Genomic DNA, 133568 nt, shown 5'->3' with positions numbered 1-133568 from the left:
TTTCAAATGCCCTCTTAGCCAGGGCAAATGCTGTAATTTTTCCTTGAGCCACACCCAAAAACCGAAATCGTTGAGTACAAACAGAGGCCAGAGCATGATAGACCTCTGAACCTTGAAGACAGGAAGCGAATGTCAGAAAATGCATTGGGAAATGTATCCGAACTTCAGTTCGGTGTGGATAAATATTTGTTCATAAAAGATCCTTTTGTTCTGTTTTCAAGCAGGATTTGCGCATCGTACTCATCATGATTATTCAAAACACTGCAATAGGCCCAAGAACCCTCGTGTCTTCATCCCCTCAACACATGGCACAACGAAGCCCTCGAATTGGGTAATGCAAAAGTGCATTCAGTAGTGCATAATTTGCGAAGTCTAGGTACCAATTGACAGTCCAGACCTTGAAGGGAAACATGCAAAATGAGCTTCAGTCATGGTTTGATTTCGTCGCTTTGAATGAACAGGCCTGTCCTCTCTCAGATTTTCGCATTAAGGTCGTTATCGCTGACAACATCAGAGGCCATTTCCATGGTCACAAGTCAATTGACAAATAGATTTGAAAGGACATCTTTTCAAGGAACCGAGATGAAAGCGAAATTTGAGGTTGCCAAAATTTGACAAGTCGCATTTCAAGACGGGAAATCATGGCTGTTGAAGTGCAATCTGGAAATGCGGCATTGTATTCAAGGGCAATATTTGTGCGCTTTTGTGTTCGTTTTTTTGCCATAACAATTACAAGTATGACTCGTTGACTTGATGATTAGCCGCATTGTCTTTCAGATCAAACAACTGAAGGTGATTAGTACAAACGGAGTATCATACAAGCCCACCAAACTTGTCCCGTTGGTTGCGGTTCCTGTTGAATAATACTCAGTTGTGGTTTCATCCCTCGGCATCCCTTGACCTTCTGGTTTCTCTCGCCTTTGCAGAGTGCGTCATAAAAAAGAAAACAACCATCTGGTCTGGTTGTTGTTGGTTGCAAGGCAGAACTTGACCGTGAAATGAAGCATTTTATCAATTGATCAAGATCTCAGTTTTAACTGCACGGTGTTTTTAGCCTTGTGAATTATTGGCTAAAAATGGCTTTCCGGGAACGATAAGTGCACCATTCATCCATGAGTCAATCTTCAAGACGCGCTTCAAGGCAAGAACGAAAAGAAATTTGATCACGGAGTAATTGGAGCAATCGCTTTATTCTCAAGATTGGAATTGAAGAGTATGTTCAAGGTTCCATGTTGAAAAGATGAACGAGTGGGGAATGAGTCCAATGAAATGTGATTCAGATCTTGGATCACTGATGAAAAAGAAGATCCTGATTTTGCGGACCACGGTGCTGCAGAGTGAGTTCATACTTTTCTTCTTGAAATGACACGCAAACTTTATGCCCAACCTCAGTCTCGAAATATTGATTACGTGTGGAGACCTTAAGATGAATTTGTTTTATAGACAATCTGAAGAGATTTTTTGCATTCTTAGTGAATTGAGCTATTTCCTTTTCCCTGAAAATCAAAAGCAAAGGATGCAATCGGATAATTCTGCCCACAGACATTTCCTTTTCCACCTTAAAGACGTCCTTTATCGACCTTAAACTAACTCCTCGCCTTAATAATAACCAAATAGTGAAATGTTGATTTAAAAAAAGATTTTTGACAAGTTAAGTTTTGGGGAAACGCCAATTTTTCAATCAAATGGTATTGCAAAAGATGATACTTTCCTTCATAATCTGTTTGGGTTTGTTCAATCATCCTATATCCTTCCTGAGTTGCTCACTGCCCTGTTATTTGCTTTAACTTTTCGAAGTCTATATAGAGCTGTGCGCAAGTCATAATCGATGATTCGAGTCTCGAGTGTTTTGGCTCGGATTTTTTTTGCTCAAAATGGAAAATTTTGCTAAAAATAAATGCATGAGTCTATGATAAAAAGGGGGTAATGACTAGGACCTTTTAAGAACCCATTGAAATCTTAGAATTACTCGTGCCTTCCGAGTTATCTCATTGACTCGTCACTCCCCTAAGTTAATGATGTCAAATCCCGTCGCAGAAAGCAAAGAATGCATTTCTAATTGTATTTCCCAATCGAAATGCGCATTCGCTTTTTACCTCTGCCACAACCGTCTCTTTTCTTTTCCAATCTGGGAGATTTTCCTCCCATTTGCTCAAGATCAACCTTGCTTTACGAGATGACAAGCTCATTTTACCGTCAAGGTAAGTTCTGTACAACATAGGTACGAGACTCTACTACTACACAATGCATTTGGAGACTTGAACTGAGCTTCAGGACATTTGAGTCTCACTTCAAAATGGTTGGGCTCTCAGGTCATTTGAGGCTCGCTATCAAGGCCGATGAAAGTTTGGGGTAGTTCTCCATAGGGCTCAAAAGAAAATGAAGAGGCTAAACCTGATTGAGAATCGCCATTGCGTAAACTCGTTTGCATCCGAGTTATACTAGTCTCTTTTCTAAGTGTTTATATGTATAGTTCAACGCCTCTATTTAGCCAGGAATCCAATGTGATCTCGTGGTCAGTTGGTGGATTGGAACTCAGGAGCAATTGTGTACTATGAACTACCAATGCAAAACCAAGGACATTTCATAAATGGAAAATATTTTTTCCCCGCATTGATCGTGGGGGTATAAAGGTACAACCGAGAAAACCAGGGCGGCGGCACTTTTTATCATTTACTCGTGTTCGTTTGAGTTGATCCGAATTTCGTGCCATGACTGGACGCCTGTTTGTGACAATAGGAGCAAACCAGACCTCCTCATACCTTCAGGATGTTAAATTGAAAACATGTGGGACTTGTGCCTTACGGGTCACACTGGTTGGTTAGGATATGCAGTTATTCCACACAAAAGAACGGAGTTCAAGATAAAGATCTCACGTCACTTCCTACTTCCAATCCTTTTTTCGAAGAGGCCTTGGCAAAAAAACTGAAGGCGCTTCTTTACCAGGGTGAAATGGCATCTTGAAAATCTGTCAGAAATACGGTTGTTGCCACTTGCCGTCAATATCGTTCATTTGGGTTTGGCCTTGGCTCTTGCATTTGGGGGTCGTGATTGCCTTCAAGATAAGGGCCTCAAAGCTCGAGTTACGACAAGATCTGATCTGATCGGTTTTCCCTGCGTATATTTCACGTTCCGAGTGAACTTTATTCAAGCTAATAGTGACCTGGTCGTTGACATACTGTTTAGGCCTCCGTCGTGCCTATATATCTTCGTCCAATTCGCCAAATCCGGTCGATGCAGAGTTTGTCAAGGTTGGTATAATCGTTTCGTGAGATTACCCAAAGGGTTCGTGGTTTATTAGCATAAGTCCTGGTGACATTCGAGGCGAGCCAATGCCATGGACAAAGAAAGATCTTGTGTCTACCACCTCAAGGATAGGAAGTCAAGGATAGGATGAATCGGTTTTTGGACAAGATGGGGCTCAATTTCTCATATCAACCCTGTTCGATCTTGGACGTCGAAAAGCGAAGAATGACACAGCGGGAAATGTCCATGTCCATTTGGTGACACTGACTCGAACAGTCATCGAAGTGATAATCACGAGTGCTTTTGGACACAAACACGTGGAGAAGATAGTCTCTAGGAGAAGACTCCTGCCAATTACTGCTGGAATGGCTAAAAACCCAAGATTTAGGCCTGTCTGGGGTGTCAGTGAGATGAAATTTTGATAGCATGCTCAAGGCTATCCTTCTGGGGGTTTGAAACCCAAATATCATCGGATCCCAATTGCCGATCTACCGACATCAAAACTATTCAAAGTCTAGTCCGCCAATGACCTATTGACAAATGGACTCCACACCCTCCGATCTACGGGAGATTTCACTTTTTATCGCTCGAGTACGTACATGTATGTACACTTGTACATACATGTACCTGAACTACAAGCATCCAATCCATTAAAACGACTAATGGAAGCGGGTGATTCATCCGTCCATTGACGACTTTCATCTCGAGATTCAAACAATGCCTTCAATTCAGGAGTTGAAGGAGATCGCTCAGAGTCATGACATTACGGTCGAATGACGAGATGATGTGGTTAATAATGACTGGGATAAACTTGAAAGCGAGAACAAACTGAGCATCGTCTGGGAAAAGAAGCCGGGCCACTTGCTTGTGTTGCACAAATAATGAGAACCTCACCCTAGAAAATGACGGGAGTGAGGGAAAGATCACACACGCACGTCTTTCATGATGACGATGATGATGATGACATTGGAAAGGTTCACACTGTCCTTCCTCTGACAATGAGGTGTAAAGTAAAGCACAAAGATGGACAATCAAGGAAGACCACAGATTCGACTTACCTTTGCCATAGTATCAGAGCATCGTGTGTATGTGCCTTTAGGTGGTTTTCCCCAATTGAATGCGTTGGTCTTGGGTCACCATATCTGATTTGGCTTAGCCCTAAAAACCATGCGTATGCCACCTCACCTTCTCACTTATGATGATCAACACTTGCTGAGCCTTATCATGCGTCGCACACCTTTAGGTTGTGCCACCAACACCTGCATCATCAAAGAGCAAACTGAGACATTTGAAAGAAGAAATTTCGAGCCTCCCTCATTCCCTCCCTGTCTCCCGCCTCTCTTGGATACAACCACGCCGTTTGTTGAACGAGAATCAGCAGGGATGGCTTGCGTCGTACGCATTTTTTCCTTTTTCTACGGACAGCATGCGTCATGTGCGGAGAACGTCGGTATCTCCTGGAGAGGGAGAGTGGTTTGATTTTGATTTGAATTGTGTCGGAGTTATTGAAAATAAAAAGCCAAGAAACCGTTTGCAACAGTCAACATTTCCGATGGAACCTTTAAGTAGAGCATGACTCAAGGCAAAGATAGAGGGGAACATTGGTTTTATCGTCTATTTCATTGCACGGCTAACGAACCTATGACAATCTATGATCCAGTTTTCCAAATTTCCGCATTTCCAAATCTTGTTTTTTTGGAGCAACATTGTAATAAACCGTTTCCGGTTTTGACGACTTTGACAATTGTGCATGTACCATGACAAAAAGATTGTCAAAAGTGGAACAATTGAAACATTTGACTGATCCTTATAACGTTCATGGTGATAACGATGTTCTTGGCGTCACACAAAAGTTAGTTTCATGGCACGATCGTTGTGGCAAACACGTATCAAACTCTGATTGTGGAACTCCTCCTCACTCACGAAATCGAATCACGTCATTACTAAGCAATAGAAATTCTTATTATGGGCCTTTAAGAAATTAACAGAGTATCTAGCCCACCATCCTTAGACCAACGTCTGTTGAGTTTTCGCCTTTGGCAAGTTGAGTGGGCCAGGACATTTGGATATTCCCTCAAGCATGATTTTTCCGCTGCAACCGTTATGTTGAATCATATTTCCAGTCTAGGTTGCAAGAAAGGCTTCAGGAAACAGGAGCTAAGAAACAAAGCTGTGGTATGCTCGTAAGGTGAATGTTCTAGTACCTCAGATTAGTTGTGCAATTTCAAATCAATCCACTCGCCTTTGACAATCGATAAGTGGTATCGCAAATTGAGGCCTTCGACTTCGACCTGTAACGGTACCCAAAGCACATCGAAATGAGTGGCAAAAAATTGGGCCACTCATTTTCCAATCTCAATCGGACCTTGTCATACATTCAGATCAGAGATCCTTGTCTACAGAGAGACTTTGAAAATGAGATCATTGACTCGGCCGATTGCGTCGGGACAGCCATAATTAAAACTCAGAGAAAGCAAGATTTCGAAACCGCTTTGCCGAGAAAACAACCGTAATTTAAAGAACAAAAAGGAGACCGTAAAAGAGTGTTTCAGGATCGTGATGACATCACCTCAATAGCAGTGGAAGTTGGCCTCGTTTGGGTTAGGAAGGCACGTGATGAATTTGGTTGATCAACTCCTGAGGAAGAGATGGAACGCCTTCTGAAAACGGGTGGGAGAAACTTTTTGTACTTGGCCGTTTGGAACGCTTTTGTTATTCGCCCATAAAAAAACTTTTCAGAAGGCCTGATTGCTCGAGATGCATTTTTGACGAGGTACAGTATTTCAAGTTCAACGCCAAGAAAACAAGGCTTGACGCGAAATGGTCGAAACGCATAAAAGTTGACGAGTCAAGGGCGGTTATCTATGTACATCCACGATACTGCATGACAGCTTGAAACAAAAGGTCAGGACTCGCTCCCATTTTCAATTTGTTTCCTGATTTGCCTAAAAGAGTATCAACTTTCATTATAAGTAAGCCAACTTGAAAACATGTTCAGCATAAAAGATAGCGCTTGATATAATATAATTGGGATTCCTTTCTCCTGAATGTCTCAAGAACATTGATCTGCGACATCTTGTCTACTTTTTTGTTTCAAGTTGTTTCTTTATCTTGTCAGGTCTGGAATTTCAAGTCTGTGAGATTAAAGACAACCCGCCTAATCAATGAAGCGGGCAAAAGAAGCATGCCTTCCACGAGTTTGCGCTTGAAATGTAGCGATTTCTTTCATTTTTTTCATCTCTCGAGTGTTTGAATTTCACAGGAGCAAAACTTTCGACATATCTACAATACTAACGAAGGTTTCAGGGATCGGTTTTTTTCGGTTGACTCAATTATGAGCCCATCTTTCTCTCCGAAAAGTGATTTGGCAAAATCTTCAAGCAACAAAACTTGAAATCATTTATCATTGTGACTTTCGATTTCGTGTTGTTTGTTGAGCTTCCTCGTGCAGAGCCAATTAGTGATATAGCATAAAATTATGCGAGAAATCGCCCCTCGTCATTGGGATTCATTCCCATTCCTGTTCCGGAACTTTTTCCCAAATTCGTCATAGGCGAGCTCACTTCTTGTCAGTCACCCAATTGGTTTAAGTCGACGTCTTTTCCCGATGATGACAAAACTGGGCCATTTCATAGTTTCCTGCAGAGCTGTCGACACTAATTATTGAGGAGGACATTTGTAGTTCGATATTTCTCTCAGTTTGTCTAATTGCTTCCGGGATCAATCACTTTGGGAAAATTGCTCGAATCCACAAAGCGTGACCGACACACGAAGGAGGCTTTTGCACCTTCAGAACTAAAATGGACACATGAGGTACACCCACGTGTTGTTTGTCAGCAAGGGTCAAGTGGAACATGCATCACCGTCAACATCAGACTGTATGGAACATTGCACCAGTCACCTGTCTTGCAAGATTGGAAAACTACACAGTCTAGGCATGTCAGGTTAAATTTACATCCCACAAATGCGCTCGTTTAGGTTGCACACATATCCATTCATCTCTGTCAGGACCAATAAGTAACAAAATACATTTGAGGTTGTGCAGCGGAGTTACGCGGTTGAACAAGGTGGCGTACTTCAGGGTTTCAAATTCAGACCCGAAAAAAATCGCCGAAATTTTTTAACTAGAGGGCCAAGAAGCACTTGAGCGGCTATCTAATTCTATTACCAACAAATTGCCTGATTACATGCATTAGGGTTGATGTGATGGGGTCTTGGCATGTTGATACAGATAAAACGATGAAGCAAAGATTAGCTATCGCTATTTGTACTTTTCTTTTTTGAGCGGCTCACGCAAAGACGCAATTTAGTGAGAAGATGAAAATATGCAACAAATGCATCATGACAGGTTAAGAAGTACTCTTTTAAAGTCATCATGTAATTTAACAATCAACAGCTTTATTGGCAATCATCTGAGTTCGTCTAAATATATCAAGCGAACATCACGAAATTGAACGCACAAGGTTAACAAAACTTTTCGGTTGATGGATGAATTTATTGATTTTCGCAAGCAACGTTAGACTCGTCTTGAACGTGAGACCTCAACTCATTTACATATTTTCCACCACTCTTATTCAATCATTAACATCTCTTTTTGCCATTCAGTCTTTATCTACTTGTCCAAAGGGGGACAAAAAATGGCCACGAAACTCAAAAACGATTGCTTGGACTTGTTGAAAACTCAAGCAAGTCCGTTCGATGTTGAACCAAGGCCCTTTTTTTCTATCTTTACTAGCCACGTCAAATCTTAACGGGTATCCAAAATGGCTTCAAGGATTCGCATTCTGACATTCATTCTTTGGATGCCTGTCAGGAAGGAATCGAAATGTGCTCTGGAAAGATGTCTCAATATCTTGGCATGCTCAATATGCATGAAGACCTGTTGCATTCTCTCGCCAATTCCTTTATTGAAAAAGAATCGCGTAAACCTTCGAATTCTTGATTAAACGCAATCCCACTTTATCAACTATGTTTCATACGCAACATTCGCAATGATTGACCTTCAAAGTTTTTCCGAATGATTTACCACGCCATGCACAGTCAAGACACGATATTTATACATCTACGCATGTATAACCCAGACTACTAACTGGAATTGAAATGCAAGTGCACTTTTTTCCAGCAACTTTGAACTCGATTCAGACCCTGAAAAGATAGATGGCGAATCAAGGGCGGGATCGGGTCAGGCCTTGTGGTCAGGATTTCACGTGGACATTGTTGTGCCAAGTTTGCGGCTCCACTGAAGATACCAATTAAGCCGAAACTAATCAGCGATTTCTTCCTCCTCCTTCGAGTCTTGACCTTGATAATTCAAAGTAGAAGTGCGAATCTGAACGACCAAGTATGTCATAAATCAAGGGAAGAAAGTTATGAAGAGGTTTAGAGACTTAGTAATATATGTTGCGTGAGGACAATAGTCACTTGACTTCATTAAAAAAAATTAAAATGTAAGTGACTACATAGACACTCATTTCAAATTTTATTCAATAAAGCAAGCGTTCCTTACATAATGATTTAATTGCACAGATCAGTTTTGCTTCATTTTTTGAGAGAAAATGACACCCTCTCCTTTTATGACATCATGGACATAAACTTGTTTTCAAATCAACGTGATTATGATTCATTTTATTTCAGCTGAAGTAATGTAGATATTTCGATCACAAATTGTACATGATTACATTCTTCAGAATTAAAGTGAAGTTATCAAGTGGTTTTAGATTTGGATACACCATCTTCGTTGTTAATTCGTGGCCTTAAGCATTTTGCATTGCAAAACTACATATAAATGTAGAATAAATGGAAATCGTTCATCAGCGCATGATTCTGATTTTATTTTTACTAGCCCTATCAAAGTGGCATGCAAATTGTGCAATGCCACCAAACATTGTCAACCAAAGTCTTTTTACAACTGAAAAAGCAATGGAAAAATATAACTGCTTTGTTACCTCCCAAAAATACAACCCATCGGTTTATTTTCTATTTGAAAAATCAGTACACTAATGCAGCCCACCTTTTCATATCAGGCTCTCAATCAGGTGCTTTTTGGGATTTGCAGAAGATTGAGTCAGTCTTGAAAGTTGTCATTTTCGTTTAATCAAAAATCATCAAACTTTTCGTGGAAATAACAAAATGTCTCCAAACTCATCATAAGTGCTCTTAACAAAAAAAATGGCGAACAGATATCACGCAATTAGAGAGCATTTTCACTTGTTGATGCGAGATTTAGATATTGGTGCAAGCCAAAAAATCTCAATAGGAATCTATTTTTTAAGTTCTTCCGCCTTTTAAGTGAGCCACAAATATGAGGTTAAAGAGACAGTATGCTGTTCCCTACTAGACTTGACCTCAATTTCCATATGATTGTGATTACCTAGAAAAAGGCCAAACAACTTACAAAGAGAAGTCCTTAAAATGCTCACGCCTTATTGTCAGCACAATCTAAATTTCAGAACAATATCTGCAAAGCTTGCTTAATGAGTACAAATTTTGGCAATTTTGAGGAAAGCGCAACAAGAATCAAATTTAACGGATTCGGCGGGCGAGCTATTCTTTCCAGGGCCCTTGTTTTTGGCACAACATTTGGAAACTTTATCACTCTGCGAGTTCCAAAGCGATTGAGAGGCCGAAAAGTCTTGCTCAGATAGAATGCCTATCTTGGGCGTCAGGTCAACGTCATTTTTCTTGATGGGTTCGATTTTGGCTATGGGTCTAACCCGAGGTTGATCCACGGGTTTAGTTACTGACGGAATATCATTCTGAAGTAATCGTGAAGCACTGGATGATAGAGTGTTTGATTTAGATCCTGACAGATCTAAAGTGTCGTCATTGTCACTGGCATGAATGATGATCAACGGGGTGTCGAACCTTAAACCGGCCAGTGTTCTGTTGCACTTTGGTCTGTCCTTTAGGGCTTTGGCAAAAGCTATTTCCACCGATTCCTGATCGTTCATGGACAATGTCTGATGAGGAAGAACTGGCTCGACCATGGTTGATTTTGATTGAACTTTAAATTGAATTGGCTGTGAGTCATCTTCGGATTCCGCCTCCTTTTTGGAAAACTCTTGGACCACATTTTGGAGCTCGGATTTGTATGTCGGATTATTCCGAGAAAGAACGATGGATTCGTTGGACCGGGAGGCCAGTTTGTGCTCATAGTTCAAGGTCTGACCTTGAGCACTGTTTCGAGACCGTGGACTGTTGAAGCCGCCGGTGTTATTGGCACCATCCAAGTTGGCACACCATGACGAATAGCTCTTCAAGTCCATCCAATCAAACACCTTATCCTCCATCCAACCCATTCGCTTGAGGCAACTCCGGAACAGACCTCGAAGATAGGCATAATCGGGCTGTTGGTTGAACTTCAAGTTCCGACAGTATCGGAGGTACACCGAGAACTCCCAAGGGTAGTTGAGCCCCAAATCGTTGATAGAAGTCTCTTCCTTGATGTGCCCGATGATTTGATATCGCTTCCGGACATCCTCACACTTGACCCCTTGCCAAGGCAACAATCCGCCGGAGAGAAAATAGAAAAACACGTGGCCCAAGGCCTCGAGATCGTCTCGGCGACTTTGCTCTTTGCCTTGATGAGAATTGATACTCATATATCGAACAGTTCCTGTGAGGCTCTTGTTCTCGGTGTACGGGATATGCCGACCTGTATCCGGATCAATGTACTCTTTGGCCAAGCCAAAGTCCACTACATACAGAGTGTCTGAGCGACCACAAGCTCTTCGGCCGATGACACAGTTCTCGGGCTTGATATCCCGATATATGATCCCATAGGAGTGGATGTATTCAATATGATGGAGCAACTGGATGGCGATCAGGAGGATGGTCTTCAAAGTGAAACGCCTTTTACATTTCACGAAGAGCTCCTCCAAATTTGAGCCCAATAATTCCATGACCAAAGCGTTGTACTTGCCGCATGTTCCATAATAAAAGACCTTGGGTAATCCAGCATAGCTACCCATGGACCGATAGAACCGGAATTCCAAGAGCAACATGGGGATTTTGGCGTTGACGTGTTCAAGCTTGATGGCAATGTTCTCGTTGGTCCGAAGATTTCGACCCAATCTGAGTTGTCCAAAGGCTCCATTGGCGATCTTCTTCCCCACCTGATAGATCCCGCCCACAACCAAAGAAGCCGGGGCCTGAGTAGATTGGACCTTGGCCAAGGAGATGAATTTTCTCAGAGCAAAGACCTTGGTCCAGTGGGTTTTGGCTAGGGTCTCGATCTTGGTCTTTTCGATCATGGTGTTCCCTGGAGACTGAGGCCTGATCACCCGAATTTCCTTAGCCTTCAGGCACGCTTTGGCAGAGGATCCTCCTTGTCAAAAGCAACCATCTAATAGTTCCTCTGTAATCACGTCATCGGTTGTCGTGGAAACGACATGATGTTCCAAAGAGGATTAAATTTCGATTGTCACGATTCTTTGTAACAGATCAGTCACGGCCTTATGCTGTGTATATCGTGGGGAAAAAAGCCCTTTTTCATTTCAGTACTTAGTGCACAATCGGCAAGTAAGTTTTTTTCTTGAACAAACGTTAAATTCAATGAGCTGAGCTTGTATCATTGAAAGATATGCCGGCTATGAGCATCACATAAAATCTTGACCTTTTTGAACATTTCCATTACTCAAACATGCAATATTCTGATTTTATCCTGCTTCAGTCCATTTCATCACGGTAACCAAAATTCAAAGAGACAATCATAACTTTGTTGTCAGGCCAACCAAGGTATTTCTTTTAAGAAGGAGGAATCTTATCTTTCAAAGAATTTGTTTTGATTTTCCATTTTCCTTCATTTTTCTAGAAAAGAGTGTATTTATTATTAGTACCATCTTACCTTGAGTACGTTCGTTTGTACATTATAGGATGTGAAGAACACCATCACAAGTTCAGGCATTGTTTTACAAAAGCACTTTCACCTCTAAGCTAGTGATTCGAAAGTTCTGGGATCGTAGCATTTTATCGTAGTTTGAAATCAGATTTAAAATCACAATCAATTATCAAATGATAGAATCATAGTTGTTCCATGTTACTCTAAAACCTTGTCCTAGTCGTGACACTGTGCAGTACATGTTCCATACGACATGAATTTCATGCTTGATCAATTATCAATCCCTGATTAGATATGGTTTATTAAGCAATTATTTGAGCAGATATAGCATACGATTTGAGCCATTTACGTTACAAATAACATTTGAACAACTAAGATTGGGGATTTTTGGTAACGGTGCATGTTGACTAAATCACATGTACTTGTGATCATGCCGCTTAGAGGTGATGATTTTATTTTGCAACTTAGAATCGGCCCATTTTAGTTCCCGTAAACTCATCCTCATTAAATTTTTCTCTTCATAATGGGCTGTATCATATTATTTGTGAAAAGTTTACCTCTTTAGTCGAAGAGGATTCAATCTTGAAGTAACAATTTCTTGATTGTCAACAACTACCTACTTTTGAAATTTTTCTATTGCAGGGTTTTTAAATATTTGCCAATTCACAAGTTCTTACGGCTATCCTATCATAGTTACTAACTTCAATGCTGAAATCCATTTCACATTTTCGATCAAACTCCAGGGCAGTGGTAAAGAAATTGGAAATAACGAGATTACAGTAATTAGTTCGTTTTTTCGAAAAAGGAACTGTAGTTCCATTAAACTTTAAAATGGTTTAATTGTAACTACCCAAAAACTAAAAACTCCTCGTTACTCGTTACTTTTTTTTCATGCTCCAGAGACATTTAAGTTTTCACTTCTCTCTTAGCAACTGAGAAAAACTGAAGGTGTTCAGCAATCTTAACAGAAATTCCACTTTTTAAATATTTTCATTTGTCATAAAAAAGAAGTTTAAGCCTGAAAATTGTGCGTGCTTTTAAAAACGTCCTATGTGTTTGTGGTTTCAAATCTTGTTACATTCGCAGTGCTTTATTGTCCCAGAGTAAAATCTTCCTTTGGCTTGAGTATGTTCCACCAAATTCATCAACTCTCCCCATATCCATCCATGGCTTTTGGCACAAGGTTCTAACAGGGATGCTTTATAAACTCGAGAATTTGTAATTCTGTTTTTCCTTAGCGACGTTTTGTTTCATGGTTGCAGATGTCTAACAATCATTAGCTGAGAAAGGAAAAGATCTCAGTTTAGATAATGAAATACCTAAATAATACGTCCTCTAGAAGAAGGTGATACATTTAATACTAATACTCGGTAAGCATTTTAAAGGGCGCTAAATAATTGGAACATACTTAAAACATAACTCAAAGACTGTCAAAGACTCCCATTTTTGAAATGTTTTCGAAGACAGTTTCAAATAACGGCGAAAAAAATGAACCGCAGTCAACGAGTCCGTCTTCTCATATTTGATTTTTCAAAAAAGGAAAATTGATTTTGCAATGGAGCAACTTATACTTGGTATGATAACATACTCGTACCTTAACTTATTCCGGATTCAAAATCCCCAAGGGAGTAATTCAGTTTTGCGCAAATAAACAACATTAATGCTCGTAAGCACAACATGTTGGCAGGAAAATGACAAATTTGAGGACAGTTTAAAATAAAGATTTAATCATTTAGCGAAGTATGGTCTTGGTGAGGCAAAAAAAACCGTGAAATATTGGTCAGCCAAGATTTTAGTAAAAGTTATTGTAACGAGTAACGCCATCACATTTTTTGGCAAGTAACAGTTGTATAACAAATTGCTTTTTTGGCTATTGTTATTGTAAATGTAATTCATTCCTTTTACTGGGGAACCACTAACACCCTGTCAAACTGCCATCCCTGGAATTATGATTGAATTGAAAAGGTGCTTCGCTATAAATTTAGTCATTCATGGAAGACTTGACTCTTAGCAAGCACATTCCTAATCAATGTCTTACAATAATAACAGAACATCTATAACCTGACCGTAGAAAAAGTAACGAGTCGGAAAACCGCCTGTTAAGTTTCATTAACATCAGCTCTCTATGTTTACATTGTACGACAGAGCTCTTACTTTTGAGTTAAAACTTTTATCGGAGACCCCAAATATTACCAATGGGTGTACGTATGACTCGAGGCACCAATTTCTTTATTGATATCCTATTTGAGTACGCCACTAGAATATTTGTTCCCTTTCAATGTTCCTTCCCATATTCTTGGGGACATGAGTTGTGACAAACGAGATTGGCGTGTCTTTCTACCTGCCTCACGCACTCTTCACTCTCTAGAAAGTAAGATATGAAACATACCCAAATATGGTCTGACAATTGGTATCTGTAAAAGCTCTCCATATAGGGTCATTGAGAATGTTCTTGCCGTTGTAGGGAGTAAAGCAAGTCTACGTTGCCTATCCAAGGTATCTGTCCATAATATCACACTAAGATCGTGCGCAATACATTTACTTTCAATCCGGTTTCGATGAGAATAGGGTTCATGTCACCAGTCATTATGTAACAATGGCGTATGGCTTTAACATCAAAAAAGTTATTTCTGACCTCTCGTTAAGCAATTTTGTACCCTCCCATTTCAAAGCCATGCATACGTACAGAGAAATTGATATTTTTTTCTTTTGCTTTGCTCCCATTCGTTTTTCACCATTGAAGTCGGAAAAGACGTGGAAAAGCCAACTTATTCTTCCCCTCCTGAAGACCTCGATCTGTCTTTCTTGGTAACAGGGTTTGGTTCATCTTGCTTGGTCGCAACAAAGACAGCTGTTCCCCAATTGCGTAATGTCAGACAAGCTCTAGATGGAAAACCATTGCCCTGTACTGTACCAACCATTTGGCATCCGTACCCTTGATCCCTTCCAGAGTCCAGACCAAAAGGCAGCTGGGGTTGATGGTTGAGTATGCGCGCAAAAATCAGTCTTGCCATTTGACCCTTGGTTGTCTCATTTCTAAAGAGCCCTTTCCAGAAAGAGGTCAAATATTATCCGCAATGTTTTAGGTATCTGTCTTTGTATCAGACTCTATATTAACATTTTCTGAAGTGAATATATGAAAAAGTTAAGTACCATTAGTCAGACCAGTACATGAAAGCTAGCCTCTTGCTTCTTTTGACGACACTGATGGACACATCTAGGCCTGAGAAGGAAGGGCCTTGCTTCTTGTCTACAGCCACAAGAACATGACAACAGCTGTGACATTTGTAGCTCAGGCTTTGAATGCAGTACGTTCATTATTCCTCGATTAAAAATAATTTCTTTAGGGCGAGATTTTTTGCTCCATGCCAATGGGAAAAACCGACGGAAATCCCCAAGATCTTTGTCTTGTGAAACTCCGCCTTTCCTTCCCCAATTTCTCGTCGGTTTTTACAAAGGACTACTGAAGAACAGGCATGCTGGGTCATCTATCATCGAGTAGGCCTGCTTTGTGTGCCTTCAATGCCTTCTGAGCATGTCAACTCGAGAGTGAACACTATTGAGGGAAGACGAACAGGCACAATTCTGCCTTGAGAAGCTAAAAATCAACAACTTTAAAGGGAAACTGGGCATGTGAATATGTATGATGTGGTCTGGCTGACAATGTCGGACAGCTTCTTCCTTGTGGGCAACAAGAGTAAGTGCGCACCATTGGAAGGAACACAAGAAGAAAGAACCTACAACAGCAGCGAGCGCTCTCGTTGCCACCATAATATGACGATGGTGGGAACAGTTTGAGAGAAGAAGGCCTTGTCAACATACTGTGCTCTTTCAATCACAGAAACATTTATTCACACAGTGAGTGGTGTTGGTGTTGGTTCATTTGATTAGAGGTTCATCACAATATGCCCTTCGTTTCCAAAGATTGGCGAAGTCCAGGGGAGAAATGGATTCGCTACAATGGAGGATGGGAAATGAAGAAGACCGTGTGGAACGTCACTCATCAAAGCAACCACCATCATGGTTTTACTTTTGACCTCCAGGTCCATGAAACAGGAGAGTCCTTGGATGACAGTGGATCTGAAAGCTCTCCTATGGAAGTGGGAAGCTGGGACTCGAGTTACTCCCTGTCTCCATCCTCGTCCCCAGTTAACCATTCCAGTTTCAAGGAGCCCGTGTCCAAGGTCAGCTTACTTAAGAAGTGCTTCACTTTGACCAAAGAGGCTGTGAAACCCAATGACAACGATGTCAAGCACCTGAACAGAGAGCTCCACTTGCCTCAGATGATCTCGCAGCCTTACTACAATATCACCATCAAGTCCACCCGAGAAATCGCTGGCTTCAATGGTTTGGCTGAGGCTTTCCTCCGCTTGGATTTCTTGAATGCAGTCAAAGATATTCGAAGATTCAATTACGTCTCCAAGATCATGTACAAGCTGTTCAGTCACGATCGACTCAGTCAATTGTCAGGGGCTGCTCAAAAGGTCCTTTTCCGGATGCTGGAGGAAATGGCAGACATGGTCTACAAGAACAATGTCAATCAGCATGTCCTTCGGAAACTCTTGGACGAACTTCACGCAACCCTGTCCATATATCACGTTTGGGGCACTCATCTCGGCAGCAAGGCCTTGTTCAAACAACATGTTGAGAGCAAGCGGAAAATCACGGAAATGGTCGAGAAAATGCAGGTAAAGAGGCTATAATCGTTGCCTCCCCACGTCCGGGTAATTAGAGGTAGACCTGAACTAGAATGCTTCACTTTTTTCTGCTGACAAAACATATTGCGTCAAGGACACGATGGTTCGATAATCGCACCAGAGCTTAAGTACAATGTAAAGGTGTTGTCATTGAATGAACGAGATGAAACGTTTGGTCAATTTCCTGCAACGATTTGAAGGAGCTTGGTTTCGAAGACGATTGTCAGTTCTAGGTTAGGTTGTGTAAAAAAGATCAAACATCACTATGGGGTTCCGCTTCAGTTGGTAGGGGTATTTTTTTTTATCTCGTTCTGTGGTTCCTTTGGTCTTAATCACTCAAGTGAACAATCGGTGGGTCCATTTGCTTGCGTGAGACCTCAGAAGTTTAATTCAGAAGCGGGTATTCTTCATGATGATTGATTGGATTCTGTGATTCACGATTAAGATGCCAAATGTTATCTTTGTTGCTTCCGATATTCTACTTCAAAGTACACTAAAAAGAGAACATGTCGAATTAGATTTGATAGGCATTTATAACACTTTTATCAACACTGACTTAATCGTGTCATGTCTTTTGTGTCTTCAAAAATCTTCAAAAAATTGTACCATCTGGTGTGCTAATATTCAAACTTATCCTCGAACGCGTGAAATGACATCAGATCAAAGGAAGTCAGAAAAGTTCGACGTTCCTCAGCCGCTTACCATGATCGTAATTCCAACAGAAATGAAAGACTAACAGTGCTTATAAAGCGATCCTATAAGATGAGGTATGCTCCGACTGATCCGATTATCCAATCAGGTCTCGAAATCGGAGAGAATTTTATGATCATATTTTTCAATAAAATCGATCGACTTTGGTTAGCGAAGAATCAGTCACTCCCAAAAAACATGAATGCCTCCGTACAATTTGTATTTATAAAAACAACGTACGAAAACTTTTAAACGACCTCTGCAATTAATTTTCAGGTTACCTATAAACAGGACTTGGCCACACCCGCCGCCAATCTCAACCGCGAAAGCTCACCCGTGAATAAGAACGGCTTGATTAACTCGCTACCCGAGGAATGCATCCGTGAGATTCTCTTGAGGCTCTCGGATCCCAAGGACGTGGAACGAGCCGGTGACACCTGCCTTACTATGAGTACGATTGCGCGAGAGAAGCGGGTGTGGCGTGAATTGGTTCAAACACATTTCACCAAGCAGCAAATTGAGTTCATCATGAATGAAAAAGCTGATCTGAAAGGCCATAAGGATTGGAAAATCATCTACAAAGCCTTGCGTTGGCGCTTTGGCCTCAAAGAGGATTACACGGAAGTGCTCATGCTCTGTCGGAAATGTCGTGTTTTGTTCTGGCAATCTCTTGGTCATCCATGTTTGGTCCGGGAGATGAATAGCAGTGGAAGTGAAGATGACGAAGATTCGCAATCAGTTCAAGTCGAAAGTCCAGTATCTCCCAACCTCTTTCTCTCATTTTTCTCCGTTTGAGGCTCAATTTTGCCTTGATTTTGAGCAAAAAAAAAACCTTGCCAGATGTGAAACAACCCGTGTGCAATATCAGGGCGAAGTTCAGAGTGGAAAAAAAATCTTCAACTGTTCCCATATTACATGAAACCAATTTGTCAAATCCCTTTACTCTGTATTTGTCCTCTTTCAATGCCTTTTTCGCTTGCCCTTTTCATTTCTTGAAGATTCCAAGACACAAAGGTGATTTTAGGAAGGAGAAGTAAGGAATCCATTACCCGCGCGTTTGATCAGATGATTAGTTTTGTCAAAAATGTATTTCAAATGGAAATAATGAAATATGGTATTACATACAATCACACATTCATCCTTACATGTATACTTGCTCTTTCAGAAATAAACCGTTCATACTCTCATGATCAAATTCGGGCCTCAAGAGGAACGCAAGTGTCCCCACTTAACAAACATGTTTTTTTGATTTACATTCTAAACACAAAAATAAGATCCGAAACAAATTCAAATCGGTTTACCAAACAAGCCTCTTCTTAAAAATGTTGTCAAAGTCGGACAACTGATTCAAAAATCCCGGGTTAGGACGAATGGGCCGAGATCGGCGGATTTGCTCCACGGCCTGGTTGGCAGTCATGCCTTTCTTAGCTACAAGATAGGCAGCCACCACCGTGGCAGACCGAGACCAGCCCATAACACAGTTTACTACAACAATTCCATTGCGATTGAGGGCCTCTTCAATAAAGTTATTGGTTCGGGTGAAGAATCGGGAGATATTCGCATTGGGGTGATCGTCAACGTGGAATCCGTAGTAGTTGATGTTGTGGAGTGGATACATTCCAGGGTTCACCTTCACGTGACCTTCAGCTGTGTTTAACACGTGAGTGGCTCCGATAGACTTGAGATAATCAATGTTCTTGACTGTTTCAGCGTTGGCAAGGTAAATTCCAGGATGGACTTTGTCACAGTCCACATTGGCGTAGTTTCTCTCCTCCCAGTTGGTGGCCGTGAAAAATCCTGGCATCCGACGGTTCTCGCTGGTTCTTGTGTGGAGGATGGAATCAATTAGATCATCTCGCGTTGTCTCCTTCACCAAGGACGGGGCTCGAGTATAGTAGACTTTGCTTTCAAAAGGCTTTTCATCCGAGAAGGCCGTATTGATCTTGGCACGGATTGGATTGATCACGTCCCGATATCGCAGAGAAGGCGGTCCAACGCTCGAGGCTCGAGTCCTGGACGGAAATTTGTAGCTACTGTCGTAGAAGTTGTACTTCGTGGAGTTGAAAGCATCACTAAACCGCTTGGAAGGCGCCGTCGAGTAATCCGAACCAAAGTTGTACATTCGAGGCACCGATGGTGAATCAAACCGTCCAGTCAAGGCCGATGGATATGAGGGTACATTTGAGTAGTACATTCTTCCGGAGACTCACGCAGTTCTCACTTCACACTTCTCACTCGGACAGATTCATTCGCGATCCTCGTGCAATGGTCACAGTCTCAAAAATGGCCTCGGGCTTTCCCCTATTTCAGGCCGCTCTCTTTGCACATAGGTGTTCCGATTGGGAGCATTTCGGCTCTCCATCCTTGGCTCAAAGCAGTAAAAGAAAGAGAGAGAGAGAGTTCACTTAGATCGACTGGATCTTGTCCTGGACTTTTTTAAGACGAGGAAAGAGCTCAAGGTCTTTGAAAGCAAACTTGTAGGAGTCTCATCATGATTTGTTGGATAGCAGGTAGCTGGAATCAATCAGGGAGCGAGCTCGTTTGCACAATGTCCTGATCAAGATGACAGAGGATTAATTTTGTTTCACAGAGTTACCGCTGAAGGCTAAAAAGGAACTTTCATGGATGGCAATTTCTATCTGCAATGCATTTTTGCTTAGAGTTAGCAAAATCTTATGGGGTATTAAGAATGCAATGTCGAAATTGAAGTAGCACTTGCGGTTAAGTGCGAGGTCCTTTGATCGAAATTCCTTACCAAATCGGGTTAACGTAGAGTTACCTCCCAAAATGGAACGAGAACAAAATTTCCAATTTAAAAACAGTTATGGTTTGTGGGGTAAAGTGGCAATCTCCGTCAGACTTATTTGACTTACATTCATTAAAAAGATTTGAATTGATGGATAATAAGTTAAAAATAAAAAGAAACATTAAACTAACGTTTTAGCCGAGGGTAGCGATTGCACAGCCATAGGACGTATACGTATCAAAGACTAAAGACGGATTCTTCCAGACAAGTAGTGTTTTTTTACGGATGATGTCAGTCAAACTCAAACTTGTTAGAAAACTAATTCAATGCTCTTACTAAATGTAACTTTACCTTTTAAGTGAAATTGAATTCTTGCCTGTGCTTACTTGGAATTTCATGCTAAGCATTGGTTCAAACCCGTAGATATGCAATAGATAACCAATCAAGATTATACCAATATCATTTACTTTCCAGAAGTTTGAAGATTTAAAGAAGGTCACCGCGGGAAGTAATTAAGATTGAAGCTATTTTTTTGTTGCCATTTAGCTGATTTGAGGCTTTTCCAGGTTTTCTGATGTAGATAGAAAAGTTTTTTTAATATTGTACCGTTCAAAAACAATCCCAAGAAAAGCCTATTCACCAGAGCTTTTCAGGCAGCGTGTTGAACCACTCCCTCTGCCCTTAAGTGCGAACAAACAACCTTGAAGAGAGCAGAGCGGAGTGAAGCACTCTGCCTTTCAGACCTTTATTTTGTTCGGGAGAAGCCAAACGTTATTCTTATAAAACATAACAGAAAGTATCATCATACTCCAAGGTTGATATGAATTGGCAAAAGTTCCCCAAAAATAGTCGATGTTTTTGTAGCGTTTAAATGCACCAGATTTACAGTATGTACAAAGATTTCTAAATGCGGGCTTGAAAAACATTAATGAACGTGAATGTTCCCTTACTTAACTCGAGTTATTAATCTGTCCCTCCTTGACGTTAAGTAAACATTACTTAAGGTAGAGTTTTGAACATGGTTCTTTTTTCCGTTATTTTTGAGTACATAACAATTCAGGTACTATTTTGCTGTTTAAGAAGCTAATAATTCTTGGGATAAGATGAAAGTTAGTTTGACAAAAATACAGTCTCAAAAATTATTCACCAATAAAAAAATGACAATTCCAAAGTTTTGATCTGCCATCAAGCAAACAGTATGGAACTGCTTACCTAATTCTTACTTGAAAGTGATAAGTGGAAGCAATCTAACCCTTGCATGTTTTGACATGTGTCCCAGAAAGGTTGGTGATATTTCCATTGCATCACAATTCTTAAACAATTAATTGTTCAGCGGTATCGTCTTGATAAAACCTGGCATCCTAAGAGCGTATTCTCTTGGTGTTGCGTTTGTTTGTCCATTCCTACATGAAGTAAGGGGCTTTACCTCCATCCAGGTAATGAAAAGGACAATTCGAGATAGGGTTGATTGGTTCAAAACATTAAGTGACATTTGGGAAAAATCTTTTTTTTTTGCTTTCATGCAAAACAAAGCCAAAATTCAAAGTCGTTTGTACATAATTATATTTGGTGTTCAACCAAAGTTTGGCAAAACAAACAATTGAAAATGACAAATACATTATGTTGAGTTTTGAGACTACCTTTTAGCAAGACATTAGATTATTGTTCATGTGTTTCAAATACATGTACGTAATGAAAAATAAATCCTCTATTTTGAATAGACAGAACAATTTGGCCAGAGGTACTTTTTAAGTCTATAAGGCCAGTCCCCAAAACAGCAAAAGTTGGTCTATAACATTTCCTATTAACTACCAATGGAAGGGTCCCATGGCCACAATTAGTAATCACCCGTTTCGACTTTCTTGGCGCTTTTTGGGCTAACATTTTTAACCCCATAATCCCTTTAATGAACTAAAAATGTCCTCTAATGTCCAACGCAATGTCCTTTGCAAAGTCGACCCAACCCCTTTCCAATGTGCCTTTCCAATCTAATATGCGGTGCGTGATGTTTGTTACTGTCGCAACCTCTGGTACACTTCCCCATTTAGTTTGTTTCTGGCCTCCTAGATGGCACTGGCCTCCGGAGTCAGTTTGATTCGGACGATTTAGTCCTTGAGGTGCTCAAGCGATCCAGACATGGTCGATCCGCCGTAGACTCGCTCCCGAGTTCATTATCAACATCATGTGGGAGAGGAGGACCGCGAGCGAGCTCTCAAACATGACGATGATGATGCTACGAGACTCAGGTGTGGGCCAGCCACTCGTCGGTCTATCCATCGATCCATCCAGCCATGTAAAGAACTCATACTCACCCATTGGAGTCCTAGTCGAAACCTAGAGTATGGATGTAGTATACTCCCGGGAAGAGCAGACAGGGCCCGCTCTTTTTAGAGCTGGATTCTTACTTGACGACGACGGCGACGACGATATCCGACTAGAGGTCAATGCTCTTTGAGACTTTTTGTGGCCTTCTCGTTCCTTGGACAGACTTAATAGAAGAAAAGTAGTAGAACTCTGTGGCATACAGGATCAGGAACGACACACACACACACACAGTACACACTCCCAAAAGTCAGAGAAACTGCTTGATGGTGGTCACTGGATTTTGTGCCTTTACTAGCTAGCAACTATTCGAATACTTGAAGCAATAGGATAAAACAAGAAGCAGTAGTAGTAGTAGTAGTAGTAGTAGTAGTAGTAGTAGTAGTAGTAGTAGTAGTAGTAGTAGTAGTAGTAGTAGTAGTAGTAGTAGTAGTAGAAGTGACGTTACACTGGTGGTCATAAACTGAGGGGACATGAAGAGTCGAGCTCGTCTCGTTGACTTGGGAGGGTTCCTGGACTCGTTTCATGTAAATATTGTGGAGTTTATTGGCCTGGAGCAAAGCCCATGATATCCTGCTCCTCCACATGGAAAGTGTGCCCTCTGTCCCTGAATTGGAACAAAAGGAGGAGCTTCCACGTCTCTGGACAGGCTAGTCACCCCACTGTTACAAATTAATTGAAAAGGAGTAACTTTCGGTGATCCGTTCAATTTAGCTCGTTGAAGAAGCAAGGAAAGGAAGGATGTCACAGTTTATGTAAACGTTAAAAAGAGCAAGGATGGATTCATCTCGTTTGAAAATGTCAAGTGAGGTCCGCGAGTAGTTCCCAGTAAAACTGGCGTCGTTCGTTGAGACATTTGTAACTTTTTGAGATCCTGCTTTGCCCAATTTTACCAAATCATTTCTGTTGTTAATGAAGAAAATACAACCAATGTTTTTGAGCATTTTCATAGGTCACTGACGAGAGCTAAAACATGAAAATGGTTTTAATATATAAGTTGATCTATACTCATACTTAATTGGATCTTTGTGACTTGAGGTAAGCAATATTTTTTTCTATTACTTTGGATGACACTCAAGCGTATCTTCACCATTTATGAGTTCTCTCTCTCAATACTTGATTGAAGTATAATTATAGCTGATTATCTCTATCCCCAAACATATGGATGCCTTTGATTGACAAGTAATAGACCGTTCCAATAGTATCAAATGCTATGGTCAAAAAGGCAATCACTAATTGAAGCAAGAAACTATCGAGTGAGTCCCTAATGGCAACCTGTCCAAAGCAGAAGATTTCCTTCGGACATAAACTTGACAAGATGGCCTCGCCCAACTCGATTCTCTTGATTTTAGCTGCAATGGCTCTTTGGAACCTCGGTTTAGTTTTTGGAACATACATTTTCGCAACCTCAGGATCCAAATGAGGGCCATTTGAACGAAAAGGAAGAGGGAAATTGGAGGGAGGGCGACGTCGTTGTCTCAAATTGGAACTCGTCAGCTGTTGCCAAACTTGGGACGACGAGACTAGCGCTTTAGCTCTTAAAGTAGCAGAGAGGCAAAGATGCCATGATTGTACAAGTACAAGGAAATATAGTCATGGTTTTGACAATGATGAAATCCCTGGAATACCTCTCAACCAATGGTGATGAATATTTCGGTCGTTCCTCTCTTATATAAAGGGTTCCATCCACGAGTAAGGGGGATCTTATTGTTGTTAACGTCGGGTGAGTGTGTAGTGGAAGTTGGAACCTCGAAAAGGAGGAGTTGAGAGGAACAACTGTACTGGAGAGACTGACTACCACTGCTTGTGCTGGCGTTGTGTTCCCCCTCCTCTGTTCCAATATGTGTTGCCACCGTGCCTGGTTCCACTTGTCTGAATGTCTGGAACAGGGAAGAAGAAATCGATAGCTCTGTCTGGACGGCAAAAATAGGACGGATCCCGACGAAGCTCGCTCACTCTCCTGTTAGTTCCCTTGAGCTCATGTTTGGTCCAAGTTTAAAGAGGCGATTTGGTTGTCCATGTCTGGGATTTTGGAGCAAAATAGGGGGGGGGGGCGGTGTTGAAGATAGATAGGGATTGCCAATTTCTTGATAACCCACCAAGCGTCTCGGTTTCTTGGGTGAGACATGAAAAAAACGACAGCAAGTTTTTTAGGTTGAATGGCCTCTGAAATCTTTTTTCGACTTTTTTCGAGGTCGCCCGCCTTCTCCTCTTTGTATGTTCGGTGTCTCTTTTTGGCCTCTCTTTCATGCTCTCTCCTCCTCTGCCTCCTCCTGTGTCTCTCTTTTTTTTCGGGTAAGAATTGGAGGCCACAGCACGATCGGCGAGGACCCGGCAGAGGCAAACCCTAGAGAAGACTAATAGTGGAGCCTCAGACGTCTCATTTCCTCGATCCAGTCTCACAGTCTCCTCATCTCCGTAGAGATCACAACAAAACATATTTTCAGCGCTTGCCCTTAGTAGGTCAAGTGAATGGCAATAATAATCCAAGTGCCAAATTATTCGGGAAAGAAAAAGTGCCGCTCATATATTGTGTTCCACATTTCCCGTCAGACTGGGGGAAAAACACGAGAGGAATTCCCCCTGGGAGATCGCACAAAAAAGGAGAGAATCGAAGTGTTCAGTAAGTAATTCCGAGAAATTATATCCCTTGACCTAATTCTCAAATATGGTACTTTCCCATACCCTTTACTGACGAGTTAGAACCTAAGGTTACCTACTTTAGTCCTTTTGAGACCGTTGACAAAATCCAAGACTACCCACGATTCAGATGGACGGGGTTGTAAAATATACTTCGCGTGCTTAGCTTAAAACAAGTCATATTGATTCAATGTCTCATGATGATTTAGTTGATTTACCAACACCTTGAAAAAATCGATCCCAGCCCAAAATTAGAGCTAGGCTGGCTCGAAGTCCTCTCATTAACCTACAGTACATCCGTTTCTGGCTGGCTTGGCAACGAAGTCGCGAACTGTTTTTTACTCTTGTCTCTCTCTCTTCCGTTGGGATTCTGATTCGCTCTCGTTCCCTGTCAATTGAACGAGATTCATTCGTCTCGTCGTGCTTCAATATGGCTTTCTCTCGCTCGAACGTCGCTAAGGAGTTACACAAAGCGTTGCCCCCGAAGCCCTTCGTTTAATGAGACGTCCAACTCCCAGCAAACGAAAAGATTGCAAAAATACCTATTGGATGCATATCTGCATTTAGCCGTCAGGTTTCAAGCGAGCACTGCAAGGGCCGACGGGGTTGGCTATAGTAATTCGACTCAGGATGGCATGCATGCGATATCACTTTGGCTACACAAAGATGCTTCAAGGCCTGGCAACGAAGCTTAGCAACACGTCTGCGTTGTCCCGATTTGGCCTGGTGGCAACAAACATCGTTGGGAAGCCTTTTAGATGCCTCTTATGGATGGATCACCTTAAAGAATTAGGCCAAAATGTGTGTCTTATGCATGGACGAATCTTTTGGCGAAAATGTTCGCGAAATCGATCCTGCAGTGTGGCTGGCCGTTTTCCAGGAGTTCATGTGGTCTTAAAGCCGGGATTCCGGTCCGGTTTGGCTTCCAGCTAGCTTTGCACGAGTTAGGTAGCTCTCTCTTTTCCACTGTTTCCATCCCATCTAAGATTTAAAGGCACCTTCCCAGTCAATGACGAGTGACTGGTGACTGGCTTCTCTTGCAACGCCCGTCTGCGAAAAAAAAGCGAAGGGGAAAGGGGTACTGGAAGCCAGAAGCTACAAGCTAGAGGCTTGAAGGTGGCGGGAGTGATTGCGAAATATTGAGACGTCGCGAGTGCATTTTTGCAACTCGGAGGCCATCATGACGATGAGGAGTGGTGCGTGTGCCCCGTTCCAACTTCCCAGGGAAGAGAGGTCAATGCACCCGAAACAGACAGATATCCCGTCATCCAAGCCAGGAGCAGGCAAAGGTTTTATGGGACTCCTTCTTTACTCTCCTAGGTTGGTCCACGGAATAGACTTCGAACGGGGGGAAGGGAGTAAGTGGGGTAAGGGAGCCGATGAGTACGGCCACCGAGAGACCGACCGACCGGCCCACCGACCCACGCACTATTGCCATTTAGTTCGCGGAGTCTGAGTTTAGCAATGAGTGTGTCTCTCGGCAAGACTCAAGGCTGAATGCATGAGGAACGAATGAGAGTGATTGTGTGGATGGCTGGCTTAGCTCGGTCGTAGTGTATATCATACTAGTTTGCACGACCACATGGCAACCAGTCACCCTTTCCTCTGGCTGGGAACAAGCGATGGTTGTGTAATGAATTCAATAGTACCGTACATGTATACTATAGTCCTGGGAGTAGTGCTACTAGAACTATACTACTTGTGCTGCTGCTGCTACCCGTCCGAGTTGATCAGACGGCGGGAAATGGAATGTGCAAAAATTCGCAAACAACTTGGGAACACGAGGTGCCTCGTGTTCCATGGGACCAGAATGCACAACAAAATGTGGGTCTCGACAGACATGAGGACTGGGAATGAAATACCCATTCCACGTGCCTAATGAGCGGGAACGAGGGTTGAGCAAAAGATCGACCGAGACAAATAATCAAGGTCAAACTTTCATTTCGGTTGACAATTCAACAATTGCATTCCGTTGCCAAAGTGGAAGAAGGAGGACCCGTCGACAAAATATGTAAATCGTGCGGTATCATCTTGTTACCAACAGAATTCTAACTTTTCATTGTGGACAGGACACTTGTGATTGTAGTCTAAAATTTGTTGGTTAACATCCGTCGAGAGGCTTAGAAGTAACTCGAAGAAGACTGTTATTTCCCCTCTCAAATCAAGTCTTTTCAGCCCAAAACCTCTCAGTTAAAGTCCAGTTTGTTCAATTGCATGAGGCATTTTTCGTCTTGAATGTAACGAGTTTAAATGTGAAGTATCGTACATTTTCTTCCGAGTCAATTTACTCCTGGCTCAAGTTACACGATCTGTTTCTTGTTGTACAGCATACCAATTTTAGCAGGAATTTAGATGAGAACGGAATACAAGGAATAAATTATCATTGAGGAGACGTCTAAGACTGAACATTTGCAAAACGAACCAAACCTGTTCTCCTTGAACGTAGAAATGAAACAGTCTCGGAACAAGCTCGACCAGAAGAGAAAAGCCACCTCAGACTCTTTTACTCACATGTATTTGGTCAATCATCATTTTGAATGCACCACGAAATAATATCCATGAGCAACGTTTTGCAAAAAAAATGATATTTGAGGACGCCAAACCCACAATGTATGTGGGAAAGCTAATAAGCTTGAATTGCCCAGTCATTTTCAAAGATCGTTAAGGAATCCTAAAAAACGCTGAAATTCCAAGAGAAGACGAGATCCGAGTTGTAGCGTCATCATTGATGTCTCCAATCTGAATTCCCCCCTGAGGCCAATGAAGGTACCATTAATCGCCTTGGCTCCGTCCAAAATGCTCTGAATCTGTCAATCACCCATGAAAAGCCTAAGTTTTATCCGAACTCGGCTTTTCTAAGGTATTCAAATAACCTCATGTACCAAATGGCTTTTTATTGGGAAGAAAAGCTAGGACGAATTCCTCGATGCATGTGCAGGTTATGAGGAAGAGTAAAAAAATGCTCCATGTGCACTGCCACGTTTAAGGAAAACCCAATAGCGGTTGAAAATTCTCCTGCACTCGTCGACCATCTTCGAGCTCACGCTCAGTGGAAATTTCTTTTTTCCTGGCAAAGCGATAGATAAAGAAAGCTCATCATTTGAACGTTTTCCTTGTCCTAGTATCCAAATGAAATGTCAAAAGTTCAATTATCCATCATTAATTCTGAAAGTAGTTACAGTTACACATGAAGTTTATCATTAGAGAATCAAAACTTGATCTTGAATTCAATAAGCACAATTGTTTTGGCTGGATTGATGGCTTGCCACAGCCGTCACCATAAAAAGGATTCCTTCACTCAGGTGCTCTTGACTGATGGTATAAGAGTACCAAGGTGGTTGGTTGGTTGCCAATCCAAGTTGTTATCCAATATACTGTTGCGCCTGACTTGGCCAATCTACATAGGAAATTGCACCCAGGAACAGACTTGCCAAAACATGTTTGGAGCAAAAATGACGACTGTGTTCAACTATGCCAAGCGATAACTTGTTGCCGTGGTTGGCCGGATGGTTGGGATGAAGTTCAACCGGTGCATATGCTACCATGCAGGCAACAAGAAAGTCTGCAATTCTGCAAATTGCAACCAACACAAAATCCTCTGACGACGGCAAAGCCACTAGAGACGCCTATGGAGAGAGAGAGAGACAGAGAGGAGGAGAGGACCATTTATCCTCACCGGGCCGCAAAGTATGGAGCTAATGCATTGCAATCCCTGGGAGCAAACCTACCTACCTCTCAACCGTCCAGGCGACCACTGGTTGGGAGCAGTCAGTAATTTGCCAAAAAGTTTGATGCCCTTTGTTGTCTCGAAGGAGTAGAGAAGGAAGAGGGAGAAAGAAATGCACTCTTGGTTGGATGGTGGATGGTTGGAGATGGTGGTAGTGGTTGTGGATGATCATCCACAGCCAACTCCAACTCAAATTGCAAATGCCGTCCGGAATGGCTTTGCCTGGTCTGAGACACCGCGAAAAGTGAGTCAGTTGACTAGTGGGCACCTTCCTGGGCACACATACATTTATTGAAATAAAAAGCCAGTAGTAAGAAACTCTAAAGCGGATCTAAGGTAAGACCGGGGTCATTTTTCTGCTGATACTCTAGGATGTATCCGTTAGAGTTTGAGCCGATTGTGTTTCAGTAGGGCAGGTGAAAGAGAGTGGCAAACCATCTAGATTACAGACAAAAGAAGCTTTTTTTTACGGGGTGAAAAAAAGGGAAGATTCCGTAAGATCCTCGGCCCAATTTGCCCTGAAAAGAATCATCACCCCTCCAAGTGGAATTCACTTTTCGGCAGGTCCCTCGCTCTCTCTTTTTTATCTCCAGTGAATAAGGTTCATCAAGTAAAGAAAATGTTGGGTTCTCCAGCATGGCCGTGAGTGAGTAAGTCGTGTCTGAGTGGCCTGCTGCCTCAAATCTGCCTCAAATCTGCCTATGCTTCTCCTCCGAACCTCCATCCATCCCGTCTATTCTATTCTAGCTTTGAGATTGGAGCAGTGCATGCACTTTGCAGTTGCGCCAGACATCCCCAGGTGGCGCTCTTTGACTAGGTCTTTTTTATCGCCCGCCAGCTGTCTGCAGGCTGCCTAGGCCTGCCCAAGCCTGCCCACCTATGTCTGAAACACACAACCTCACCCGATCTAGGCGGACCAAAAAACGGAATGAGCCGCCGAGAGTGACTGATGGCCTTGTAAGTCGCATTGCTTTGAGGGCAAGCAGGACTGCCAAGTCTGATGAGGTTATTGAAGAGGCAGTCTAGCTCAAATCCAAGCACTCACACATGCTATATGTGGCAGGCCCATGTGTGTTGCACGGGGAATCTTTAGGACGGCTGCTGTGGATGCTGATGTTGTCTCGCTATTTCTATCCTCAGTACTGTCTCCGAGCAGTCAGGAGTCACTAGTCGGACCGACCAGTTAGTGACTCGTTTTGTGATTCTGGCCAACAGGCCTTGTGTGGTAGCCTCATTGGTGGCAGCAGTATCACACATTCAGTTCTAGCTTGCTCACTTGTCACCCAAAAATAAGTCTCTTTTCGACAGGTTCAGTGTTTTCACTTTGCTTTGAATCCTTATTATTATCCATCCCAGTTGTGGCTTCAACTCTAATTTTGGCTCGGGTAAGGCATCTCATATTCCTTTTTTATGACTGGTTCGGGCTAGGACTTCGTTTTTACGAGAATAATCCCTCACAAGAAGGTGTTCTTATGACCCTGGATATCTCTGACTTCAACTTCTCAACTCGCCTAACAGTGGTAAAATACGCTTGCAAGTCTATTTGATTTTGGCCTAACAAAACTGGTGATAAGTCGATCAGACGTTCAAGAGGAAAAAGAGACTTTACTGGATTGTTTGGCCAGACACTCTGAGTCTCAGTCAGACCCATCACGGATCGACCTATCTATCGGTCTTGAACACAGCCTACATACATACCTCATACGTACAGGAAAGGACGGTTTTTGTCGTGAGCTCAGCTGATCAGATGTTCTGATGTTCAGACACAACGCTCCCTTCATTCCCCTTACAACTACTCCTCATGCCCCATGCCCCTACCGACTACAGTAAGAACTACATAGAGGGCCATGAAGCAATCATAAAAATGGAGAACTTGGCTTGGCTTGACTGTATTGATCGGGATCCCTCTTTGACCATGTGGGAGAGAATGACTTGAAAACATCCTCACCTGTTGCTGGATTAGTTTATATCCCCCCCCCTCTCCTTTAGAGTCTTTATTAGTCTTAAGAGGTGTACATTGTACATGGTGGAACAAGGAGACATTGATATCCGAGATATTTGGCATAGCAATATACATATACAAATGCTAGTACGGAATCCGGGCTTTTTGATTCTGTTTCTGGCCAATCTGTCGATCTCCTCACAGGATGTTCTCTAAAAAGCCCAGAACAAAGCAACTTGAATTGATGCTGTTGCTGCTTGCATGCTCTCTCTTTCTCTCATTCACTCACTCACTTAGTCTCAAATAGCTCTCTTTCTCATTGCCACGGAATGACCGTTAAAATGATCCTCTTCCGAGATTTTCAAACAAGTCGGCCGTCAATGACATCTCACCTCGTTTTAACGAAATTAGTTCAAATCTGAGAGTCGTCGTACGTACTTGTGCAAAGATAAACGAACACCCACATTCATTAAACGGGAAGGAAATGCACACGTAACATCCTAAAAAAGCTCTCCCGAAGTAACTAATAAGGAACCCTCGTTTCCTTGAAGCCAAACAACCGCTTTTCTCTGATTTTAGACCTTACAAGTTGACTGTTTTGTAGCCAACAGCTGAACACGATTCCACAAAAATAGTAGCAGTAAAAGATGCATCTGCCTGCTCCACGAGGTTCACGAGGTTCCGAAGAATTGCATGTGACTCAAATATGCGAAAAAGAGAATGAGAAAGAGAAGGAAGGAACTGCACGCTCTTTTGCACAAATTCGTTTCAGGCTGAACCGCACATTCTCGCGTCGCAATAGCGAAATGGCTTTGTTCATCAATATGCAGAATGCAGATTGGCTGAACAGACTTTAAAGCTATGACAAAGCAATCGCCTTTTCTCAGTACTTCGGGACAAGGGTTGAAAAACGAATATGTTTTTTTCAAACCCACTCAAGGGCGTCTCTTGGCCATTTGGGGCGAGAACAGGGTTACGTTTTCCTCATTCCAACCCTATTTCGTGGTTCTTTTACTGGCTCACCTTTGAGAGTATCGCTGTGGCATTGGCGCTTTGGCTCGGGGTGCATTCTCGTGCCGGGCATTGGGATGTGGTCGGGCAAAAAGTGGGACCTGTTCGTCAGTTAGTTGTTACCAACCCTTTTCAGAGTAGAATACTACTCTCGCTTCAATGCCCATGGAGCGCTCTGAAAAGGATTGTTGAGCATACTCAAATGAGTCGTAAAAATGGGTTATGGTGAGAAATCCTGTCAGGAGTCTTGGCAATTATGGCGCAGGTTGCGATTGGTCATTTTTGTGTTGCACTAGGCAAATATCCAGGCCATGATAATGGGGATTGGGGAGGGGTCCCACGAAGCAAACAAGGGTCGCCCCCTCTCCTCACTCTCTCGAACGTCGATTGCTCGCGTTGGGCAGTTTCCGAATACTACCATTACCGCTACGTGGACTTCTACCCGCTCTGTGGAGTCTGTGGAGTGGGGAGGATGGATGAATTGCATTCTCGTCCAGTTGTCGTAAACAAACCCCTCCTTCGGTCTGCATCCAATGAGAAATTGGGGGTTGCACCTCTTGAACGTCGGGCGAATGGAAGAATTTTTCGGGAGAGAACTCAGCAAGAGGCGAGGGAGAGCGAGGAGACCGTTTCTCCTGGAGGAAGAAAAACGGATTGTCATCATCTCCCCCCCTCACTCTCTCTCTCTCTCTTTCTCTCTCTCTTTCTCCCTGCCAAGACAATTTTGGGTCCGACGACTCATTTTCTAGAAGCTGAAGGGGAGGGCTCTTCGTGCTTCTTGATATATATGGAGCGTAAAGCAACGGTCAAAATCGGTTTGAACCTGCCATCGGGATGTATTGGTTGGCAATTGGGACGAGTAGAGGTGAGTGACGATGAGAGAGAGAGAGAGCACTTGCCATTACAAATTTCTTACTTTCAACATTGTCAGGCAGTCATAATTCATTCCCGTGAGACGCCAAACATCCCTGGTAGTCCCATCCTTCTCCCTTCTCCCCGCTCCAACCCATTTGGCCGGCTTTTATGTAATGTGAACGAGTGGACTGCCATTTTGCTCGTTCTCATCCCATCCAGGTTCATGGGACCCCTGGTGGAGGAGGATCCGTGCGAGGCACGGATCTAACTTAAGGAGAGAGAAGCGCAATGCGACGGTCCTGTTCACGCATCCCTTCTCGTCCGGGTTTAACGGCGAGATGACGGGGGGTTTTGTGCTCGACTCTGCTGCTCCTCAGGCTGGTGTTACTGAAGTTGTTGTTGTTGTTGTTGTTGGGGAAGGTTGTAAGCCAAGCGCTCCTCATCCCGACGCCTTTTTAGCGCGACATTCCTCCCGGGTTTTGGCACGGAGAGACACCATCCCTGAGTGCTCTTGTGAAACCCATATGCCGGTTTCGGTTTGTTCTCGGACTTATTCGGACCGGTCTGGTTGTCCTGTTCTACGGTATATATAAATATATATGTTCTCGTCCCTCGTCTCTCTCTCGCTCTCTCTCTCTCTTTCTCTCTTTCTCTCTTTCTCTCTCTCGCCCCTTTCTTTCCTTCTGCACAAGGCTTGCTGCTTTGTGAGTACGTATGTGTATGTACGTGAGAGTGGTGTCTGGTCTGTTTCAATTCACTTTTTGAGCTTGGATCTCCCACCGCTGGCCCGATGGAACCTCATCCGTATCTACTGAGCACAGGCGGCGCCCTTCGTCGGGGCCATGGGGACGACTGTCTGGAAAATGAGGTTCCTCGACACAAGTCAAAGCCAGGGGAGAAGTATTATTACTACGACTGCTACTACCACCACCACCACCACCACCACCACCATCGGCACCACTATCAATGTTGTAGTACTACAACAACGTCTAGGACTACCACCACATACACTTCTTCTTTCATTTTACCCTGGCCTCCCCTCCTCCCTCCCTCCCTCTCCCTTGAAAAAGACTCTTCAGTTTATGATTTGTCTGGTGAGCTCAACATCTCCGGGAAGCCCGCAAGTTCCAGCCTCAGCTGTTGCGGCCCAGTTTGTCCCTGTGAAACTTGAGAAAGAGTGCATTTCTGATCCCGATCATGCCTCGGCCTTTGTCCTTTTTCTTGATCAAACCCAGTGAAATCATTATCTCGTGCTACTACTACCGAAACCTCCATCCACTTGACTGTTCACTGTACAGTGTACACCGTCGACTCGGACGCCCAGCCTCAAAACCGCTCCTCTTTCCTACTGCTATTCTCGGCCTCTTCGTCGCTCGTTTTGACTCTGGCCGGAATGATGTCCCAGTTCTAAAGTGCAACAAAGGAGACGATGAAGGCCACTCGTGCTTGAACGACCGAATCGCCTTCGCCTTCTTCATCCAATTTATTTGTCCGCTTCTTGTTCTTCGTCTCCTTCCACTGCTTCTTCCATTACAACGGCCGAATCAAAGCCTCTTTCGGCAATCCCGGCACCACCATCTCCAGCAAGTCGTCCGTCAGTCGGTCGGTCGTCTCCATTCCGCCCCTCTCCCTCCCTCACCACCGCCCATTCACCTCCTTCACCTCCTCCACCTCCTCCTCCTCCTGCTGTTCCTTCTTCGCCACTTTCCACCACCACCACCACCACCACGAGTGAGTCCACGACATCATCCAGTCTTTGTGTGCTAAATTTTTGCATGAAAGTCGGCAGCCAGCCAGCGGGCAGCCAGTAGGATGTGAATTCGTCCGGCGAGCCCTCTCTGCCCTTTCGAGACTGCCTGTGCGAAAAGATGGCGGATTTTTGCAAATTCCTAACCCGAGAGTGACGAGGGAAAGAGGAGGGGAAGAAGAAGAAGGAGGAGGAGGAGGAGGAGCGACTGCCGCTCTTTTGCCTCTTTTTCCTCCTATTCTGCTTCTCGGTCCTCTTCAGTCTGTGCTCCTCTGTCGGTCCGATTCTGCCTCCTCCTTGTCGTTCAACCCTTCCTCCAGTTGTCCCGAAAGCACCTTAAAGATACGGATATAACTTTGCAAGGCAGTGTATTTAGGAGCCAACCTACTAACATCAGCTTCACCGAGTGCCCGACAAGGTATTATTACTCCAACTCTTGAGTCATAGAGGGAAAAAAATTATCACTGAAGATCGTCTCGTCATTCCCTCAAGACGAGCTGCTTCAAAACGATCTTCGAACGAAAACTGGTCAGGAACGAACTTAGCCAGTCATATTGATTTTCGAGCTGATTTCCACGAAACGTGTCATTAGCCATGGATTGCATTTGCAAATATTCAGGGTGAGCTCATTCGCCAAAAAGAGCTCCGAGAACTAACCTGGCTTCTATCCCATGCGAACTTGAGATAGTAGTCACGACATTCACGTTGTTTCTATTCCCTTTTCAGGTTGGTCCAAAACTGGAGGGCACATAGGTGGGCTTTCAGGATAACCGGTAAGATACTATTTCGCAACGACTTCTTTGTTTTTCATAATTGGCCAACCTTGTTAACCAGGAAACTGATTTGATTTTTGACTCTGCTTTTCAGGTAAAGTAAGTGCCTTGTTGTTCCCTCACTCTCATTCATTGTTCCTCCTTCGTCGCGAAGAGCCGCACCATAGCTGGATCCTCTGTTACCCGTAGATCCGAACTTGTGCCTGATTTTCAACCGTGTACGAGTTTGCCTCTCCGGGTGCCAGATGGTCTGGAAGTCCCAACGCTTGAACTGCACTCGATCGCTTTCAACTCGATGCTACTTCAGCCTTAAAGAAACCCAATGGTGTGGATAACGGTGCATCTCTATTGAACAGTGATAGTGAACCCAAGTGCTTGTTATGTTGCATTTAGAGGAAGCTCTCATTCCGGTGTGAATAAGAATGATTTGGATGCCTTTCTGAGGTAGTAGGTTGTATAGTTTGGGAGCCTCTTCCACTTCAACTGTACAGCATGCTAACTTGGCTGGTCACCCTGGTGGTATTTGGAGGTCTGAGAGAACCAGTTCAGTACGTGAGTGAACCCCGAACCAACCTTCCGTGTTGTGCATGAATATGAAGAGTTTACGCCGAACAGGCCGACCGGCCACCGGGCCCTTTCATGATTCATTCAGCCTGCCTGTCAGCCAGCCAGCAAGCAAGTCCCAAGCTACAGTGACCCAGTGACCTTCTAAGGACAGTGTTTTGCACGCTTCTTGTTGACTGAGTTCCTTAACCGGTTTGTCACGCAACCTTCATTTGTTGTCGTTGTCTTTCGTTTTTTGGTGCATTTTGTGTCCTTTTTCTCTTGCTTGGAATGAAATACACGCGTTCAGTTTCAGCCCAAACGATTCCGTTGTTGTTCAGTTCCTTTCTAGGTTTGCCCTTCTTATATTAGCGTTGAGTTAATTCTTAAACTGGGGTCGAACACTAATCCGAGCACGGAGGGATACATTAATATTACAGTACTTAAAGTAGCTTGCAATAAAGTACAATGTTATTAATCCAGCCTCGCGGAGACCGGTTGGCAAGGAGGAGTCTCGTACATATACATGATGGGCCATTAAATGGAGAGAGATGGCTGACCCAATTCACATCTTCATACATCCATACATAGACTCACTCTTGGGGAGGGTAGAATACTTTATGTGCCGTATGACTCACTTCACATAAAACCGGATGGACCAGGAATAAGTATTGATTATATTGGTCTCGAATCCTCATAAAACCACGTCCATACATAAGAGCTTCTGGACAGAGGGGAAATCTGTAAGAGGCAATTTGTAGCTTTTTAGCACATTGAGTGATCAGGATGGTGAACAAACAAAATTTCTTCGAAGCCAACCAGCCAGGTGATGACCTTCACCATGACAAAAGGAGGCATTGATCATAAAAAGCTTGTAAAAAGTGAAAATTATTAGCCAGCCAGGAGCGGATGAAAAGAATCTGGCCAAACACCCTCCCCACCTCTCCCTCTAAATGATTCTCGTCGATTCTCACCCGGGCTAAAAAATTCGTTGATATTTTTAGCAGAATCTTCCCAGGCTTTTCAATCGGCCCCGGGACCTACATTCGGGTGCCGAGGAGCCTCCGTCGACAAGGAGAGCTCATGTCATAGCAAAGGCAGCAGATCTATCTTTTCTCTCCTCCTCGGCGATTCACAAGCCAGGACTTTGTCGTATGTACTAGCACACTGCCTTGAAGAATGGCATAGTAATAGCATAGTAGTGGAGAGTACAATACCCTCGAGGTTGGTGTGTGTGCAATACGTACAGGATGATGAGACCAAGAGTGCATATGGTGCATGAGGGGGTACGGCAAGGAGCAGTACTACCATCATCCTGGGTAATTCACAGTCATTTAGCACCCTGAATTGAAGTGAATGGCCGTGCTAGTATTGGTTGGTTGTGAGCTCGGGAGCTCTTCCGCACCTCTCTGCCCTCCGTGTAGTCCTCCTCGCCCGGTTCATGCTTGACATTCAACTTGTATTATTACCATGAGTGTGGATGGACGAAGCCATAGGAACGAGTGAGTTTCTATAAGACTAAATAGCTGGCTGGCATATTTAGCGGTGAGTTCATGCTCTGGTAGATTCTATGAAACACTCTTTTGATGAGGAATGCCATTGGTAAACCTCATTTACTGTCCAAAGTAGCCTTTTCCCTTTACGTTACCAAGTCAGCTAATGTTATCGCTTCAAAACATTTTCACGAAAAAGGGCACTTTTACTTCAAGAACCCCGCCTGGGTTATCGTCGACAGCTTCTACTCGTTCATCAGTTCCTGTATGGCCGTGTTGTCATCTGATTCTTATCACAGGGGCCGAGAACAACTAATGATCCGTCAATGCTTAACCCCTCGCACTTGAAGACTTGTCGCCACTCCTCATTCTCCTCGATATGAATTAAAAGCCCTTTTCCGTTCTCCAGAAGAGGACTCCGGGACGAGTCCAAATCGGGACAGATGAGGATGATCATGGCTTAACCGGCTCGAATATCGCCCCTTGAAGCTCCTTACTCAGAGTCCCACACTCGCCCACTTGCTCATCTGCATCGAATGTGGCTCAAAACGCCCTTTTTCCTCGCTAATATGGGATTCAAATGACTGCCATTGTCATGGAACTGAATAAAGGCACCTGTCGAGAGGAAACACTCGTCCCTCTCCGTTCCCATCAAGGACTGTGAAGGGTTCTTCACAAAATGGTCCACTGCCTACCCCTATCGAAAGACTGAGAAGACGAAAGTTCAGGCCCATTGTCCATTTGGGTCAAATATAGTCCATGCCTTCCCCTACCCTTCATCAATGTGGACGTTCCCTAATGTCGTTTAAAATGAACACTGCATAGCAGATTAGGGTCGCCGTCCGAAGCGACAGGTTGGCCATGAGACGATTTGAAAAGCCTGATCCCTAGGTTTGAGACTCAATCTTAAAAGTCTGACCATTGAGGGCAGTTTTTAGGCCAACCCAGAGTCAAAACATCTCTTTCAAGATCCATTCTTTACGTTTACAATTAGACACCAAAATGAAATTAGGAATGGATGCAATCATTCTGCAAATCGTTTTAAAAATGATGTTCCGAAATCATGGAGGGTTTCTAGAGTTTAAACTTTCTTATTAGCGTCACTTTTCTAATAGTATTGAGACGTTGATACCCTTGCCTCCAGTACATTGTAGTATGTAGGATTTGTAAATATTTACATTTACATTTATGTATATGTACATTACGATGAACCTAAGAAGGAGGCAATCGAATTTAGTCAGAGCGTATTTGAAATATTTTTTAGTTCACTAGAATTATTTTAGAAATCAGGCGTAACTGATTCTTCATTGTCGGTGCCGCATCCAAATTACTGAAAATTAGACTTTGGACTTTAGATTCAGGAATATATGAGATAGACAAGGAAGTTTCTTTAACCTATGTTTATGGGACTCGAGAGCGATCTTATCAAAGAATCGGAGAATCGTTTTCTGTATAATAGGGTCTAAAACATGACCTGGGATTTGGGAGGGAATGTGGCATGGTTTTTTTTTTAGAAAATCGAAAGCCTTTTCAACACTTTGAACAAAGTTTTAACAAGTGTTGAGATCAAGTACTACCAGTTTTTGATAAAGTTATTCCAACTGCTACTGAATAATTTAGATGTTTCTGCTTTCTGGCTAATTCAATGGATTGCAAAGTAATTGCTCTATTTCACATAAATGGAGGATGCTCAAGCGTACAAATATCGTCATAAGTGCTATGCAAACATTTTAGCCATTTCATTCACTGTGGGTAGGCTATAAAAATGCTCAAACTTTGCTCGTCGTCATAACTATTGACCATCTTACCCTTATTATATAATGCCTACCATATTAGAACTAGATTCAAGCTTATTCAACTTACAGCCCTTCTTTTGAAATCTTTGAGCTCCATTCCAAAAACAAATTATTTTTTATAACCTTTCCTCACTTTTCTTCATATTCTTCACATATTCCAAACTAAGGGACTCTGTTGTACCAGAAGTCGTAAATTCTGACAAGATTGAGAAAATTGTTCACCTTTTCCCAACACTATGATTTTTAGAAAGAAAACATACGTATCATCATGTACACGAGTGTGTTCACTTTTGTGAGACCTAGAATAATGATTAAAGCCTAGATTCAGGTTGATCCTAATGTAGGACACCCGGATGAAACTTTTTTTACCGTCTCTTCGTGGCTTGGAACAAAGAGAGAAAGAATTCCGAACAGTTCTTATAAAGGGCAGCTTTTTCAGTGCCATGCTTTACTGACAAAGCACCAAAAAGACGACAAAAAAAGGGGACGCCAGGGAAAGAAGGAAGAGAAAGAGGAGAGAGAGAGAGAGAGAGGTAGGGAGGGGTCGAGGTCTCCACGAGAGGATTCTAGTCTTGTTACGGGGACAAAAACACTTCGGTTCCTTCGGCATTACAAGATCTTCAATTTCTTGTATCAAAATATGGAGAAGTTGAGAGAAGAAGTGTAAGGCGAGAAAATAGGGCGATATTTTCATTATTCAAGAACAATACTTTGCCCGTTGTAAAACATGCAGGGTGACTAGTAATATGAGAGGCAGTAAACTGTTTTGAACTTACAGTTGCAGCTTTTGACAATCGTGCCATTGCACTTTCATACATTCTTTTAGAACGAAAATTTATTTGTTAACACCTTGTTTTGGCACAGAACTGGTTTTGCAAAATCAAAATTAGTTTCAGAACAAGGATTTGAATTCCCTCTAGTAAACTGCAAATAACCTCAAAATCAGAAAATCTAAGCATTAGAGGTTGCATGAGGTCCATCATCGCGACATCTCCAAATTGACAATCAGCTAGAAATTCAGATTTGATAGATCTCTGCAATATTCCTTGTTTTTAGAAATGCATGGGTACGTCTTCCTTGTCCCACCCATAATGGTCACTCTATATGGGGTGCATTTTATCAACTGCATTGAGCTGATTCTTTCTTACAGGGGTACTATAGACTTTGGAATGTGATTGCTGATTGCGCAGTTTGGAGCCTCAATTTGTAATACGTCTGATTCAAGAAGGCTTTAGCCATTTCTCTTTAAGTGGATTGAACTAAAAACTTGTCCCTTAAGGCAAATCAAGGAATTCGTTCCTCCTTCATTCTTCGTCCAAAAATAGGTTTGTCTCATTTCAATTACTTTTTTATAGAATAAAAACACCAACGTGCTCGATGTCATAACCTCCTCATGACTTTGGTTTTACAAATTAAGCAAATGATACGGGGCCTTAAGCAATATATGGTATAAATCAAAATTCTTCATACATTTGCTTGTCAAATTTTCTGAGCACATCTAGGACAGCACTTCTTTGGCCCTTTAACGCCCAAAGTTAGTGACATGCAGGAGAATTTCAACACTATTGGCATCATTATGACCTCGAAATCATACTTATTTGTTGCTTTGCTTGGGAACTTTTCCCCCTCATTTTAGTCTTTTATCCAATTCAAACTTTTGAAAAGTCAATTAAACTCTTGTTGGCGAAAGAAGTCCACATCAAGGTGCATATCATCCATGTCGCCTGCACAATGGACATGGATAAAGTTTGGTCGATTTTCCCACTACCCAAACTTAAAGTAGCTTATTGTAGCTTTGGCCTGAGGTCGAGGGCAGAGACACTATTGGCGTATGGTCCTAGAATTAATTATGGAAATAATTTGCCCACATTTATCAGAATCCCTGTATCTTCAAAAACGCTTACTCCAAACCGCTTTCGGTTTTAAGTGAGATTCAAATAATGTAAAAGATTTGAATGCAACTAAAAAAGGTGAATACTTGACACATGCCTACTTTCGTATGTTTCGGCCGTTACAATTACACCATTTTAGACATGTTGGATCATAATCCCCTTTCGAAAAATGGAACAACTTATAAAAATTCCCCTATTCCCGCCTTCGATTCAAGTTAACAAGGACATCCATCAAATGAAAGGTTCATCATTTTCATCGGTATGCATCGCGTAGATGATTGGAATTCCCACCAAACCCGGGTACTTGAATAGAGCACTAATTCAGATTGGCTAGATGATAATGGTGGCTCAGATAATGAGGAAGGAGACAGGAGGGATCGAAATCAGTCTAGCTTTTTTGCCGCTCTTGGCTGGACTAACATAATAGTATATCTAGTAGCCAATCGTGCATCCAGCTGGCGAATTCGCCGGATCCGGAATAAAAATCGAGACTCGGCAAATGCAAGAAGTTCATCGCACTTGGGTGCCAAAGCCATTTGGACATTTGTTTGACTTTTATTTTTTCCGTCTTCCGTCTTCCACGCCAAACGAAAGAACGAACGAACGAACGAACGAAAAAACGTCCGTCCATTTGCCCGCCAAAGCCTCGTTGATATGATGATTCAAAGCGATACTTTTCAGAACCAAAAGGAGGGGGTGACTCTGCTTAGCTCAAAACTCGGGCTACTCCAGCCAATAGCCCGAGAAAGATTGTAAAACACATGTTCTGATCTTTTGTTGATAAATGGAGAGGAAAAGAACGAAACCAAACTTAGGAACAAGGCTTCAGAGGAGTGTTTTAGCTCAACAAATTGCGACTTTTCATACTTGGCTACGATCAATGATCATTTTGAGTATTCAGGTTATTGCTTTGTTGGCATTCATTAGTCTCTGTAAACATCAAACGTGAATCCTATCACTTTGTGCAACGTTATTTTGCAAACATATCTTCAAGACTAGGAGGGTAGAATCTTCGTTCCCGAGGACAAGGCTGCATATTAGAGCAATGAATTGCTACGAAAAAAATGTATTGGAAATCGTTCCCGAGGACAAGGCTGCATATTAGAGCAATGAATTGTTACGAAAAAAATGTATTGGAAATCAATGTCTATGTAAAACATTGTTATAGTAAGGTCAAAATGTATTTGTATCCCCTCTACTAAAAGCTGCGCAGAGTATCCCCAATCAGAGCCAAGAAGTTGTTCAGAAACCGTAATTCCAGATTTTGGGGTCACTTTTTCATCGACACAATCTTTTTAGGGAGAGAGGGAGATTGTGAGGAAGAAATGAGAGAGAAAGAGAGGAGGGGAGACGAGGAATGAGGACTTTGGCCCAACGTGGTGATACCCATCCGTATACACATACACTGGAGTGGCAGTTGTTGTGGGCAGTTAGTCTAATATCGAGACATTCAGACGACTAGACAGTTCTTCAAATCCAGGGAAGACGGGGGGGGGGGGGGGGGGGAACCTGATTGTCCTCTGCTCATCCAATTTGGAAGCAACGACGAGGGACCTCCGAATCAAGACCCCGAGTACTCGTGTCGAAGAAGCCGAGGGTCAAAGCGGGTCCACCCTAACTGGATCAGTCAATTTGACTAGGCCTACTTGGTTTGCAGGGAGACGACCAGAATGGAAAGTGTGATTGTTGGTTGGATGGTTGGTTTAGATCTCTGTGTGATAAATGAGCCCTAGTCTGGAGAGCTATTAGTGCACTGTCATGATTATCGACTCTGTCTGGTTGGTATTCACCATCACATGTGCTCGACAGGAGTCCGTACCTAGCTAGCGGTTATATAATATTTATCCAATTTGCCATCCAACGACTTTTTTTTTCAAGAGTGGTGAGGAGGAGGAGGAGGCAGTGGCGGTGGTGGCGGTGGTGGCAGTTGACGAGCCTGTGCTAATCTCTCTCTCTCTCGCAAAAATGGCAGGAGTCCACCCATGAGATCAGGTTGGACGGAGCAATCCAGTTTGACAGACTCACTCCACCATTTGGTCATCAAACTCAGACAAGTCAGGATTAGATTCTCGTCGGATTGATGCCTCGACCTGGCGAGAAACAGGGGACTGATCTCGATTCGCCTTCGGAACTCCTCGGAACTCTGTCGACTCATTCGAAGGCACACACACAACGCACACGAACGAAGGCATGAGATTTCAATCTCCATCTTTCAATCTGCCATTGACTTTTGAACGTTGAAATGGGCAAAATTCCACCTTGAGCTTCTTCTCTCGCTCCCCGTTAGTTCGAACTAGCCAGTGTAAGCTTGTCTAGTCGGCGAGACCAAATCCTCACCGATTTCCAGGCTCAAAGTGAGTCGGGCAACATTTTTTGATCATGACATAATTTGACCACGGACTTAAGGTCTTGCCTGTGCTCCTCTCACAATTAGGGCAATCATCTCGACTAGTACATATTGTGTGCTGACTGACAAGAATGGTCAAAGTCATGACTACCAAAACACTCGCACGTTTTAAGAGTATTGAGTCAACAGAATGATCCGTTCTCGAAAAAGAACTATCTAGACGGATGACAAATCTGTGAGTATGGCAGGGACTGTTTCGTGGTACTACGGACGGTTCGGGCGGTAGAATAGCAACGACGGGAATATCACCATCAAGTCAAGGGTAGAGCAACAAAACCGTTGACGGAGAGCGAGTACAGAATTCCAAGTCTCGCCATCCATCCCATCCATCCCCAACAGCACCAACACGTACCGTAGGTCCATTCAAGCCTAGACATGGACAGAGGACCAATAACTTGTGGTGACAAACCAGTTCCAGAAAATGGCGTTTTAAATTCTCACTTGAACATTTTGTCAAAGGCCTCTTGGGCTTGGATGTAATAATTCGTTCAGGATCCAAGGTTCTCCTGGCGATTGGAAGTAGAGATAATGTTCAAGAGAACAGAGATGTCAAATGAGATGGCTATTTTTCCCGGAACGAGGAATAAAGGGCTTGCTTGGCGAGTTGGGTGTCCAATGTCTTTGTTTAAATGGTTGTCATTGGGCCAAAACAATAGCCTGGAATCCGAATCTATTTGTAAGATGTCACAAGGTCTGGCTTGGGCATCCATCAAGCTGAACAAATTGCAACCCAATCGGTTGTCCGTGCTTCGAATGGGTGGAAAAGGATAGGTAAACCCGTTTCAATATTTCTCGTCTCACTTCTCGACGCATTTGTTGGTGCAAGTTTATCATGTTTAATAAGCATCCAAACAAAGACGAATCTCCTCAAATGGGCCAAATACTTCCAAGGTTGGCGAACGAAATTCCAGACAAGGACCCATAAATCTGTCTGCCCTAGTCGAGGGTCGAGCCCTTGTATTGTGTGCCGCACCAAGATAATGCCCAACATCACGGTACAAATGGACAAAACTTGAGCATCGCCTGAAAACATACGCACAACTCAGGGTAGTTGTGACATTGAAAAATCAATAAAGCTCGATGACAAACGTAGGCCTTTAACTTGAATAATAAAGGGCACAGTCAGTTTAAGCTCTATCATGTATAAATTGAGCTTGTATGCCCGTTTACGCTCGATGTCTTTGGTTGGTTTTATAGCCCAAACTTGGGCAGATGAAACATGACGATTTTTAACTGTAAGGAATCGAGCTGAACTTGATCATGACCAACAAGATCGTTGTCCTTGTTGGCAATGGTATTTTTTGGGTGTGTGGGGGGGGAGAAGAGAGAGAGAGCGAAAGGCACTGGTCTGCTCTCCTCGATCGTTGTTACTCGTATGTATTAAAAGAGTTTGGGATTGATCCAACCAACGAAATAACTGGGGTCGAGACGGGCGCGGACACTGCCACCCTTTTTGTTAAAAAAGGCATCACATGGACTACTAAATCAAAATGACAAACCATTCTTTAAAAAAAGTGTCATCGAAAGTCTTCACCACCAGGTTGATCCCAAGACATTTTCTTATGAAATGATATAAGCATAATAATTCATGATAATACCGCATAGACATACAAAATAAAGAAGTCGACGATCAGACTGATCTGTCTAAATATCAAACGGTTTTGAAAAACTTCATGGTATTTACTCTTTCCAGTCTGAGTTTGCCCGGCTTTTGCTTTTGAACCAACCGGGGTAGGTAGGCCGCCGGTTTTATGTTACGAACGAAGTACAGGACTCACCCGGTATCCTACCCTCAAATGCTAAAAAGCGAGCGGAAACTCGACGAAGAGGGGGACCAAATGAACTCGTCCGATTCTTTGAGGATGTTTCATAACTGGGGTCTTTCACTTTCAAAACGACTGCATATGCGGAATATATTAAAAGGTGAAGGTTGCCCTGCAGATGTTTCAGCGGAATTTCAAACGCAATTCCACCCTTTGGAGGTCTGGAGGTGCTGGCGATTCCAATTTGAATGACAAACCCTCAAATTGGGGGCACAAAAAACACCATTGATATGCAGATTTTGTTTTTTGCTTTGAATGATATCTTTTGTTTTAGTACGGAAACCCATTGTTTTAACCGGTTAATTAGTCGCCAGACCAATTAAAAATGCACCCCTTTGAATTTCCCCACCCCATATGGAACTTTGATTTTCCACCACCAAGACCGACAGCCCGTGGGGGCGAGAAAGAGTTTTCGAGCCTGGCTCTGAATGGATTAACCGCTCACCCCTAAAGAGTCGGCTTTTTTTGCACCGATTGAATGGGGATCTGTCTCGGTGATCGTTATATGTATACACTTACTTGAGTGGAAAAGGGTCTCATTCATCTGCATAAGGACTCTCCTTTTGAGGTGAATCCGACTCAATGAGAGACCGGTGAGGGTTTGCACCCAAAACTGACATTGACAACCCATTTCCCACCATCCTGAGAATCTTCCCAGGGACCAATGTCAACCCCAGGAAGGCTCCATACTAATTTGCCATAGCTTGTTTTGATCTTACAGGATCTTGGGCCTCTTGGGAAGCAACAACATTGCCGTGTTTGGTACTACCTTCACCCCAATCCCTGAGACCTTAACTTGTGACGTGACGTGTGATGCAATTCGCACAGGTTAAGATCTCGGGTCAATGGGAGTTGACCTTCATCCAAAAGTGGAAGAACGAACCTACAAACTTCCAACCAATGCCAATGGATTCGATCCACTTTTTGTGGTCAAGCTTCGAGCAGCAAGTTCGAGAAGCTTTTTTGGATAGATGAGGATGGATCTAAACTAGAGAGGACAAAAAATGCCCCCATTACGCTGGGGTTCGAGGGTCATTTTGACCCAACAGTTTCAGCGGCCCGAACTTCTTTGGTCCTTTTTATTATTAAGGCTAAGCAAATAAGACCACTGATTTTTTTTGTGAGGTTGCGAGAGTATTCAAAGACAACGTGATCCGAAATGTATTGTTCTTCATTTGCCCTCAAACTCTCATTGATTAATCTTGGTCGATGTTTTGGGGAAGCGGGATTCACGTCTACTAGTCTACTTCATAACCTTGTTGATCAAAATAATTGTTTTTGTCAAATGTTAAAGGCAACAAAAGCTTCAAAATATGATTGCATAAAATTGTTTGCAAAGAATTGCAATCTAGATATCTTTGATTCAAAGAGAAAGCCGTGATATTTCCGGATTCCTCTATTATTGATCAAGCAAGCGTTTGTATTATCAAAGACCAGGAAAGTGTGCTCAATTCTAGTTTTGGGTTCCATGTCCCAACATGAACCCTCAACATTTAGCCTGCCCATCTACCAACACTCAATTGGAGCCAATTAGAAGAGCAATTGAGTCAACCGTTCCTTCTTGTAATGCAATATTTCCAACAAATCCAGAAGCGTATGAAAAGCCTGAAACACTATATTATACTGGTGGTCTCGAAACAAGATACTCAAACCCGATCCTTAGTTCCACTTCGATCGAAAATCCACTCTATGGTCTGACCGATAGGGAATATCGTACTTTAAGGTGAGCAAAAAAAATGTATAACTTTTTTTAACCAAATTTCTTTAAAAAAAAATGACTGCTGTCATTCAAGGAGATACCAAGCGGAGAGAAACTTGCCGGAGAGGTTTCAAAATGCAACATCGTCTCAAGCAAATTCCCTTTTAAATCCTTCGCGACCTCCTCCAGCCAATCCCACATTCCAAACTTCCTATCAAGAGTATGGAAAATACCAGCCTAATGTCCATACCCTACCCTATTCATATCACGGATTAAAAACTCAATTCACCGCTGAAAAAACTAGTCAGGGAATGTATCGGAACCATTCTCTCTATATCTAAGCAACCTAACCATATTTGAAAAATTCATCCAATCACACAAAAGTTCCAATGAAGACTAAGACCATAGTTAAGACACTTCGAACGATGGGCCTTATGCCATCTTTCAATGGCGATCTCGATAACGATGTGCTCCCTGAGGCCATATTAATCAGAAACATCATTGACGACTCATTAGCAAACATAATCTTGATTCGCAATTTATTCGAATCCGACGTGGCTAACATACCTGACTTGGATACGAGCTTGAGGAACAAGATCAAAGACCTGCAAGAGTGTTCTGAACAAGTCTTGAAAGAAGATTTGGCCCATCAATTGGATCAATATGATGCCGACACCGATGACAGCCATGAGACAAGATCCCTGCGAAGACGACGACGTACCAAAAGTTTGACAAAGTGGAAAACGACCCAACAAAGGGAGACCGCTTCTGAATCCTTTGTAACAAAAGCCAAAGACATTTTGCTTCATTGTCATAATGATAAACGACTTTTGATGAGCTTGAAGGATGCTCTACCCTCAAAAGAGTCCAACGAGTTCATTGAGTTGTTTAAAAAATTCCGTGATTTCGCTGTTGGCAGAGTTCTGACACCCTTTGGAACTCATGTTCAAGAAGTGGAGTCGCTCATGGTGAGCATCAATCTGAAAGCCAAGTTCGATAAACAGGTTGACAAACTGAAAATGGATTTGACGGAAATCCAGAAGCAGAAGGACCTCAAAATGAAGCAGGTCAACGATGAGCGATCGCTTTTGGAGGGCGAACTGGAAATCATTCGGAACCATTCTCAAGAGCTTATTGCCAACCACAAGGGACAAGTCCATGCAAGGTTAAAGGTGTTAGCTTGGCACAGTCATGGTCGACAGTCTAAAACCTTGGACCATATCCTGGACTTGAAAAAAGAATTGCAAGAATGTCTGGATGAGCACGTTTTGGCAGAATCAGAAATGAGAAAGGCCAATGCCAAATTGGAAAAAGAGGTCAAAGACCTCATTGACAAATATGATCTCGAAATGTTCAAGAAACATGAAACCATCGATACAATCACCAAGGAATACGAAACAGAAACGGAGAACCTCGACGAATTGCTCAAGGTCCTGGCTGAAGTCGAAGATCAGCAGCATGAATTGATGGAACAGAATCGAGTGGAAGAGGAAACCAGACGACTTTTGGAACTCATGAACATCCGTCGAATCGTGGCGGCCAAGACCATTCAAAGAGCTTATCGGAGCCATAAAACCAGGATGATGCTGAAGAAAAAGAAGCGAAAGAAAAAGTCGGCGGCCAAAAAGGGATAGAGGGATGGTGCATTTTCAACAAATCCTTTGTTTATTCACTTGTAAATCTTCTTAAACAATGCAGTACTGACGACACGGTTAACAGTGATGGTGACATGCATGATGGTTCCATTTTCAGCGAGCTCACGCTTGATCACTGAAACCTGACCTTTAGCGTCCTTTTGCCGTTGGATCAAGGCCTCTTTCTCAATACTGAACTCACTGTCCACTTTGCGGTCATCGATTGTTGTCTCCTTGAAAGTTTCGTTCAGTTTGAAGCGAGCAATAGCGTTCTTCACTGCCGTTTCCGTCCTTTTTTAAGCGAGAAAATGAATGGATCAATGGAATGAGCAAGCATCCAAAGTGGATCACGAATGAACCGAGATTTACCTCATGAACCAAGTGGGGTTGGCCTGGTTCTCAGATTCATTTTCGATGCCAAATATCACAGTGGGAGAGGCCAACACTGCCAATTTTCGAAGAACCACGTTCACGCCAATTTCTTTGAGATAGTTGTCGAAGTTGTCCGCCGAAACGTATTTCCAGGACCCGTGGAATTCGGCCATTCTTCTCGTTTCGTGTCTCCCTGACGATTCAAGGTTATCTTTACATTGGGCCTTTACAATCATCTTGCTTGATAGCATTGCTATCATGATTAAACTCCGATTAAGTTTTGCATTCAATTGGACTTCCAACCTTAAAAGTACAATCCTCGATATCTTTATTTGGCTTAGCCAAGTTTCAGTATATTATTATCTTATTATCCACGTGATCACTTTGTTAACTCACGAAACCAGATCAATACAGTTCACAAGCACAACCGTTCAACTCTGGCATTACAACCGAAACTTGCAATGCCGGCGGGTGTCTGCAAGCACTTGCAACATAAAATACTTTTCGTAATAAGAGCATGCAGAGCTACTAGGGTCTGGCCAAATGCCAACTTCAATGTCACTACAGATGGGATTCAGTCAAAGTTGAGCTCAAGGAAGCGGAAATTGGGAGCTCCGTGCGCTTTCATTAACGCTGGCTCTTCAAGGGCAAAAGAATCGGACGAGTCTACCATTAGGGTCTCTCCGCCCACTAGAAGTCCAGCCCACTGGCCAAACGTTCCAAATGACATGATAATATGATCACAGCTCAAAAGCACCGAAAAATCTGTTCCAACTTGATCCTCATTTGAGATGCTGTCATCCCCGGAGGTCCCAACCACAAAGGTATCTTCGTCAGACGCTAGCTGAGCCTGGTTCCATTTTGGATCATCGCCCACCACAAAGAACCTCACTTTATTTTCAAATTTGTCCCGGAAGTACGCTCGAGCTTGATCATAATATGATTTAATGGCCGAGTCCCTTTGATTGTTTGTAACGATTCGATGGGTCGCGACGAAAAAGTCGGTTCTCCGGACGTGAACCCCCACTAAAACCAGGCCATCCAAGGTGCCATTCAGTGGCTTGGAAATGAGCTCTTTGGCTTGAGCTTGGTAGAAGTCTTTGGGTTCGAATATTTTGCGAAGTTCGGGTAAGAATTCAAGGTACATCTCCGGATATTGAGAATAGCCCAGTTTGACTATGGCTTTTCCAATCCGTTCAGTTTCTAATCTCTTCGGAGCGTTTGGGAGGTCCGATAACTTGGTCCATGGCAGATGACAAGGGTTACAGTACTCGTCTTCAATGACGCCGATCTCAATATGCTTGAAGTACTGGGACAAAGACTCGTGATTATCTCGGTACAAATAAGGCCTGAAATTCATGATCTTGGCCATTGCATAAAGGGAGGCGTAGGAAGACATCTGGTTACCCAATCGGCCATTGCTGTGGAAACAAAGCACGGATTTTTCGGCCGCAAATTGCTCTGGATCGAATTTGCGGCAACCTGGTGAAGGCTTACCCGGTTTGTTACACAAAAACCTGGACATGTAGTCCATTTCGAAAATATTTTTGTGCAGCTCCGCGTCGAAGGGAGGAGGAATGAGGTTGGCAAATTCGTTGATCTTCCGATTTTCAATGTCTTCCAATTCTTGGATCATTCTTTCCAAAGTTCGCTTCCTTTTGGCATTTTTGCAAGATATTCCCATGATGCAGTAAGTTAGGACAATAATAAGTTTCTTCACAGCACTCGGATTCATGTTTAAAACGAAAAAGCATTGGCGAGTAAAAGACGCCTCTAAAACCTGCTGAGCAATTCGTTTCCAGGTTGCGTGAGTACCATCAAATTAACGATATCTATCAATGACTGGATGAACTTTGTAGATCTTAAGCATTCGTCACCTGGCAAGTTTCATTGAATTAAAAATTTTTGTTCTTATAATGGAGCAATAATAAAAGGTTTCGTGCACGAAGACTTTTGGTTGTGATTGGGTAATGTGTTTAAAACCTGCCAATCTGATTGCATCCAAGTTTGTAAAGTTTGAAAAAGGCGATGTATCCTGCATTGTTGTCTGCCAATGTGCCCAAGCAAAGTTTGGGCACCATGTTCAACAAGCATTCTCACCCAATTTTGAGGAATCAGGCTTTGTGTGCATGCAGACTGGTCGATGCATGTAGAAAATATATATAGCCCAATTGCTTTTTCCTTTTTGCAACCAAGTAGCGAGTTTATATATTATGGAACAAAAACTAGACGCTAAGTAAGGGTGCTCCTAATTTGCTTGAAAATTCTGACTTTCAAATGTTTTTTGTTTGTCAGTTTTTTGTCAGGGCTAGAATAGCATGATACAAACAATGAAATTGGCTCCGTTTGATGTTGCGAGCTAGAAAAATGCAAGATGTCCTTTTGTATTTCCATCAAAACTTCGCACGGCTTTTTATCCATCGTTCATATACATTTCGTGTGGAATTATACGAACAAAAGAAGAATATTTGCCCCATGTGATAATCAAAACAATAAATCACTATTCAAAACATGAATAGCTTGTATCATAAGCTGTTTACATTCGTTGTACAATGTGCCTAATCTGATGTCTCAAATTTTCTGAAAGCGAGCCCTGACAATAAGACGATGAACCATTTTTCTTGTGAATCTTCGATTAAGACCTAATACGAGCTTATTTTTTGCATTTATTCTGGAACAAGCTCTTTTTGTTTTCTCGATTCATGTTGCCTTCCATAGGAAATCTGAGGAGAACTGCCCGATATATATTCGTTTTCAATAGGTTTCAAACACGGCAACCCAGATTTGATTTTTTCGAACTAAATATTTTATTGTAAAAATAATCAGAAAACCAAATTCAGTGCTAAAAATTGTGTCAAAAACTCGTTAATTGATTCCTATGCGCCAGTACAAAGAAACATGAGGAGGAGGTTCCCAAAGTCTCCCAAGTTAGACCATGGGGTTGGTGGAATCCATGGAACCAACTTGAGACGATTGGTCCATTCGAAGATGTTCGCACGTCAGGGTTCAAATCCGTTGATCTAGGTTGTCTTGGGTCCATGAACGGTTGATGAGCAGTCTTAAAATCCAAATCCTTTTTTAGCAGCAATGGTGAGCTTCTCTCCTCCCAAAAAGGGATTGAAAGAATCCGCCTCCAATGATTTGCCACTAAGCGGTGGAACTCCATCCAGAAACATCTGTGAGTGAGAGATTTTGATGCATTACAAAGTCACAAATAGGATGCAGCGAGGCTAACAAATGATATTTACGATACTCACCTCGCTGATGCCTTGCCCTGGAGCGTTTGAGCGCGGTCCTTGTTCCATGGGGCAATTGAACATGTGCTCAGAATCACAGAGGCAGTTCTGATGGGCCTGATAGGTTCGACTGAACTCCGAAGTATTCTCAAAATCCTCTAAACATCCATCTTTGCTGGTGTATCCCAGGGGGCATGGATTGGGTGGGTCGCAGTACGCTGGAAGAACGGCTCCACCATTCTTAGGAGCATTGGCCTTGGTTGTTCCAAAGTGGGACACAGGGGCTAAGAATAAAGAAAATGATCAAACCTGACATGAACTGAATAACACAATCGGGGGAAACCTTACTTCCATGGCTCAATGACTCGGTTCTTGGCTCTTGTTGTGGCAGACCAGACATGCCCGCGATAGCGCTGTCGAAACGTTGCGCCAACATGGGGAGATCCTGGTCGTACTCGTAGTATTGGGCTGGAACTTGATCGGGCTCTTGTTCGTAGTAGTCATTGGAAAGATGGCTGAGGATCAAAATTCCAGCATGAGAACATTGCATATAAGGCCTTTCCGTTGAACCAGAATGACTCCCAAAGTGGACCGAGATAAAAAAAAGGCTATTATTTTAGTTGTTCAGCGAGTCCTGAGTAATCCTATCTACTCCATCCATCTACTTATCTATTTGATATTGTAATGGAGTGAGTCGTTTCAGATAAAAGGCATTCGTTCTCAAAACTTAGGGAACAAACAAAATGAAAAAGCCTGTTTTGGTAATATTGTATCTTTAGTGGGTAAGATCATTTACCTGTTATACTCTTTTTAATAACTTTTCTGTCGGAATTTCAATTGAATAGTACAGAATTTGATTAACAAGGACTGAAATGATCGATGATTGTACTTAGACTGTGAGGTCCTTTTTGACGTGGTTCTGATTTGAATATCCTTTATACTCACGGGTAATCCTCCTCGTACTGAGCTTGTCGAAGGATGTCTTCAAGTTCGTTTGTGGACAACCCCTGTGGAATGAGTATGGAACATTAGACGACGTGATTTGTGTCAAAAATCAGTTAAAACATGCACTTACCTCTAATCCACCCATCGCCAATGTGGATGATGGCAAGGCCGCCAAGGCCAATAAAGCCACACCCACCATCACACGACCCACATTTTGGTTCAAGCTATTCATGATCCCCCGTTTGTAACAAAAGATCTGCAACAGATGGAACATGTTTTTTAAGAGAAAGCTAGGTTGTAGCAATTATGATTCCCTTTTTAAGAACATTTTAGCGCTCCAATTTGTGTTGGAGTACTTGGTTGTCCATTTGGATGTATTACAGAGATTTGTCGGCCTTTAAGTTCAAATAATTTCTTATCCCCAAATTCCGCACTTCTTACCTTACTCTACCACGTAATGGGGAATGAAGGCCTTTGGCAAGGCCACAAGGCTAGAAGAGGGCCGAAGTGGATTGGTTGGAGGGATTGCAGCAGCTGTTCCATTTGCTCCTCTCTCTTTCTCTGTTCCAACAAATCATTCCAGCTAGAAGTGAGGGCTTTCTTTCTTGGTTGACGACATCTATTCATGGTTCTGGCCTTTGCTTTCTCCATCGATATCTAAGCACTTGATTTTGGACTATCTCTAACCAGTTCTTTAGATCTTTACTTGTTCGTCTCCAATGCAAATTTTAGACACCCCAAGAGCTTTTTCCAAGAAACGTTTCTATTTCACATCAACCTTGAGTCGAGAAGTCCCAAATATCGAGTGATCTAATCAACGGATAAAATCTATGGACCAGAGGCGTGGGTGCGCTTGGAACTGCACAGGATTCCCGTGGATCTCAGCATATATTTCGTGCCAGACATGGTGATATCATTTCAGTATGATATATGATCAAGCAAGTCTTTAGATGTACAGAAGGCTGCTTTGTATGATCGGATTGGATTGATCTAATGTCAAGGTTGACTGGATTATGGATCAAGTATTTTGTCAGGATTGTAGACAACTGCCGGCCTTTGTTTAATCAATATTCGAACGAGTAGCGATTTCAGCCTTTCAAAATGACTATGCCGCAAGAAGATTTGGCGGACTATCTCACGACCGAAATACGCAATCAGGATCCACTGCATTCTGAACTACTCCGGGATCTGGCCAAGCTTGCGTCGAGTCCGATGGTTAATGAAGAGGACTTCCATGCCACTTTTCTGAAGGTCGTAACGCACTCTGGAATTGAGACAAGGTTACAGAATGCTGTTTTTCATCTCATGAGAAGGAAGATTTTTGGCTTGGGAGGGCTTCACAACCATCTCAATCCAAGACAGACGTCCTTGTCACACGTCAATAAGTTTCAAGTAGGTACACATGCAGATATGTAGGCAGAAAAAGGCCATCATCGTCTTGATTCTGTTTGCCTCTCCTTCAGCAACAATGGGAGCGACGAATAAGTAAAAGCATCAATTCAATGGCTTCCGAATTAGGCGTTTGTTTGGCTAAGGTTCGTTGTCAAGAAGAGCAGGATGAGATCCTTCACAAATGGACCGAGTTGTCCACTTTGGACCTGGACTTGTCGCCCTTTAGGCCCGTGTATTCGCCCAAGGATTTCCTGGACATCCTAGCTCAGATTTCGAGTCCCAATTTGGCGGAACACTGCCGACCTTGGGGAGTGATCTCGATTCCATTGAGTGTTCCAAATCTGGATCACCTTCGAGAGAAGTTCTCGGAATTGGCCAAAGGCGAGTCACATCTTGGACTGAATCCTCTGACATCGAGTTCCGAAGATCCAGGGATCACTATCGAGACGGAACGGTACAACTTGGGCCAGAAAGTGAGTTTTCCTAATGTGTATTTAGTTTTCCTCAGTTCAAGGAAAAATAGTGGCAATCTTCGACGATATGAGCTTCTTTTGATAGGTGATAGCGAGCAATCATGCTCCACTCTCGCAGGAATTTCTCAAGCGAGGTGCACCCCACAGTCTTCGAGGCCAACTCTGGTCTCAAGTGTTGGGATCAGAGATGTGTTCCAAGGCTGACGTGGAGCACTATCAAGCTCTCAAAGATTCAGTCATTCAGCACGACATTATGATCGACAAACTCATTATCAAAGATGTCCAATTAACAGCCGGCAACGACGATAACTACTTCGTTTTCGCCGACGTTCTCCTCCAGACCTTGCTTTGCTTCAGCCGAGATACGAAGATCTTGGACAAATTCCAATACAGCTCGAGCAATCCACCCAAGGCCATTTTGAGGGGGAAACATTCTGGATTGGAAAATATGGTCATCTATCCTCCCAATGGTATTGTTCCATTCCATGGGTTCGCCATGTATGCCGCTCCATTTTGCTACGTGTACGCTGACCCGGTTCAACTATACATGACATTTCGAGCCTTCTATCTTCAGTTTTGTTACAAACTTCATGAAATGTCTGCCGACCCTCAAGGAATTGTCTCTTTATGTGCTCTATTTGAGCACTTGGTAAGAATTTAAGTCATTGCAAAATCCCATTTGAGCTACTGCAAGTTTTCATTCAAAAAAAAAAAAAAAGGAGATGTTAATATCACAGATTTCTTTCATGTTTGTTATGGACTTGCTTTCTCAAGGTTGTAGAGTGCCATAAATTTCAAAGGAATATATTGTGGCTCTCGCTTTGGGTTCTACAATTTCAGTTTCTCCTTCAATTTCAGTCTAATCTTTCATCTAAAATTCCATTGCCCTACATATTGTTATGGAGAGCATTCCTAAGCCTCATAACAAGCCCTGATTTTGCTTCCAGATTGAGACCCATGAACCCGACCTTTGGTCGTACTTACTCTCGTTGGAAATCCAACCCTTGCGTTTAGTATTTCGTTGGCTAGTACGCGGATTCGCCGGCCATTTGCTGCCTGACCAACTGCTTTATTTGTGGGACATCGTCTTGGCCCACGATTCCATGACGGTGTTTCCACTTTTTGCTGCCTCGATTCTCAGCTTCCGGAAAGACAATATCATGCAAGTGGATACTTTGTCCAGCGTTGAGGCGGTTTTGGCGGATCTCTCCTCACTTCCGGTGGTTCCATTGCTTCAGCATGCCTTGGAACAAAACAAGATGAACTGAGTACGTGATGGGTGAAGAATGTCTTCATATACAAAGAGCACCACACCACGTGCGTATTAGAAATACAATTATCATGCCATGAGTTCGAATATTGATGAGGCTCACACATTCTCCCCTCAACACCAGCACGTCATCATGAATTTCCCAACAAGAGACATGCCGCATTAGTATCGTATTTTAAAGAGCATTAGTATCCATCGTCCTCTGACTTGGGATTAAATCAATGTACAGTACAAGAACATCTGTACTATCACTCCTCGTCAGTTCGTTCAAATAAGCGCCTTCGTTTCGTCAGTTTACATTGCGTACTTTGGTGACACGCATCCTTTGTCCCATTGTCAGATCTAGTAGTTAGGTCGTGTCCTTTCGTTCTCTTTAGAGATAGGTTTGCACTTGAGTGGCTTTCACGAAGTGGCTTGGCAACACAGACCTTGAATCACGGCTGTTCTGTTGGGGAGGACGCGAGGATGGATGGGCGGGCGATTGAGTTGCGAGTGAGTTAAGCCGAGACATTGCAGTGACGTCATGGCAAGGCAGAGCAGGGCTCTTAGTAATGAGGAGCGCGAAGGCCAGTCAGTATCTTGAGGAAAAGGCCTCTGGGTTTGCTTGCTTGCTTGCTTGCTTGTGGCCTTGCGGGCTAGCCAGGTTGTCAAGGGAAATTCCTCTTCCCTCCTTGTTCTTTGGCGAGTACACACAAGAGAAAACGGGCATGTAGCCCCGCTTAGAACCAGCTACATTACCATATGCTTTTACAGAAAGCAATTCCAATTAGGGCGTTTGATCTTTTTATGGAACCGGGAACTTTTGGTCTTCCCAAGAAAGAATCCTAGAAAGCTGCTATTACGTTTTTCTCCCATGGAAACGAGGCATGTCTAGGTGGGGAGATTCTTAGAACGAAACTTATTCAATATAACAGAGCCGTCAAGGCAAACGAAAACTTACGATCATAGAAATGGAATTCAGAAGGAAAGTCTCCGACTACCAAAATGCCAGTCAACAAATGTTCAAATACCGAGAAGAAAGAACTTGATACACACGTGAGGACGTTGAGTTGAGTTATTAGAGTTGTAAAGATGACATATATTGTCTAAAATTGATATAGACATTAAAAACAATCTGTTTCATTTTATCTGATCTAAAACGCCTGTATGGGGCATTTCGCCGGCAAAGAAGATCTCTTGTTTCAAATCGATATTCATCTTCGCCTTGACCCAGAATTAGTGGTGGTAGCGATAATGATGATAATGATAATAAGAATGATAATAATAATAATAGGAATAATAAGAATAATATGAATAATGCTGGCCCTTACACTCATCCACTTCCAACAAAATCAGGTAAAAAACAATCCAAGACTGAATCCACTATCTGACATGATTGGCATTAACACAACACACTTGTTTCTCCTTCCCTCATTATTGCCCTGTTTCTTGGACAGGAGGGTGGGTGGCTTTCACCTCCCTGGACAGAAGCAGGAATCCAGACCCGGAGACTTGACATGTTTTGCACTAAATCCAATCCGATGGGTACATTTGCGATGCTCCCTTTGTGGATAACTCGGGCGGACCTGGATGATGATGGTGGTGGTGATGGTGATGATGATGATGCGAAGAAGAATGATGATGGCTGTTGTGGTGGTTGTTGCTATGACGATAGATCACCTGATTGTTGGAGCGAAACCGGATTTGAGACGAAGACGCACTCGACGACACGGCTTCACTATCTGTGGTATCGCCTTCCTCCTCTTCTTCACTGCTTTCAGACGAATTCTTTTGCACCTGAGGAGCGGGAACCAGAGTCATTTCTCCAGGGTTGGAGGTGAATTTTTTCGCCACCGGACAACTCGGTGCTGCACAGTATGAACTCACATCACTTTGATCATAGGGTCGCACCAGGAACAGCGTCACCTTGAAATCATCTTGATACACCTTACACGATTTGTCCTTAAACGCTTTATCAATCTGAGGTTTTGTTAGGCGAAGACTAACGGGCGTGCCATCTATCTTGATGGGAGACGAGAGTCCCACAGCTGGAACGTCCTCCCCCAGAGAGTCGGCAGAGGTCGTGGTGGCTGATGACTTGAGCAGCGCTGAGTTTGCGCCATGAGGAGAAGATAAGCCAAGGCTATTTGCATTGGTGAGGTGCGAGAGCGTACCGGGACTGCGGGCGGTCTGCGGTACAGACGAGTGCCTTATGCGATTTTCTTTGAAAGACGACAGGGCAGCCAAGGAGGTGGACGTAGAGGAGGAGGTCGAGCTGGACGCCGAAGAGGCGTGACCTGCTCCTCCATTCCCCTTGGATGACACGTGACAACCACCACCACCGCCACCGCCACCGCCGCCTTGATTGGTCAGTAGGTGATCGTCGGAGACGGAGGTGTGCTTCATCAGATTTGTAAGAGTGACATCCTCGTCTGACCCAGAGGCAATGAGATGAGGTGAAGGGGCTCCACCCGTGCAAGAGACATGGCGCTCCGGTGGGGGAGCCCATCTCAACTTGGTAAGATGGTGACTCAACGGGCCCGAGTCGGGGCCACCATTGTCGCAGTCCCCGGGCTGTTCCTCTTCGGATCCTTGGTCAACGGGTGCGTGGCCGTTATTGGAGCTCCCCGCGAGGAGACTGTGGCACAGCCCCGAGATAAATGTGTTCTCAACGAAGAAGGTGTTGAACCAGAAGTGGAACTCCTTATACGAGGCCAGAAATTTTGGCTTGATCCCAACTTTGTCCAGTTTGGGCTTGATGGAGAACTCGATTTTGATATCCTCGCATATGAGTATTGGTGGGTCAACATTAAGGAGCATATTGCGGTCGCCCCGTTTTAAAAGGTAATCTGTGGACTCGTAATTCAGTGAGCGTTTAGCTTGCTTCACTTCAAACTGGAGGTAGAACTCTTTGCTCAAGTTGTTGAAATTGGGCACCGGGTCTAGTACCACTGACCTGAGGTAGAGCTTTACCGGTTTGTACTCAAGCTTCTGACGTATCATATCGGCGTAATAATTGATGTACCGCCTCTGACTAGGGATGGTCACTCCCTTCTGGTCATGGGTCCGTTGTTTCCCATAAAATGTCAGCACCTCATCCGCAGTTTTGAACTTGCCCGAGTGAAGAAGATAGCAACAGATCATTGTCCCCGTGCGGCCTTTGCCCGCCTTACAATGCACCACGGCCACATTATCCTGGTGCGTTCTCAGCCACTCGTCCACATGCTCACAAAACGGCTTTATTGTCGAGAAATCCGGTGGGTGGTGGTCATCGAAAGGATAGGTGGCTACCCTGTCGTGAAACTTTTTGATGTCATAGACACGCTCAGAACACAAGTTGTAGATGAAATAGTGATCCTTGTGCTTGTGGTCAAGAAAACGCTTCACCTCGTCCAAGGAATTGCGATACAGCGATTCCACGTTTTCGGCCGGGAACCCCATTGCGATGATCCGGTCACCAATGTACGACAGATCCAAATTGAATCCATCCTCAGTAAATCGACGTTTCTTCTTGCTCACAATGGTTTTCAGGGCACTCGCCATGGTAAGTTACGATCCCCTACTTCAATTGGAACCGCCGCTTAGAGGCGTTGCTCATGTTGCATCAACTCTTGCCAGAGTGGATGACCACAGCCAAGTGGGAAGGAATATCAACCCAAAAAAGAAACAGCACGAGAACAAAAATCACCCCACCCACCCACGAACAAGTGAGGTTGCTACGAGGGATGCAAGCTCGACAGTCTTAGTCCAAACACATGATGACGATGACGATGGGGATTTGGCTGTAATTGCTCTTGTTACTATCGTTGTTGATGAAGCCTCTGGTGGTGGTTTTGGGAGCCATGTGGATATTCATCTAAAACACGAGAAAGAGCACCAAAATTGAAATCCAGACGTAAAGAGTTGTCATGAAACGGAGAACCTTGGTCAAAAAATCTGCTGAATCGCGCTTGGGTAACTGCATTTATGTAGTTCAGATCAAGAACTCGAGAGGTTTTCCTTGAAATCTGATCTTATTCCCTCACAACACTGCCATGGGACAGGAACACAGAGAAGGAGAGGGCGAAGAAATCGAACACATACATACAAAATCCAATAACCCTGCTTTTAGAACTCGTTACTCCGCTGATCAGTCATGATAGGAACATATATTAAAAAAAATTGAAAGCCCACTGGCACAGTCCAATCATTGGCAAACACGAGTTCATCACAAAGACTAAACCAAAAAAAGATTTGGCGAGGAAACAATAGACAAAAAAAAAACGAGCACTCAAAACCAGTTTTTCAACTCGTTTTGCACGTGTACCATTTTTTCGGCAAACATCTAACACGCAATTATATGTATGTCATTTACATTTGATGAGTCAGATCAGTCCAAGGACACTATCTTGGACCCAAAAATAGATTCCAATTCTAATCCTGGCTATATCCAATGGGATGTAGTACATTATTCGTTGTTCATATCAGTCCATTAAAAAATGTAGCTTTTCCTTTACCTTTTAAAGAAAACGTTGCGGAGGTCCCCAACTTTCAACTAATAATTCACATCACTGGATCAGAGGCATCACAGATCTGCACATCTCAACAACCATTGTGAATAGGGCACAAGCATCACAACTACTATTTGTGAATATGGATGAATGAATGAATGGATGGAGGGATGGATGTGTTCCTACCACCACACCATCACCTCAAGATTGTCGATTGTCTGCATGGAGACCACAACGTGATGAGTGATGATGGATCCTAAGGGTCAACAAAATTGGGCTCAACGAGGCCTAAAAGTCACTCAGGCAACCGGGAGCGGACAAAATGTAGGCTGCACAAAGGCCACAGTGACCATGCTACGAGCTGACAAATACCGCCCCTAGCACCACCTCTCTCTCTCTACCACATACATAGATAGATCTACAAAGGCTGCAGAAGTAGCTCACTCAACGTGGTCCATTCCTCTGCCACTACAATCACCTCACTCACTCAGCAGGCTCATCGAAAACAGCTCAACTGCCTGCCCTGCTCCGCTACATCGAGTAGTGCTCTATTCCTCTGTTTCTAACACTGCGAATCTGCGACTACTACTTCGGATGGGACGAACACGCGGCGGCGGTTTTCCACGACCGCCATTCCCTAAGAACACGAACGAGGCGACCGACGCACGGACGTCAAAGCCAATTCCTGAGCGGAATGGAGGCAGCACGTGGTTGCTAGTAAGGAGTAGCATCGGTCCCAAAAAAAACGATATCCAGGCACTCGCCACTGCCTCTTGTCGCAGACTTGTTCACATTCAGAACGGTGAGGATTGAGCTGGCACGAGAGAGAGAGAGAGAGAAAGAGAGACTCGCGAGCCGCACTGTGTTTGGTTAAGAATTTAATAATGGAGCGAATACAGATGGACTAACAATATATCCACGATTTTGAACCACTAGTCATTATCTAGCATTCCCTACTTTATTTGTGAGAGTAGTCCAATCTAGTAATCTGTTAAGTGGTAACTCTGCAATGCAAAACAAACCATTGTCAAGATTTAAAGGCACATGTAAAATAATTAAGTGTGAGCCACAGCTTTGGAAATCAAAAAGTCCCAATGACACTTCATTGTTTAAAGAATACAATTTCCAAATTTTTCAAATAATGTACACTTCTGAGCAAGTGTTGCCAAGAGCGCAAGGGTAGAGCTAACATAAAAAATTAAATTGTTCTTTTTTTTTTGAGAAAAAAATGTAAGGCACTTATGCATGAATTCATTCTTAAGGCAATTTTCTACAATGGCAAACCAATCTAGAAAACACAACCCTGGCCCAAAATCATATCGCCTTTTATATCTCTATCACACACAAACTCTCCTGGACTTCCCTCATGCATCCCTTTATTATGGACGACAAAATCTACTTTTAAATACTCGTTCACATCTCTACGGAGAACATGGCCATATCTGACGCCGCCGAGGCTACTGTCGCCTCCTGCTGTGCGGCGCAGTCCCTTCAGCTTCAGCAAAGGCCTACCACGGTCGACCCAGCAGGTATGTCTTTGTCAAGGCCAAACTGGGCAGACGCCGTCAACGACGCCAGTGCCGACGATGAGGGACTCTGGCGTCGTTGGGGCTGCGAATCTGGGCCAAGAAAAACGAACAATTTCCCCTGACGACAAGCTTTGATGTGACCACATGAGTGCGGTGGAATCGCCCAAGATTACGAGAAAAATCGACCAAAATGTATCAAGACACATGGTGACCAGGAGTGAGTGTCAATGGTGAGCTGGAGTAAAAGTAACTTTTGAATGGGGTTTTACCTTGTGAAATGAGTTGCTGATGCTTTCCAGGGATTCATTCCGATCCGGGGTTTATTGGAACAGGCAATATTTACCGAGAAAAATGGCCGTTATCCATTTTGGACTGATGAGGCACGCAGCGTAGTTCAGCTGACTTGGAAGTCTTGCCACAGTTAGAGAGGTTTGCCAAATTGTAGAAAATGGTCTGAGCAAAAAGTCGATATGCATCAATAGGAGATGATCTACACATGGATATCCTTCTTAAGAGGTTGATACCAACCATGATATGTCCGGTCTATTCAATTTTAGTAAATGATAACGGCATTCGTAAAGACCCTCAGTGCCACTCATAATTCCCTTGGTTTCACCTCAAATAGCTGAAGTATCAAAGCTTTGGATTGACAAAAACAAGTTTCTTTCTGTTCAAAAGCATTGATGTTTAACTTGAAAATGAAATCGGCAGATCTTGAAACAACTGGACCATTGAGATGGCCATGGGGAAGAAGAATTGGGGATCCTGTTGAGGCATTGAACCTATTTTGCTTGAGCCACACTAGCCACCAGATTGGTCTGGGCCGATTCTTTCACCATTGGGAGCAGCAAGACCGAGTAAAAAAGAAGACAGAGAGAGAGAGAGTGAGTACTGAGAGGATTCGACTGACAGCTATTATTTTGAGCAGCAGCGAGGAAAAAGACTATACAAATCTGGTCTGATACTCAATTTAACGACACCTCGTTGACTTTTGTTTGTCAATCGCACTATACATTGCTCTTGTTTGCAAAGCTTGAGGCTGATTATTAATGGATGGAGGAGAGCACCTATGAGTGCCCAACAAGCAATGCATGTGTGAAATGTATTGCGTCATAATTACAAGTGGATTTTGAGACATTAAGCTTGCAAATGCGGGCTTTGAATTGTTCAATAAATTTATTTTAGATTGTCAAAATATTGCATTTTTTTACAGCTTTTGTCTAAATCTGTAATGACATTGCTCACTAAGAAAGAAAACATGGTGTACTGGGTAGTGCGCTTTCTCATTTTGATTAACCAAGCTGGCTTTTTGGTCAGGGAGTTGACCACCAATGTGGTTTTTATTCCTTAAACCATCTTCTTAGTTTTGTTGTTCAGGCATCTGGTTTAGCTTCAAGGCCTTTTGGTCAAACTTTCGTTTATTTGAAAATTTTGCAGTACGTTTAGAAATCCTGAGCAGAATCTTGTTGAAGTCAGTTCTGTTGCCACTTTCTTGGGTGTTAAATTTCAAGTGACCAATCCATCCTCACAAATGGAGGGAAATTTGACAAATTCTAAAGATCACAAATTCTCCCTTTCTTATCTTGCCATTCTACAATAAATGTCTTCAGGGTTTGCACGGGTATTTTGCATTTTACATTTCAATCCCAAACGGCTCCAGTCCAGATTGCAAGTATTCTGTGATATGAACAGAGGCCAGCCTTTCGTGCTTTGCTGTCAAACATACGAGAGCACAGACCGAGATGGAGCAACTCGACAAAATTGTTGCCTTGAGTTACGAAAATAACAAAATTGGCATTTTCCCATCGAGTAGACAGATCACGACTAACGTCAGGTTGAATTCATTGGTTTTGATTCGCCCTATAGATCTTCATAACTACAGATAAACGGGCAGAGTCTGGTATTTGTATTCATAAACCCTGCCAGAGCAATGTAAGGTATCTTTTGACACTCTTTTGGCTAACATCCTCTTGGTACAAAAGCTGTCGAGTTCTTGCCCAATACTGAACACGTTTTGTACGTTAATCAACTTCTTAAATTGGCTTCAGGCTTGAGATATTACAATGTTACAATGAAAACCCTTGGGTAAAAAAATCGGAAGTACGGCATCTCTAGATAGACGGAAACGTTCGGAAAAGAATTTTCATGATAAAAAGTAACCGAAACACCTTTTTTTTCACTTTCCTTCCGCTTTCAATGCTCAGATTTACTTCAGAGGGTTTAAAAAAAATCATTTTCCTTGTGAAATCGACGATCGAAAGTTCCCCTTCCTGTTGCTTGATACGTCATTGGGCAAACCAAGGCCCAACAATTCCTTTTGATTCCAACTATCCCTGACATGATTCGAGCCTTTAGACACTCAACAAATCATGATTCAATGAGCAGAGATGAATGAATGCCAATCGCCGCTCCCTTATCTGTACCCCTGATTCTGTTTGCCATTTCGTCACTTGGCAACCCTGAGCCTCCTCAGTGGAACCACTTCACGCCCTAGCAACAAGCCTCGTTTGAACACCACATGTACTGAAAAGCCCTCTTCGTTTTGTACGCTGTCATTCCTTGTTCCTCCGCATTTAGAGTGCTTGAGAGTGGCTACATGGTAGTGACTTGGTGTGATCGAAGTAGCCCTGCTCAAACGCTCCGCTTCCTCAGCTCTTTTTCGACAACTTCGCCAAGCTTCTGTGATTTTAGACTTTGCTCCTCATTGAGCAAGGCTCCTCACTACAAGCTGTTCAAACAGCTGTGCGGACTAACAGAGATCTAGAGCCAAACTCTCCATGCAAGTCTATTTAGTGATTGGAGATCATTCATAAACACCAGAGATGTATTAAGTTTCATTCAATAACCCTTGATATCCCTTCTAGCTTCTGCTAATGCCAGTTTAATGCAAATACTTGACACAATTCTTTCAGTCCAAAATCGCGACTGGAAGCGAAAGTGTACTTTGAAACATTTGTCTGTCGAGTGTTTTTGTTTTCAAATCCGGGTCGATAGGGAATATCTGGAATGTTATTCTTTGAAATTAACATACTACTCGTTAGTTACTATTCGTTAAAGAAGTTTTGAGAATTTTTTTGTCTTATGCATATTTTTTCATTATTTTTAGAATGTGTAGGTATACTCGAGAGAGCTTTTTTGGGCGATTTGGCTTTGAAAAGTAAGAAGTAAAAAACCAATCTTGAGATCCGCAGCTTAGTATTAAGTTGATTTTACAATAATAGACGGGAAAATTAGTTAGAATAATCATAGTAGAAATAGTTAGAGCAGTTTTTAGGATTTTGATGCTCATTTTTGCGCGGGACTTTCGACACGTTTTCGCAAGTTCAAACTTTTTTTTTGGCACTTATTATTCAAGCCCTTCTAGGAAGGTGGAAGGTTTTTTAAGAAATTGGCTTAAAGTTGAGGAGCCAGTGAGAGCAAGGTATGAATCATCTGCTCAGATGTTGTAGGCTCAAATCCCAGCGCCGAGAGTTAATCTATAAAGTGGAGGAGACGTACCATAATGCTCAGCATAGCTTCCTGATATGAGTAAAGTTCCTGTTTATTTTTTAATTATTCCATAAACCCTTGGCTTTCAACAAAGCTACTAAGGAAGTTTCATTGAACACCCAGTGTATGCAAAGTAAGTCCCAATGTAGCTCAAAAGCAAAATGAATGTTATAATGAAGAAGAAATTAATAAGCTTGAAGTTTCTCAGACTGCCCCCAATGCATGTTTGGGGGATTGGGCATTGTTGAGCAAAATTTCAACTTTGTTAAACGTGAATCCATTATTTAAAAGTATTTTTTTGCAATTTGTCAAAGTTGTAAAAGAGATAAGAAAATAAGTGTCCGTTACAAATTTGGACAAACATAATGGGTTCATGTGCCAAATTAAGAAAATGACATTTCTTGGGAGATGCTAATCAAAAGGTACTGGGTTAGCTCTAATCCCCTTTATTTACCATTGTATTTGAAATACAAAACTATTATGTTATCCACGCTACTCAATACACCTTGAATGGCCTAGAAGCCCTCTTTTTGTTACATATTAAAAAAAAAAGGAAACTTGATGAAAGCTTTAAAGCATCAGAAATGTAACGGAAGTTGCAGGTAATCTCGAACAACAATCACTTCTCCATTGATTTTGAACAAAAAGTTCATATCGCATTTACCTTTTCGTCCAAAATTGCCTGCTTGCCTGAATACTGTACTGAAGTACGGAAAGGCATGTTTCCCGGTCAAGTCCTCATATTTGATAAAGAGTATTATATTACTAAACTAAGCTGCAGATAAAATTATTTTGACCCTGTTCAGGTTCATTCGTTTCTTTGTCGAAAGTGTCGTTTTTTAAGAAAGAGGTCAAAAGGCAAAGGCCTCCTTATTCACTAAGTACAAGGTTTCTCCATTGTAGCCTCCCAAAACCAGCGTTAAATATCGTTTGTTTTTCGACGGGAGTGGAACGTAACAACCCTTGTGGTACAACTATTAAGCGAATATTACATGAATTCAGTAAGCTTTTGATTTCCCCGAAAAAAAATTGCTACCAATCACTATTGGCGAAATTCTGACGCAATAATTCTCAACGTTTTCTTTTATGCTGATACGTAATACTCTCCAAGAGATAAAAAAGATTAAGATATGGCCCTGGAAATTACCTATAGACGTCGGTTTGCTTCAGAAAGATGATTGAAAGGTGTTTAATGATGATAAATTTCTGCTATCATTGTATGGCATTTGGTCAAAAATGGCTATAATTAATTTCTCATTCCGGCAGAGAAAACACGTCTTAAGGCCATTTTTTAAAAAGGACCCCTTAGTTTAACTCGCGCTGAGCAAGACATCGGACAGGACCTCCATTCAGATTGAAAATTTTGCTGTCTTTATTTTGAAGGGGAAATACCCGTTCAATGTAAATTTCAAGAACAATTGCCTTAACCTAATTTGAATCTTCTCAGTTCAGGTTTTTTTTCTTCAAATTTATATTCTTAACCAAGAAGGTAAAGTATTGAGGAAAAGCATCAATCAAACTATCTCTCGAAGTTTCGGATTGGCTGGGATTAAGAGAAATTATCAGACGAATATGATTAAGAATTCGATCTCACAATTTCCAGCCCATCCGATCATAAATTCGTGAATTTTTACCTTGTTTGATCTAAATGATCTAAATTCGGGCACAAGCCTCAAGTTAAGACCCCCTACGCGACCTACAGCCTTGTAATTTTCAGCGAATCTGGTTATCAGATTGTCAAATTGGAAAAAAAGTGGTTTAGAGTCAAAACAAACGGAAGCAAAAAAAAAAAAAAAAGAATTGGGAAAGTTAAATGAGCTTGCTAAAATTCTTTTGAAAAAAGACTGAATGAATTGGGAAAACAATCACGAAACAGTTTTTACTTGGGTAAAAACAACTCTGAGACATGGGAGTACAAACAGTTTAATAAAATAGCAAAAAAGGATGCAACACTGTGATTCCTGCTTAGTAATTGGCTTCCTTGATTCGATATTTGCACATCTCAATACTAAGATTGTTAATTGAGTGAAACATCTCGAAGCAAAATTGCATTTTTTGTTTTACAAAAATCCAACAAAAGATCTCACTCATTCCGTCTCCACTCACATTTCACGAATCAGCTTCGGCTGACAAGAGCTCAAATGAATGGTAGGCAAGGTTCAAGTGAATCAGTGCTATCTTGAAAAAAGTGACTATCTACAAGCTTGTATTTCCCATGTGTGTAAAAATAGACCGGCCAAGCCAGCCAAAAAATGAAGTCAAATCAGAAATTCATGTGAGGCATAAATACCTGGCCTGATTCACCTCATTTTGGCTGATCCGATTGAAATGGACTCCTTTGAGCCAGGTCTTCATCTCATATCTTGGACGGGCGAGGCACATTTCCCAATCTCCAACACGGCCATTAGTTTCTTCTCCACCGAGGCTTCATCAGCTCATCCCCATGACTGACTCTCCGTAGGGCTTTTGTGAAAAGATAATTATGCCGGGAATTATTCATTTATTCATGGAGTCAGCCTCTGAGATTGATTGGTGGTCTGGTTCATTGTTCAATGGCTGTACTCCTCGCCTTGATTTTTTTCGTCTTCGCTGGTAGTTGGTAGCCCCGGGGATTTTACGGTATCGATGGAATGGCTGATAAAATACTTCAACACCAACGAGTTCTCCCCGCAATGTAGTACTTGTGCGGCACTCCAGATTCGGGGAAACACCTCAATGATATTTAAGCAAACATCATTAAAACGGAGCACTAAAGTGTGAACAAAGAACAAGCGGAGAAAGCACTCCACCGTGACAGATCGTCAGAACTTGGACACGAACAGTCATAATCTAAGGATGATTTACCAATCCGTTTTAGTGGAGTGGAGAGTGAGATATGTCACGCAAAATACTAGATGCATGTCTTGACAATTTTGAATGCAGATTGTTCACGAGGTGTCTAGTGCTTGTCTACTAAACAGAAATCGAGAGAATGTTCTCTGAGGTTGAAAAGACGTTCTCAAGGATTTCTTTTCTGAGAAAAACGAAGTGTGTCAGATTGACTGAATTGGGCCAAATGCATTGGCAGTATTATTTAGCTGAGTAAATAGTGCTCACTTGCAACTATTAGCGGAGCTCTTTCTAAAACACGTTCTTTCCAAGCAATATTTGTGTTCTGACTGAATCTAGGCTAACGATGAATAGAAAATAAGAGCCAATCTCACAACCCTAAATTCAATCCTTTTTTGCGCATCAAAATTGTAAGTCTTTCAGGAAAATTTTGTCTTATTTGATCATCAATCCACTCTCAATCTAGTGCATTTTTCACGGTAAATATGATGACATTGCTATTGTGGTTAGCGAATCATGTAAAGATAATATTCGTGCGGCATTGCTTGGAAAACGAATGAAGTTAGCTACTGACTATTTGGATATTCTCGTTTTTACACTTAATTAGAGGAACCCTCGAGTAGTCGGAGGTGACAAACTCTCGAACCTTATATTGATGAAAGAAGTATTCCCATACTTCAAGCCCAATTGAACCATGCAGCATGTAGCCCATGTTAAAGAACCATGGGTACCTAAGAAGGGATTTAATTTATGTGCGCCTATAATAAAGCCCAGGGCACCTTGATGCCTAAAACTGAATTTCAAATGTCCTCCAGCTTGTACCCTCTTTCTTCGTGACTATTTTGCATTTCTGTTTCGCTCTCCAAATGACTCCATCTCAAGTTTGGCTCTACGTTTACTGAACAGAATCGAGCGTCGCCGAAAATAGTGCAGACTTCGCCCGTTTTTCCCATTGCATTTGTTCTTTCCAAAAAGTGGATGGATGATCGATCTGTGGAATGTTTTGCCCCTTGGTAACAGGCTTTCTACCGACGACATCAGTACTGCACACAGTATGCTGTACAAACTACATCACTAAGGGAATCTGAGATGCTAAAGCGAGTGTGGCCTTTACCGTTGACAGTGGCCATTCCGTAGAGTCCACTCAAGCGAGAGTTTGAATAAGTTTCAGGCTCGTTTCGACTTGGATCTGTGCATGATGATGATGATGATGATGATGATGATGATGATGGTGGTTGTGGTGGTGGTGGTGGTCCATTCTGAAAGCATTTTCATGTTCCAATGAAGACAAAAACTTCCCTAGCTGCTCACCACTCACGGTCAGTGGCTTTGCCCTTCATGCCAGTACATTTGTGACCAGTCATCGGTTCCAAAGGTCCATGAAACCAAAATGGTATATTAACCAACTTTACCGTCGTTAGGCCATGGTCTCCGTGAAAGACAACAAACTTTGAACGGGGTTGAACCAGGTTATATTTTATATTTCTTGCGAGCACACAAGTCTCGAAGGGAAATAGGTCTGGTTGTATAAGAGGAGAGAAAAAGGGACCTCCCTTGGTAACAATTCTGACGGCCATTGTTCACGAAAAGTGGGCACCTTCTCTTTTGAGAGCCAGCAATTTCATTACGTTACGTCGAGGTTAGCTGGTTTTATCAGTACTAAATAAGATATGTTTCAAGTGTGCCAACGAGCTCTATGATAGGATAGAAATACTTGTAGCTAAACATATTGCATGAGGTGGAAGGAAGATAGACGAAAATAATCGCTCTGAATGATTGAGTTCAAAATTGTGAAACAACATCTGGTATACATGTATAACAACTGGTGCATTTAACACGTTTTCTTTTTAGCAGTGACGTTTTCGAAAACTGAAAGGCATGTTTGAATATAAGATCTATGCAATTTTCTTTTGTTAGGTGAAATCTAGAAATATTAAGTTTCATGTTGATCAATGGCAAAAATATTTTTTTTTATCTCACATCATCAAGTTGGAGGAATTCATGAACGTGTCAAGGAGAAGATACTTTCACCAATGGAGTTCATAACGTCCATTAAAAATGGCCCATAATTTTATCCAACCTATTCAAAAAAAGGCTCGGATACACTTGTGCCTTTAACATACCTTTGACGATTCGGTATTCAAGGAGAAATCACTATACCATTCCCAGCTGAAGGTTCTGGCCTCTTAAATGAAAGGCTTCAATATTTTGTAAAGTACGAAGACCTTCTTTCCATTCACAGCCAAAATGACTCATTGTGATTGTATGTATGTTTAGCTAAGCTGGAGGATTAAAAAAATAGTCTTTGTTGAACATACGACGCAATACTCGTTCATGTGTCTTTGCATTGCACGTGGAGGAGCCAGGCCATATTCGTACTTTAAGCCTTCTTGTTATAACGCAACAAATATGGATGGGGTATTCCATATTCAACGATTGTGAGTTAGATAATGTGCCATAAAGTCCCACAGACCTGCATCCAAACTGTTCAGGATGAATGACAAATTGAGTTTGTACTCCAAACCGGTGTGAAACGACGCATAATACAGGGTTAGACTTAAACAAACACTAGATCGTTAAGCAGGTGCATAATTTCTAGAATTAGATAGAAACATAAGAATTGGTTTAAAGAGAATCTGATACACTTTCAATCTGGTAGAGATGCGTAACCAAAGGATATGCACCTTCTTATGCGATCATTGAGAATGCAGATCCCTTCATATTAATCATGAATTATATTATGCTCAGGATCCAAAATGACGAGTCAGTCTTGAACTAAAAATATTTATTTTGAGTAAATTTGCGCGTTAAATCGTGATCTTTGTTCAAATTATCACACTTACGTTAAAGCTTGAGCCCCATAAAAACTAGGTTACTAAATGAAGCCAATAGTTTGGCTACAAGTACAAACTACAATTCAATAACATTAGCAAGGCACTATATACTTTTTCTAACAAATTTCAAATTGAATCCCAATAACTATGAAAGAATCTTAATTTTCGTGTTCCAACTCAACTTTGAGGACATTTCGCCTAACCCAAAGTGCATTGCGAGCTCCAGGAAAAGTGTAACCTTGCCACCACCCTGTACCTTAAAATGTAATTCCTTGTTCCAAGTTGTGAACTAATCATCGGTAGATTAGTGCTCCAGGACTGTCAATCCATGCCATGCAAAGAACCGATCGCTCTTCAGATGAATTGACGGTTAGCACCACAGAGAAGGATGTCTTGCAGATCAACAATGGTTTTCGACCAAATCTTCAGCAAAGCTCACCATTAAGGAGTCCATAGAATGACTGGCGGCGATCTTACTGTTCAAGTTCCCAGCAACTTTGACGTAACCACAGGACTACGGGGCTCTTAATTTTTTTATTGGTGTTCCTCTCTCATTTATTTTTAGGGTTATGGGAAAACAAGGCATTCTCGTATTAGTCAAATTGCCTTTAAGCCACAATTTTATTAGGCGACGGTTGGGGAATCATGTAAGACAAGGGAGAAATGTTAACATTAAATCGAGAAGCTCTTTTCCTCCTCATTTCTTCGACGAGAACAATCAAGTATCAAGGGTCGGACAACACTCGCTCTTAACTCAAATTTACACGTTTTGTACAGTTTAACAGGAAGTTTATTGGCGAAAAAGTTACACATCTGAACTTACTCCAGTTTGTTGCACCGACGCAATTATTGCATGTGAAAAGACAAGCCAAGGATTTTTAGCGAACGAACATGAGTTGTATTAATTCAACGTTCAAAGAACGAAATCATTCGGGCATTGATTTAAGTTTGAAACTTGCTGGAAGTGCGACAATAGAAAACACAGTAGCAACCTTTAAACGCGTGTGTGCAAAAGGCATCAATGAATTACACGTGGACAACAAAAGTAAACAGAAAGGTTATTCACGCTTGAAATAAAGACCAATGATACAGGAAAAAAGTTCGAGCAAGACCTAATATCAAATCATAGACCACTGGAATCTCAGTGATCTATGATCAAGTTGACAGATAACATTGTTTGCCCCTTAGTAATAGTTTCATAGTATAGAATTAAAAAAGGCAGCACAGCTCTTGTGGTAACTACTCCTAATGTTCATCTATTCAAATACTGATAATGCAAGATATATGACACTGTGAATCTGGGATCATGAAATAGTTGTTCTTTCGGTCTGTAGGAGTTACGATAGCTTTAATTCACTTTCAACAAAGGCTTGGATGTTCCTAGCAACTACTAACATAAAAAATATTCAGTTTATGATTTCCCCTCACTCGTCATCATTTTCCACGCAATTTCTTTATTGTCCATGGTGATCGCCCAATGACTTCCTAATATACTTGTGCGGTGGGAAACTTCAATCCTAGAAAGCAACTCTAGTTGAAGAGACGAATAGATCTGATCGTCGTAGACATTTTTTTGAGAATAGGTTGATCCAAAATTTCCGTCATGCAATTCCGGTCTATCTGGCGGGTTCAAGTATGTCTGGGCACGAACTTGTAGAAATATGGACTATGAACAAGCTTCCAGGCAAATCGGCTTGCTCTCGGTCATAGCAACTCTTCGAATTAAAGTAATAAGAAAGGAAACGTAGATCTCTTCAATTTTAGGTAGGTCATTTTTACTTCATTCACTTGTAAAGTGGCTCGTTTCACAGCTATATTGTCAAAAACTTGTGTTGGTGGCAAAGTGCTGGCCGAAAATTCGGATTTTACATGGTATTTGCTATATAACTTAGGACATATCTCCTTAGTTCCCTAAGAGTAGTTTTGGGCTCAAATTTCGCCAAGTTCATCTATTCAACCCTATCTTGTGGACGTATGAATTGCTTATTTGGAACAAGATGAACGGTTTAGGAGATAGCGATTTTTTTGCTTACGTCCACAGTCCACTTCTCTAGAAGTCCGTGGTCTAGGGTATCCGCCATCCATGTCTGGACTTAATCCTACGGCAAACTGAGAAAAACTACAAAAAAATGCCGAAAACGTCTTGTTGAAACGTCAGTACACCATTATTAATTGGTATTGATGAGGGAGGGAGTATTCGATACTTCGCCATAGGGATTTTCGAAGAGGTCGATGGATATTAATAGAGAAGAGATCATCAACGAGGCTCAATCCATATTGGTGAGGTGGACGGTGGCTGGATTTCAGATGAACTTAGAAGTCTAAATCGGATGTCTAAGGAAGGGCTAAATCAGGTAAATTGATCATGCCTATGGCATGAATGCATCAAATATTAGCCAAAAATTCCATTTTCCTTTCTTTCTTTCTCTCTTTCTTTTGCGACTTTTCCTTGAAGTTGAGTCCAAAATGCTATGAGGAAAAACCAAATCCTGGTAACAAATCCAGAATAATGTTGAAGGTATTTCACCAATATTGCACCAGAATGAATATGTAGGTAAGGCATTTTTTGCAATAATAATTCATCATTAAGTATGCAAGAACGACTAAATAATGAAAATAGCTGTACAAAAAATCAGTCTATTTTGATTATTAACCAACCCTGTTGTACCACCCAAGTAAATTACCCAAGTTTGGTGTAGTCAGAACTAATGATTCCTGGACAATTGTGTCCACATGAACGAGGAAGTATGATGATACGTACAAGACGAATACCTCCAAAAATTTCCAAGCTCATTTCTAGTTATACCCATGAACCATGTCTAAATGATCCCTGAATTTATTCGGGAACACGTCAAAGCCTGAAAGATGTTGTTTTGTGATCTTGAGCAATAATTAACGTGCATAAATCCGACAACCTTAATTGTAGGGAAAAGAACGTGAAGCACGTTGTTCAAGTTATGATGACGAGAGTTGAGAAGATTCGAGTCGACCTGATCATAGAAGTTCCCACCCGATCAATTATTTTAAGTGAGGAGGCGGAAAGGAAAAGCGATTGGAAAACCCCGCTAAATGAATGATCAGGGCAAGATCTCTCACGAACGTGCAGCGAGTCAAACAATTCAAATTAATATACGCTCTTGTAAACCAGCGACATTTGTCAAGGTTTTGTCATGAAATCAATTATTATCTAAACTTGAACTCGACAGGTTCCGAGGAGGGGCGAGGGTCATGAAAGATCCTGGCATCAATTCAAAACAAAAGATTATTTGTTAGAAGCCAAATGTGTTCATGTCTTACTTAGTTGAGGATTGAAAGTGTTGATGAAAAGGAAGAGTCTCAAAAGGGACGCCAAATGCCATTGGGCTGAATATTTAATCTTTACGCAAGTCTTGACGAAATGGTTCGCCGTAAGCCACGATTAGCTGAACGAGAAGGGCAAATGGTTTTGATGGTTTTAAAAGTACGACAATTAACATGATGTCAAGATTGCGAATGCATACCGGTAAAGGAAGGGAATCCCTTGAAAATATTATTAAGACATGTTCAAGTCAATTCCTCATTTTATTTCCAATAAAAACTCATTTCATAGTAATTGCAGACCTTCTAAATTGCCCATGCCATTTTATAACGATTTTTGAGCTCGCGTAGCCAGATGACAAGTAAGCGGATTAAGCATCAAAGGAATATATACATATATCTGCGCATAACGTTTTTGAATTAAAAATCAATACAAAAGGCCGCAAAATCAGTGATCAAAAAATTCAACAACAGGTTAGTATCATGACCAATCACTCACAACAAAAGCCATGCTTAGAATGAACATACCACTGATACATTTTTAGAAAGTAGTAAACGGTTTTAGCATGTAAGTAGATCTGTGCCGATGGCTTTTTTGTAAATGATTTCACTCTTTATCGAGTGTTTCCATGTAAAGCGAGAAAAATACGTTCCAACTTCCAAAAATGCTAGGGGTGCTTCATGATAGGGAGCCACTGGAACAATGGTATTGACAAAACCTGTCAATATGATCTCAATTTGAAGAAGGCAATGATTCAAGACAAGAATCACGCGACTATTCGGTCAAATATTGAATTCCGACATAAGATATCTAAGAATAGTCCCAATTTTGTGTCTCCTGCTCAACAAAGCTCTGAACTTTATGAGTAAATAAGTTTCTGCAAAAAAGTATTGCCCCAAAATAGCACGGTTAAGACAGAAAGCGGGAACAACTAAGTGTACTTCACAGTTTTCAAGTGCCATCCAAGGCCGCGTTGTTAAGGATTTCAAAAACTTATTGATTGGTGACGTCCTGCAGTATACAATTCGAAGATGATTAAGGGCCCAAAGGGCCCAATAAACATCAACTACAATTAGCAATTAATTAGGAGGCCGAGAAGCGTACTACGACCATTCTGACACATGGGTATAAAGTACATTGGTCCAAATCTTAGTGCAGATGTGGATCCATTTGACTTTTGCTGTTATGCCTCTTGGTGAAACAAGTCAGATGAACCTCTCATCCAAATTTGAATTATACAAGCTCTCCATTACCAATTGGGCTCTATGACGGAGGGATACATTTGAAGAGTTACACCGGCCACTGACCTCGAATTGAAGTTATCACTTGCATTGGAGTTAGCCTTTGTTGCCACTCACTTTGACCAACTACATTTTGATAATTACTAAAACATAGGTTTTGAATCTAACCTTCACCTTTTTTTATATCAATTCTATTTAAAAAACTACTTCTTTGGCGTACTTGGCAAAAAATTGGTTGAAACCTGGGCGACCCTTATCTACTCCGAGCGATTATTTGAACCAGATTGGAAATGATAGCACATCCACACCTAAAATCCAATGAAGATCGAATCCGGGGCTTTGGATTATAACGAGCTTGGGATATTTTCGACCCTTATCATTTCCGATCACATTTATTTCGAAGTATGACAGCCAAAGATAATCGAGGTTGTGCGTTTCAAAGCACCAATTTCCGCGAAAGGAAATCTTTCAATTCTGTACTACGATTAACGGCAAATCTTGACCACAATCATAGTAAAAATAAGAATTGCAATCCCGCCACTATGGATTCCAGACGCCCATACTAGATTGGGATTGCCTTCAAATTTGTCATTGACCATGGCACAATCTGAAGGCACTAATACCAAATCGTAGAACACCAAATAGGATTGACAAACTGAAGTTAAACTCAACAGGGAATATTGGACTAGAGTAAGGCACAGGGAAACCAGAAATCCCATGAAATGTCTTTGGTTGGATTCTGAAATGCATATCCCAATCCAGAAGCAATGATGTTTTCTTCCCACAACACTGGTCTCACATATCCGGCAGAATCTTTCACTTCTCTGAGGATGGCCCAATTTCTGAACCCATAGGGATCGCCTTCGAGTTTCTTTGACAAAAAAGATGGCAAGTAATCCACTGCCAATCAGCACCAGATTTTCCCAAAACGAAATCGTTTTGGGCAAAGCAATGAAGCCCACCACCTCAAATTCGTACACGTAAAATAAAACGCACGTAGTCGCCACACTCCATGACGTATAGAAGCGATTATGCGGCTTGAACCGCCAAATCAGTCGATACCAGATGTATAAGCTAGGTAACATGAGCGCATGAACTACAACTAACACATAAACGTTCCATTGAGCCAACCAAAGACCTAAGGGAACTAATATCCACGGAACGACCACATCCAGTGGAACAGGCTGGGCTCCTCGCCACCAAGGGACACGGGATCGATCTTCTAAAACGTTCCAGATCTCCAAAACCTTGGATTTGGGCACGGATTGACCGGCAAAGAGTCGATCCACAGTATCGTCTAACTCGGCACAATCGCATAGGAATCCAAGCACATGTGAGCGTTGTCCATTGGCATTGATATACTCACAGCAACACAAAGGATCCGATTGCTCTCGATTGAGTTTGAGGCTCATTGTCATCCTATTTGAGCCGGTGGAACCGCCTTAGTTTCCTAGATTTCCTGCTTCCCTTATCAGGATCTGTCCATGTTAACTGACGCAGGGATTTGGTGGGAAACTTTGAAGCGACAGCTGATGAGAAAGATCGAGTGTACCTCTGTCTTCCAAGACGCACATTGTTCGATCTTAAGTATATGTCTGGGTAGCAGTCATAGTTTTTGAGGTTAGAGGCTAGGGGTCCTTATCATTTGCGTAATCATGTATTCGCCGCGACTAGCTTTATCAAGTGTTATCAAAGGAATCAGTGGATATTCTAAAGGTCATGCAGTGGCCTTAGGGAGGTGGAAAACATTCCAATTACTGACCCTGAGGATGATATCTGACGCTGCCAAGGAAATGGAACCAAATAACAACACTATCGTCCCCTTTCCCCCGCCGCCCTCAGTGGGTTTCGACGAGGTCAAGAGGCGCCTTCATGAAGGCTCAATTGTCTTGGTGGATGTTCGAGAATCTCCCGAGCGTGTGGATCCTGGAAGGATTCCTGGATCTCTCCACGTTCCCTGTAAGACTGACTACAACAAAGTTGTTCCAATCGGGCTAGTTGTAACATCATGGTATTCCAGTATCGCAATTCAAGGACGCCTTCCATGGAGATGACAAGACCTTCGAAGCCCATTATGACTTTCCCAAGCCCAAGCCAGAATCCGAGAACCTTTGCTTGCATTGCTATGCCGGTAAAAGAGCCCGGGTAGCTGCCACTCGACTCCAAGAGTTACATTATCGTGATTTCTGTGTCTATGACGGCGGGTTTCAAGATTGGGAGGAACAAGGGGGTCCCATCCTCCGAGGGGCTGGGGCAAACTTGATCTTTTTTGATCAAGTCAAGCAAGGATTGGAGGAAAAGTCGATCATCCTGATCGATGTCCGGAAACCTCACGAAAGGTTTCACCCTGGACGAATTCCAGGCAGTGTGAACATTCCACGTGGGTTCCAAATATTTCTGGCCCGTTAAACTTGATGAAACTTAAATCGTCTCTATTTTGGCAGTGTCTGCTTTATTCACGGCTTTTCACATGAGCCCTGAAGAGTTTGCGTTTACCTATGGCTTTGACAAACCATGTCTCAACGATGGAAACAGCGATTCACAACTAGTTTTGCACTGTCTTAGGGGAAAACGGGCTCAAGATGCGGCCGACAAATTGGCTTTGCTTGGCATTGAAACTGGCGTTTACAAGGGCAGCTTTATGGATTGGATGGAACAAGGTGGAACTGTCGAGCGACACATGGATTGCCTGGACGTCAAGGAGGGTCTGGAGGAGGGCAACATCACTTTGATTGATGTCCGTGATAACCAAGAACTTGAAACTGAGGGACGAATTCCTGGGGCCAAAGAAATCCCACGTGAGTCAAGAATGAAGGTGTGAAGGAATGATTATTTTTGATTTACTTTCTTTCCTTTCAGTGTCAGAACTTGAGAATGCCTTTCAATTGAGCAAAGAAGAGTTTGTCAGTAAATATGGCTTTGAGCGACCAAGCCAGACCGATTTGATTGTGACTTCCTGCAAAATTGGGAAACGAGCCGAGGCGGCTTGTAATATGCTGCAACAACTAGGATTTCGTGCCACTTTTTATAAAGGGAGTTATGATGATTGGAGGCAACACGAAAGTACAGAATGAGCAGCGATTTGACTTTATTCCTGAGACTATTTGAGTGGCAAATATTAGCTTTCATGACTTGAGATGGGGTATTCTCCCTTGTAATTCTCAACGTGCTTCTTCATGTCCTCCATCTGTTTCCTGGAAAGACATTTTCATCAAACAACGGTATATAGGGATCAGTTGATCAGTCAATGAAAATATATATTTTACGTACTGGAGATGGGGCGGAACATCGTCATAAACATCCGTGAACATCTCCTCCCACTTAGGCTTCAAAGCCTTTTCAGCCTTGCCAAATGCTTTTAGAACCTAAAAAACGAGCAAAAAACATGTACGAGTACGAGTATATTCCCCGCTCAAGTTGAATCGTTCTACTTCTCTGAAAATCGATATAAGAACGAATCTACTCCACCGTTAAGCTCTAAATATGCCACATTTTTCACAATATCGTACGCGCAATCTTAACATCGACACAAAAACCCTAAAGCATCTAATCCATCTTGCATAAACAATCAATAACCCTCCCTTGCTCAAAAAGTACGGTAACAGGTGTACGACGTGTACTTCATCCCCAAAAGATTCCATTATCAATTATCATCAATCCAGCATTCTTGATGAAAAAGCTCACCTGCTTTCTCGAGTCAGTCTTCCACTCATTCTCCTTCTCTTCGCTCCAAATCCCGCGTTCTTGGAGGTAGCTGGCGAATCGAGTGATTGGGTGGTCCTTTTGATCCCAATACCGAACCTCATCCACGGACCGGTAAGCTGAACTATCGTCTGAGGTCGAATGGTGACCAATGCGGTAAGTCATGGCCTCAATGAGGACGGGTCGACTTTCTCGCACGGCAATCTCTCTGGCCGCTTTTGTGGCATTGTACACGGCAAACACATCGTTGCCATCCACTCGGATGGTGGACATGCCGTAGGCAGGACCACGAATGGCGATACCGTCACCTCTATACTGTTCGTGCACCGGGGTCGAAATGGCATATCCATTGTTTCGGCTGCAGAGGAGAAGGTTGGGACTTGATGACAGATTGTTTCATTTTGAATAACGGTGGTTGCGGTCGTTGGGAAAGCAGTATGGAGCGTTCGATTACAATTTAGATTCCCTTGGATACATTAAGGTCCCGATTTCCTTAGAAAATTGTCATATCCTGGATATGTCTTCAGCAGTAGTCATCTTCCTTTGCCGTTCAGTGTAGACATAAGCTGGTTGTTTCATTGCAAACAAAAAATACGAGCGTGTCTTCCAAGGCCAAGGATGTGCAAGGCGCATAATAGTTTGATCAAGTGCTAGTCTTTAAAGTGTGCACAAACATTAATCCAGGAAAGCCGTACAATTTTCAGCCTGACAATTCCTCCTGATGAAGTTTGGTTGCCTGAGAGCGTCAAGTCTGAAACAATTGTCAAAGCCAGGTATTTTGTATGAAACATTATAAAGACGATCTAGACAGAATGAGGGTGAATTGAGGAGAACTTGGAGTCATCATTGTGGCAACGTGAACATGGCACGAATATTATTATCCCCAGGTAAACAGTAGTGGGTTCAATGGCCGGTGCTGAAAGCAACCTTATTTAACAACTAGGTTTCGGAGAGACAATTAACTTTGGTTCACATATGCTTTTTTTATCTATCTAGTCTACTTATGGCCAAAATAACTCTTTTCGCGAATTTTTGCAATTACATGACGTAAGACCGCTCATTTTGAGGGGAAATTGTAATATTCAGGTCACTTATTGAGCGTTTTGAGAAGGGGGAACAAATCAGTTTGATCGGTTTTTAATACAAAGCAAAAAGACAAGAATACTTTCATGCGTTAAAGGCTTCAATTTTCAGCGAGTTACAATACTTTGGTCACATAAAATATGGAGTAGATTTATTGGACTTGTAGCAGTATGAAATTTATTAGAACGTTTAGTTATTCATTGAAATTATAGGTTAGAATGACATTATAAACCTGATCATTCGGGATTTACTGAAGTTTGGAATGTCTGCAGTTATGTTTTTTTTCTAAAGGACATGGTAAGGAGATATCTTCGTTTATTGATTTGAAATAAAGAGTTACAAAACAAGAAAGTCCAATAACCTGCAAAAATACCCGAACCATGTAAGAAATAACATTTTAAAACCATTCAACTTTCCGACCTCTAACGATGACTAAGGGACGACATTCTAACCCAACTGGTGCGGCTAAAGTGTGCTACGGCCAGGAACCGAATCAGAAATTTTATCAGTGGCAAGGGACGTTAAGTCTGATTGATAAAATGCACTTTTATTCAGTTACAGTATCAGCATGACTTTACGAAACATGCGTTTTTGCCTACACCCAGTTCTCTTACATAATGATCTTTATGTGCCCGATTCCTTACTTGTTACCCGGTAGACTTTCCAAAGATCTACTAGTGTTCGTCATGAGTTGCATTTTTGACGGTTAAACTATGACTAATATTTTGTCACAGGACGTAAAATCAATTATTATTATTTCAAAATATTTCGTCGATGCAACAGTACAAATTATATTTTGCAGAGTAATCGCCCCATGTCCTTTCCTTTCAAACTCTTCAGCAACTTTACTTGAGAGTTTGAGGGATTGTTCACTTTGAGATAAAAAGGAACAAAGATCGATCTAAATTTCAACCTCTTCTATGAGTTATGTAACTTAGTTTAACAACAAAGGATGGTAACAATTGAAAGTGAGGTTGGATTCCACCGAGGTTTGATCTATTCAACTTTTCGTCGTTGGTACCCTCATAGTCCTATTCCACATTTCTTTTCAGTCAGGAAAACCATGGACTATTTTCTGAATTCATAATCTTGAAGAGCATCGACAAATAAGAATGAGCCAACCGAACCGAATCCAATCCAGAAAGCTTTCCATGGGATGAGCTAAGATGCAGAAATGTAGGTCGGTCGTACGTTCTCTCATTTGATTTTTTCAAACTTTTTGTTTGTACCTTTGGTTTTGTTTTGTCTACCTTTCCTGCCTTAGAAACAAAACTTTTAATAAGAATCGTTATCCAATCATAGGAAATCATAAAGCATTTGAATCTTCGCCCACAATATCGAGTAGGTAATGAGCTTAATCAAGAACAACTTTTCGAACTCAAGGGGTTTCGTGACTTTCGTTCTTCTTCAATAAATAGAATTTTGTGTTCCAGATTAAAAACAAAATCAATCCCCATTGGAGACACCGGATTTGACGAAGATCAAAAACCTTATTATAAAGTATAGGAGTACGCCCCGAACATTAGTAACCTTAGGGGCTTTAAATCCTCGATAAAGTTCACGAAGAAAAAACAACCACGTAGATATTCTTTTTGAAATCTCAGTGAATGAATCGATCAAGAGTCTTAAAACAGGCGTTGAAAGACAATCTGAAATTGAAAGCTTACTCCTCTATTTAAGGGCATTCTCTGCCAAACACAGTCCATGTTTGTGTGAGATAACAAAGGGTAAAAGCTACCAATTTTCATCCCTGCTGTTTTTTCCAATGGGAACGTCGACCTTTGAAAGACCAAGTTTAGTTAAATTCTTTCAAAAGTTTTGAAGCAAGAAAGTCAGCTTTTTTCATCCAAATAAAGGCCGCAAAATATTCTGATATTCAAACTTCAAATTCCTCACCAATAGGTACGATGTATGGATAAACTTTGAATAAGAATTTGTACCATCAACGTATTTTTCGTCACTTTGCCATAGCTATTTTGGTCGCGTTCTGAATCGATTTGAAGGATTAACATTGAGACCATTTTCTTTTTTATCAATTTCTGATAAGTGTATTAAAGAAGAGCTTTTTTTGCTATTAAATGCTCGTTCTTTTCATCGAGGATCCCCACCCACACTCCCTAAAAAGCTTTCAAATCTCACAAAATACACCACCCACAGCTTTCGTAGCGTTGGAAACAGAGTAAAGCGTCTCTCTTAAAATCTGGGCAACCTTAACCAACAAGAACACGCTTGACAACAACAAAAAAACAACCATCCATGATTCACCAATGTACAGCCTTCTGCTTTGTTCTTATTCAAGAGAAAAAGTGGATGTAAATCTTACCAAAAGAATACGATCGGACACTCGAGTGTGGCCGCAAAATTGAAAGCTGCGTGGGCATCTCCTTCACTGGCTGCTCCTTCACCGAAATAACAGATCACGGCAAGACCATTTTGGGCACGTTTGAAGGCATACGCTGAGCCGGCCGCTATAACACAATAATTTGACATCATTATTAATGTGCACGGCCAAACGCGCCAAATATTAACTAATTACGTTCAAAGCCCAGTCAGTCCGTTTGAGTTAAGTCAAATGAATGAACACCTCGAAAAATGGACAGAGAAGCGAAGGATGAGGAGAGATAGTTCCTGTCCATTTCAAACAAATCAGCCATTCTTGAAGGTAGCTGAGCTCCGTATTATGAAGAACCAATGAGGCAAACTTTAATTTTGCGAAATATCTTGGCAGAAAAATGTGCAATCTGAACTTTCAGCGCAATGAAGAGCATCAAATGAATGAGTTTGTAACAAGGGGAACCATTTCATGCAAAGAATCCATTCTTCATTATTTTTAATTTTGATGTTGAGAACAACTTTCTGCCGTATCAAACATCTGATTGTTGTGGAAATTGGTTCAAAAATGTCAATGGAAGATTCACAAAGGCCGATGATTTCTATCATCATCCTTTACTCGTCCGTCTACATTCCAGATATTCTTGTAACACATGATTTTCGGCTAATTTCATAGTGCTGATGTAATGCGATTCAAAAAAGTGATAACATTTCCACTTCACCGGGCACCATGACTATTACATTGAAATTAAAATTGAAGACATAAATATCTGTTACTATATGTAAAACCAGATGAAGTGCCATTTCTCTTCTTCAGAGCTCTAAACAAAATATGCTGATGAAATCACGCTTCACACAAATGGTTAGAAGTTAGAAAGGAAAAGAAAAACAAAATTACGTTGAAAATTTGTCAAACAATGAACTCATGCCAAGAACATATAGAAAAAGAGGGAAACCCATTTTCGGTGGTTGGCATTTAAGTCAAGGGTTTGCCAACCTCAACATTCACCATTCCCTACGGCCCCTGTGATTGCGATGAGGCATCAAAGAAGCCTTTTGGTTCCGGTTGACTCGGTTCAGTCGATGAATAGCAACCTTCAAACGCATTCACCTACATAGATGAGCGTGCTATGGATGGTTGCGTACTTACCTTGCGGCATTTGCGTGGCCAGCGGAGACGAGATGGTGACAAAATTGAGGTCAGTGCTCCCATAATGAATGGGCATCTGCTTGCCTTTGCCATAGTCTTTGGTGTTGCCGTAGCATTGATTACAGAACTCCTCAAGAGTGAACCCTCGATACATTAGCACACCTGTAAGCCCAAGTTAGTAACCAAAGAAAGGTCTGTAGAAGAGGCGGAAAGTCAAGCCAGTGAAGCAGGGAACCAATCGACGAGATACGAAAGAGAGATGAAGACACATAAGGGGAAAAGCCATAACAAGCCGTTAGCCGTTCGCCCACACTACCAACCACTTTGAGAGACTTGGTGGGCGGGTTTACCTTGGGGCATTTGGGTGGCCAAAGGGGAGGAAATGGTCACGAAACTGAGCTCGCTATCCCCGTAATGAACGGGCATTTGTCGACCTTTCCCATTGTCCAAACTGTTTGAGTAACACTGATTCATAAATTGGTCCAGGGTAAATCCCCGATACATCAGGACGCCTGAAAACCATATGGCCGGAAACAGATGAGAAACCAAAATTCTTCATTTTAAAGGCACGCAATGTACTCTCAATTTGAATGAGGAATAAAATAACCACTCACTATGTTGTTACACACGCGAGTGAGTTTACGTTAGTCAGAACTCGCGAGTGAGTTTCTAAGTCAGGGAAGCAAAATTGTTTTTGTATTGGACTTCAATTTACACCCATCATGAAGCACGGTTGAACCTTCAGTTTCAACGAGCCAATTCTGACAATTTAAAGCAAAAAATATGGAAATTCTATGGTAGTGAATTAAGTTTAAAGACAATCGCGGGAATAACCTAGAAGAGTTCTTTCTGCGTCCTGATCCCGCTGGATTTTCTAACTCTGGCAAGGGATTTCTCATGCTCTCATACGGATCAAACAAATAAAACGTATGAGAGAGCCATAGGATCAAAGCAAGATTGGCTTGTCGATCTGAATACGAGCTGATTAGATACTGTGGCAAGACCACGCTGTTGTCAAGGAGAATATTCTTGCTGGCACATTCTCCAACTTGTTTTTCGAAGGTTTCTTCAATAGAGAGCGCTTCAAAGGTTTCCTCAACACGATGCAACAGGCAGTCACCAATCTCACTCTTATCACATATTCCCCTTGAGAAGTGATAGGGAAACAAACAGCTGACGTCATTCTACCGACCAAACTCTAGACAACATGTCAAGCCAAACTGCACCATAAATTTGTCATTTAATTCAACTTGCCAGCTTGTTGAAGCAAAAATATTCTGATGTCAAGTCAAGATATTAGTAATGACAGAACTGCATCAAAAAGGATTCTTTCTTGGGTCTGTAACACAATGAAAATTCAATTGGATCATGATGCGAGTTGGCTTTCCTTAATTTTCTCTCGTTTTCCATGACCTATTGCAAGCTAGTGGCGAGAACCCAACAATGTAAATAAAGAGGGTCATATTAAATAACTAAGACTACAAGTATGGGTTTAGACCCAAATAAAGCACAAGGCACTGATGTGACATTTGATATCTGGAGGAAAACAACAAAAATTGTCAACATATTAGGTCTATTTTTGCATATTTGACCCTAAACACTCAAATTACGGCAAGTGAAGCCTTCAGTAACAAATAGATGGTTCCAAGTTTATATTTCTAAGTGTTTATCGGTTATTCAGCTGGTGAAGTAGGAAAAGGGGTGAAAAAGAAACATTGTTTTGCAATCGTATCTTGTAAAGGAAAAGATCACGACTAACGCGAGACATGAGTTATCTAAATTTTCAATAATCGGAAGAGTTGCAATACAAAAAGAACAAGTTGGAGGGCACCTAGTCTTTTTTTAACTCTATTGAATCACAAATTCGAAATTGAAATCGACAAAAAAGGTTCTTCTGACAGTTCTGAATTTGTTCCCAAAAACTATAGCAGGCTTTTAAAATCTTTGTTAAAATAGAAATAATCATTTTTTTTTGTGGCACGATAAAAATTAAAAGTTGGAATTGAGCTAATTATATTTCTATTTTGTATTTCTATAAGTGTCATTGGATTTTGACCTAACATTTGTCAAAGGTTAGGCTTGATGTTTCGCAATTTTAGGGAAAATTCCTATTTTGAACCATGTTCTGCAAAAGTTTAACCTCGTTTCTTCGAACTGTTTTTGAAACTTTAGATTGTGTGAGACTCGAATTTCAATAGGTATGGCTCATATCAGCAATTTTAGGTCAGCCCCCTTTAAATACATTTTCTTCGGCAGCTAGAAAATAGGCAGGCACTCTTCATGTTCTACAAGAATTTCATGTTAAAGCATAACATCAAATTTTCTTGCGAGCATCCCACTTTCTACAATCTTTTCAAGTTTATGTTGAAAGTCATAGGAGATTCGCCTGCTTCCATAAATCAGGTGGTTAATGATCGATAAAAAACACCTTACACAATGAAAGTCAAATTTCAATTGCATATGCGAAAAGCACTGCAAGGTCTTGTACGTACATTCATCAACCCTTCACTTTTATTACATGAATCACAAAAAACAGATACTACTGCACTGTCCTTCAACGTTTGTAATCTTCCGACAACTACTTTAAACTCGCTTCGACCATCACTTATTAGATTTGTTTTTCTATCTCATTTACAAATGCTAATCGGTAACCTTCTCTTATCGCTAACGTTTGGGAACAAATTCATTAAACGTATTCTTCGAATACTTTACCGTATGTTCTGCTCCACCTGCCAACTTACCGGCTTCTCTGTACTGTCCATAAACCAAATCCTTGGGATTGAGAGCCGCAGCTGACCCAATGTGTGTGGCTTCCTCGCCGTAGTTGGTCATGTAGAACGAGATTCGACCTTGCCGTTGTGATTCGTACAAGATCTTGTCCATGGTATTCAGCATGGTCATGGACTTGTACATCTTCAACAGCTCCTCGTCCGACAACTTTGGATCATAGGAGACATCAATCACCTTGCCCTTTTGATCCATAACCCGATAAATTGGGATCCCATCGTAGGAATCCGGTCGGAGGAAGCTTAATTCTTCCGTATAAGTGGCTTTAGCCCCGGGAAACTGAGCCACATTACTATCCGAGGCGTAGCAACGCTGAACCAGCTAAAGAGAGATGGGACAAAATCTTATGCGATTGCACTTGGACTCAGTAGAACTGGATTAATGAACCTTATTCGCTGGAACGGAGGAAGAGATCAAGGATTGTGGAGTCTTGAGCCAATTTCGACCTTGGCTCCAGAGAGAGAAGCCATTCCGGACCCGATATGCCAAAGCACTCATAACAGGTATTGTTAAATGGCACACCACTCTATACTGCGGTTGATCCAGGAACAGCAAAGAGGAACTCAAGTGTACTTACTTGATGACGTCACGCCACACAGCAAGAAAGTTGGCCTTGTTTTGATCAGCTGGATGAAGGCGATCGTTGAATGAAATGATTGGTCGAATGATCTTTGAGGATGCTAAGCTATGGCCAGGCCATTCTTCATCAATCAGGTGGAAGTGCTAGTCGTTGTGATGGTGACAGACAGATAGCTATAGGGTTTTGAAATAGACTCTAAAGGTCATTAACAATATAATTTTAGGTAAAGTTTGGTGCTGTATAGGTCCAATCAGTAGGATAGGTTTGGTAAAGTAATACCGGCAACTAATGGATGAGGTATATATTATGTGCATGTAAAGTTTTAATTCTCATTTTTCGGGTCTTTAGGCTTGAATATTCAATTGGGGAAAGACAAAAAAAACTATTCAATGGACAGGAAGTGGGCTGAGAGAGAAACAGGTTTTGTCAAGATCTTAAGCTTGATCATGATGTGTTTGAGATAAGGGGAGACAGTGAAATCTGTCATTTGAATCATATTTCAAAGGTAAATAAGATGGTCAGAATGTCACCTGATCTACCTACCATTTTCAGAAACATGTGGAATTTCTTCTTTATGTTCAAAGCCTGATGTGAACACAGTCAGGGTTCCTTTTTTTATCCAACAAAAATGTTGCTATGCAGTTATTTTTGCCTTAGTTAGAGTTATCACTGTTTCAAAGAGAAAATATTGAAACAGCCAATGTATTCCAAACAACTAACAGGCACAAGTAGGTAAGGAAAATCCTTTAGCAGCCCTGAAACATCGCTTGTTTCTTGTTTTTATGCGATAAACCAGAGCCTCCACATTATGCGCTTTGGCAAGAACTGTGCGCTTTTTAGTCTTCAAAAGTAAGATATGATTTAGACAGACGCTGCGCGCACTCTCCTGAAAGCTTCTACGTTGTCAGCAAACACTTGAAAATGAGCAATTCCGAAATTTGAAAAGTATTTTCAAAGTTGATATTACGAAAGCTGTATCATAAAGTGTAATGAAATTAATTGATCACTTGCTTTCATTTTTACAAATCACATGGAATTCTCAAATGCAATGCAGGTTCAAGATGAATTTCTAAAACAGAAAGCACCAAGATACCCTCAATTGGCATCCTTAATTCTTAAAAAATGTCTAACCTCTCCTTGACAATGTTTAGGAGGTTTAATTGCCAATTCTAATGTGATGCAAGGTGACAAATAAAAATTGTGCTTTCATCTTATGAGAGATCACTATTGCTGCAAATCTTGCGCTTTTCGACAATTTTTGGCGTTTTTTTCCTTCCAGCTATTTGGAGGCACTTCCGTCGACGGAAGTTGTTAGGGTTGTGTAGGTTGTACGAGGCTCACAGTTCTCGTGTGCCAAACTTTCCCATCTTTTAAAGTGGGGATTTGAACGATCCCATCATGCCCTTCCCCGCCCCGCCCACCACCAAAAGCTCCGTGGCCACGCCTACTGCTGGCTCACCGGCCCCCAGTGGCGCTCCTGGCCCCGAAAGTCAGGATTTGCCCACGCCTTTAACGCCCGATCAGTTGGTTCTGTTGCTCGATATCATGGATCGTCCCCTGCTCGAATCCACGCCCTTTGAAGACCTACCGGCCATATTTTTGAAACATTTCCCTTCCAATCACTTCGACGTGGGCCTGGGCCTATGGCATATCCTGGAACAGGCGGAAATATGCCTACCTGGCCCTGGACAACGCTTGTCCGCCTTCCTCTTTCTGTATCACACTTGCATGAACGACCCGCATCTGTTGCCTTTCACGGACATTTTTGTCCATTATCTTCATTGGGTGACCGATGAGACCAATGTCCAGTCCGGGATGGACACTCTTCAAGCCGTGGGCCTGCCTTTGTCGACCGTAGAGCGTCAGTTTCTAACGCTATTGGTGGCCGGTCGATTATGCGGACCAGGCGCAGCCGTGCCACCTGAATGGGCACGCCAGACCTTGTGCGTCATCGGCGTATCGCAGCCCTTGACCAATGTGCAGCCGGTGGACGTGAGCCATCTGTCGGTTAACGCCTTAGAGCGGCGCACGCGGCTTCAGCCTTCAGAGATGCCGGGCGTGCCAGTTATGGTTGGCCTGACCAACGAGGCCCTGTTCACGCGACCCGAGGGCAAGGTCGATGCGCAGCATGTGTTGCGTCAAGCGGCGCAGGCCGGTCCCGATGGCCTGCCCTTGTTTCAGCATCGCTTTCGACCCGAGTTCTTCTGCCCGGTTCCGCCCCTGTATGTGGAAGAGGACGAGGTTCATTGGTTGAACCCGTACTCGACCGCCGGGCTGGAACCAATGATTGACCGCTCGTTGAGCCAGAGTGGCGCCACCTCGGCTCAAGAGGCTCAACGACTATTGGCCAAAGCTTTTAAAGAGCCCTTGTCGCTGTCCCAGTTGAGCAAGCTCAAGTCTGAACTGGAACGGGATGCGGGCTCGATCTTGTTGTCGCAGAGCCAATTTGCTCCGGCTCAACTTCCGGGTCTGGTGGAGAACAACCCTCTGATCGCGATTGAAGTGTTGCTCAGTCTCATGGACTCGGCCCTGATCACGGATTACTTCACTGTCCTCGTCAACATGGAAATGAGCTTACACTCCATGGAGGTTGTTAATCGCCTGACCACGGCCGTGGAATTGCCCTACGAGTTCGTGCACCTCTACATCTCCAACTGCATCATGACGTGCGAGACCATCAAGGATAAGTACATGCAGAACCGATTGGTTCGATTGCTGTGCGTTTTCTTGCAATCGCTCATCCGCAACAAGATTATCAACGTCCAGGAATTGTTCATTGAGGTCCAAGCGTTTTGCATCGAGTTCAGTCGAATTCGCGAGGCCGCGGCCTTATTCCGACTCCTCAAACAGCTTGAGGATGGTGAGATGCCCGCCTCCGAGATCCCGGCTAGCGGTTCTCCGCCTACCACCACCCCGGCCATCGCAACCTCGCCCTCGGGTGGATCTGCAGCCAATGCCAACCCTAGCAGCGTCACCGATACCAGCAAATCTCCCAAGTGACACCTCGGAACAAGCGCGTGTTTGTCAGAACCAAGTATTTGAAACAGTTGACTAATAGGCATCATCTGTACGCACATTAACAATTGGCCAATAAAAACAAGATTGATGGAAGCTTGTATTAAAAGCTCTGATTCCCGACATATTCGAGGAAAAAGAAAACGAAGGACTTGTGGCAGGATTATGGTAAGCCTGGAAACACAGCGGGAGCCCATTAATCTGGTTTTTCTACGTTCTCTCTTCAAAGGAAGTTCTTTCTCTTCCGCGAAATACACACGAAGGAGTGTGCGGACCAGCCATGTAAAAATATGTACTTGGCCCTGTTTAGCAGTAGTTCCTTTGAAATTTTTAAACCGGTTTTTAGGTGGAGGTGGTTGGGTAACTTGCCGGAGATCGACCAGAGTCTGTAGAAATCGGGCGGTATGCAACAACAATTTAAAGCCGGTTCGCAATTCTTGTCCAATCCCTTCTTTCATTGGTCGAATAATCCTCAGTCTAGACTAGATATCAAAAGATATTTTTGCCAACCATTTGACATCATGATCATAACATTTCTCCGACATTGTTATAAACATCCAGGACTGCCATAGTTACGTACGATTATGACTTGATTTGAACGAATCTACTTCTCAAAAACGCGGTATGTCGTATTTTACCTTTAAATAGCTATACTGTTCAACATCCTCAAGGAAAGATCCGTGGTAAAAGATGCCCACCATTGGCCTTGAGCGAACCTGAACAATCTTTAGGTTTTGTTACACTTGGCACTGATGTTAAATTTCTCCTTTATTCTTGTCAAGCCTTTAAAGTTGGAAAAGAAACCCAGCACATTGTCCTCAATCCCAAAAATAGGGATTAGTGTTGGGGTGTCTTTTACTAAGGGTTAGGTAAGGCGTTTCGTGAAACTTGGAGGGAAAAAAAAAAGAATATATTTTTATTAGTCCGGACTCGAGTCCGGCCAATTTCTCCAAAATCAATTAAAGCACTCGATATCTAGTACTATAGTACAAAGGCTCAATAACTGGAAAAGAGCTAATCCAAATTTCCTCCAAATTAATGCCAGAGTGCTTTTGTAGAAGCGTTCAAAGTCATTCAAAACCTCATTTCTCGTGTTTTCTTTCATTTAGAAGGTGCAATCAGTTCACAATAGATCAAAAAATGCCCCCTATTAACATTTCAAATTAAAGACCTGTAGATTGCTAATTGAATTGCATTATGCCTTAGTCTAGACAGCTGGAGGTCCTCACAACCTCTAACATTCATTTTTTGTGGTATTTTTCCTCATTTTGACATCTTCCACGTTGACATTTGACATTCAAGGGTAATAGATGTCTTAATTCAATTTACGTTTGGTTCATATTGAGTTGCCAACCAGGCTTTCCAAGATCCTGGTGCGTGAAAGTCCAAATTTGCCCCTTTCAAAAACATTCATATGGTTTGTACGTTGTTTAATTGCTCTGTGGATACAAGTTGTAGACAACATTGTTGGAGATGCGAATATTTCACTTGGCAATCCAAGGTACAAAAAGTTAAGTAAACACTTCAATAAGTTTTTCGTTATCGTCAACGTTTGCCTTCAATAAACTTTTCCCCGAGAAAAGTTTTCTGCGAATAAAACATAGGCAAACATCTTTGGGAAATTAGCCCTTTTTCCAATGTATTGCAACAATTTTATTGAATCAGGGGAAAAGCTTTTCTCTCTCCAAACAAACGAAAAGACTCTCTTGTCTCTCTTTTCATTGAAAAGGCAACAGTCACATTAAATCAATAACGAAAATTTGGAAAGTGCTCTTTTATTAAGTTACGAGATCTCACAATGGAAAAAATTGCCGACTTCGATTTTAAATCACATCCATAAGAGGGCTTATTTCTTATATCAGAATCGTGAGACGATTCAAGTTAAAAGGGAACAAGCCACTTTTTTGCTACATGCACTCCTTGTAGCACGCTAGGAACGAAAAAAGGTATTATTGCATTGTGTTGCCGAAGGCATTTATAAGTAATTTTGCGTCAGATTTTCGAACGATAACTTTTTTTTCAAAAGCATTCATGAGCTTTGTTCCAACCCAGGATTTAGGGTCAATTGTAGTGACCGTAGGGACTTAATGTGCGTTTTGAGAGCACCTTCAAGCCCTCGAGAATCCAGGCTAGTTCGAACAATGAAGTCCAATTCTCTTCTTCCTCGGGCTTCTTCATTGTTCAATTTGCTGCCCTCAAAAGCAAGTAGCGAGTTTATACGTGTTGATCCAGTGGCAGGATTTGAGTCAGACATGGACAAGTTTTGACTAAAATTTCCGATCAACCTTATATTCAAGGGTTAGCCAGATCAGCCAAATCTAATTCGTGGGGGATCAAATAATATACATATAAATAAGAGTTAAGTAGAATTAATAAATTTCTCGTCTTGAACTGCTGGGATTCCAATCCCAGCAACAGGTAAGGAAGTCCGCAAAACAAAACAAATAAAAAACTTAAACGCATAATAAATCAATATAGAACAAACTTGAACTGATGACGTCGTTACGTTTATTTTGCATCAAAATCGGCCACAAGCTCTTAAGTCTGGCAGTAAAATACAATCAGAGCAAAAGTTTTTTTTTTAGTTCTTTCAAAAGATCACATCTCGACTTTGTTGGATCACTCTTCCGAGCGTTTGATGTTTTTAGAGTAATGACCTTTCAACAAACTCAGGAAGCCTAATAAAGCTTAAAAAACGCACTGAACGAACATCGTAACCTCAGAATGCACATCGAACAAATCTTTGTTTGTACGTTGAGTCTGATTCAATTGATGGAAGTAGTGATCCATTAAGAATGTTCCTCTGACGGTTGTTCTCCAGCTCTCTTAAGGATGGCCTACACAACTAACCAGTACAAACGTTGTTTCCTCATGATCACTATCCTTATACATCATTTAGGGAGGTACGTGTAATTACATATCCAACTAGGTGAAGCTGAGATGCTCGATCTAAAATACAATATCAATCTAAGCTTTTAGCAATTTACTAACTTAATTACATTAAAGACTTACTTGAAAAACAAATGGAATGTTTCCAAAGCCCATTTGACACTCAACATCTAAATCAATCTGTCATTCCCAGTCAAGCATCAAGCGAGATTTATCAATCAGCAATTAATTGCCGTAGCTTTTAACGATGACATGAAGTACGGCAACTTTTGATACCCTGGAATAAGGTTTGAAATAATTTGGAGGAGACAGTCAATTTTTTTCAGTTGGTGTGTGTGTGTGACCGCAAACGAGATTCGAATGGATATGCCAGAAGGGGAAATACTGTGAGGTGTCCTTGACCATCACAAATCATTGTGGACTTAACACGTTGAATAACAGCTACGTACTCATAACTGAGGTCATCAATCTTTCAATTTAATTAAGTTACACTCGTCAAAGCTCTATCAATTACTTGTACATCAGATGAGGTATGTAGGTGTTGCCATTCGAAAAAATACCTGGAAACGAAGAGCACATTCGAAGCTCCATGGTACAATGTGGGATGTTGCATGTTGTTATGGAAAATATCTCGTTTGAAGGAGAAAGCTGAGCATTCGATTGTACTTTTGCCAATCCAAAGATCCCTAAAAATACTGTTTTGTTCTTCTGGTTCAAGGCACTTTGTACCCTTTTGAGCTTTATATGAGATGAAGAAAATCGTGACTCCTATTTCTTCAAACTTCGATGGCCTTCAGTGGCTTTGATTTTCCTTGCTTTGACAAGGCAAGCAACAAGAGGGCGTTCCCTCCACCCTCCCACTTCCCTCACCTGCCTCTAAGATCAACTCAGTCCAATGACAGGTTGACACGAACCACCATTAATTCATGAATGTTTTCGTTGAGTTGGCTTTTGGTCCCAGCCATGATCCTTCATCAATCCTTCGTGTTCCACCAATCAACTTGTGAATGGATTGGCTTTGGATATCGAGGTCCGTTGCAACTGATGGTCTTCTCTTTGGACTTACTCCTGCCTCTTCATGTTTCGAGTGTCGCCTGAAAGAGTGACACTAGCTTGCAGAGCATGAAGCGATTTTTTGGATTTGATTTTCGCTTTCAAGATGCAGTTCTCAAGAATAAAGGTTCCCATACACGTCAATAAGTGCGCAAGCGTAAAGAGGGACTTTCCCAAAGTGGAGCGCTGGTTCCACCTGCTGTGCTTCTCACTTCTCAATTGAGGCGGACCAATTTCTGGTCTCGATTAGACCTCATGCGACGGTTTTGCTCCATGAGAAAAAGCGGAACAGGTAGTACAACGGCAAGGCCTTTATTCAGCAGTCCTGTGGTTGGTCCAATAATGCATTCGCTGGCTTCGTTTCATATTCACACGGTGGCTCCGAATCAAGGATATGGCTCCTTTTATGTAGCTGCTGCCTGACTATGTCAGCAAAAATTTTGGGAGGTCACTGGGGTACAATAGAGGTGCTAAAAACCAGATGCAACGCGCAATTTTTAGACAAAGAAGCCTTAAGGTTTTCAAAAGTCTCATGTCAAATTAGAAAATTCTAACGTAGGAAAATGAAGTCCAAAAACAGCTATTTTGTTAAAAGTATTTTTTTAAGTATATTAATGAGTAAAAAGCTGACCGTTAAGTAAATTGCACTGCTACATGAACCATTCCTGCATTGAATAGATGCATTGAAACTCTAATTTAATTCCTTGACAATGGACTATTAAGCCTCAAAAGTGTGAGTGACCTCTCAAAATTTGATGGTGACGTCATCTTCCTTTCCTGCTTCAATGTCCCAATAACTAGGCTATTTCACAACAAAACAAACAAATCGAAAAGTTGGTAGGCCCAGTTGCTATGACGTCACATGACTAATAATGGACCCTTTAAAAGCTATAGATGACAAAATAACTATAGTTTTACGTTGTCAATAAATCTAAAATTTTGAAAATTAGTTTTAAGCTGTCTGCTTTGGCTCTATTGCTTGACATCAATTGCAATATGGATTCTGAGTTCCTTAACTATTTTAGCAAATGAATGAGGCTTTCAGTTTGTTTTATGTTTCAAATGGTTGAGGAGTATTCCATTGTGAACAAATGGCTTCCACAGATGATGTTATTTTGCCAGGGGTGGGGATTCGATGAGCTGATGACCTAATGAAGTGGGAATGTGACAAACTGGGGGTATATGTGGATATTGGGGTGTGACGGGATAGGGGCGTGTTGGGATGGCCGAGGCCCTCAGACACAACGGGCTGGGTGACGTTACGTGTTGTTTGTTCTGTATTGAAACAAAAGGCTAAAAAGATCAATTTTTTAATGAGAAACCCTTCTTAATGCAACTTGCGTTTTACTTTGATAAGATGGTGTCTTGTGGATTGCAATTTTACTTCATTACCTGTCACTTGAAAATTTCAGCAAAAACGATTTTGAAAAATGACAGCTTTCAAAAGCTCTCAAATAGACACTTGATAGATATATTCTAAGCATCTAGCCTCTTTTAACAAATCTGTTGGATGTTTTGCCTTTTTGTTGTAAATATCATTGAAATATTTCACCTCTGAAACTGAAACATTTTCATACTCTCTGGTTAGCATTAAAATTCTCGTTGGTAATCCATGTTTTATTCACGTGCTTTAAAAGCCCTCATGGCCTATTGTTTCCTCGGCTTTTATTTGATTAGTGTGGCAGAAACGCATGTCGTAAAAGGAAATAACCCTCAAACTTTTAGGGCAACCGTGAACTCTCTTACCACACGTTCAAGAAAGGAGTTTAATATAATGATGGTTACAACACTTGTAAGGCCGATGTTCTGGATGATTCTTGTACAAACTTAGAAACATGCCATCATTTTTTCAACCCATCGACACGCCTCAATATTCGATTACAACAATTCGACATTTTCACAACCTATTTTCACTCTTCATTGTCAATTTACGCGAGTAGAACAAGCTTCATCAACAGAGAGATGACATCTCGTGCACAGGCCTTGGTGAAAGGACTTGGCTTGCCTGCTGCACTACTACACACTACAACACACAGTCGTCTATTAAAGGTCCCACCGCAATAACGACCGCCGGAATATACTATTTACAATTTCTCTACCAACGCCGATTCTGTGGAATGTCTATTCCAAAAGCCGCCCTGGCTGCGTCAAATCAAACAATGACGGGAGGCCCACATCCCATTCTCTGTTTATCCTGAAAAGAAGGCCCTGGTAATTGATTCTATCAAAGGCAAGGCCATACAACGGAGGAGACGAAATATTCAAAGTGGTCTTAGTTCAGGTGTACAAAATGAACGAGGAATCAAGTCAAAATGATAAAGAAAATGTCATCAGGGAAGTTCTTGGAGAGGTTCTGGAGAGCATTGAATTGGATACCGAAGCCTTGCAAGTCAATGCTCAAGGTCTCAAAGAGGGACAGATTCGTGTGCCCCAATCCGTCATAGTGGTTCCTAGTCAGAAGATGGTGGTTGTCGGATTCGACTCGGGCGAAATGCAATTCTATTTTGGATTGCCGGACAAGTTGGAATCTGGCTCTGGATTCAAGATTTCGGACAAGGATCCCGTGGCTCATTTGGACCACGCCTCGAATTGGTGCCCGTTTTCAAATGTCAAAGTGGACAAAGGTTCAGTTTCATCCGTGAGTAACATCCTTATAATGTGATTTTTTTTATTTAATGAAATTCAAGTTAAGCAAATATTTGCCATTGACTCTGATCGGAACAGCAATCGTGTTGGAAGGAAAAAAAATGTGATCCCATAGAAACACATTTTTCCTTTTGTGTCGAAATGTAGTCGGTAGCTGTTTGCGAAACGTTTTGGATTTGAAATCCAACGATTTGATTGAAGGCGTTTCACTTGGTTTTAAAACGAAAAGGTTTCAAAAACAATTTCGGTAACAATTTACAGATAGCCTAGTTTGATTGCAATTGAGGTCAACTGCGTGGAATTTAACAAGTTCCAAATTTAGACGGCTCTCAGTTCCAACTTCGAAAGCAATCTATTAGAGAGGCATTGGACTCAAAATGGAGTACACACGTATCCAATGTACCGAGTAAAAGTTATTAGTTTCATTGAAAGAGAACAACGAGTTTTACATGGAAAACCTCGCTCCATTTTCAAAACAAGGTGGACGCTTCAGGCATGGCATTTTGATTAAGATTTCAAGTCACTCCTTGGCAAATGTTGACGTTGCCGTGGCCGTGCTCGAAATTCTTCACGGTTTTTCAACGTACTTTAAAGGGCCACAGCGGCTAATATGATAAGGATTAAATTGAAGTTTGTACACTTACTCGAAGTTGGGGTTTCTTTGAAAAGTTATCCATATAGATTGCAGTACGACTAATAATAAAATTGCTGGAAGTACAGAGACATTGGACAAGTGAAGTGTCTAGATGCAAACAAAGTGCTCCTTTATTATTTGACTATAACTGATTAGAACTTAAAATTGGTGAAATTTTAAGAATCTGATTTAACATCACGATACGCGTGGTGCCAAAGATTTTTTCCGAATGGAATCTTAAGTGTCCGTTTTGGAATATAAAGGAACTAAGAGGAGCAATTATTCTTTAGGTCTTAGTTCAGCTATTATAAAAATGTACGTATATTGCAAGTTTTAATGCACACTTTGTTAGTAATTACGACCACGGTAACCATACCAAATATGTTTCCAACAAGTGACATATTCCCAGATCATTTTCTTTTGACAACTTGACTTAGTCACTAAGTCCCTTGGTAAGGCCTTAAATGGGTACCTTTTCTTAAAAGAATGGATCGAGTATTAGGATCTATAATTAGCATGAACATTACTAAAATACTCAATCCCAAATCTTGTCCGGTCATTGGCCACATCACGAACTTCTAGAAATATGGACTGTGAACGTACTTGCCGTCAAATCGGTCTGCTCTTGCTCATAGCGACACTGAGCCACTTTTCGAATTAAATTAATGAAATAAGGAATGTATATCCCTTCAATTAAAGGCAGGTAGGGCATTTTTATATCATTTCCTTGTAAAGCGTTTCGTTTCAAAGTTATATTGTCAAAAGCTTATTTTGCTGACCAAGAGCAAGCCGAAAATCGAATTGTTCCCTAAGCATAGTTTTGGGCTTAAATTTGGCCAAGTTCATCTATTCAACCAGATCTTGCGGTCGTATCAAGTGCTTTTTGGCATAAAGTTAACGGTTTAGGGGATAAGAAATTTTGGTTCCCCTTCGCAATCCACATCTCTAGAAGTCCGTGGCCACATACACTTCCATAACTTCAAGCCGTGCAGAGTCCACTTGTACTGTATATTTCCTTTCTTTCCACGTAAAACTTAAGTTGCTCTTTGCAAATCAAGTGTTTCTCATGAGTAAACCGAACAAGAATTCGGTATATGAGGATTAACAAAGAATTCCCGTTTTCATTTGTCAAAAGTTAGAATATCTAAAACTGTAGCTATTGTGAAACACCGTTTTCAAATTACGGGCAATGACAAAAAGAGGGAAAACCTGAAAAGACATGAAATAATGTGTTTCGTTTGATTGGTCAATGGCCATCCACAAAGTGTTAGGATGTTGCTTAATCTTACTTACAATAAACATAAGCGTCCGATCAGTGCCGTTGCTTTGAATTGGATCAACTTTGATTACAGCTGCTTTGTACTTGATAGAAGTCATTTCCCATCTGCTACATTCTCAAATTCCATTAACTTATAAATGGTTCATAAATTGAGTGTGCTAACAGAATTAATATGGTCCATTTTTGGCATCATTTCATTGCTCACTAAAAGTACTCATGTCGCATACCTAAGTATCTCCCCGGCAGGAGCATTGAAATAATCCTGTTTTTTTTTTTGGTTGCTTTTCCAGCATTTTTGGGGATGTAAATGTACTTTTTTCATGTGTATGATTGTTTCAGAAATAATTTCAATTACAAATGCATTGTCAACTCTAGTTTCTACTTTCACTGTAGACCTGGAACAATTGGTGATTGAAACTCCCTTTAATTTTCTGAAGAAGTAAAATACAAGTACTATTTTGTGAGATTTTACCGATACTGTGTATGTGATTGGAAAAGGATATTTTTTGACTATTTCAGTCAAAACAAGTCTGCATTAGCTCGATAAGAAAAAGCTTGGCAATGCATTGTGCAAACTGACTTTAGCAGGAGTGTCCCATCAACAGGGTTGTAAAAAAAGATGGCATTAAAAAGTACAAAAAGGGCTTGTAAATAGGCAGAGCAATTAAAATCTCAAAATACACAATATTTTGGCGCTAATTGCACATAGTGGTTAAAATGCCATTTAAAATTTTGGCGGAAATACCCAACCACATTTTGCCATTTTTCTAGCTCGCAAAATCATAAGGCACAACTCTTTTTTTTTGCTTAATCAAATTCTTGTTCGCAATAAGAACTTACATGCCTAAACCAAATATTGGAACTAAAATTTGCTAAATTTTGTCAACACTTATTTAGCAACTATAATCTGATATATTTAACCATTTCTTAGTTATATTGGATTCATTGGCCAAATTTTCATTGTTCATCGCTCCAAGTTACCCCGGTCATATCTTAACTTGAATTCATAAGAAAATGATACAGTAAAGGTTTTCTAGATCAAATAGGTATAAAACAATATTCTTTTTCTAGCATAATCTCAAAATATCTCATACAATCGAACGTCGATTTAACGAATCTCGATTTAACGAATCTCGATTTAACGAATCTCGATTTAACGATAAATTTCAATTTAACGATTTTTTACCTGCTTGCTAAATTCTGTGTTTACTTCATAACAAGTCTCAATTTAACAATAAATTTCGATTTAACCTACCTTCTCCGCTGACGGACAATATCGTTTAATCGAAGTTCGACTGTGTAAACAATACATACACATACAACAGGCAATTTTACAAAAATAAGCTTTTCTTTAAGACGTTGTGGAAACTGATAAAAACTGCTTCTTTGAGGCTTCATTGATTTTTGTGACATTTGCCATGATTGTTGAACTCCTTGAGCTTTCAACGATTTTAAAATATTTTTTTCGAAAATTTGTATTTTTGAAGTACTTTGAGTAAGGTCGTACAACTTTTTGAGCTGTTTTGAGATTAGGCAAGAAAAAGAAAAACATTCTTTTTTTTTGCAAAAAAGAGAGCCTGTAGTTGAACTACATCTGCTGTCATGGGTTTGATGCGACCTAAAATTATTTTGCGAACAAAATCACCCTCAACACCAAAACAGTAGGCTCCACAAGAGAGTCAATTGTTAACCATGACATCTGCATTAATTGAAAACGTGTCCTAATGTCGAACATTGCAAGAAAAACATGGGAATGTCACGTGAACTCCATGGATAGCTTAATAAATACAGTTGGGTGCCTATATTTGGTAACAAATAAAAATGCAGCTAACAGGCCAAAAGGGGCTAAAAACGACCTTTCCCCATTGTAGAACTTCTTTTTGCATTTTTGTAAGTTGATTTTGCATATACTTTTTAAAAAATATTTCGGCTAAAATGGCAACTTTCTTTCGAGGTCTAATAATTACAATTACATCACAGATCTGGGTTGAAAAAAGGCCTTCAAAATTTGTGTGTGTACAATGTACAAGGGACAAAGTACAACCCCTCACGATTTCCTCGCAGGTTGTTGTAGCTTCCAGCGGTTTGGGAGAAGCTCTCACTTTGTGGTGGATCTTGGATCAAGAAATTCGTTTGCCGTGGATCAAGTATCAGTTTCCGAGTTCCGGATACATCCTCACGGACCTGGCCTTTTGTCGACGGATGAGCAAGGTCATTGTTGGGACTCAGAAAGGCCGGCTCCTAATTTACGAGAGCCAAATCCAACGCTTTGCTGACATGGGACAAATGGAAGAGGTTGTTATGGTGAAAGTGGCACATGAGGTAAATGAGTAGCACTAATTCATCAGTATAGACCGACCTTCAAGGCTTGTGTGTACTGGATGTAATCCACCATCATTTGAGACCCTGCTATTGTGGTGCTTCTTTGTTCCTGGCACTTCCATTGGAATTCTTGATTCCTTTTGTACACTTTGAACGGCAACGCAGAATTGTGTATAGAATGCTTCAATTATTTCCAAATATTGTTTGGATGGTTGATCATGTCCAGGTTCTCCATGAGCATTAAAAATCTGGACGGCTGTATTCTTTTATTTTGGAACCAATCTGGAACCAGTTTGTAATATGTTTGTACCGCAGTGTCAAAGTAAACATCGAAAATAACAGTGTTTGCTCTCGCTTTCAGGTTCTTTCTAAGTCGATGACCTGCTTATCGAAAGACATACAGCATTTCATATCTACAGTACTAGTTTCAACAACATTGTCATTGCAGCGACCAAGTCCTGAAAAAATTTTCTTCATTTTTTTCGTTTTTTCTTCCGACGTATTCTAAAACTCATAACATCTTCATCCAAAATATTGCCTTTGTCTCGTCTAATATTGAGAAATTCCACAATGATATTCACCGACCGACATTTTTACATTGTTCATTCACTCCTGCGGCAATTGGCAATGATTATTGAACATCCAGAAAGGAGCCTAGGCTCAAAAATTGTTTCAAAAAAATTAGAAACGTCGGTTCAGGTGGACCTTTCACTTAAAAAGACGTTTTTGAAGGGTTGCAGGCTCCCGACCCCAGATTTTTGACACAAGCCGTTTTAGCCTTTGAAATCGATTATCTGTTTAGGTTGTGGAAAAAAATATGTTGGAACACGAAACTTTTTGAGCCAAAGCTTGGGCTTTTTATTATATTCGTTAAGACTCAAAAAATGTTCTTCTTTTCGATCGTGATAGCTGTCCTAATTGATTGTATGGCAAATCAGAGCCCAGATAATGAGCTAGCATTGATTTGATTTCCCTGAATCCTTTACATTCAGATTGGTGTATGAGAATGAAAGAGCCCAATCTCATCACTTGAAAGGGTTGTACTCTCTCTGATTCATTGGCTGGCCCCCATTCTCCCACCAATCGTTTCCAGACAAGTCCGTTGATGAAAGGATATGAAAGTCGTCCGAGACCATTTTGCCCTTATTTTTGCATTCATTTGACCTTTCAGGGTCGCATTAATTGTATCCACCCTGATGAACAATGGTTGTTATCCAGCGGATCCGATGGCAGGGTGGCCATTTGGATGTGGGAAGCGGATCAGTTTCTGCACCAAATTGGCAGCTTGTTCATCACAAACCTGCCCATCTTATCCGTGTACCCTTGTGGTCCCAACGAATTAATCTGCACCTTGGACTCCTACATCTTGTCCCTTCACATTCTACGAAATCCGGCCAATCGACGTCAATGCTCCTTGCGACAAAACCCACGTGGCCACGTGAAAATGGAACCATCGGGAGGCAAGGTCACACCTTCCAGCAGTGGAATGGCAGTGTTGCGAGGACATGATTTTGATCCCCAGGATCGATTGTTCTTAGTCCTACGAGAGGATTCCAAAGAGTTGCAAGTAATTGGTCAGGGTATTGGTCTCTCCGTTTTGACCAAAGGTCAGTCTTGCTTGGCTTTCCATTATAACCATGGCAAGACGGCAACGGCAATGGTTGTTATGGACAAGTCGACCAAGAAACCGTCAATTGTATTTAGAATGAAGAAAGTGAATAACTGAACCTCTTTCAAGTTCGTTTGAAAATGATAGTGTGATAGGCTTCTAAACACTGGATGTCGGATGACAGACCATTCGGTTGGCTAAACAATGCAATCAACCGGTTTGGGATCAATTCCCAGGAGACCATCCATTGTACTGTTATACCAATCGTCCGACATCCAGTGTCTGGAAACCTATGGCTAGACATCCTTTACATTCTTTATGGCAGTTATTTAATAGAGATGAGCAAATAAATGAAAACGGACGAGGTTTGGGCGAAACATGGAACTCGTTCGTGACGATGGATCGCCCTACTAAAAAAGCGTTGATTATTATAGGATAGCGTTCTATAATACTTTGTTGCAATTGTAGATTTTCTGATTTCGAGACATTTTCAAAAATACACAAGTCTTTTATTATCTAAGATTTGTCACCTTGGGCTGGAACACAAAAAGAACTTAGATTCTATTGACTGGAGTTGATTACAATCCTGGGTATATGTTTTGACACTCAAATCCATAACATTGATAGGGCTACATTGCCATTGAAATTGAAAATCATAAAGTACTAAAACAAGTTCTTCAATATCTTATATCTGGCTTGGGATTTCAGGGACAGAGGAAGAAGAATTGCCGGTCAATATTTCATTCTTCAAATATCACATCAAAGTTTCGAACGGGGACTTGTTAAACAGGGGAACTTTTAGTTTCTTTGTTGGCTCAATCAGAGATTTGCTGTTTTGTTTCACTTGGACAATGAATATAGTGCCTAGCAAGCAGGCCATGACACCTTTACAATTTGAAAGTTGTCAAATGAACTCAAATCAAGTACACACAACTCAGGTATCAAGTGGAGAACTCGAGCATATGCCGATAGGTACGAGCTTCTGAAATATTCAGGTACCTTCCTCATACGTAGGGTTAAAACTTCAAATTGACAAAACACGAGAACAATCGATGGACACAAAAACATTGGATGGGATGGCTAGGTAAAAACCGAGATGCCGGGTAATGATGGAAGGAAATACATCTTTACACAAAGACGGGTGGGTTCTCATTGCTATCTTCGCGAGCTTCAATACTCGGCTCGCCTGATGCCTTCTTGAGCAATTTGGGATTAGCTTCAGAGGGAGAGGAGAGGCCCTCAATCAGGCCCACAGGGTCTAGTTTATGAGTGGCAGATATCCTTTGGGATCCTGCCCGAGGTAAAGTGGCCGATAGGGGGGAGAGGAATGCCATGGTGGAAAACCTTTGCGAGGCAGCGGCTAGGTCGGCACTCTCTGAAATCCAATTAATGGTCACGTCATAGACGCCCAGACTGGCGACAGAGGATGCACTTCGGGGCAAGGCTTGGAAGGCAGAGCTATGCTTGGAGACCAGCTCCTCGTTGCTGCAACGGTGAATCTCTACTTCGGCCCGGAGGATGGTGGACTCCTGGATGGGACTGATACTTTGGTAGGACCGTTTCTTGACAGGCCTGGTCCAAGAACCTGATCGTGAGGTGGCGTCAAGCTCGTCCATTCGTGCTTGGCGTGCCAGACAGATACTGCAACTGGAGTGGATGCTGCTCGAACTGTACTCGTCTGCGCTGGAGGATCCGTGGGTCTCATTCTCCTCAGTTGAGGAGAAATCCGGATCCTCATCATCGTCAATGCTCTGGTGTTTACGCTCTATGACAATCCTTGGATTCATGGGCGAGGATACCTCGGTTGGAGAGGACTCCTCGACCTCGTCACGATTTCGTCTCCCTGATCCGACCTGGGTCTCGTGTTCCACCCCAACGAAGGGTACGATTTGATTCTTCAGGTCGAGGTCGTTCACACTCACAAAATCCATGCTGACTTGTCTTCGAGTAGAATGCGGCCCTCCATGGCCAGTGTGGATCCGGCTCTCCGTGTCCGGCATCGTCGTCTCTCCAGTGCCAAAGGTTGCCGTGGGAAGCTCCACATTGACCACTTTCAAGCACCTTCGGCACCACCAGAAGAGCGCTTTACACATATGTTGTCGGAACTTCTTGCCCACCACACAGTAGTAGACGAAATTGATCGAGGAGTTGAAGATCAAGAGAACCTTTTCAATGCTGTAGGCAATGAGGACCCAATTGGGTTCCTTATAACGCCGATTGTACTGTTCATCGCAAGCTATTTTCAATTGGTTCATTTGCAGTTCATGAATGTTCATCAAAACTCTGGGCAAGTGACAAAAGAAGAAGGTGCATGTCAAGCACAGGAACGTGATGAACAAACACTTTTCTTGGGTGGATGAGTTGGAGTAATGATGTTGTTGTTGTTGTTGCTGCTGCTGTTGTTGCATTGGAGGCTGGGGCGTTGACGGTGCCAATGGAGGTTGCGGCGAGGGCGTGTGGCTGGCCACGGAGATTTGGTTTTGCAAATGCTGTGGAGTGGCTGCTGTACTTTGAGGGGTGGTGGGGCCGAAAGTAAAGCTGGAAACAAAGGGTAGAAATGTCAAGGAAAATACACAAAGTATCTGAGCGTGAAACTTTTTTCCGTTTTCGTGTCTCTTTCTTGCCTTCTGGGGTTGACTGTCTTCATATTTTGTAAACTATGACGACATCGTTGAGGGTCGAGGTTAGCTTTCAAACAGAGTCGTTGGTTCAGGTCTTTGGAATTTAATTCAACTCACATGCACATTTGATCTAGAGCAGACATCTACGGGCTTCATGGCACGTTTTTCAAGTACATTCCAGAAGAATTGCTCGAAACACGTTTTTCACGCACTATTTACGCTGATCATGATTCAAAAGACGAGAAATTATCGATCGTGTTTTCATATTTATCCTAAACAAATGCTTCTTGTTCAACGGTGACGTTAGCCTCTGGAGCACAATGAGAGTTCGTTGTGAAGGTGATATGGGGCCAAAAGTTTTCACGTCTCCTTCCAAGTTGAGACTTTAGAGCCTTCTTCACCAGGATGTGGTCTAAATAGAAGATTTTTCCTTTCTGTACGGTTTCATTCATTCATTCATTCATTAACTAAACGCCCTCTTTGGTGCTGAAGTGGTAATATATTCCCTTTTGAAAAGAGTATAATCATGATACAAAGCGTTGCGGATCGATGAGCATAATTTTGAAGATCGATAACTGTCTTGCCCCCTGGAAACCCCCTAGAGGCTCAAAGCTCATAGTGTGTCAAAGTATTAGGAATTCTTTTTTTCAAGAGCTTTAATTGAAAAACCTTCATCTTTCTCTTCTTGCGTGAAAAGTCACTACTACTCAAGACACGACAAGGCTCCTCCTCTTTTTTTCGCCTTCATTTGAACCTTTGTTACAGGCTTTCAAGAGACCAACAAGTTCTAAAGTGGATTCTTTCCCCTGGCGTGAAGTAGAATGAATTGATCAAATACGTTCTAAAACGAGCAGGGAAATGTTCTTTGGTCTGAGCTATTTTCGGACCCTTCTTACTGCAGAAGTTTCCTTCCATGAAGATGAATACGATGTAAATAGGGCCTATCATTGCTATTTTCGTCTTGTTGACCAGAATGATACAAAATGACACAATCAAGACGAAAATGTCGTCGGACTCAGATGATTGAACAATTTACAAAACAAGTCTTCGGTTTATAGGGTTAGGCCAATTATCTATTTCAAAATGATTGTTTGGTGCATCACTCAATCAGATCCTCATTATCCAGTTTTAGATTGTGCAATACTTGACAAGAATCTTGTGTAAAGGTGTCCATGAGTTTACTAATATTTTCAATGGCGTTCAATATTTATACGAGTATGATAGCTCACCAAGTATCCAAATATTCTTTTAGTTTGTACTGAAATGGTCTATTTCATTTTCTGTTGGAAAGCTTCACTTGGCTGAATTATACATACCACAGTACAAACGATTGGATTGTACTTCCGAATCCCACAAGCTCCTTATCTCCGCTCAAAATGATCACGATCATTTAAAACGTTGATGATGAATCAAGATTTTCTTTCTCCTCGACGAGAATTTCTTCCAACCTCTAAGATTCTTTTGGAAGCAGAGGTGTTATTCCACCTCCCAAATCTCCCTACCAAGCAGGCTGTTTGTGAACAAGCAATACAGAGCGAAATTTCACCTTTGATCTTTGGCTGCATCAAAGTTTCAAAGACCCATGGGTTTCTTCATTCATAAATTATTCCGGCCAGAATCTCGTTCATTCTAACGTACTACATACTACACACGACATAGCCTCCAGTTCCGCTTTGGCCAACGGAAAGAGAGAAAAGATGAAGACCAAAGAAGACTTCTCGGTAAGATGAAATGACACAAGAGCGACTGAAGTGGATCTTCGGATCTCCTCCAGGAAAGGGACTAGACAGAAGAGGTCATCTCTTGAGTTTTCGAGGAGATACCAGAGATATTGCTTTTGTAAACCAAAGCTTGGAGCACATCATTTTTTGAAACCGTTCCAAAACTCTCGCCCATGCCATAAGATGCCCATTCAACAACCAACAGTACAGCGAATGAGAGGCGGATCCGTCGAGCATGCTTTGATCCAAGAACCCAGCAACAGTTTAATCTTTATCCCTAGAGTACACGAGAGCAGGATAGACCACGCTCAGTAACAATCCCCAATTTTTTAAGTTGTTGTAACTTCATTGTGTGAAAAGCAAGTCCTCGCCGGTTTTTACCGGTGTGAACAGCTTCGATCTGTCCTTGCTGTGGATGAAACTCACAAGGAAAAGTTTACAATGAAGCAAGAATGGATGAGTAAATCGAATCACGTGTATCGGGTTCCATAGCAATCGTGCTTATAATTGGCATCATTTGATACTCAATTCAAAGGAGGATCCCGTACGTAAATGAGTGAGTGGGTTTGCTTCTCATAAATGGCATTTCACCCGAAAATTGACGCTAATGTAGAACGAAAGAGTGACGTCAGTATGTCGCCACAAATCTTTCTGGAATTTCCAAACCAACACTACAAGTCTGGTGGTTTCCTGCTTCCTCAATGGATAGCAATTGCACCGTCACTCGTCATAGTTCTATTTGATGTTTTACATGCGTCTGAGGATCTTTCAAACCATCAGAGTCAGAGAGAGTGCTTCAACAATTTGTACGATCTACATTAGCAAACCTTGATCTGTTTTTAGGTAGACTCCTAATGGCAAAGTAAACGAAAACCATGACGTCAAAAGAGCCATTAGAGAATGGTTTATACCTTCTTCTCCTTTCCTTCATAATAACAAAAATCGCACCTCACCATCATTCGAAAAGAAGGCCTTTTCATTCTGGGGCTGGCAACCAAGTTCAGATGTAAAGTAGAAACTATTTTTGCATTTGTTGTTCCAATTGGAATCGCATATTGTTGCTGTGTATTTCCACTTATTTTGGTGTCACGTTGAGTGCAGATGAAATAACGTCGTAAGCACTGAGTGGAACTACCTACAACAATGTGATCAGACTAAACTGGATCCAGACACGAAAACAATATGTCTATCATGGATGTTGTTCTTTCAACTGGACAGGAGTGGATAGATAAATCCAGGTATTTCCTTTATTTTGGGATTATTTGATCACTCACACCGATGTTTTTCGGAGCTTTCAAACAAACATTCGAAGCCCCAACAGCACTGAAGACCAAAGACCTTTCAATGGCAATACAGGGTATCTATTAGATATTCTCGATGACCCATTTGAAACGTAACCGTCGGAGAAATTGCAGACCTCGGTTGGATTGGATGACGTGTTTTAGGATTGTTTTATGAGATCTACATTAGGGCATACATCCTATGGCATGTTCAATCAACTTATTATTTCATAACGCCGTTGATTTTTGATTCTGAACTTTTATCACATGGTTGATTAATTTTTGGTAAAAAAATGCGTCAAAAATGGTTGATCATGTACTATATCAAAAGAACTTAAAAAAACGTCTATTTTGTTCATCCCTTACAATATCCGTAATATCCGGAGAGAGAGCCACAAGTCATACTATTGTGAAATGGGCATTGCCTTTCAGTGGTAAGGGATCAACTAAAATCAAAGAAAATAAAGTAAACGAAAATGCCATTTGGTGGAGCTTCAAAATCGTCATGTTGAAAAAACTCGAAACTAAATAATCAAAATTGAAAAAGGAGTTGGTCTTTAACAGAGGAAGCCCTTAATTTATTCTAGGTTCTCGCGAAAGGCAGAAGTGCTACTAGTAGTAACATTATGAGATAAAAAGACATATTTTCCCAAGACTTTAATTCTTTCCGTTTGCCTTTCTGGCTGACAAACATTGTCAGCCTTGATATTTTGACAGTTCCTCAACTGCCATGAATGTCCTCACAAATGGGAGCAAACCCAAATATTCATCATTCTAAATCCCTGCAAAGTTCGGTAAAATTTCTCGATTAAAAGCAAAATTATTGTGCCTCTAAAACTTGTCTGAGTGTCAACATTTATAATCACTCAATTTTTGGATTTTCCCCCGTTTTTTTGGAAAATGGGAAAGTACAAATTGCTTATCATTTTTATTCAACAAAAATGCTTGCTAAAATAAATATGATTAATTTAAAAATGGCTAATGGGATTCCATGGCTTAAACCTGACTTAAAAAAGAGATTTTGAATAAATTTACTAACTGAGGCTTGCTGGGGTACCGTATTGGTAGAGCAACCGCTTTCCAATTTGCGAATCCTGGTTCGATCCCAGGCGAGCCGAGTCCAAGCTTCTTTGCGGTGTTTAAATTACAGCATAAGTTGCTACCTTAACAGCTGAAATGGGCGAACCTGCGATCATTCCCGAAGGTGAGATAATAATTAATGTTGCACGTTTGGTTGCGACAACGGAGCGGGAATATCCCTTAATTGGACACCCATCAATAGAAGCAAGTTGAGCGAGAGAGCTGTCTTCTGACTCCGAACAAACAAACAAATCTATCAGCTGACTCATTAACCGATTAGTTTGTGCCCTATTGCAAGCATACTCTCCTGTTTGGAGAGAGATAGCAGGGAAGCCAACTACAAAGGTTACAATTTATTCTCGTCAATGATATGCATATCTAGAGCGAAAATGAAATGTCAAAGATTCCTGAGAGACCCCCAGCGACGTGGCCTTTATGTTTTACGCCTTCACTTCAACGTGAATGGAATTCACGATGGATGAATAGAGACTATTGAGTGGTAGCAGCTGACCTACCTGTTCTTTCTGTAGTAATGAAGGATCCGGCAATTGAAGAAAACCATCATGAGCAAAGGACCCGCGGCTGTCACCACCATCCGTGTCCACAGGGTGTAAATGGTGATGTAATACTGGTTAGTTCGCAATTTCGAGTACTTAAAGTCCACCACTCGACCTTCATGAAGGACGCCATTGATCTCGAAGAATCGGGGCGCATCCACGATAATGCTGATCAAAACAATTGTGCAGATGTAATAGCGGGAGCGCCGAATCAAAAAATCCGATTGGGAATGGCAAATCCCAAGGTAACGTTCCAAGGCTATCGCTATACACGTGTACGTGGACCCTGAAATTGTCACAGAAATTTGTTTCATAGTGGATCATGGAAGAACTTTGACGAAGAGGGAAGGAGAGAGAGAGAAAGGAAGAATGTATCTAATCCATAGAAGATCTATCGTATTAAGGGGCTTTCTCTTCATATAATGTGTTGCTATGATTATCTCACGCTTCGGCGTTCTTCAATGAAGGATGGAACTTTTGAACCTCGGTAACAACCCGAGATAAAAGGCCGTAGTTCGTACTGCATAGCCTTTGTGAGTTGGTCTATCCAAGCTCTCGCTCTTTCTCAGATGGATTTCGACCCTAATCCCTGTTGTTATCCGTGGATCATCAACGAACATAGTCCTTCAATACCCTCATATTGTTAGAATCAACCAGCGTATGCCTCATTGCTTAAAGGTTTCGAATTCAATTGGTCTTACTTACCCGTCATAGCAATTCCTCCCAATGGGTAAATGACCTTTGGAAGAAGCAAATTGTATATCTCGCTCTTGAACATGAAGACGCGTTGAACGAAGAAGATGCCACTGTTCAGAATGAAGATTGTGTCGAATAGCGTCAAGGTTAGGAGAAGATTGTTAAAAAGGTTTCGCTTCTTCATGGTGACAATGGTCATAAAAGAAAGGAGATTGCCAATGAGTCCGGCCGATCCCATCACGCTAATGGTCACTCCTGATCCCCAAAACTTGAACGCTTGGACGAGACTATCCGGGATGGAGCTTGGAGCGGGGCCACAGATTCTGCGTATCTCCTCACGCTCTCGAATGATTTTGATGGCATAAGACGTCCAATTGGCACTTGAATTACTCAACATGCCTGAAAGAACTGAACATTTTATAGTATTTTTTGGGTGTTTATCAACCCCATACCCTCCAAGTGCTTAAGCTAATACTTCATCATTATTAGGGTCATTATTGTTGAATGTTTCTACTGAGAAATTTCATGTTCGATATCTCATTAGTTTGATCTGATAGGTACAAATCAGCCGTCAACAATTTCAACGATCATTTTGGGGGCATGGGTGTCAACGCATCGCCTTGAAAGACACCATCGTTGGAAAGATCATTGAACTCAAAGGCTTGCATCTCTTCATTAGATGTGGCCTCAATGAAGATTATGAAGTTAGGTCTTTGCAGTACATTGTGTTTGAACCGTTTGGATTCGAACACCAATCATGTTGTTTCAGTTAATGGATTCTTCCTCTGAGGTGTACTGCAAGAACGGGGTTTTTGAGGAGTGATTGCTGATTACATTTGTGTTCATTATCGGCTAGTTCGATCATTGATTTATTCGGTAACGGGTTTTCCCGCCCGAATCTCCAACTGAACCACCACCCAAAAGACTCCACGTGCACATCACATAATATGAAACAACCTGATCTGAGAATGAGCCATAGTTTTGTCTTTTGAGATTTCTTAATCCTCTCGAGCTTCAAAGCTTCCTGCTTGACATTGAGGTTTAAGACGGCAGTTTTCATCTACCTGCGCTCGCTGTAAAGTACCCCAAACTTATCTCTGTAAAAGTGCTTCAAATGCAAGTCAGTTGTTCCAAAAGCCTTGGCCTTCTTTTGTGGTTGATTCGATAAAGATCCTAGATTTGTGGCCATTGCGAGCCTTCACGTCCCCCAAGAGAATTCTTGAATCGAGATGGATGAGAGAATTAATTGACTCGATATTGGCTCGGCTTTTCCTCGTTTTTCACCCGAGGTTTCTCGCTCAATCTCACACACGCCCGCCTTGATCCGATTCCCTGACTTTGAGTGAAAACTTTCCCATGGCACTTGGTGTCCGTGCATACATTCTTCTCTCTCCATCCACCCATGTGAAGGTTAGGCAGTACATAAATCATTAATCTTATCCTTTCGAGTTTGTCTTTGAGCAGGATATTAGGGCTTACTCAAAACATCAAGCGCAATCTCCTTACAGTGCCACTTGTCTATCTGCTTGAGATGACGAATAGGGATATGATCATCTGAACCCGGAACAAACCCATGCCAGCTTCCGGTTCCACCTTAACTAGAAGCCCCCACTGACTTCCTTTTTGTCCCTTCTTCGTACCAGGGTAGGTACAGTTGCCTTTGGGGATCCCATGGAGAGCGAGCAATAGTACGTTCCAGGTGCCAATCCATTGTTGTCAAGCAAAATTGCAAACCAATTGGTTCCTCTAAACAAGGAACCGCCGCCCACTCTGATACCAGGAACAAGAATCATAGCACTAACAAGCTCAAAAAAGCCACACATTCTGAAGATGATTCAAACCAACACACAATACACGTACTCGAGCATGTATGTATGAACGTGGGCGAATCTTCTCCGAATCGAAGTTGACTTATGGCCCTTTTACTAAATCATGATTGAAGGTTTTGTGAACTTGGATTAAGTTAATCAAGTCTTATTTTGGTTTCACGAAGAAATTTCTTTTGAAAATGAAAATGGGTTACATATTCGTACAATTATTGGTTTTAGGTTCAAATTTATCATACAGTGTATGCATGTGTGTTCAAGCTAAAGGACGCTACAAAGCTCTTAATCTATGCAAAGCACAAGCATTGTTTAAAGTTTGGATGTAACAGACTTTAGTAAAACTTAGCACAATCATGAAAATATCAACCAAAATGCTGATCATTTCCATCTCTTTCTTGAAGTTGTTGTCAAGGCAGAATCGTAATTCGAAATGCCACAATGTGAAAATGTTTCTAAAATTAGTTACAAAAAAGAAATGTTCAATAGGCTCAAATTTTTCAAGAGAGACTCATTAGAGACACGATAATGACATATTATCTCAGCAATAGGTCACATATCAAGCAAACATGAGACAGCTGGCAAATTTCGAATCAATAACAGAGCAATAACGAACCATCTCACAAGTCATTACAAAATGTATTGTCATTCATCCAATTCCGAGGTAAGTTACACACAGCTTCATATGATGAAAGTTAAAAACAATCGAACTATTTGTCACTCTGGTACATGTCTGTAGGGAAAGAGGGTTTTATACGCTATGCAATTCTTCAATGCGAATGAAATAGCATTTGAATTGCTTGCTTCTGGCTTCTCGTCTAGTGCCGAGATAACAAGTTCCGCTCCTCTATTTTTTAGTCATTGGATGCACTTTCATATTTTGACATTGTTTGATAATTACTTGTCACTTCTTGATTGTGTACTCTCATGATGGCAACGTCAGGACTCTGGGGCATCGAGTTCAAGCATTGGAAATTGAATTCTTCACTTTCATCTGAACACGGAAGCGAGTAAAAAAACGACTTGGAATTTTAACAGAGCTTGCGTGTGTACTTCACTCTCGATTTTTGGTGGTCTGAAGAAAGGCTTTACAAATTACTGAAACATTACGAAGGAAGTCAAATTGAGTTGTAGCTTTTGAAGGGCTTTAAGACCCCAAAAATGCCATACATGAGAACGAAAGCATTTTCTACATTATTGGTGTTGGGCTCGGAATGTGACTTCTCAAGTTAGCACCGAATTGACAGATATTAAAAAATCAACATTTCTACGGAATTTCGAATTACTCAATTGTCTGTTCCGTTGACTTCAATCAGGTACATTTTATATCTACTGTACTAGATAACAAAAAGCAAGGAGAAGGTGTACTGTGCACCGCGGTGGTGATTAATGGAATGAAAAAGATGAATTCCCCTGAAAAATGTTTATAAGCACCTTGAAGTTAATTGAACCCTTGAATATCATTTGGATTCAATGAATAGCACCATGAGGCTTCATATCCTTTATGAGTCCAATAATAAAGTATTGGTATGCGTAGCCGAAAATCTTCTGATACAGCAGATGGTGCCTGCCGTTCTTTTCTTGCTTTATATCGCTCTTTTAACAAACCAATTGTTTGAATCAAATCCCCGTCTTATAACTAGGCTTAAAATTAGATTGAATATCGATAACTCCACATACCTGCGTACTTGTCAAAGATCTGCTGCTTCAGTTGATCATCGGCCATTGTCTTGGGGAAATTTCGCGCAGAGGTAGTTCCACATTGGATCGATTTTCTGAACTGACTAGACATGAAAAACAAACCATCAAACCTGATCCTGAATTTATAATCACTGAGGGTCGGAGACATAACTTTTCTTTGACGTCGAGAGCCAATTCCAGAGGTTTGAATGCGAATGGTAACCAAAACATTGACTATTGTGAATACCCGCTCCTGTAGGGAAACCCATTTCGTCAACCTTTGAATTTACTCTCAGCCTCAAAATCTATTATTTTTCCGACCTCTAAATTAATCATGTACTACAACTTACCAAGCTCAAAGGAAAGGAAATCACTTGCTCTTCTTTAACACTCCACCCTCCTCAGCCAAGAGACATGAATCAAACGGGTCCTGAGACTTGGAACTGATGAATGAACAACGCAAACTCCCCACCTTTGCCCATGGAAGTCCATATACCAACTAAGGTGAACCAGACACTTCATTTTCATGCCCATAGTAAAAAACGAATGCCATGCTCTCCCACGAGATGAGGTGGAGAGAAAAAGGTAAAGGAGGCAGAGATGCAACAAGCACACCATGGATAGACTGGAACCGACAACCGAGAACCAACCGCCACTACGTTCACTCCATCCACCATCCGCAAAGCGAGGGCGAGCCGAGAAAACGTGATGAATTCGTGTGCAAGGCTCGAGAGAATTCAAGAGAAGGAACATCCCGGAGATGAGATGAGGATCCACCATTCTTGTCCAAAGCCTCCCTTCACCTCACACACAAAGTCTGTCAGTGGAGCACAAGGCCTGAAAGGCAAATTTGGGCACGCTGTGGAGCAACAGCTGATTCCAGGAGCTTGAAGAGGCGGAAGTGAACCGGTGAAAAGAAACGTGGAAAAGGGAATGAATGAACGATGAGGTAGACTCCATTCATGGAATAATGAGTGAATGAGTTAAGTAAATGTGTTGAAGAGCTGAAGGATGCCAACAAATCCTGAAGCCACTCCCTGAAGTTATGTAGTTTGACGCGTACATGTTCGTTAACAACCCAGTCAAGGCTTAAGATGATGAAAGTTTTGTAAAATAAATTTGTCATTTTTCGCCTCTATGAAAGATAATTGAGATTGTTAAGGCAGTTAAACGTATTTCAGCATTGAAGGGTACTTTTTGACTCAGATCTCCCTTGGGAACAAAAGATTTTAGTTGTTGGCTCCTTTGGCTCAATAGAAATGCCACGGTATTTTGATGCAAGGTAAATTGCATAGCTATAGTTGGAAGCCAGTAATTTTGACACAGTTAAAATGCTAGGAATATGGAGATTCCGTTTTGACCTGGCTAATAATCATCTACGGTGTTCTTGTCAGTGAGCATGGTCATGAACTAATTTTCGCAATTTCAACATTTTTGAAGATTTTGCACCCACTTATTCCCTTCCCGTTACGGCAATTTTTTTTATGGGATTTCCTACTTGCTCCTAATGCTCTGATCGAGGTGGAAAATTTAGTTATTCCAACATTGTACTTTGTGCCAACATGATGCAATTGAACAAGATGAAAAAAAAACTCGTACCAATCAACCAGTTCCTTGTAATTTTAGTTCTTGTCCAAATACTAACAATTGGTCTTGTGTTAGTGTAGAGTTCGAATGTTCGAGTTAAGACGGTTGTGCAAGCAATAGCTGACACGTAATCACCGACTTTTTTGTAACCTCCCATGGGAATGTTTTTTTGGGTGGAGCCAAGGATTAGCTGAGAGCTTAGTGGTGCACAAGGTAGGTTATTCCTCCAAAACCAATTGCAACATTGAAAAACGAAAGACCTAACAACAGAAGAAGCGAGATCTTATTATGGACATCCCTGTAACCTTCTGCACTACAATTTCTCGTGCTTATGAAAAACGACTGCCTCTGGGACGATACCGATAAAGACATCAAAGTAGTTCTGGACTTCCAATCAATAGTAGTGGTATGACTCTGCCCTCCTCAAAAGCTTTGGGGTCTTTTGGAGTGTTTCACTCCTCAGATCTCGATGGTACGATGTATGAGCTTGGTCCCTCCTCTCTTCCGAAAAAGACGGCTCTTTGATTGCGGGCGACATGTCTTGGTTCAATGCAGCTTGGTGGTTTACATTCCCGATGTTGATGGAGAATTCCAGAGGCCTTAAATTGAGCAGCAAATTTCTGTAAATTGACCACGCAACTCCCATTTCCAGTCATGCCTGCTTTTTAACCGTTCTTACCTCGGAGTCAAGGCTGGGACGTTACGCAGCATGAGCATCCATGGGCCACTTCATTCGGAGAATTTTCATATTGAATAACGTCCACGCACCCAACTCCGAGGTAAGACCCGGTAAAACCTCTAGGATGACCGAAAATTCTGGGTATCTTGAAGGTGAAAGAAATCGGAAGGGGATAAAAAAGGCCGGTAGATGGATGAAACTGGCCGGAGACGGAATATTTTCTGATATGAAGAAGTGGTCAAGTATAGAGGCTCTCAGGGCAGGGAGTAGGGGTGTGTTGGGACTCCCGGGTCTAAGCCCAGAATGATTGATTCCCAATCATTGGCACACGGGATCTGGGCGAGCTCGATGGATTCAATCAAGTCAGATCGGAAGTTGAAGCCACCACCAATGATGTCATCCTCCAGGATCCTTGCTTTCTGCAGGATGTATGTGAAGTCTGAGGAGACAAGGTGATCATGGTGTGTGGTTGGCTGATAGTGGACACCAATGAGGGTGAAACCCTCCATGGCCTTGGGCATCCATGACATATATTTTTTTTTTTTTGGTGTTGACTTCCTTACCGCTATCGGGATTGGAATCCCAGCAGTTGAGGACGAGAAGATTATTTATTATACTTGACTTTTATTCATATATATTATTTGTTCGACCAACGAATTGGAGTTGGCTGATCTGGCTAATCCTTGAATATAAGGTTGATCCGGAATTTTAGTCAAAAACTTGTCCAAGTCTGACTTAAATCTTGCTACTGGATCAACCCCTACATAAACCCTACGAATATTTGAGGGCAGCAAATTGAGCAATGAAGGTGCCCGAGAAAGAAGAGAGTTGGACTTCATTGTTTTAACTAGCCTGGATTCTCGAGGGCTTGAAGGTGCTCTCAAAACGCACATTAAGCCTCTTACGGTCACTACAATTGACCCTTAAATCCTGGGTTGGGACAAAGCTCATGAATGCTTTTGAAAACGTACAGGGTCAGATACCTTTCGTACCTTCTCTGAGTACTGTACAATCCCAACCGTTCTAACCTCTCCCAATACGGAGAGCTCTCTCATATCTTCAATGTTCCTAGTAAAACATCTTTGGACCTGCTCGAGCTTTTGCAAACCTGCTGACTAATTGGAGCCCAAATGGAGAGGCATATTCAAGATGCGGCTAACAATCGACTTGACAGAGTTAGCATCGTGACACTATCTCTGGACTTAAACGTGCGATATATCCAACCACATGTTTGAAAAGCCTTACCAACTTTCTCACTGGATATGCCTCATCGACTTTCCATTATCTTGGAGGACTACACCTAAATCCTTCATGGATGAGACCTGCTCAATGTCCTTACCTTCATCATCTAATAGTGGAGTGTCTAATGGCGTCGACCCAAAGGTCATTGAACGGAATTTCATTCCATTCAAGCCATGTTACTCGCAGCAACCCAGGAATAAATTTGGTCTAGGACCTTTGCCAGACAACCAGAATCCTGACCATTCCTACCAACTACCAATTTTGTATCATCAGCGTAAGAAGAGATACTGACATTACTACTACCAAGCTTCTGAAGCGGAGCAATGAAGATGATGAAAAGGAGAGGGACCCAAAATGGAGCCCTGAGGGACACCCGACTTGACATCATGTATGTCACTAAGGATCCCTCAACCTTAACTAATTGTTTCCTACCACAAATGAAACTTCTTAGCCAATTGAGAACCTTGCCTTGGATCCCCAATCTCATGGAGCCTGTTAACTAAAAGGCCATGATCTACCTTGTCAAAGGCCTTGGCAAAGTCGAGATAAACTACATCGACTGATTCATGGCTCTCCAGTCCCTCAATAACCTGGTCTATATGTTCAATCAGTTGGGTAACCGTGCTAAAATGTGCTCGGAACCCATGCTGGCTACGAGGAAGGACTTCATGAATATCAAGAAATTCAACAAGTTTGAACTTCATGATCTTTCACAAACCCTTCGCAAATTTCGAAGTGAGAGAAATTGGCCTGTAGTTACTGGGGAGTGACTTATATCCCCCTTTGAAAATTGGAACAACATGAGCTACCTTTCAGAGAAGAGGGGAACTTGCCCTGGTCCAAGATGCAACGCATCAAGTACGAGAAGACAGGAGCAAGAACCTGTGATCATCTCATCAGAAACTGAGATTCAATCCATCAGGGCCAGGGGAGCGCGAGAGTCTCAAGTCCCTGATGCCTCTAAAGCATCCTGATCTGTGACTACAAGATCATCTAAATGTCTCAGGCTTGACAAGCCTTGCCAGTCCCAACAAACTCATCAATAGAGCAATGGACTGTTGCTCCTAAACTCAGTGGAGTTGAAAACACAACTAGAGAACTGATCTCCAAGTATGTTGGCCATAGTTCCTACATTGTCTATGGCTTCCCCATCGACCTCAAAAGGCCCTACAGGGTGTTTTCATCTTTCTCTTAGAGTTTGCGTAAGTGAAAAACGCCTTCGGATTCGACCTCACCTCTTTAACAACTCTACTTTCCTTGTTCAACTGATCTGTCTCAATGGAGGCCTTAATTCTACCTTGGATTAAATCCAACTTTCTTTGAAGGCTAGCCACAACTACTGGATTGAAAGTGCTCTGGAGCCGTTTTGCTATTTTGCAACTCTTTTGAACAAATTCTTCCTATTACTTCGGAATTTAGAATGTGCCCCGCCCTGTGAAACACATTCAGAGATTGCTAGACTCGAACAGACGTCCTCAAAAACTAGAATCATTTTGTCTACTCTACGGTCTTACTCTAGAGCACGCCGGCTTTTGAGTAATGGTCGACCCTATCTCGAGAACATGATGATCTGACAGATTACTAGGTGTCACATGGACATACTGGATCAGATCAGGTCATTGGAAAAAAAACAAGTCAAGAACGCTATTCGCTCTGGTGGCTACACCAACATGCTGAGAGAGATTGCGCAAGATCGCAAATTCCTCCAGCTTTTCGAACGACTGAGACGTCGATTTCGAAATGGGAATATACCCATCTGGGACTAGCCTCCCATTCTACAACGCTAGCCGGAAATTGAAGTCCCCTACAAAAGAAAACCTTTGAGCAAAACTGACTGGTCCAACTCATTTCCTATGAATCTGAGAGCTGACAGAAACAAGCTTACTGAACAAGAGGGGGGCCTATATATTGTCGCAATGGACAGATCAAGACCTTGGAGATGACAAAATAAGACCTCTACTTCTCCATTAGACATTTTTACATGACTAGTGTGCAGGTCATTTCTAACATATAGACATACGCCCCCATGCGGAAAAATTGGATTGTCAGGGCGTACTCTATCACATCGAACTAAATTGAAACCAACCATGGCCAGCTCTTCATCTAAGACTCCTGGTCGAAGCCAGGTTTCTGTCATGGAAATGAACGAGACCTGCCTATCTAAAGCTAGTTCCTCAAAGAACCTGATCTTTGTGCTATCTTTTTTGGAAATAAGACAATGCACATTCAAATAAAGCCCTTTTATGGCAGAGAGCCCTCCGATGGACTAGAGCTATCAAATCTTTGACTTAGGCTCTCTAACCTTAAAAAAATCCTGTTTTTGGACAAAACTGACCTTAGGTGGAGGATAAGAGAACCTTTGAGGAGAGGGTAAAAGGGGAGGAGAAGAGGGAGAAGGAACTCTGGCCGCCACCTGAGCATACGATCTAAAAGATGCGTGGGGCTCATGGCGACCAGAGGGGGGCTTAGGGCTACCAAGTTTGGGCAGAAGGCTGGATATGAAAGGAGTGAAAAAGCGCACGTCCACAATTTAGGCCTTCAGCTGACAAGATGAGACGTGAAGATTGATCCCCAGAATCAAATCGGTTTGTTTCAGGATTGGAACTGATTTCGGGATGGAAAAGGGATGAAGTTTTCATCTTGATCAAACTTGGAGTCTATCTTCCATCCTGAAATTGGATTCAATCTTAGATTTCTCCGTAATGTAAATGGCAACAAAAGTGACAAGAAAAAACTGCGAGAAGAGGCTAAGAGACAGTATTGGGATCTTTCCGAATTCCAGTCTGTCCACCCACAGATCATATAAAATGACGAGATCTCGGATTGGCATTTGGCCCGTCCTCAGGCCAGAGAAATATGCACTTGGCGTCAGCACATCTGTACACCAAAAAAGACAAGAGTGAGTGGCTCATCACTTCTAACGACCTAGAATTGCGCGGTCCTGACAGAGCGGAGTCAATGTCAAGCTCACTCAAAATCCGGCCACGCTGGCCAATGAAAATGAGTGAGTCACTAAACAACTTGCTAGACACCAAAATGAATATACCAGCCGATTCATTTTCTTCACGCTATGCCACGTCTCGACAGGTTTAGACATTCTATGGTTTATGGTCCATCATCCGTGGTCTGTCCACTGGGAATGAAGTGCCGAAAAAGGTGATTTTCCAACGCCAAACTTTTACCTACGTAAATTTATTATTATCAATTTATTATAAAGGGGGATTTTAAGGACTTCACTAACTTTTTATCTGATCGCATTTTGCATGTGATGCCTATTCTGTCACTATTGCAGTATTCTATTCCCGGATTAGGGCAGAGCTCGTGGAGACATTTCAAAACCTACCGTATTAGGTAAAGATCGCACCGATGCCGACCACTATTTAATTCCAAGTATTGATTCGTTCTCAACAACTTGGGCGGTTCATCCCCGCAACAAATCTTGTAAAAGATCTTGGCACTTTTTTAATCTTATTCCAAACCCCAGCTGTCATTGGTGCCCAAATTGAGAAAGCATATTCTAGATGCGGTTGGACAATTGTATATTATGCCCAAGTCATTTTGTAGGTCTGCTTGGTTCCTAGAATTTCTAGCAAACACTGGCTTAACATCATTAGCATAGGAAGATATTGAAGACTGGAGGGAGAATCCATGTAGTAATGGAATGAACAATACAAACAAGATGAGGCCCAAGAAAGTTCCTTGAGGTACGCCAGACATCACGTGTCTAGTGCTATCTAAGGAGTCATCAACTTGAAGAGCTTGAGTGCACTTTGTGAGGAAATCCCTGATCCAAGAGCATATATTTCCTCTAATACCTATTTTGTTTAAACAATTTAACACTAGAATATAATCTAATGAAGTATGCAAATTACAAATTCCAACAAAAGTGTTCCATGCCAACCAGAAGTTATCTTTTCGAAATAGATACGCCATTAGATCAACTTCCGTTTACTCGTACAGTTAAGGCGGATGTACGGTACAGCAGATGCAAATTACAAATTCCAACAAAAGTGTTCCATGCCAACCAGAAGTTATCTTTTCGAAATAGATACGCCATTAGTTCAAGTTTCGTTTAATGTTGATTTTGATTTTATCAACAATTGGTTAGGATCCGTGATTTATTTGAAGAAACAATTTTTGTGTCTTTTGGTGATCAAATTTCTCTCTGCACTCTAATTCTCAACCAAGTTCAATCATTCCGAGCAGGAACGCCACTTTGTCAGGCGCTGTGCCAAAAGAAAGAAAACACAAACACTGCATATTATTAAAAAGGACAAATCAGCCAGCTGCAATAGCTTCAAGTATTGAATTGGCATGCTAAATGTATTGAAACCCAAAGATCTTGGTAATGTAGGCTAATTCATTAACTCCTTAAACAGCAATAGAAAAGTAAAATTGTGGGAACTCTTAAAATATTACCGCCACTATAAGGGATTGGATGGATCCAAAAAATCGCAGCGAAATCACTTCTTTCAAAAAATCATTGCCAAAGTAACCAGTTCTCATTTAGGGAGTGTAATATATGAACCTCACTGGCACTTTTTTGCAATTTGCTTGGCCACACTGAGCATGAGATTCATCCTAATAAAACAAAATAATTCCATCCCCGGATTGAATCCGGATGAGGGATGGAAATGTGCCGAAGATTTAATCTTGAGGATTGAAGTAGAGCTACTTCCATCCTCAAACCGGATTCAATCCTGGTTTTCCATCCTAGTCTAAACGTGCTCTAAGGGTACCTTTACACTAGGATGGAAGTCCAGGTTTGAGTCTCCAAGATTGAATCTCAGGATTGCATCTTGGGATTGCATCTTGAAGATCCATCTTATTCATCCATTTACACTAGAGGCAATTCAATCTTGTCGCCGAAAACAGCTAATCTACTCTATCAAGTATTAGATCTACATTCTTTTTTCAAGCCCTATTCACATTGTCGGTATCTATGGAGTTAGAATAAACTAATTAGTAGATCTTGTTGTCCAATGTCCATTGGCAACCGTAAAGGGAAAGTAGTAACAAACACCATAACATAAATGATTTGACTTTGGAAAACAGCCTGGTTTCATCAAGGCCAGTTTATAAGTGAGCACAGCTCTCTCCAAGACCATGTTATTGAATATTGACTTTGCTTGGACACCTTGATTGGTGGTCATGGTGTCCAGATTGATCCTCCCGCCTGTTATGGTGGCAATTGATGCAAACACTCAAATCCCCAGAATGGAGAGGTTTTATGGATTATCAAGAACTTCAGATCGAAGTAATAATGACCTGTCTTCTTAAGCATTCTTTTCACCCAAGATACTTCGAGAGAAGAGAATTGTTGATCGGAGGCAATGGACTTGAGGTTAATCCGGGCCTTCATTTAAATCCACCTATTCCTTGAACTCAACCCTATACACATCATACCAACCATGCCCGTATTTTCAAATAAGATGAAAGAGTCAAGTTGCAAAGGTTATATTTATGTTATTGCCATCCATTTGTATGATCAATTATGTTCTCATTGTATCCTACAAATCCAATAAAGGTCTTTATCCAAATCATAGGTCAATTGAAATGTTCTTTCAAACCAAACCAAACATCTGGGATTAATTAAAAATACTCATTGTACTACCCGGACATGAATGTTGTGTTTCATCAGGATGGGGCGCTTGTACACACGTCCAAAAGGCCCAGAAGTAGTATGAGAACAACATGCCGTTCTGGCCAAAGAAGTTGTACTAAAGTACAAGAAGTACTAAACGAAAGAATAAATATTTAAAGTTCCTTTTTGCCATTTGACCGCGCAACACAATGCTGCGTTATCACTGAACCTTTGAAGTTTTTAGCCTTGAAACCATGGCTCAATAATTGTGAAGACATCTTCATACACCACGCATAATTTCGTTCATTGCAATTTTGATTGCGTAATGGACCAACAAATAGCTATAAATGCCCGTAATATGTGTTTCAACCAGTGCTTCGATCGGAAACCGGCAAAAAAGTGATTCTACGTGTTAAGTGTATATAACCTTGCGCTTTCTAAGAGACTTATATGAAAATCTATGAACAGTGTGATAGGGAGTAAAAAAGCAAGGAGCTCATTCTTTTTCTCTAATCAAGAATGTATTAGATTAAGTCAACAAAAACAGAATTTTTGAGATTAGTTGCTCTTTTGATTGATGTTTAACATTTTTTTTGATATGCATTATAAGTTTTAACGATACAAAGGTAGCAAATAACGTAATTTCAAGCATATTGGTTTTGTAATGCCCTAGGTGCTTTTCGTCTGCCTCATCATATATTTTGCACAGTGACACTCGTGGGATTTCAAACCTGTCGCTAAATCATTAAGTTCTTAACAAGTACCATCCCTTCATCCACCAATCAAGCTAACGTATTTTTCTGTAAATAGTATTCTCCAATACTCTCTTTTTGTTTCTCGTTTTTTGCTCCTCTCCAACAACCTGCTGATTATCAAAGGAGTCAAAAAAGTATGTGGTTTAGTAATATTTTTTACCCGATTATGAAGCAATTAATGGATATATTTACTTTTGATAGGATGCATATATCTTTTTAAGAGAAAGTCTAAATTGCAAGAGCTTTCAGTCGGACAAGAAGTAATCTGGCTTTTTACAAAATTAGGAATCAGAAAGTGGTCGTTTGGCAGTAATTGAGCATAATTAGCCCCATCTCGCTAAGTGGTTGTGATTATAATGAATTAAACAAACAACAAACCATGAATATGAAATTAATCTACGTCAATTCTCAATGGGGTTAATAAGGTCAAAAGCTGCCCATGTTTTCCGCCATTCATCATTCAACTTCTAGCAATAGCAGCCCATTGAAAATTTGAACTCACATTGCCCATGGGAGTATTTTAATCGCACCTGGTAGTGTCATGTAAATTGGTTTTCGTGAGGAATTCAAAGAACACAGATTGAAAATGAGCGAAACTAATGCAAGTAACAAAACAAAAGAGTTGCTTGACGTCCACATGAAACCTAGCCAAGTTGGACTCAAATCTGCAAAGCATCCAAATGTGGATCATATCCGATGATAGGCCAAGCACCATGAATTATTTGCAAGCCGTTATTTGCCAGTTCCAACCCTGAATTATTTTTGCAAAAACGAGAACTTGTCAGTCAAGACAAAGTGGCGTTGTCCATGCATTCCCTTCTCATTGCATGTCAAGCCAAAGATGGAGACTAGATACAGTTCACTATACATACGTGTATGTACTATAAACTTTATCTACACTAGACTACATACAATAAGGGTGCGAATAGTAGGGACGAGAATAGAAAAATACCCTTGCAAATCAAGAGAAGGAGGACGAGGATGGCGAGAGTGCAAACAAACCGAGCAGATTTGAACCCGCCCTAAAGATTGACGTTAGCCCATGTTTCAAACACGAAAAGCCAAATTACTGGCCCCGACGTTTTTACCCCGACCCGTTTTCTAGGAGCCCAACAATGGTGCGTAAGAAATTGTAACCGTAATCTTCCCACTTTTGTTCATAATCGGTTGGTCACCTCTTTTTGTGAGGCTTCGAATCCGCGCTCTGAAGTGCCTGCGAGGATCATTACAGGGTTCAAATTCCATCTTCTCAGCAAAACCAGGGCTAATCATATTCCCTGCAAAGAGTTATTTGGAAAGCCAGTCTAGTCTCCTACTATAATAATTAGAAGATGAACGAACTCTTTGGGATTTCTTCGCTCTCAGCTCCACCCGTTGAAGCATTTACAACCAGGTGACTCTCACACACCCTTTTTGAGAAAAACGAGCACGTTGGCTTGAGCAAGTGAGTTATTGCCTGATCACAGTGGTATAAATGCCCTGTTAACATATCTCGGCATTTTTATTGTTCTTAAAGTCATGAGGAACAACGCTGATTTTGATTGCTCCATGAAATTCTTGCTCAGATTAAAAAGCTCCCTGCCCTACGAATGCAATCAAAACTAATTTTCAAAAAGGTATTTGATGGCAGTTAAAAGCAAACTTGGTAACCACTTCAATATTTCAACGTTACGGAATTATATGGGATTTAATGTTTCTGTTTTGAACAGTTTTAGCATTAAAATGATGCCTAGGCAACCAATACCACTTTTATTATCACTGAGATAAAAAGTCATTATTCCTTCCCTTGAATAATGTCAAAATAACTCAATGTTTATTTTGGACATGTGATTTAAATTATAGCTGCTGCATTTTAGAGCTAAAACCGATAAAAATTAAGCCATCAAACCCCTTGTAACTCATCAGAAATTTAATTGCATAGATCCTAATATTTATCAAAGTACTTTATAAGTCTGTTCCTGCTCTTTTGAAACTTAAGGTAAATAAAAAAAAATAAGCTTCAAATTTTTAACCTCAGTCAAAATTTTACATAGTAAAAAAAATCGAAGTTGTTTCCAATGTTTTTGTTGGCTAGAAAACTGCCAAGATGTGTTTGTGAATTTTCCTCGAAATCTGATAGGAATTTTAACCACCGTGTGACCCAGATGAGTGGAGAATAATATCTCTGGTCCATCATGTTCTTATTCTTGACCTTCAGGGCTTGAACGAGATTCCAAAAGAACCCCGTCTGAAAAAGGTACATCCAGAGCGGACAAAAATTGCCGAAGACAACGAACCATATGGAGAAGAACAGGTCACGTTTACGTTCAATAACACATTACTTCAGTTTTGGGGTTTCTGAACTCCCCAGCAAACTTTGGATCCAAAATGTCAGCGAATTCTCCTGGAGGCAAATCGTTTTTGACTTGGATCAAACTCGGATCAAGTTCATCTTTCTCACTTGGAAGCTAGCAATGATCCGTGATCTCCAATCGAAACAGAGAGTCTCATCTTGAAACCCAAGTCCTGGAGAGAGAGAGTGAGAAATGTCCAATCCTGAGAGTGTTTCCATTATGAGCTTAACATTTTACACATAGGTGCTGGGAAAGTGTCCATGTTCCTCTTGTTCAGACAGAGAGGTTGGTGTACCACGCCTGCTTCAATTGGAGGTGAAATATGATGATTGGGCCCATTACCAGACCTCGTTTTAACCTTTGGTACATCCAAAGGCTCACCTCTATCATCATGCATTGAATATTTTCCAGCTTCTCGTCAATCGTGATCTGCTAACAACCAAGCTTGAATACCTGAGAGAAATGGAGAGAAGTTACCAGGGGACTTGGATTAGAGATTCTGATTCAGGGCAAATCTTCTCGGAATCTTTGTACAATCATTGGAAGAAGGGGGTGCCTTGAAGTGGAGGCAAATGGTGCGTGTGAGGTCATAAATTCCAAGACGATTCCGACCGAGCTCTCCATCTGCTTTGGATGATTCCAGGATTTCAGTTTCCTCTTTAGGCACTACAGTTTTTGGAGGTGAGCCGATCTTGTTGTTCGAAAGATTTTTTTTAGCAAGCTTCAAATGAAATATGTTCTCAAAAATCATTCTTTCTCACTGCTAAGAATTAAACATAACTTGTTTAAATTTGGCAAAATATATCATAATACCTGTCACGGAACTGTCACCTTTATATGCATTTTCATCGCCTCAAATGTGTATAACATGTGGGGCACCATTTCGGAAAGGTATCAAGGTAATTCTAAATCATGCGAATCTTTTACTCCTCAATAACACTTTAGATGTAGACCTGTTTCATCGGGATATTTTTGTTTGGTGGGAATCATTTCCAACAAAGACGTCAACCGTGGCATCTTCACTCGAGTACCGTGGTGAGAGCACTGCCTGGAATGGATTAGTTCTAGTCGTTAAACAAGGAGAATCCTGTTCGACAACGCAACGCGGCAGCACATTCCTAATTCCAAATCAAGTTCAAATTTATTGACTTTGTCATTTACTCCTCCCTTTCCCATCTCCAAAGACATTGAAAGTTGTTCGAACAATGAAAAGAGCCCACCAACTTGTCCCACCCATGCCCCTACTCAGTACTCACTGTATTCTCTTCATTCTGCGAGTGAGTGACCTTCACCGTTTTGCCGTTATCACAAAGTGGATTAGATTTCCCCTCAACATTATCAATAACAACACATGGCTAGCTTCAAACTTCCTCCCATTTGTTATCTCACACGATGAGTACCCGGAAGCATCACCATCGGTACAGCTTCCAATTCTGGGGTTGCGTTTTCACCCTGTGGTACGATGCCATTGTGGTGGGCTTTGTATCTTTGGCCTTGAATTCCCTGTTCATGGTTGGGTTCCTGCAATTTATTCTGACCCAATACCAGCCTCATTTGTTCATCATCTACGTGGCCGTGGCTTCGGACCTGATCTTTGCCTTCTTGGCCAGTCTCACTTTGGTGCTTGGGTGCATTTTCCGGATCGTGCTCCTCATCATCCCATGGATCATGTCCAATTGGTTTCATCTCAGTGTGTATGTGATTGGCGGGATTTATATGATAGTGGAGGTGATCATGGAACGAGCGGATCACCCTTTTGGAACAGTCCCAATATTGGGCGCTTTGTGTGCTTTTGTGATTCTCATTGGGATCCATGTCCATTTACTTCTGGTTGTTCATTTGTTCTTGGATCAGTTGCGGAAGGATCAAGTCAAGCATGCCCAAGGATTCAAGTCGTTCAAGATCAATTTGTAGATTTAGGGCGAAACGTATGCGACGTTAATGGTTCAATAAAATGCAATTACCCATTTACTCCACCCACACAAAATTGAGTGTAATTCGATTCCTTCAGAGCTTGGCCTGATCGTATCAAGAAAACGAGAAAAAACTAAGCCCCTTAACCAACCCGAGTGTGTGGTTTTTGCTGCTCATTCCAGATTGCCCAAAGCAGGTCTAGCAAAACCTCTGACCAAGATTAAATGGAGGAATCGGTTGGAGTTTTTCTACGCAGAGTGGATTCTGGCAGAATTTGGCTTGATCACCCTTCACCCTCCCGCTAAGAGTGTAGATTTTTCCGTCTATTTTAAACCTTAGAAATTCCAAAGTTTTGGGTCGAACAGCACGTGGTCAACTTGACGCATGCACACAACCGTGCACATTTGGACTCTTCTCACTCAGACGAAAACATTTAGGTTGGGTCACTATCACAAAAAGTTGATGAGTCTTGGATGGTCAGTGAGAGACCGGAGAGCTTTTCTAAAGAGCTCTGGACTTGAGTCATGAAAACACTTTGCACCAATGGTGATGAATTTGCATTTTGTGCATGGTCGTTAGAAGGTTTATCATTGGTAACCTGAAAGAATATGATGATGATGATGAGTTGGTGGTTTTGAATCGTCAAAGAGCACAGAAGAATCGAACCCTTAAAAATTGGTAGCTAGGATATGGATGGCTATTAAAACAATCCATATCGAATAATTAGTATAATCAGTTTATTATCAGTATCAGTATAATATCAAATGATCAGTATCAAATAATTGTGTCCTAATGAAATGTAAGAAATGTCGCAATAATCACACTTTTATTATGGAAGCCAAAAGAGTAAAATACATGAAGACTTGTGTTCAGGCAGTCAGCCTTTATATCATCGGATTGGAGCAAAGCCAGTGAAATTTTTTGATAAGACAATTAGATATCACATGATGGAATTCATATTGCAAATTGCAGCATGATTGGGGCTTTCTGTTAACAATTGATATTTGCCATTGTTTATGAAACAATCTAAGTAATTTGAAGGAAAATAGACATCACATTTGCCCAAAAGGACAACTGTGTTGACCTATTTTGTACATTGTAACAATGATAAAATTGTTTTGAAAGTAACCAACAAGGCTTCAAACTGTCATGTGCAAACTTGGTGTCAAAATAAGCTCATTGGTTTGGCTAGAACTGCCTTTTCCAGAGAGCGTTTCCATGCATGTATGTATGTAAAGTAAGCAAATATTGATAACTATTTTTACTGGTTCAGTTGACGTTTCTTGTGCCTAGTGAGCTATTGCAGCTTCGTCATGTTGCAATATTTTCTTAGTGAATAGATTAAAAATCAGTCTTGGATGCAGCCATGACGTCCATATGTTCTCAATTATCTAAAAAAGAAAATGTTCTTAGAATCCTTAGACATTACAATTCACAAATCAGTAAAAAGTTTTTCCCCTTCTCTTCTTCCATTTCCATCCTCCCTCATCAATGACCCAAATACATTCAGAATAATGAAAATAATTTCTTGACACATGTGCAGGGACATCTTTCTGCTCTCTTAATTAGAATAATTAAATGTAAGTCTTAACAACTCGCATGTATTCAAGACATATCACCAAACCCTCCCGACGGCCAGAAAGCAGAGGCAAGTAAGGAAATACCTATTGGCTTGTCAGATTGCCCCTCCTCATAATGGTCCTGTCTCAGTCGGTGGTCAGGGAAGCTTCCCTACGAAGACCTGATACGCTTGCATGAAATTGACCTAGTTCTACCATATACCATCCACTCAAGCCATCATCTGTCCCTTTTGAGGTAAACTGCCTTTCTAAGCCGTTATTCATGAAATCCCTCCAAACAAACAGCTCCATTACCCGACAAGATTCTGTAGTTGGTTCCATCTCATAAGAAGCGCTACAAATTCTCTGGTGTTGAGGACTCTCCGTATTCCACATTCCAAAGCAACGAAGAGTCCTCCTCTTAAAGTTTATCGCCCTACCCAACTGTCTGCCCATCCGTTGTAAAATATTCGGTGAATATCCATCCACCTGGGCAACGAGTCGATAATGGGTCGAAAGGGCAAGGCACTCTTCTATGGGTTTGCTCGTTTCCCTGCATAAAAAACCAGGATGAGGGGAGAGAATGAAGCACTCAAGTGCTCAATTCACCTGTGATCTCTCTCAAAGCTACAGGACAACAAAGTCGATTTGGGTGAGCGGGGAAGGACATGAGGATCATGAAACCTCCGGCGGTTCAATAATGAAGCCTTAATTCGAAGGGTACGGTGATCAAGACAAATTTAGAATTGATTTGAAGCGAATCTCCTCGTGTATACCTGGTCAAAGGCGCATCATAACTCTTGTGGTGGGAAATGTGAAACAACCCATTAATGAACGACGATCGAGATCATCAAAATAGACCAACCCTATGATATCCAGCTTGATGATGGGCGGGACCCATTGTGAGAGTAACAAAATGAGATTTGACAAGCGAGAATTACAATTTCAGTGTGCTTTCATTTCAATCTTAGTTTAGAGCAGAGTGGGAAATATGAATGAAAGACTTACTTGATCAAGTTACTTGATTTAATACGTTAGATAGATATTATATTACAAAACAAATTTCCAAATTGATGGTGAAACATGCCAACTTAACAAGCAATTATTTTTGAAGCCTTTTTAGTGGTCGTCATAATAGCCAGCTACAAAAGGAGCTCACATAATGGACCCAAAAGTGCATTGGCGAAATGTAAATCCCTAGTAAAAGAGTTTTTATTGTATGCTGATCTTTTTAAACAATACAAACCCCTCTTAGCTCATGTTACCCTCTATAATGGACGTCTTTGCATTAATTTCTACTTTTCTTCGCTTTTTGACCCTGTGTTAATCAAGCAAATAGATAAAATGATAAATGCTGTAATGACCAAAATAAATCAGCAGAACCTCATTTATGCTGCATGTTTTAGCCTTGATTGACTGATCGTCCCTTAAATGTTCTTCGACATTTGGTTCATGTTGGCTGAATAAAGTGTTTGACAATCATTTTATTATCAAAGTTGTTGCGTTTTTGTTCCGTCTATGAAGAGCAATTCAATGACCCTCGTAAAAAACTCGTTGTTGCATAAATGAACGCAGAAGGCTTCACGTTGAGTGGATATTTCCAGAGATAAACAGAGTTTGATCTTTTCTTGCTGGCAAACGAGGTCATGATTTATTACCTGGTTACGTACGCAGTTCAGTGACATAATCAAGAGCCTGGTCACTTGAAGAAAACCAATGGTCGTATGAAGATGTTCGGTTAACATGAAAAGGCTTGATTTATGGCCTTCTTAATGACTTACTTGGCTAATCACCCTTCAAGAACTGGAACATCTGAACATCTTGAGATTTTGACTTTTTGTATTCAATATTCGTGATTAGTCTTTTTCGAAATCTGGCCATTTGTTGTGGGCGATTCATTTTTGATTTTGTGCTAGGGATTAGTCAAGAAATGAGGAAATAAGATAAATCAGAGCCCTGCAACGGCTGCAAATGTGTGGTAATTAGTCATGTAATTACACTTACTCAAGTTAACTCTGAGAAAGTTGGCTCTTTGTTCAATCTGCTTTATATGTATCCTCAACGTCACGTCAACAGTCAGTCTCGTTTTCTGAGATCATTCATAGAGTTGGAATCATTTGTTCAGGGGTAATTCGTAGATTCTTTGCTTTGGGGCGTGAAAGTGTGAGAGCCAAAACGAGGTAGGAAAATTCAATATTATTGGCATTTTATATGCTTTAAGCTTTCTTTACGCCATAGGCCAAGAGAGTTTATAAGAAGCAAGCTAAAACCTGAATGCATAGTGGTCAACACTGAAGCCATTTTTGACTATAGTTGCGGTCTTGATGGACTGAACTGAACTGCAAAGAAAGTGTTTCCCTTGCCCTGACAATCAATGACCAATGCTAAAAGCGTACGTACGTACGCTATGGGAAAAACTTGCCCCGGGAAAAATAGAAGAAAGTTTGGTCCAATTCTTGTCTGCTTCTATTGGGAGGGAGCTATTAGTCTGTCGACCAAGCCCTCTTTTTGAAGGAGTCGACGATTTCGGTCTTCATTTGATCTGGACACTTCAAATTGATCGGAGTGTGGTGTTCTTGGCTCTCGTGATTTTCTTAGGATCAGTTCATCCGTGGAGTGGGATTGTCTCATTGGAGGCAAAGTGGGGTGGTGACAACGCTCTCAAAGGGTGAAGAGCTCCAGCCTCGGACCGACGTTCAACTTACAAATGGCCTCATCGACTAGTCAAAACATAATGATTGGGCACATTTGGTGTTCAAGTGGAGATAGAGGAGCTGTAAAGGCTATAAGAAGCGGGGAGGTTAGTAAAGCATTGTGTAGAGCACTAATTTGAGAGAGACGCCATATCGAGTGATTTACAACCGCAAGAGAGGACGAGACTGAAAAGGAGTTCTTCAAGGGTCTTTATAAGTCCTACGTGATTGGCGAGCATTCTCTTCATTTACACCTCTAATCTTCCATAATGAGTCGTGGACTTCCAAAGGCCACCATTACTGGGACAAGTGAATCCTGTAAGAAGTCCAAGGGTGGATCTACTTCTCATTCACCTATTCCGATCTTGTTTGCTTCATGCTTCGGCCCAAAACAGAAGAAGAAAAAGAAGAAGACACAGAGGAACCCGTGCCAAAGAAGTAATTCTATGAATAAAGGTAGGGAATGATTTTCTTAACTTCCGTTTATTGCAAAAAGGTCACGGACAAACTCAGAAAAAAAATCCATTTGCTTTAAAGTCATCAAGAAGGAGGTGGCTGAGTTTGACGGCAAGAAATTTGCAATCGGCCCCAAGGCAAAAAACCAGATCATTGCCATTTTTAATTACCTTCACTATAGGAGTTTCCCTCTTCCCCGACTTCCGTCCCCAATCTATATTTTNCACACACCATAGCTTATATTTTGCATGAGCCAAATACAACACAAGTATCGGATTTGGTTCGCGAATGTTGTGTAATAATGTGTGACGACGCTTTGACTTCTGTTC

At 41.6% G+C, this 133568-nt stretch overlaps 15 protein-coding genes and 1 long non-coding RNA gene across 22 annotated transcripts in view; 6 read left to right on the top strand and 10 right to left on the bottom strand.

Annotated features, from left to right (window-relative positions):
* Positions 1–4502, bottom strand: part of LOC131890379 (uncharacterized transmembrane protein DDB_G0289901-like) — a 12205-nt gene extending 7703 nt beyond the window's left edge. The window contains exon 1 of one of the 2 annotated variants that reach the window (XM_059239716.1): positions 4305–4502. In XM_059239716.1, coding sequence (XP_059095699.1) covers positions 4305–4313 — 9 coding nt within the window. In that variant the 5' untranslated portion in view covers positions 4314–4502. The remainder of the gene's footprint in view (positions 1–4304) is intronic. The other variant, XM_059239715.1, reaches the window with a different exon arrangement.
* Positions 4503–8735: 4233 nt separating this feature from the next.
* Positions 8736–12273, bottom strand: LOC131890238 (casein kinase I-like). Its single transcript, XM_059239547.1, has one exon. The coding sequence runs from the start codon at positions 11496–11498 to the stop codon at positions 9717–9719; it is 1782 nt and encodes a 593-aa protein (XP_059095530.1). The 5' UTR covers positions 11499–12273; the 3' UTR covers positions 8736–9716.
* Positions 12274–15569: 3296 nt separating this feature from the next.
* LOC131890176 (F-box only protein 25-like) lies at positions 15570–18789 on the top strand. The gene is made up of 2 exons (XM_059239474.1): positions 15570–16773; positions 17749–18789. Exons 1-2 carry the CDS (start codon positions 15991–15993, stop codon positions 18265–18267), a joined length of 1302 nt encoding a protein of 433 aa, XP_059095457.1. The 5' UTR covers positions 15570–15990; the 3' UTR covers positions 18268–18789.
* On the bottom strand, positions 18542–19761 carry LOC131890177 (dual specificity phosphatase 29-like). The gene has a single exon (XM_059239476.1). The coding sequence runs from the start codon at positions 19664–19666 to the stop codon at positions 18770–18772; it is 897 nt and encodes a 298-aa protein (XP_059095459.1). The 5' UTR covers positions 19667–19761; the 3' UTR covers positions 18542–18769.
* Positions 19762–34760: 14999 nt separating this feature from the next.
* Positions 34761–36100, top strand: LOC131890957 (uncharacterized). Its single transcript, XR_009374361.1, has 3 exons — positions 34761–34880; positions 35189–35235; positions 35330–36100. It is a non-coding gene; the product is annotated as an uncharacterized LOC131890957 (long non-coding RNA).
* Positions 36101–48530: 12430 nt separating this feature from the next.
* LOC131890801 (fatty acid-binding protein 9-like) lies at positions 48531–49332 on the bottom strand. The gene is made up of 2 exons (XM_059240226.1): positions 48892–49332; positions 48531–48813 (listed from the first exon to the last, which is right to left on the bottom strand). Exons 1-2 carry the CDS (start codon positions 49152–49154, stop codon positions 48558–48560), a joined length of 519 nt encoding a protein of 172 aa, XP_059096209.1. The 5' UTR covers positions 49155–49332; the 3' UTR covers positions 48531–48557.
* A 136-nt stretch (positions 49333–49468) lies between these two features.
* On the bottom strand, positions 49469–50629 carry LOC131891177 (galactoside alpha-(1,2)-fucosyltransferase 2-like). Its single transcript, XM_059240702.1, has one exon. It carries the CDS (start codon positions 50627–50629, stop codon positions 49469–49471), a length of 1161 nt encoding a protein of 386 aa, XP_059096685.1.
* Positions 50630–51677: 1048 nt separating this feature from the next.
* Positions 51678–53670, bottom strand: LOC131890800 (uncharacterized). Its single transcript, XM_059240225.1, has 6 exons — positions 53517–53670; positions 53206–53331; positions 53076–53137; positions 52479–52645; positions 52152–52414; positions 51678–52070 (listed from the first exon to the last, which is right to left on the bottom strand). Exons 2-6 carry the CDS (start codon positions 53305–53307, stop codon positions 51954–51956), a joined length of 711 nt encoding a protein of 236 aa, XP_059096208.1. The 5' UTR covers positions 53308–53331; positions 53517–53670; the 3' UTR covers positions 51678–51953.
* A 240-nt stretch (positions 53671–53910) lies between these two features.
* Positions 53911–56439, top strand: LOC131890795 (TBC1 domain family member 19-like). Its single transcript, XM_059240217.1, has 4 exons — positions 53911–54467; positions 54539–54940; positions 55026–55589; positions 55888–56439. The coding sequence occupies exons 1-4, from the start codon at positions 54177–54179 to the stop codon at positions 56206–56208; spliced, it is 1578 nt and encodes a 525-aa protein (XP_059096200.1). The 5' UTR covers positions 53911–54176; the 3' UTR covers positions 56209–56439.
* An 820-nt stretch (positions 56440–57259) lies between these two features.
* LOC131890793 (uncharacterized) lies at positions 57260–62704 on the bottom strand. 3 transcript variants are annotated; one of them, XM_059240214.1, is made up of 2 exons: positions 62478–62704; positions 57260–60045 (listed from the first exon to the last, which is right to left on the bottom strand). In XM_059240214.1, the coding sequence occupies exon 2, from the start codon at positions 59730–59732 to the stop codon at positions 57717–57719; it is 2016 nt and encodes a 671-aa protein (XP_059096197.1). In that variant the 5' UTR covers positions 59733–60045; positions 62478–62704; the 3' UTR covers positions 57260–57716. The 3 variants fall into 3 exon arrangements, with proteins under 3 accessions (XP_059096197.1, XP_059096196.1, XP_059096198.1); XM_059240213.1 differs by lacking the exon at positions 62478–62704 and adding an exon at positions 60686–61248; XM_059240215.1 differs by lacking the exon at positions 62478–62704 and adding an exon at positions 60273–60405.
* A 13556-nt stretch (positions 62705–76260) lies between these two features.
* LOC131890799 (palmitoyltransferase ZDHHC23-like) lies at positions 76261–77317 on the bottom strand. Its single transcript, XM_059240223.1, has one exon. It carries the CDS (start codon positions 77315–77317, stop codon positions 76385–76387), a length of 933 nt encoding a protein of 310 aa, XP_059096206.1. The 3' UTR covers positions 76261–76384.
* A 104-nt stretch (positions 77318–77421) lies between these two features.
* Positions 77422–79960, top strand: LOC131890798 (uncharacterized). The gene is made up of 4 exons (XM_059240222.1): positions 77422–77858; positions 77920–78279; positions 78344–78697; positions 78759–79960. The coding sequence occupies exons 1-4, from the start codon at positions 77555–77557 to the stop codon at positions 78971–78973; spliced, it is 1233 nt and encodes a 410-aa protein (XP_059096205.1). The 5' UTR covers positions 77422–77554; the 3' UTR covers positions 78974–79960.
* On the bottom strand, positions 78964–87558 carry LOC131890796 (2-oxoisovalerate dehydrogenase subunit alpha, mitochondrial-like). Of its 3 annotated transcripts, XM_059240218.1 has the most exons (8): positions 87340–87558; positions 86907–87273; positions 84516–84677; positions 84166–84327; positions 83008–83152; positions 79584–79959; positions 79170–79264; positions 78964–79093 (listed from the first exon to the last, which is right to left on the bottom strand). In XM_059240218.1, exons 1-8 carry the CDS (start codon positions 87448–87450, stop codon positions 79018–79020), a joined length of 1494 nt encoding a protein of 497 aa, XP_059096201.1. In that variant the 5' UTR covers positions 87451–87558; the 3' UTR covers positions 78964–79017. The 3 variants fall into 3 exon arrangements, with proteins under 3 accessions (XP_059096201.1, XP_059096204.1, XP_059096203.1); XM_059240221.1 differs by lacking the exon at positions 84516–84677; XM_059240220.1 differs by lacking the exon at positions 84166–84327 and having other exon boundaries at positions 87340–87556.
* Positions 87559–88812: 1254 nt separating this feature from the next.
* Positions 88813–90648, top strand: LOC131890794 (CCR4-NOT transcription complex subunit 11-like). Its single transcript, XM_059240216.1, has one exon. It carries the CDS (start codon positions 88931–88933, stop codon positions 90530–90532), a length of 1602 nt encoding a protein of 533 aa, XP_059096199.1. The 5' UTR covers positions 88813–88930; the 3' UTR covers positions 90533–90648.
* A 5559-nt stretch (positions 90649–96207) lies between these two features.
* Positions 96208–103364, top strand: LOC131890816 (uncharacterized). The gene is made up of 3 exons (XM_059240249.1): positions 96208–97127; positions 101113–101370; positions 102542–103364. Exons 1-3 carry the CDS (start codon positions 96780–96782, stop codon positions 103094–103096), a joined length of 1161 nt encoding a protein of 386 aa, XP_059096232.1. The 5' UTR covers positions 96208–96779; the 3' UTR covers positions 103097–103364.
* A 102-nt stretch (positions 103365–103466) lies between these two features.
* Positions 103467–115027, bottom strand: LOC131890815 (uncharacterized). 2 transcript variants are annotated; one of them, XM_059240247.1, is made up of 5 exons: positions 114788–115027; positions 114438–114541; positions 110944–111333; positions 110197–110524; positions 103467–105517 (listed from the first exon to the last, which is right to left on the bottom strand). In XM_059240247.1, the coding sequence occupies exons 2-5, from the start codon at positions 114481–114483 to the stop codon at positions 104107–104109; spliced, it is 2175 nt and encodes a 724-aa protein (XP_059096230.1). In that variant the 5' UTR covers positions 114484–114541; positions 114788–115027; the 3' UTR covers positions 103467–104106. The 2 variants fall into 2 exon arrangements, with proteins under 2 accessions (XP_059096230.1, XP_059096229.1); XM_059240246.1 differs by lacking the exon at positions 114788–115027 and having other exon boundaries at positions 114438–114628.
* Positions 115028–133568: the final 18541 nt, after the last annotated feature.

This window comes from Tigriopus californicus, chromosome 11 (genome assembly GCF_007210705.1).
Source record: "Tigriopus californicus strain San Diego chromosome 11, Tcal_SD_v2.1, whole genome shotgun sequence".
NCBI lineage: Eukaryota > Metazoa > Arthropoda > Copepoda > Harpacticoida > Harpacticidae > Tigriopus > Tigriopus californicus.
The sequence above is the reverse complement of the archived record's forward strand: the minus strand, read 5'-3'. Positions and strand labels throughout refer to the sequence as shown.

Excerpts from the sequence above, each read along its gene's own strand:
- LOC131890238 (XM_059239547.1), bottom strand. The coding sequence starts at position 11,498 with ATGATCGAAAAGACCAAGATCGAGACCCTAGCCAAAACCCACTGGACC.
- LOC131890176 (XM_059239474.1), top strand. The coding sequence starts at position 15,991 with ATGCCCTTCGTTTCCAAAGATTGGCGAAGTCCAGGGGAGAAATGGATT. Across the intron at positions 16,774-17,748 it reads AAATGGTCGAGAAAATGCAG|GTTACCTATAAACAGGACTT; the intron begins GTAAAGAGGCTA and ends ATTAATTTTCAG.
- LOC131890177 (XM_059239476.1), bottom strand. The coding sequence starts at position 19,666 with ATGTACTACTCAAATGTACCCTCATATCCATCGGCCTTGACTGGACGG.
- LOC131890801 (XM_059240226.1), bottom strand. The coding sequence starts at position 49,154 with ATGATAGCAATGCTATCAAGCAAGATGATTGTAAAGGCCCAATGTAAA. Across the intron at positions 48,814-48,891 it reads AACCCCACTTGGTTCATGAG|GACGGAAACGGCAGTGAAGA; the intron begins GTAAATCTCGGT and ends CGCTTAAAAAAG.
- LOC131891177 (XM_059240702.1), bottom strand. The coding sequence starts at position 50,629 with ATGAATCCGAGTGCTGTGAAGAAACTTATTATTGTCCTAACTTACTGC.
- LOC131890800 (XM_059240225.1), bottom strand. The coding sequence starts at position 53,307 with ATGAATAGCTTGAACCAAAATGTGGGTCGTGTGATGGTGGGTGTGGCT. Across the intron at positions 53,138-53,205 it reads TGGCGATGGGTGGATTAGAG|GGGTTGTCCACAAACGAACT; the intron begins GTAAGTGCATGT and ends CTCATTCCACAG. Across the intron at positions 52,646-53,075 it reads CAGTACGAGGAGGATTACCC|CCATCTTTCCAATGACTACT; the intron begins GTGAGTATAAAG and ends TTTGATCCTCAG.
- LOC131890795 (XM_059240217.1), top strand. The coding sequence starts at position 54,177 with ATGACTATGCCGCAAGAAGATTTGGCGGACTATCTCACGACCGAAATA. Across the intron at positions 54,468-54,538 it reads CACACGTCAATAAGTTTCAA|CAACAATGGGAGCGACGAAT; the intron begins GTAGGTACACAT and ends CCTCTCCTTCAG. Across the intron at positions 54,941-55,025 it reads GGTACAACTTGGGCCAGAAA|GTGATAGCGAGCAATCATGC; the intron begins GTGAGTTTTCCT and ends TTCTTTTGATAG.
- LOC131890793 (XM_059240214.1), bottom strand. The coding sequence starts at position 59,732 with ATGGCGAGTGCCCTGAAAACCATTGTGAGCAAGAAGAAACGTCGATTT.
- LOC131890799 (XM_059240223.1), bottom strand. The coding sequence starts at position 77,317 with ATGACAATGAGCCTCAAACTCAATCGAGAGCAATCGGATCCTTTGTGT.
- LOC131890798 (XM_059240222.1), top strand. The coding sequence starts at position 77,555 with ATGTATTCGCCGCGACTAGCTTTATCAAGTGTTATCAAAGGAATCAGT. Across the intron at positions 77,859-77,919 it reads TGGATCTCTCCACGTTCCCT|TATCGCAATTCAAGGACGCC; the intron begins GTAAGACTGACT and ends ATGGTATTCCAG. Across the intron at positions 78,280-78,343 it reads AGGCAGTGTGAACATTCCAC|TGTCTGCTTTATTCACGGCT; the intron begins GTGGGTTCCAAA and ends CTATTTTGGCAG.
- LOC131890796 (XM_059240218.1), bottom strand. The coding sequence starts at position 87,450 with ATGAGTGCTTTGGCATATCGGGTCCGGAATGGCTTCTCTCTCTGGAGC. Across the intron at positions 87,274-87,339 it reads CCTCCGTTCCAGCGAATAAG|CTGGTTCAGCGTTGCTACGC; the intron begins GTTCATTAATCC and ends ATCTCTCTTTAG. Across the intron at positions 79,265-79,583 it reads AGACTGACTCGAGAAAGCAG|GTTCTAAAAGCATTTGGCAA; the intron begins GTGAGCTTTTTC and ends CTCGTTTTTTAG.
- LOC131890794 (XM_059240216.1), top strand. The coding sequence starts at position 88,931 with ATGCCCTTCCCCGCCCCGCCCACCACCAAAAGCTCCGTGGCCACGCCT.
- LOC131890816 (XM_059240249.1), top strand. The coding sequence starts at position 96,780 with ATGAACGAGGAATCAAGTCAAAATGATAAAGAAAATGTCATCAGGGAA. Across the intron at positions 97,128-101,112 it reads ACAAAGGTTCAGTTTCATCC|GTTGTTGTAGCTTCCAGCGG; the intron begins GTGAGTAACATC and ends ATTTCCTCGCAG. Across the intron at positions 101,371-102,541 it reads TGGTGAAAGTGGCACATGAG|GGTCGCATTAATTGTATCCA; the intron begins GTAAATGAGTAG and ends TTGACCTTTCAG.
- LOC131890815 (XM_059240246.1), bottom strand. The coding sequence starts at position 114,606 with ATGTCTCCGACCCTCAGTGATTATAAATTCAGGATCAGGTTTGATGGT. Across the intron at positions 111,334-114,437 it reads GATCTTTGACAAGTACGCAG|GCATGTTGAGTAATTCAAGT; the intron begins GTATGTGGAGTT and ends CAGTTCTTTCAG. Across the intron at positions 105,518-110,196 it reads CATTACTACAGAAAGAACAG|CTTTACTTTCGGCCCCACCA; the intron begins GTAGGTCAGCTG and ends CTTTGTTTCCAG.